General features: G+C 48.0%; 8 protein-coding genes, 1 non-coding gene and 1 pseudogene across 36 annotated transcripts in view; 8 read left to right on the top strand and 2 right to left on the bottom strand.

Annotated features, from left to right (window-relative positions):
• IHO1 (interactor of HORMAD1 1) overlaps nucleotides 1-14,565 on the bottom strand; it is a 30,130-nt gene extending 15,565 nt beyond the window's left edge. The window contains exons 1-3 of the mRNA XM_059387826.1: nucleotides 14,510-14,565; nucleotides 10,717-10,888; nucleotides 8,667-8,830 (exon numbers count right to left, since the gene is read on the bottom strand). Of these exons, the coding sequence (XP_059243809.1) occupies nucleotides 8,667-8,830; nucleotides 10,717-10,888; nucleotides 14,510-14,565 (392 nt within the window). The remainder of the gene's footprint in view (nucleotides 1-8,666; nucleotides 8,831-10,716; nucleotides 10,889-14,509) is intronic.
• Nucleotides 8,160-8,266, top strand: LOC132012649 (U6 spliceosomal RNA). The gene has a single exon (XR_009402654.1). It is a non-coding gene; the product is annotated as a U6 spliceosomal RNA (small nuclear RNA).
• A 17,813-nt stretch (nucleotides 14,566-32,378) lies between the features above and the next one.
• C2H3orf84 (chromosome 2 C3orf84 homolog) lies at nucleotides 32,379-42,747 on the top strand. The gene is made up of 4 exons (XM_059387824.1): nucleotides 32,379-32,405; nucleotides 34,776-34,889; nucleotides 41,853-41,909; nucleotides 42,291-42,747. Exons 1-4 carry the CDS (start codon nucleotides 32,379-32,381, stop codon nucleotides 42,696-42,698), a joined length of 606 nt encoding a protein of 201 aa, XP_059243807.1. The 3' UTR covers nucleotides 42,699-42,747.
• LOC132012506 (large ribosomal subunit protein eL34-like) lies at nucleotides 37,509-41,644 on the top strand (annotated as a pseudogene).
• Nucleotides 42,748-43,460: 713 nt separating the features above from the next.
• On the bottom strand, nucleotides 43,461-48,310 carry KLHDC8B (kelch domain containing 8B). Of its 2 annotated transcripts, XM_059387822.1 has the most exons (6): nucleotides 48,181-48,305; nucleotides 46,743-47,251; nucleotides 45,496-45,660; nucleotides 44,936-45,160; nucleotides 44,735-44,836; nucleotides 43,461-44,304 (listed from the first exon to the last, which is right to left on the bottom strand). In XM_059387822.1, exons 2-6 carry the CDS (start codon nucleotides 47,116-47,118, stop codon nucleotides 44,108-44,110), a joined length of 1,065 nt encoding a protein of 354 aa, XP_059243805.1. In that variant the 5' UTR covers nucleotides 47,119-47,251; nucleotides 48,181-48,305; the 3' UTR covers nucleotides 43,461-44,107. The 2 variants fall into 2 exon arrangements, with proteins under 2 accessions (XP_059243805.1, XP_059243806.1); XM_059387823.1 differs by lacking the exon at nucleotides 45,496-45,660 and having other exon boundaries at nucleotides 48,181-48,310.
• Nucleotides 48,311-52,431: 4,121 nt separating this feature from the next.
• Nucleotides 52,432-56,454, top strand: CCDC71 (coiled-coil domain containing 71). The gene is made up of 2 exons (XM_059389716.1): nucleotides 52,432-52,512; nucleotides 54,697-56,454. Exon 2 carries the CDS (start codon nucleotides 54,749-54,751, stop codon nucleotides 56,186-56,188), a length of 1,440 nt encoding a protein of 479 aa, XP_059245699.1. The 5' UTR covers nucleotides 52,432-52,512; nucleotides 54,697-54,748; the 3' UTR covers nucleotides 56,189-56,454.
• A 15,057-nt stretch (nucleotides 56,455-71,511) lies between these two features.
• On the top strand, nucleotides 71,512-83,291 carry LAMB2 (laminin subunit beta 2). Its single transcript, XM_059389714.1, has 33 exons — nucleotides 71,512-71,616; nucleotides 71,704-71,789; nucleotides 71,905-72,077; nucleotides 72,167-72,302; nucleotides 72,384-72,457; nucleotides 72,865-73,053; nucleotides 73,146-73,209; nucleotides 73,442-73,644; nucleotides 73,733-73,853; nucleotides 74,173-74,361; nucleotides 74,572-74,751; nucleotides 74,872-74,984; nucleotides 75,254-75,333; nucleotides 75,423-75,555; nucleotides 75,738-75,896; nucleotides 75,974-76,101; nucleotides 77,811-77,943; nucleotides 78,125-78,317; nucleotides 78,397-78,540; nucleotides 78,762-78,993; nucleotides 79,077-79,240; nucleotides 79,320-79,544; nucleotides 79,632-79,849; nucleotides 79,961-80,057; nucleotides 80,143-80,515; nucleotides 80,609-80,793; nucleotides 81,055-81,296; nucleotides 81,374-81,722; nucleotides 82,029-82,236; nucleotides 82,314-82,455; nucleotides 82,539-82,715; nucleotides 82,807-82,966; nucleotides 83,047-83,291. Exons 2-33 carry the CDS (start codon nucleotides 71,705-71,707, stop codon nucleotides 83,181-83,183), a joined length of 5,406 nt encoding a protein of 1,801 aa, XP_059245697.1. The 5' UTR covers nucleotides 71,512-71,616; nucleotide 71,704; the 3' UTR covers nucleotides 83,184-83,291.
• Nucleotides 83,292-83,530: 239 nt separating this feature from the next.
• On the top strand, nucleotides 83,531-95,216 carry USP19 (ubiquitin specific peptidase 19). 26 transcript variants are annotated; one of them, XM_059389713.1, is made up of 27 exons: nucleotides 83,531-83,647; nucleotides 85,141-85,400; nucleotides 85,662-85,697; nucleotides 85,874-86,002; nucleotides 86,089-86,222; nucleotides 86,295-86,597; nucleotides 86,710-86,926; nucleotides 87,056-87,212; nucleotides 87,323-87,394; nucleotides 87,510-87,625; nucleotides 87,734-87,948; nucleotides 88,039-88,234; nucleotides 88,319-88,452; nucleotides 88,561-88,719; nucleotides 88,804-88,914; nucleotides 89,402-89,512; nucleotides 89,592-89,693; nucleotides 90,636-90,776; nucleotides 90,869-90,987; nucleotides 91,255-91,392; nucleotides 91,478-91,791; nucleotides 91,905-92,015; nucleotides 92,104-92,320; nucleotides 92,404-92,556; nucleotides 92,652-92,812; nucleotides 92,894-93,072; nucleotides 94,716-95,216. In XM_059389713.1, exons 2-27 carry the CDS (start codon nucleotides 85,277-85,279, stop codon nucleotides 94,830-94,832), a joined length of 3,966 nt encoding a protein of 1,321 aa, XP_059245696.1. In that variant the 5' UTR covers nucleotides 83,531-83,647; nucleotides 85,141-85,276; the 3' UTR covers nucleotides 94,833-95,216. The 26 variants fall into 26 exon arrangements, with proteins under 26 accessions (XP_059245696.1, XP_059245695.1, XP_059245694.1 ...); XM_059389712.1 differs by having other exon boundaries at nucleotides 85,829-86,002; nucleotides 87,728-87,948; XM_059389711.1 differs by lacking the exon at nucleotides 94,716-95,216 and adding an exon at nucleotides 94,061-94,569 and having other exon boundaries at nucleotides 85,829-86,002; nucleotides 86,710-86,932; nucleotides 87,728-87,948.
• A 3,049-nt stretch (nucleotides 95,217-98,265) lies between these two features.
• On the top strand, nucleotides 98,266-105,736 carry QARS1 (glutaminyl-tRNA synthetase 1). Its single transcript, XM_059389685.1, has 25 exons — nucleotides 98,266-98,284; nucleotides 98,560-98,678; nucleotides 98,837-98,984; nucleotides 99,579-99,688; nucleotides 99,845-99,920; nucleotides 100,142-100,206; nucleotides 100,780-100,833; nucleotides 100,964-101,024; nucleotides 101,378-101,449; nucleotides 101,565-101,650; nucleotides 101,829-101,915; nucleotides 102,543-102,642; nucleotides 102,763-102,841; nucleotides 102,924-103,032; nucleotides 103,125-103,255; nucleotides 103,364-103,456; nucleotides 103,569-103,706; nucleotides 103,790-103,877; nucleotides 103,966-104,109; nucleotides 104,212-104,316; nucleotides 104,509-104,601; nucleotides 104,687-104,814; nucleotides 104,920-104,986; nucleotides 105,061-105,186; nucleotides 105,594-105,736. Exons 2-25 carry the CDS (start codon nucleotides 98,562-98,564, stop codon nucleotides 105,642-105,644), a joined length of 2,328 nt encoding a protein of 775 aa, XP_059245668.1. The 5' UTR covers nucleotides 98,266-98,284; nucleotides 98,560-98,561; the 3' UTR covers nucleotides 105,645-105,736.
• Nucleotides 105,737-106,906: 1,170 nt separating this feature from the next.
• Nucleotides 106,907-138,142, top strand: part of QRICH1 (glutamine rich 1) — a 53,493-nt gene continuing 22,257 nt past the window's right edge. The window contains exons 1-2 of one of the 2 annotated variants that reach the window (XM_059389675.1): nucleotides 106,907-107,074; nucleotides 118,197-118,526. In XM_059389675.1, the coding sequence (XP_059245658.1) occupies nucleotides 118,218-118,526 (309 nt within the window). In that variant the 5' untranslated portion in view covers nucleotides 106,907-107,074; nucleotides 118,197-118,217. Of the gene's footprint in view, nucleotides 107,075-108,536; nucleotides 108,603-118,196; nucleotides 118,527-138,142 lie in introns of those variants that run through there. The other variant, XM_059389676.1, reaches the window with a different exon arrangement.

Below are 138,142 nucleotides of genomic sequence, written 5' to 3'. Positions count from 1 at the left end.
AAGAGAGAGACACAGCGAGAGAGGGAATGCAAGCAGGGGGAGTGGGAGAGGGAGAAGCAGGCTTCCCAGCTTAGCAGAGAGCCTGAAGTGGGGCTCATCCCTGCATCCTGGGATCATGACCTGAGCTGAAGGCAGACACTTAACCGACTGAGCCACCCAGGTGCCCCTCAACAACTATTTATTGAGTCTTCCTTTGTGACAGGTACTTGATTATAAGCTTCAGTGATATGCGTAAAAAAAAATTCAACTCCCTACGTTCAGTGAGTTTACCTAGTGGTGTTTTTTTTTTTTTTTAAAGATTTTATTTATTTATTTGACAGACAGAGATCACAAGTAGGCAGAGAGGCAGGCAGAGAGAGAGAGGAGGAAGCAGGCTCCCTGCTGAGCAGAGAGCCCGATGTGGGGCTCGATCCCAGGACCCTGGGATCATGACCTGAGCCGAAGGCAGAGGCTTTAACCCACTGAGCCACCCAGGCGCCCCTTAGTGGTGTTTTTGAATGTGGTTTTAATATCCACTCAAATTGAGTGATCTTCTTTATTAAAAAATTTGATCAGGGGCACCTGGGTGCCTCAGTGGGTTAAGGCCTTTGCCTTCGGCTCAGGTCATGATCCCAGGGTCCTGGGATCAAGCCCCACATCGGGCTCCCTGCTCAGCAGGGAGCCTGCTTCCTCCCTTCTCTCTCTCTGCCTGCCTCTCTGCCTACTTGTGATCTGTCGGTCAAATAAATAAATAAAATCTTAAAAAAAAAATTCATCAAACTTATTGAATCAAATCTTCTGCTTACTGAGATGTCCAATAACAATGTTTTTATATAAATCATAGTACATGCAAAGTTGACAGCAATCTTGCATGAGGACATAGCTGTGTCAATTGCTTATAGTCAGCATTTGTTCTGACTGGTTAGTATTCAAGCTATATATTTTTTTAATCACTTTATTGAATTAAGGTTGACATGTAAAAAGCTGTACACATTTAATGTATACAAATTTGGAGATAAGTATACACTATCAGATCATCACCACAATCTATTCTGAAAACATATCCATCACTTCCAAAAGCTTTCTTTTTTTTTTTTTTTTAAGATTTTTTAATTTATTTGTCAGAGAGAGAGAGAACACAAGTAGGTGAGCAGCAGGCAGAGGAAGAAGGAGAAGCAGGCTTCCCATTGAGCAAGGAGGCCGATGTGGGACTCAATTCCAGGACGCTGGGATCATGACCTGAGCCGAAGACAGACACTTAACTGACTGAGCCACCCAGGCGTCCCTCAAAAGCTTTCTCTTACTCTATTTAATAGCAGTAGAAGTGAAAAAAACACTTAAAACATTTACCATCTTAGTGCTCCTGGGTGGCTCAGTGGGTTAAACCTCTGGGATCGAGCCCCCCATTGGGCTCTCTGCTCAGTGGAGAGCCTGCTTCCCCCTCTCTCCCTACCTGTTTCTGCCTACTTGCGCTGTCTCTGTCAAATAAATTAATAAAATCTTTAAAAAACAATTTACCATCTTAGCAAATTTTAAAGTATACAATACTGTATTTTTTCTTAAAGATTTTATTTATTTGACAGACAGAGATCATAAGTAGGCAGAGAGGCAGGCAGAGAGAGAGGAGGAAGCAGGAGCAGAGAGCCTGATGCGGGGCTTGATCCCAGGACCCTGGGATCATGATCCGAGCTGAAGGCAGAGGCTTTAACCCACTAAGCCACCCAGGCACCCCTACTATACTGTATTGTTAAATATAGGTACTATGAGGTACAGTAGATCTCTAGGATTTATTCATATTGTGTCAACTGAAACTCTGTACCCTTTAATTAATATCTCCCTGGTTTGTCCCACACTCCAGTTCCCAGCAACCGTCATCCTACTATACTCTGCTTCTTTGAGTTGAACTATTTTACGTTCTTCATATAAGTGGTATCATAGTACAGTTTGCCCTTGAACAACTCAGGGGTTAGGGAAGCTGACCCCCCAACACACACATTTGAAAATCTGTATATAAATTTTGACTTCCCCAAAACATAAAAGCCTATTGTTGACCAGAAACTGATAACACAAATAGCCAATTAACACAAATTTTGTATGTTATATGTACTATGTACTGTATTCTTACAATAAAGTAAGCTAGAGAAGAGAAAATGTTAAGAAAATCATAAAATACAGGGATGCCTGGGTGGCTCAGTTGGTTAGTCCACTGCCTTCGGCTCAGGTCATGATCCCAGAGTCCTGGGATCGAGTCCCACACGGGGCTCCTTGCTCAGCCGGGAGTCTGCTTTTCCCTCTACCTTCTCTACCTGCCTCTCCCCCTGCGTGTGCTCTCTCTCTCTCTCTGACAAAAAATAAATAAAATCTTTAAAAAAAAAAGAAAATCATAAAATACAGTACTGTGCTATAAAAATTCACATGTAGGTAGAACTGTACAGTTCAAATTGTGCTGTTCAAAGGTCAACTGTATTTGTCTTTCTGTGTCTGACTTATTTAATTTAGCCTAACATCCTCCAGGTTCATCTATGTTGTCACAAGTGACAGAATTTCCTTGTTTTTTTTTTTATTTTTTTTTATTTTTTATAAACATATATTTTTATCCCCAGGGGTACAGGTCTGTGAATCACCAGGTTTACACACTTCACAGCACTCACCAAATCACATACCCTCCCCAGAATTTCCTTGTTTTTTAAGGCTGAAGACTATTCCATCGTATACATACCACATTTTCTTTATTCACTCATTGATGGATACTTAGGTTACCTCCATGTCTTGGTTATTGTAAAGAATGCTGCAATGAATATGGTAATGCAGGTACCTCTTTGAGATCCTGATTTCATTTCCTTTGAATATACACTTAGAAGTGTGGTTGCACCAATTTACATTCCTACCAGCAGCATGTAAGGGTTCCTTTTTCTCCACATTTTTTTTTTATGATTTTTCTCCACATTCTAACCAACACTTAGTTGTTGTGTTTTTTTAGTAATGGCCATCCTGATATAAGATATTTCATTGTGGTTTTGATTTGCATTTCTCTGATGTCTAGTGATCTTGAGCACCTTTTTCATATACTTGTTGGCCATTAGTATGTCTTCTTTGCATATATGTATAATTACTTAGCCAAATTAAGGCTAATTAATAGCCCTAATTGGGCTATTTGTTTTTACACTATTGAGCTGTAGGAACTCCTTATATATTTATTAACCCTTTATTAGATATATGGTTTGTAAATTTATTTACCATTCTGTAGGCTGCCTTTTTATTTTGTTGATTGCTTCCTTTTCTGTGCAGAAATTTTTAGTTTGATGTTATCCCACTTATCTATTTTTGGTTTTGCTGCCTGTGCTTTTGATGTCATATCCAAGAAATCATGGTCAATGCCAATGTCAAGAAGATTTTAACTATTTATTATTTTTTCTTCTAGGAGTTCTACAGTTTCAAGTCTTATGTTTAAGGCTTTAGTCCATTTTGAATTGATTTTTATGTATGGTATATGATAGGGGTCCCTTTTCATTATTTTCCTATGGAGCCAGTTTTTCTAACACCATTTATTGAAAAGATTAACCTTTTCCATTGTGTATTTGTGGTACTCTTCCATACTGTGTAAAATAGCTAAAACATAACCCCCTGAAAAATCCATGATAGAGTACAATGCAACCATTAGAAATTATTTTGTATATGGAATAAAACATAATCATTAAAGATTATTAAATCTAAAAAGAAGATTAAAAAATAGTCCATAGGAAAGGCACCTGGGTAGCTCAGTCGTTAAGCGTCTGCCTTTGGCTGGGGTCATGATCCCAGGGTCCTGGGATTAAGCCCTGTATCTGGCTCCTTGCTCAGCAGGGAGCCTGCTTCTCCCTCTCCCGCTCCCCATGCTTGTGTTCCCTTTCTTGCTGTGTCTCTCTCTGTCAAATAAATAAATAAAATCTTTTTTAAAAAAAAAGTCCATAGGAAACAATACATTTTTATTTTTAAAAATAGAGCACCATCATATAAACCTTTGCTAGTGGAGGTTCACAGAGTAAACTGATTCAAGAGGCACACTTCAGGATCTGACAGACCCAAGATCTCTGCCCAAAACTCCCATTCAGTTTACATGTGCCCCTTTGGGTGGAATCTTTCCTGATGTCCCCAGTCAGAGCTGGGAGCCTGTCCTCGGTTTCCAAAGCATTTGGAAGCAACGTCTACTATACCATTTACAACTTTGTACTTAGAGTGGAAAGTCCACAGTCTTTATTTTAGGCTGGTTTGTATCTGACCCTCTTTTCTTTTTAAGTAGTTCTTCAGGTTAGCAGTCTTGGAGCGAAGCAGAGCATCTTTCTTCTGCTAGAGGTTGAGAGTGCCAGAGGGGTTGATTTCTTAGCTTCTCCTGAACTGGCCCTTTCCCTGACACATAACTTGTCAGACTAGGAGTCAGGAGAAAAAAACCGTGAGTTCTCTCTCTAGTTGCTGTGGCTCCAGTAGAAGGAATATAGACCTCTAGCAGAATGGTAAAAGGGTGCAGGGAGGGTCTACTATCCTCTGGGCAGGGGTTAGTGGGCAGCAGAATTTGTAGTGGACTAATTTTGTGGCTGGGTTTGGAGAATTCTCCACGATGGGTAGCACTTAGCAATTGCAAGGCTGTTGCAAAAACATAAAAGGGGCCTCATTTTCTTTCTTGGAAATCAGAATTCTGATTTTTTTCTCCCTGGATGCACTGCCATCCAGATAGATGACATTCCCAGACTCCCCTGATTTAGCCAGTGTGAGGTATAAGGAGTGTCACATGTAACTTCAAGAAGAGTCCTAAATGGAAAGGAAGATACCTTTTCTTCTTTCCTTCATCCATCATTTGTCTGGAACTCTGACAACAGCTGGAACTCCAGCAGTCACCAAGCACTGCGAGGACAGGGGTCACACCTTAGAGATGCGAGACCAGAGTACTGAAAGGAGCCAAATCCTTGAGAACCATGAAGCTACCATTCTAGTCCTGGACTACATACTTCAGGATGATTTTTGCATTTATAAACATCTATCTTTTTAAATCTTTGTTATTAAGAGTGTGTACATATGTTATAAACAGTTGAATATAATCCTAGCTAATAAATGAGCCACCCAATATCTTTTACTCTCTTTTTAAATTGTAGTTGACACTCATAACCCATATAATATCTTTTAATTACTTTTTTTAAAGATTTTTTTTTTAGATTTTATTTATTTATTTGACAGAGAGAGATCACAAGTAGGCTGAGAGGCAGGCAGAGAGAGAGAGAGGGAAGCAGGCTCCCCGCTGAGCAGAGAGACCAACGCAGGACTCGATCCCAGGACCCTGAGATCATGACCTGAGCTGAAGGCAGCGCAGGCGCCCTTTTTTTTAAGATTAAAAAAAAAAAATTTAATTATTCATTTGATGGACAGAGATCACAAGTGGGCTGAGAGGCAGGCAGAGAGAGAGAGAGAGGAGGAAGCAGGCTCCCTCCTAAGCAGAGAGCCCGATACAGGGCTCAATCCCAGGACCCTGTGATCATGACCATAGCTGAAGGCAGAGGCTTTAACCCACTGAGCCACCCACTGAGCCACCCAGATGCCCCCACAATTCTGAGTTTTGACACAAATTCAGGATTCATGTAACCATTACCACAATAAGGAGGGCAGTATTCAAAGAAAACCTTCATGCTTCCCCTTTGTGGTGAAATCCAGCCTACATCCTTAACCCCGTAATCACTGATCTATTCACTATCTCTATAGTTTTGTCTTTCTCAGAATGTCATGTAAATGGAGTCATATAGCATATAACTTTTGGACTTCTTTTTTTCATTCAGCACAGTGTCTTTGAGATTCACCCATGTAGTTGGGTAGCTCATTATTTTTTACTGCTGAGTAGTGTTCTGTTGTATGGGCATACCATGGTTTGTTAATTCATTTATTTAAGGACATACATGTTGTGTCCAGTTTTTGGTGATTACGAACAAAGTTGCTATAAACAATTTTGTACAGGCTTTTTGTGTAGATATAAGTTTTCATTTACCTAGGGTAAATGCTTAGTAGTGGAATTACAGAGGCATATAGTAAATTATGTTTACTTTTTTTTTTTTTAAGATTTTTATTTATTAAATGGGGCTCCTGGGTGGCTTAGTGAGTTAAAGCCTCTGCCTTCAGCTCAGTTCATGATCCCAGGGTCCTGGGATCTAGCCCTGTATCGGGTTCTCTGCTCAGCAGGGAGCCTGCTTCCCTTCCTCTCTCTCTGCCTGCTTCTGTGCCTACTTGTGATCTCTGTCTGCCAAATAAATAAATAAAATCTTTTAAAAAATATTACGGTTTTTTTTTGCCAGAATATATTAAAATTATGATTTTTTGTGCCCATCATATAAGTCAATATCTTAAGCTTGAGGGTTTTTTTTTTTTAAAGATTTTATTTATTTATTTGACAGAGAAAGGGAAATCACAAGTAGGCAGAGAGTCAGGCAGAGAGAGAGGAGGAAGCAGGCTCCCCGCTGAGCAGAGAGCCCGATGTGGGGCCCGATCTCAGGACCCTGAGATCATGACCCGAGCTGAAGGCAGCAGCTCAATCCACTGAGCCACCCAGGAGCCCTTAGGCTTGAGTTTTTTAATGGAAAGAGATTCTTCAGAGTCCTCATTTTAATATTTAAGTGCTACATATTTTTGCTATCTTGTAAATAATTGTTAACAGAAACTCATTTCACTACAAAAAAAAGTGATATAGGAAGAGAGAGAAAGGAAGGAAAGAAGAAAATGTTGAAATTTGACATTTCAAAAAAAAATTTTAGCTGCATAAATCTTTTCTCTTCTTTCTTTCTTTTCTTTTTTTTTTTTTTTTTAAGTAATCACTATACCCAGCGTGGGGCTCAAACTCACAACCCTGAGATGAAGGGTTGCATGCTCTACCAAGAGAGTCAGCCAGCCTGACCTGCTGCAGAAATCTTGATCAAACAAAATATTATCCCATGTCCAGAGAACAAAAAAATTTAACATTGATCTAACTGACGGAGTAAGAAGGTAAGTAATCTATAGCCCCCTAATAGCCATGAGGGGCCTCTGAGAAACTGGTAGGGTCCTAGAGCCTGGATTCCTAGGGGAAAGAAGTCTCTCAGTGTCCAAGACATGTTTATTTACCAACAGAATCAAACACTTCAAATAGAGCATTTCGCTTTTCTCCCTAAAGGAAGACAGGTATTCAAGAGAAAGGATACTTAGTCTAAGAATCCCTAAAGAAATTCTGGCTTTTCAACATGAAAGTACTATTGGTAACACTAAGTGATACATCTTCACTGTCACAGAAATAATAAAGTATATCTCTGCTTCAGTGTTTTGATTTCCATGATACCTAAAGATGTTCCCTGATAATTTACTACCAAGAAATGAACAACTTAATTTCCTCAGTGACTTCAACTTATTTATTTATGAATTAGTTTAGGAGCCCTAATTTATCTCATGTATTTGCTAAGGTAAATAAATGAATATAAAACTAACAAATAAGGGGCGCCTGGGTGGCTCAGTGCGCTAAGCCGCTGCCTTCCGCTCAGGTCATGATCTCGGGGTGCTGGGATCGAGTCCCGTACCGGGCTCTCTGCTCAGCAGAGAGGGAGCCTGCTTCCTCCTCTCTCTCTCTGCCTGCCTCTCTGCCTACTTGTGATCTCTCTCTGTCAAATAAATAAATAAAATCTTAAAAAAAAAATCCCTTTAAAAAAAATAAATAAAACTAACAAATAAGACTGTGCATAAAATTTAGGGTATATCTTAAAAAACACCAACATTGGGACGCCTAGGTGGGCTCAGTTGGTTGGGCGGCTGCCTTTGGCTCAGGTCATGATCCCGGCATCGTGGGATCGAGTCCCGCATCAGGTTCCTTGCTCGGCAGGGAGCCTGCTTCTCCCTCTGCCTCTAGCCTGCCACTCTGTCTGCCTGTGCTTGCGCTCTGTATCTCTCTCTCTCTAACAATAAAATACTTTAAAAAAAACAACACACCAACATTTTGGGGCACCTGCCTGGCTCAGTCAGTGGAGCATGTGACATACGACTCTTAATCTCGGGGTCATGGGTTTAAGCCCCACGCTGGGTGTAGAGATTACTTAAAAATAAAATCTAAAAAAAAAAAAAAAACAAAAACAAAAACCCAACACTTCAAAGTGAGAAAATCAACCTGAATAGCTTGAATCAGCTTTTTAAAGATTTGATGTGCTGTGCTCACTTCGGCAGCACATATACTAAAATTGGAACCATACGGAGAAGATTAGCATAGTCCCTGCACAAGGATGACACGCAAATTTGTGAAGCATTACATATTTTAAAAAGAAAAAGAATTCGTGTACTATATTCTTAACACTAAAACAACTGTTATCTAATTTCCTAACTCTGGTGATCTGAAAAGAGAACAATTAAAAGGCAGAATTTTGGCAAAATAAACATAACATTTCTTGACTATTGTATTTCTCTAAGAAGTCCTTTAGCTTACTTTTTCAGAGGGCCAGAACTATGGCAGCCAAATTCAAGTCTGCCACAAGTCTCACTGACAAGTAAATAAATAAAGAGTAATTATTAGATGAGCTATAAAGAGTAATTATTAGATGAGCTACATTAAAATAAAGACAAGAGTGTTATCATGATGAAATAGAATTATTTGACTATTAATATTCTATTTTCTGTTTCCCTCAAAAGAGATGTCTCATCCACTTGAAAGGTTTGCATACCTGTCACATTTGTCTTTTGCCCTTTTCTTTTTCTCTTCAAACTGTTCCAACAGGCCCTTTGCTTTTCCAACTGACAAAGGTGGAGGAAATAAGCCTCTATCATTTGCATCTGCTCCAAACAGCGGGGGTTTTGTCTGGTACTTTGTGAAAATACTAGGTTCACTCTGTTAAATGAAAAAAAAAATCACAGCATTTCACATGTGAAAATATTTATAGCATTCATTATTTTCTACACAATGTAGTCACATTTAAGTGTAAACCACAATACTAAAAAACAAAATGGCATGTAGTATTTCCTTTTTATTTAATATATATTAGAAAATTACATTAAAATAAAGCAACTCTTTTTATTAATAAGGTTTCTGCCTTACCAGCCCAGAAATACCAAAAATATCAGCTGCGGGTGCCTGGGTAGCTCAGTCAGTTAAGCGTCTGCCTTTGGCTTAGGTCATGATCTCAGGGCCCTGGGATTGAGTCCCATATCATTTCTGGCTCCCTGCTCAGGGAGAGTCCGCTTCTCCTCTCTCCCTCTGCCTGCCATTCCCTCTGCTTGTGCTCGCTCTCTCTCAAATAAACAAATAAAATCTTAAAAAATTAGGGGCACCTGGGTGGCTCAGTGGGTTAAGCCACTGAGCTCTACCTTTGGCTCAGGTCATGATCTCAGGGTCCTGGGATCGAGCCCTGCATCGGGCTCTCTGCTCAGAAGGGAGCCTGCTTCTCCCTCTCTTTCTGCCTTCCTCTCTGCCTACTTGTGATCTCTGTCTGCCAAATAAATAAAATCTTTTTTTAAAAAAAGTATACAGGATGCCTGGCTGACTTAAGCTAGTAGAGCACATGATTCTTAATCTCAAGGTCACGAGTTCAAGCCCCATGTTGGGTATGGAGCCAACTTAAAAAAAAAATAAAATAAAAATAAAGTATCAGCTAAAATGGCTTAAAATCAGCTGTACAAATTTGAAGGCAATATCAGAATTCTTTACGCTATCTCTGAGATGATATGTTAAAGTTTATATAATAAGTTTAAGTCAATTACTAGTTGAACTAGACTTGTTGGTAAGTTTGACATGGACTGGACAGTAGGCATGCTGGCATGTGATGAGTCATTTTCTGCATTCTTGGGCAAAAATTACTCTGAAACATTCAGGGAGTACATTTCCTCCTTCATATCACTGGGTACCAATTTTTTTACTGAAATACTTATCTGAGAGAATACCCTATTATCTTAAAGCACTGACCTCATCTTATCCATGGAGTCTCTATTTGATTCAGTTAAGTCTATATATAAAGTTAAATCTAGTTTTAGACAAAAATAAATAAATATATAAAAATATTTCTGACCCAGGGCGCCTGGGTGGCTCAGTGGGTTAAGCCTCTGCCTTCGGCTCAGGTCATGATCTCAGGGTCCTGGGATTGAGCCCCACATCGGGCTCTCTGCTCAGCAGGGAGTCTGCTTCCCCCTCTTTCTCTGCCTGCCTCCCTGCCTACTTGTGATCTCTTTGTCAAATGAATAAAATCTTAAAAAAAAATTATTCTGACCCATGAAAGAAGACACGTTGGTCTCAAAAAATTGAGGACTCAGGAGACTTTGTTCTTGATTCTGGCCCTTTTCCATTAACTAAGTCCTCAGAATCCTCATGTCCCTCTTCAAGGAGATAATGTAGCATAGTAGACTAAAATCCACAAAGCACCTAAAGTTTCTTAGAAAAAATGTCCACTTAAAATTTATGTTACTTTATTCCAATTTTTCTAAAGCTCTTATCTCTTATGAAATTTTCATAAATAATAGTATGTCTTAGAAAATGTCATGCAATATTTCTCTCTCCCTGAGGGTCAAGGTACTGGCAATATTCTACAATATATGTATTTTTCGATTTTAGACTACCAAGTCTATCAGACTACTGAGTTACCGATGAAGTATAAATTCATTTAGGAGAGTAACCTTAGAAATGTATAATTCTAAAATATAATCCAACATAATAAGTCTTCTTTATAGCTTATCTCCATGATGACTATGAAATTTGTGCAGAGAAATTCTGGAAATGAGACTCACATCCAGAGAATTCTGTTGTGATTGTTTTGGATGTCTCACGTGGACACCATCCAAGGGTGCTGACAGAGTCTCTGAACTTTCTGGACAGAACTGGGATCCAAAGAGGAACTGGGAGTCACTGAGACTGGAGTAATCAGCCTGATTATTATTCCAGCTAGATGACTTAGTGGTCCTGAAATTAAGCAAGAAAAGAGAAGTATATCAAGTGGACAAACATTCTGAACAAATGAAATAATAATTCACAGCTATTCATTTCAGAATATTCTGGGGAGAGTACTAGTTTGTTCTGACCTCCTTGCCCCCTGAACACTCTCATTATTACCTATAAAGAATCATAAACAAATTCTGAAAGCCAGGCATTTTCATTATAGCAATTTGAGAACAATCAGATGGAAATTCAGACATTAAGGACTGACACCATGATTCCTTATACAACAGCACTGTGGGCTATAACACCTTTTGGGGGATCAAAGTTCCTGAAATCTTTAGGGATTAAAAGAACATTATCTTTTAAAACGTTGAATCTGGGGGGCGCTTGGGTGGCTCAGTCAGGTGGGCATCAAACTCTTGATATCAGCTCAGGTCATGATCTCAGGGTCATGGAATCGAGCCCTATATAGGGCTCTGTGCTGGCCATAGAGCCTGCTTGGGATTCTCTCCTTCTGCCCCTTCTTCCCACCCCCCATTCTCTCACTTACTATCTCTAAAAAAGAAAGTTGAATCTGTTAATCACTAAGGGAATAGATAAAAATATGGTATATGCATATAACTGATGCACTAGTCAGAAGCAGTAAAGTAGATTTACATATAACCACATGAATAAATCTCAAAAAATTTAGAGTGCAGAAAAAGTAAAAATTGAATGAACTCTGTATCATTTATATAACTTTTTATTCTTAAAGATTTTATTAAGGCAGAGGCTTTAACCCATTGAGCCACCCAGTCACCCCTAACCATTTTTTAGAATACAAAGAACCCAGTGTTTTTTAATGAACAAGAAATCTGAACATTTCAGTAAACAAATATAAGACTAGTCAATATACAATAAATCGTTAGCTATTAGTACTATTTTTAGTACTTTTTAGCTATATTAAAACAGATCATTTTATTTATTTGTTTTTTCAGTGTTCCAAGATTCATTGTTTATGCATGACACCCAGTGCTCCATGCAATATATAACCTTTAAATCTACATCATACCACACCAAACAAGTATATAAGTGTGTGTGTAGAAGGTGAATTGGAACTCCCATTACTCTCCTAGAATGTGCCTACAGGGAAGGAAGGGAGCAGGATTATAGGGAGAGTAGGAGTCATAATATAAAAAACAAGACACCTTAGTTACAGACTGAATGTTTGTGTTCTCCAAAAATTCCTATGTTGGGCGCCTGGGTGGCTCAGTGGGTTAAGCTGCTGCCTTCGGCTCGGCTCATGGTCTCGGGGTCCTGGGATCAAGTCCCGCATCGTGCTCTTTGCTCGGTGGGGAGCCTGCTTCTCTCTCTCTCTCTCTCTCTCTGCCTGCCTCTCTGTCTACTTGTGATCTCTCTCTGTCAAATAAATAAAATCTTTAAAAAAAAAAAATTCCTATGTTGAAGTCCTAATCCCTAACATGACAGTGTTTGGAAATGGGGTCTTTAGAAGGTAATTAGGGTTAAACAAGGTCCTGAGGGGGGAGTCTTCTTGACGGGATTAAGGTTCTTACAAGTAAAAACACTAGAGAGTTTGCCCTCCTTCTTTTTTTCTCCTCCACGTGAGGACACAGAGAGAAGACAGTTGTCAGCAAGCCAGGAAGGGAGCCCTCACCAGAAATGATCCAGCTGGCATATGATTCTAGGACTTCCAATCTCCAAAACTGAGAAAATAAAATTTCTATTGTTGAAGCCATCCAATTTAGGGTACTTTGTTTTGGCAACCCAGCAGACTAATTTAGGCCCCATCCAGACTGAAGAATACGATCAACTCAGATTTGTGCACAGAAGGATCCATTAAGCATTGTTTTTGAAACAAGGTGGTGTTCCCTTTCACACCTTTAGTGTCTTATTCTTGTACTTCCAGCTGTGGACTTCCAACTTGCTTCCCATGGATATCTACACATCTTTGTTAAAGGGAGAGTGATACTGATAATGATACAATCACACTTGAACACAGTGTACTGAGTCTATATCAGAGACAGCATAAAAGCAGGCAGACAAGTAAAATACAGTCTTCAAGTTTTTATTTCAAAGAGATCTCAGTAAGAATTTGTTACTTAATGCTGTTGTATGACTTGAAAAAAACACCCTTTTCATTACAACATACAAACACAAATCATTCCTTGTTTAAAAAGCTAAAGCTAGGGGCGCCTGGGTGGCTCAGTGGGTTGGGGCCTCTGCCTTTGCTCAGGTCATGATCCCAGGGTCCTGGGTTGGCGCCCGGCATCGGGCTCTCTGCTCAGCATGGAGCCTGCTTCCTCCTCTCTCTGCCTGCCTCTCTGCCTACTTGTGATCTATGTCTGTCAAATAAATAAATAGAATCTTAAAAAAAAAAAAAAAAAGCTAAAGCTAGGGGCGCCTGGGTGCTCACTTGGTTAAGCATCTAACTCTTGACTTTGGCTCAGGTCATAATCTCAGAGTGGTAAGACTGAGCCCTGAGTTGGGGCTCTGCTCTGGGCAGAGAGCCCACTTAAGATTGATTCTCTCTCTCGCTCTCCCTCTGCCCCTCCTCCTGTCCTTGCTCTCTCTCCACCCCCCAAGAAATAAATAAGCCAAATCTAAAATAATTTGATAGCATATAACTACATATCCTAAGCCAAAGGAACCATCATATATTGATGCAAGACAAAAAGAAACTCTAATAGTTCAGCACAGGAAAGAGCAATTACTTCACTGATGGAACCATTTTCTAAGATTAGCTAAGGTAATGGGCTGCACACATATATTATAATATGGGTTGCATAATCATTGCTCAAAATAGCTTAAATAGCTCTCTGTGACTCCCCTGTTAGGTCAAGGAGAATAATTAGCTGGACTGGAAAAAAAAAACTGTGAACTTATAGAAATATGTAGGATTTATATCTTAAAGCTATGATCTAGAATTTAACAAAGATTTTCCTTACTCTGTATCAACTGTAAGCATTTTTTTTTCTTTTTAAGAAGTAAAGAGCACAGTGCTCTAGGTTTTTATTGAATTAATAACTGTCTTCAGGAAGGTGTTAGGAAGAAAATAAACTATCCAATAATAAAACATACCAAAAGCAATTAGAAATCCCTTAATAAATATATACTACTTCTGGGGCACATTCACCAAGTTAGCAATGGCAGGCCCACTGCATGGCTGGCAGACACAAATGTAAATACTTCAGTGGAGTAGTGGAAGGGGCAATATCTCAGTGAGCCTTGTCAACAGCTGGCTCTTAACTCCACAGGACCTACATATGGTACCACACAATGTAATACGTACCTCAACATTGTCTTGATTTTGCTCCCTGCTGTTTCAATGTAATTGCTCCAACCAAAGTGAGTTTCTAGATGTTGGGCCATGTCTAATTCTCACAGGCCCCATAGTCTCTAGGCCCAGTGCTGGACACAGAGCCGCTGCTCAATTAACACACATAGTTGAATTTACATTGTTTTTATAATCAGAAAATTAGCAAAAGGAAAAAGACAAGGATGGGAGTGCAGTGAAAGGAAGGAAGGAGAAGGGGAAGAAGCTATAGAAGTAACTCAGTTACTAATTAATAGGTAGGGAAGGGTTTTCTATGAAAACAATACAACTCTAAGATCCTCAGTATCAGAGTATATAACCCGAAAACTTACCCAGAGCCTGAGGGAATACTGAGCATCTCTTTGATATTCCAGACATTAAAATTCATTTCTTATGGTTAACCCTATTAAAAAGAGAGGAATATTAATTTACAAGTTTAAGATAGTATAACTTTCCCCCAAAGATTACTTTACTGGTAACAACTATATGTAGATAAGGACATTTCAGCAACTATATTCCCATCCATTTGGTGAAAACTCCCATTATGTGTGTCAGAAACAGGTATTTTCAGGGCACCTGGCTGGCTCAGTCAGTGGAGCGTGTAACTCTTGATCTTGGGGGTTATGAGTTTGAGCCCTGTGTTGAGTGTACAGATTATTTAAAAATAAAATCTTTAAAAAAATAAAATAGGTATTTTCTGTTATTAAATTGCATACAAACTCCCTCCTTCTTAACACCAGGGAGAGCCTAGTCATCTGTGAAACAGTAAATTTGCATTCCATCTTGTTCTCTTGTCCTTTTCTCTTGCCATCCTATTCTATTAATACTCTGCTTTTAGGAAAAGACCAATCGACTTTATTTTTCATTGCCTGATACAATGAATGACTCAATCTATAACCTCTCCCAAAAAGACTAGTTCTCCCCAGATCAGAGGATATGGGAATGCCAAGAGTACTGCGGAATTTGGGCAGTAAAGAAGCTTGATGAAGAGTGAGTGCTTTGGGCAAAGTGTTTTCCCACACCTCTTATGAGCATACCTCTTATTGCCTACTGTGCTCATTGCCAACCCAACACATTCATTATTCATTATACATTCATTATTATGATCATAGAGCCTGGATTTTATGAAACAAGCCCAATTTCTAATTTTTGTTTCCCTGTTGTCACATACATTCATAATTATCAGATTATATAATACCACTGAGAGCATCAGAAAATGAATCCCACACAAATGGTAGGCATATGTGACCAACATCAAATACTTTCCCAACAGAGATCAAGATAAACTGAAACACAAGTTCTGAATAAATATGGACATTTTAGTACATTTTTCATAAAATTTAACCTTGTTTAGATAAATCTGTTATGTTGAAGTTTTCTAATTTTTTAGAAAAAATAGATGGAGTGTTTATAACCACTTGTTTTGCAAGAATATTAAGCATAGATCACAGGGATCAAGGGGTGAAAGTTATTATCATTTACATAACCCTCCTATGTGTTGGGCACAGTGCTAGATATGTTGCAGGATACAAGGTCAATGATTTTGTGAGGCAGGTGTTGCTATCCTCACTTAAAAGTTTGTAAGGACGCACATGGACTAAATAATTAGTTCAAGTTCTATCCAGATTTGGAGGCAAATATGTTCTATACTATGTCAACCCATTACCAAAGGCCATGCATTCTGTCCTCTCATTTCTCAACACTGGTTCTATCTTAAATACGTTCTAGAACCAAGAAACTTTGTGTTTCTGCCTTTATGAGCAGCTTGGTAATGACTTGAAAGGATATGACTTTAGAAGAACAAGATCAAGGTTCAGATCCTGACACCTGCATTTATACTGTGAACTTGGGCAAATTAGTTGACCTGTTTTTTGGGTTTTTTCTTTTTTAAGATTTTATGTGGGACTCAAATTTGTAAACCTGAGATCAAGAGTCACATGCTCTACCAACTGATCCACACAGGCACCCCAAATTAGTTAACTTCTTTGAATCCCAGTTTCCTCATCAGTTAAATAAAGACAACACACCTATCTTTAAAAGTAGAGATAGGGATTCAAGAACATATATCCAGTGCCTGGATATGGATACTGGTACTTTTTAGGGGCTTCTTAATTACCTCCTCAGAGACTGTGGCTTCACTATTTTAAAACAAATCTATGGTCTCCTGGAGACTTCAACATTCACCTACTCTCAGTTCAAAGGACTCTCATATGTAACACACTAAGTCTCTCACGCTCACTTAACTGAGAAGAATAAAGTTGCTGCAAGGTTGGGACTACATACCAGAGTTAATTATTTTGTCTCAGCACTCCTGAACACAGTTTAGACTGTGTAGAATACCTTCAAAGAAGTTCAGTGTAATATTAATATCCATGATACAAATAAATTAATATTTCATTGAGATGAAAAATGAAGAAAATTCATTTTAAAAACTGGCAATATTGTCCAGGCATGTTCATAAGTGAATTTTACTAAATATTTAAGAAAGAAAGTATGCCATTTCTCTAAAATCTCATCCTAATACCAAATGAGACAAAGATACTGTAAAAAAAGAAAACCACAGACCAAGACCTCTCATGAACATGGGTGCAAAATCCTCAACAAAATATTAGCAAATTTAATGCAACAATATATGAAAAGAATTATATATAACCAAGTGATAATTATTCTAGACGTGCAAAGCTATTTCAACATTTGAAAATCAAATAACGTAAACTGTCACAGACCAGAGAAGAAAAATCATATGATCATATAAATGGGTATTAAAAAAAACATTTGGGGTGCTTGGGTCACTCAGTTGGTTGATCTCAACTCAGGTCTTGATCTCAAGGTCCTGAGTTTAGGTTCTATGTTGGACTCCATGCCAGGAGTGGAGCCTAATAAAAAATGAATTTTTTTAAAAAGCATTTGACAAAATCCAACACCCATTCATGAGAAAAACTCTCAGCAAAATAGGAAATAGAGGGGAACCTCCTCAACTTGATAGAAAACATCTACACAAAATTCCAAAGCTAACATCATACTTAATTATGAAAATCTAAGTTTTCCCTCTTAAGATCAGGGACAAGGCAAGTATTCCCCCTCCTCTCTCAGTACAACATTGTACTAGAAGTTCTAAATAATGAACTAAAACAATAAAAGGAAATAAAAGGTATATAGATTGGAAAAGAAAAAGTAAAACTATCTTTGTTCAAGACCACATGACTTTCTATGGAGGAAATTCAAAAGAAGTAACAAAACAACTCCTGGAACAAAGAAGTAATTATACCAGTGTTGCAAGATAAAGATTAATACACAAAAGTTAATCCCTTTCCTAAATACCAGGCAGTGAACAAATGAATTTGAAATTAAGCACAAAATATCATTTATATTAGCAACCCTAAAATTCTAAGTATAAATCTAACAAAATATGTATAAGATCTATATGAAGAAAACCCCAAAATTCTGATGAAAAATATCAAAGAAGAATGAAATAAGTGGAGAGATATTCATGTTCATGGACAAGAAGACTCAATATTGTCAAGACATCAGTTCTTTCCAACTTGATCTATATATTCAATGCACTCTCAATAAAAATTTGAACAAGTTATCTTGTGGATATTGACAAACTGATTCTAAAGTTTATATGGAGGGTGCCTGGGTGGCTCAGTGGATTAAGCCTCTGCCTTCGAATCAGGTCATGACCTCAGGCTCCTGGGATCAAGCCCCGCATTGGGCTCTCTGCTCAGTGGGGTGTCTGCTTCCCCCTTTCTCTGCCTGCTGCTCTGACTACTTGTGATCTCTGTCAGGTGAATAAATAAAATCTTTTTAAAAAAATAAAAAATAAATAAATTTATATGGAGAGGCAAAAGATCCAGAATAGCCAACACAATATTAAAGGAGAAGAACAAAGTCAGAGAATTGACACTATCCAACTTCAAGATTTACTATAAAGCTAACTAATCAAAATAGTGTGGTACTGGCAAAGGAACAGACTAACAGACCAATGAAATAGGATAGAGTGCTCAGAAATAGATTCACTCAAATACAGTCAACTGATCTTTGACAAGAGAGCAAAGTCAATAAAATGAAGAAAACATACTCTTTTTTTTTTCATCTTTGGCAGCAGAGTGGGTAGGAGAAGAATCAATGAAAACATACTCTTTTAAACAAATTGTGCTGGAACATCTGGAGATCCACATGCAAAGAAAACTTAGACAGACCTTACACCTTTCACAAAAAATTAACTCAAAATGAATCATAGACCTAAATGTAAAATTCAAAGCTATTAAAAAAAACTCTTAGAAAATAAGATAGGAGAAAATCTAGATGACCCCTGTATTTGCCAATGACTTTGTAAATTCAACACTAAAGACTTTATCCATGAATGAAATAATTAATAAGCTGGACTTCCCTAAAATTAAAAACTTCTGCTCTGTGAAAAACATGGTCAAGAAAGTGAGAAGCCACATACTGGGAGAAAATATTTGCAAAAGACATCTGAAAAAGGTATCCAAAATATCCAAAATATCCAAAGAACCCTTTTAGAAAAATATACTTATTTTTTTAAGTAATCTCTATATCCAATATGGGGTTTGAACTCATGACCCTGAGATTAGGAGTCACATGCTCCACTGACTGAGTCAGCCAGTTGTCCCAAATATACAAAGAACTCTTAAAACTCAATAATAAAACAAACAACTCAACATATATCCATATATCCATGTAATAGAAAAGAGAGCCAGAAATTAACCCATGTATAATAGGGTTGACTAACTTATGACAAAGGAGCCAAGAATATATATTAGGGAAAGGAAATTCTCTTTAATAAATAGTGCTGGGAAAACTGGACAGCCATGTACCAAAGAATGAAACTGGACCCTTGTCTTACATCACATACAAAATCAACTCAAAATCAATTAAAAATTTAAGGTTAAGACCTGAAACAGTTAAATTCCTATAGGAAAAACATAGGGGGTAAGCTTCTTGACATCAGTCTTGGCAATGATTTTTTGGACTTGACACAAAAAGCAAAAGCAACAAAACCAAAAATAAACAAGTGAGACCACATCAAACTGAAAAGCTTCTACACAGCAAAGGAAACCATCAATAAAATGAAGAGGCAACCTGTGGAATGGGAAAAAATATTTGTAAACCATATATCTGATAAAGGGTTAATACCCGAAATATATAAATGACTTCCACAACTCATAGGAAAAAAACAAACAAACAAACAAACCAATAAATGGTCAGAGGAACTGAATAGACATTTTTCCAAAGAAGATACACAAATGGCCTAAGGTACAGAAAAGGTGTTCAACATCACTATTCATCAGGGAAATGAAAATCAAAACCACACTGAGATATCATCTCACATTTGTCAGGATGGCCATCATCAAAATAACAAGAGATAAATATTGGTGAAAATGTGGAGAAGAGGGAAACTGCATTGTTGGTGGCAATATAAATTGGTGCAGCCACTATAAAAAATAGTATGGCGTTTCCTCAAGAAATTAAAAACAGAATGACCATATATAATCCAGCAAACCTACTTCTGGGTATATATCCAAAGGAAATGAAAACAGGATATCAGAGAGACATCTGCACTCCATGTTCACTGTAGCATTATTCACATAGTCAACATACAGAAACAAACTAAGGGTCTCTCAATGGATGAATGGATAAAGTATGGTACAGGTACACACACACACACACACACACACAGAGGAATATTATTCAGCCATGAGAAATAAAGAAATTCTGCTACTTGTGACAATAAATTCCACGGTTCCATGGATGGAACCCAAGGGCCTTATGCTAAGTGAAATAAGCCAGAAAGAGAAGACAAATACTGCATGGTTTTACATACATGCAGAATCTTAAAAAGAAAAAGGAAAAAAAGTCAAACTTACAGAAACAGAGAGTAGAAAAGTGGTTGCCAAAGGCTAGAGGGTGGGGGAAAGCAAGAGACACTCATAAAAGGGTACAAATTTTTAGCTGTAAGATGAATAAGGTCTGAGAACCTAATGAATAATGTGGTGAGTATAGTTGATAATGCTGTATTGTATAACTGGAATTTGCTGAGAGAGTAGAACTTAAATGGTTTCACCAAATAAATACAGACATACATATATTTAAAAAAAAAAGTGATCTACGAGGTGATGAATGTAGTAATTAATTAGATGGGTGAGATCCTTTCACAATGTCAAATCATCATGATGTACACTTTAAATATATTACAGTTTTATTAGTCAATTATATCACCTGAAGGTGAAAAAAAACCCACCCCAAAACCTAACAAGAAATGCCCAAAACCTATGTGAAGAAAGTTATAAACCATTCCTATATAATGGGAAAGATATGTCCTGTTCATTGATAGAATCAACATCACAAAGATGTTAAATCTATCTAGGTTAATTTATAACTTTGAAATGTCCCAATAAAAATACCATCATTTTTTTTCTACAGGGAGAAAACTGATTATAATGCTCATTTAGATATGAAAACAAGCAAAACCAGCCAGGAAAATTCTAAAATAGAAAGAGAAGAAAGAGAAGAAAGAAGCCAGCCCTACCAGGTATTAAAAACATATTATAAAGCTTCTACAATTTTACAGCATTATAGTAGCATATGATTAGATAGCCAAGCCAGAATAGATTATAACAATAGATCTAATTGAAAGTGGAAATGTATACGACCATATGATAAAAATAGCATCTCAAATATATTGAGGAAAGACATTTAAAAAAAGTAGAGTTGAAGGGCTCCTAGATGGCTCAGTGGGTTAAGCCTCTGCCTTCGGCTCAGGTCCTGGTCTCAGGGTCCTGGGATTGAGCCCTGCATTGAGCTCTCTGCTCAGCGGGGAGCCTGCTTCCCCCACCAACCCCAGCTGCCTCTCTTCCTACTTGTGATCTCTCTGTCAAATAAATAAAATCTTTTTTTTTTTTTTTTTAAGTAGAGTTGAGGGGTGCCTGGGTGGCACAGTTGGTTAAGCATTTGCCTTCAGCTCAGGTCATGATCTCAGGGTCTCAGATGGAGCCCCATATCTGGCTCCCTGCTCAACAGGGAGTCTGTTTCTCCCTCTCCCTCTGCCCGTGTTCCCTCTGCTTGTGCTCTTTTTCTTTCTCTTTCTCTCTCTAAAATAAATAAATAAAATCTTTTTTTTTTTTAAAGTAGAGTTGAGGAGTGCCTGGGTGGCTCAGTCAGTTAATTGTCTGACTGATGTTTTTGGCTCAGGTCATAATCTCGGGGATCTGAGATTGAGCCCTGAGTAGGGCTCTGCATTCAGCATGAAGTCAGCTTGTCCCTCTCCTTCTTCTTCTCCCCTAGCACTCTCTCACATAATTAAATAAAATCCTTTTTTTTTTAAGTAGTGTTAACGGAATAGTTATATGAAAAAAGATTAAGACTGAATCTAGTCCTTTCACCATACACAACAAAATATCCAGATGGATCAGAGATCATAAAAAATAAAATCATAAAAGCACTGAGGCTGGGAAGGGGTGGGGAGGCTGATAAATTCCTCATCAACCTGTTTGTGGGGAAAACTTTGATTCAAAATCCAAAAGTAATAAAATACCTATAAACCTGACTACATAAAGTTTTTTTTAAATCTTTTTTTTTTTTAAGATTTTATTTATTTATTTATTTGACAGAGATCACAAGTAGACAGGCAGGCAGAGAGAGAGAGAGGGAAGCAGGCTCCCCAACGAGCAGAGAGCCCGATGCGGGCCTCGATCCCAGGACCCTGAGATCATGACCTGAGCCAAAGGCAGTGGCTTAACCCACTGAGCCACCCAGGCGCCCAAGTTTTTTAAAAAGATTTATTTGAGAGAGTGATTGAGTGGGAGGGAGAGGGAGAGAGGATCTGAAGCAACTCCACACTGAGTGCAGAGCTGGACATGGGGCTTGATCCCTGGTCTGAAAGATCATGACCTGAGCTGAAATCAAGAGCCAGGGGCTTAACAGACTGAGCCACCCAGCACCCTGACTACATAAAATTTTTAAACGAACATTGGCTCAGATGGTTAAGTGTCTACCTTCAGCTCAGGTCATGATCTTTGGGTCCTGGTTGAGCACTCCTCAGGCTCCCTGCCTAAGACATATGCGCCAATAATTCACACCCAGCTTTTGGTATTGAAATACCATTCACCACTGAAAGGAACCAGGTCTGGGGCAGGAAATGTGCAAGATGAGTCTTGGACATCTTGTTGTCCCAGAGAATAAGGAAGTTATCAGACTACCAGGACAAAAGACATCTGAAGAGCTAACTTAAAGGGTCTTCCTCTGTTAAATATATAATTACATTTTTTAAAAAACACTCATCAGTCACTTTGGAGGCTAGGCAACCAAGTTATTTTGAAAACTGGTAGGATAGGCAAAAGAATCAATCTTTTATCTTACCTTTCTAGAATAGATGTACCTCAAAATAACCAACATATAGATGGTAAGAAAGTTCTTCTTTATAGAGGTATTCCAGCTAATAAACATGGAATGAATGCTAGCATTAGATTATCATCATTTTGGAAGTCCAATGAAAATAATGAATCTAGGCAATGATCATCAATGGCTGCTAAAAAACCATGAGGTAAAAGGCTGATGAGGGGGCGCCTGGGTGGCTCAGTGGGTTAAGCCTCTGCTTTCAGCTCAGGTCATGATCTCAGGGTCTTGGGATCAAGCCCTGCATCGGGCTCTCTGCTCAGCAGGGAGCCTGCTTCCCCCTCTCTCTCTGCCTGCCTCTCTGCCTACCTCTGATGTTTCTGTCAAATAAATAAAATCTTTAAATAAAAAAAAAAAAGGCTGATGAGGAACTTTATAATGAATAGATGAGGCTTAAAACACCTAAACCTCTCAACTGATCTTTTCATCATGAAGAAAGATACCAGCCCTAGTAAGAACCCCTTGTTGCAGTTCAACAAGGCTGCATTGCCAATGCCAAGCATTACCAAAGAAGCAAGCATACTTGCTAAAAATATTGAGACAATCTTGTTAAGCTTCTAGATCTAAGGACCAGTTTACAGAAAATATAGGGGTTAAATGGAACCAGAGGAATATAATCAGCAAAATCCAGAGTGGTTAATTCTATAGTTTAAATGACTATATTCTTTTAAAGCATAAAAGGCAAGGGGCGCCTGTGTGGCTCAGCTGGTTAAGCGTCTGACTCTTGGTTTCAGCTCAGGTCATGATCTCATGGGTCGTGAGACCAAGACTCCAGTCAGGCTCTGTGCTCAGCGTGGAGTCAGCTTGAGATTCTCTCTTCCTCTCCCTCTGTCCCTCCTGCTCATGCGCTCTCTCTCTCTCTCTCTAAAATAAATAAATATTTAAAATAATCTAATGGGGCGCCTGGGTGGCTCAGTGGGTTAAGCCGCTGCCTTCGGCTCAGGTCATGATCTCAGGGTCCTGGAATCGAGTCCCACGTCGGGCTCTCTGCTCAGCAGGGAGCCTGCTTCCTCCTCTCTCTCTCTCTGCCTGCCTCTCTGCCTACTTGTGATCTCTCTCTGTCAAATAAATAAAATCTTTAAAAAAAATAAAATAATCTAATGTTTGTGCTTTGCTTTAAAACAATGTAGATAGATTGGGGGACCTGGCGAAGGTTACAGACTGCTCTAGGTTATTTGGTAAAACTAGGTGATGGGTAGGTACACTGGAGTTCATTCATCCAATGATTTCTACTTCTATATGCTTGAAATTTTCCACACTAAAAAATTAATAAGTAAATGGATAAAAATACATTGTATTAGCTAAAAATTCCCAAAGATGTTACCTCCAACCCAGACCCCTCTTCTGAAATTTACACTCCCATATTCAATTGCTGACCTAACAACTCTACCTCGGTGACTAATATATACCTTAAACTCAACATGTCCAAAACCAAGATCATCTTCTTTCCCCCAAACATTTTCCATCTTAGTCTTCCTATTCCAGTTAATGGCAACTATATCTTTCTGGTTGCATGGGCCAAAAATCTAAGAGTCCTCTTGACTCTCTTCTCACATTCAATCTGTCAGGAAATACTATGGTTAATTCCTTCAAAACATCCAGAATCGGTCCACTTCTCATTCCTTCCACTATAGGTTTACCAGATAAAATATAGGATATCCAGTTAAATTTGAATTTTCCAAATATTGCATGGAACACACTTGTACTAAATAAATGTGTGTGTGTGTGTGTGTGTGTGTGTGTGTGTGTAGTTTACCTGAAATTTAACTTTAACTGGATGTCCTATATTTTTATTTGCTAAATGTGACAACACTACTCTATTATCACCAGCTTGATTACTGGAATGGCCTCCAAACTGATCTCCCTGATTTTACCTTTGTCCCCACTTTATAGACTCTTCTTTATGAAGCAGAGTTTAAGCAATAAGTCAGATCATATTATCCCTTTGCTTCTACCCTATTCAAATACAAGCTGGAGTTCTCAAGATTATCTTCAGTGTCTCCCATCTCCCCTTAGCCTTGCTTCTTCCTTATCTACACCCCATTCCACACCTCTGATGGGGCTCCTCAGCTCCTCACTATATTGTTCTCCCTTGCTGGGCACACAACCAGTTTCAAGTCCCTTTCCCATATTGTTTCCTCTACTTGGTTCACTCTTCCCTCAGATAACAAACAGCATAATAGGCGAAACCACCTTCACCACCTCCAGGTGTTCCCTTAAATTATCTATTCAAAATTGTACACCTCAATATTTACTGTTTCTCTCTTGCTTTTTCTCCACAGCACACCATTATTCTAATAATGATATATCTTATTAATTTATCTGGTTTTGTCTACTGCAGCATGCACAACCAAGCCTACTATAATGTCAAGCCCTTTGAGGATAGGAATTTTTGTGTGTTCTGTTCCCTACTATACCCTCAAAATCTAGGCACAAATAGAAAATATTTACTGTTAAACGAGTTTTTAAAAAATGAGAACTAGGGGTGCCTGGATAGCTCAGTCAGTTAAGCCTCTGCCTTTGGCTCAAGTCACGATATCTGGGTCCTGGGATCCAGCCCTGCTTATGGCCCCCTGCTCAGCATCTGCTTCTCCTTCTCCCTCTGCTACTCTCCTCTGCTTATTCTTTCTCTCTCTCAAATAAATCTTTTAAAAAATGAGAGCTAAATTAGGACAAGAGAGCAAAACTTTACAAGTATCCACAAACTGAAAAATACATATGATTTGTTTTCGATTATTACATTTCATTCAAATCCCTAGATCACCACAGACTTATTACATATTTTAATAAAGGGGAAGAATTTAAGTAAATATAAACTCTTATGTTTACTCTTATGTTAATTTTTTTCCTCTCCACACTTGTGAAAATTCCTCCTTCTAGAGTCTAGATTTAGAATCTGGATAATTTCATACACATCACTACAAGACCATTATTCAAGACCATTATTACTACATCTAGAAGATACATCCTCTATCATCTTCAATTTCTGTTTATGCTGAGAGAGGAGAATAATTTATGCAGTATATGCCTTGGGGTTTAGAATATCTACATTGGGGGTTCCAAACCTAACTTGCTCTTAAGAGTTTTCATAAAGGTGGAAAAATTCCATGGTTGCTCCCCTGACTATGACTAAGGACCACATGGGGCTTGATTTGCTCAGCCTCAAGTTTATCTGTTCTCTGTGCACTTACTCATCACCTACTACTGATATAGACTTTTAAATTCCCAGAGGGCAGAAATCCCCTCTGCCTAAACCTGTCCTTATAGATGCTAGTAAGGAAGAGGTAGTCATGCTTAGGTAGGACACTAGTTAAATGAAAACTGAGATGCACATATTACAAACTTTCAAGGGGCAGGGTTCTTCCTCCTCTAATCCCCCAGTCCAATTAGAAGAAGCATAAAAGCAGAGAAAAGGTTGGGGGGGGGGGCACATGGGTGGCTCAGTCGGTTGAGGGTGGGGGCCTGGGTTTTGGTTGGGGGGGGGGGGTGATCTCATGGATCCTGGCATAGAGTCCCTGGCCTCCGCGCTCAATGGGGAATTTGGGGATTTTCTCCCTCTGCCCTCCCCCCAACATCACCAAAATAAGTAAATTTTTTAAAGGGGGGTGCAGAGGAAAGGCTTAAGTGCATGCAAGGAATTCGACTGTCTCCACAGGGAGCCCTGCCAAGGTGGTAGGCAGGAGAGGAAAAACCGGACTTAAGAGAATATCCTACGGATCTCGGAGAGCACCCCTCACCCTGTGTTCAACACAAAATCCTAAAGCCACAGTGTGAGGTACTCTACGTGCCTCTGGCTCTGGCTCCTCTGGCTCCTCCACTAGGTCGCAGAAAAAAACCAGTTCTGTCCCTCAGACTCTGGGCCTTCAGAAGACCCGCTTCAACCTCACACAGCCATTCTCTCATCTTCATCTCTTTTCAACCAGGAAACATGTTCTGGACTCCTAGACTAAATCATTTCAGGGTCCTTTCCAGAGACCGCCAAGGGATACTGCATAACAATAAAGGCAAACCCTAGTCGGTTTCCCTGGATTCCTGTTCACCCCGACTTTCTGAGCCAATTCTCTTCTTTGAGTCTCCTAATCCCGGACTCGGGATGAGAGGCTGTGGAACCCTGCAAATCTGACAAACACAGCTCTCCAAGGACAAACACAGAAAGTAAGTCTCCCTGAACACCCAGAGCGGTCTTTCGTCACAGGGAGAGAATGACAGGCTAGGAACTCCAGCACAAGGATCAAGTGGACAAGCCAGCGTCCCAAGAAACTCCTCGAGGCCCCCGGAAATCCCGAACCTATAGTAAAGCCCCATAAGGTTCCCCAACCACCCCCCACCTTCACCCCACCCTCCCCTCCCTGCTGTCTCTAACCAAACCCCTCCCGCCTCAACCTCTGTGGGCCGTCGCGCGCCCGCAAGCACCCCACCTGGGGCGTCTCTGATCTCGCCTCGAGGCCAGTCCCGCCGATGTCGCCTGAGCATGCGTGATCCCGCCCCCAGGGCCTGATCTCACCAATGAGGGTTAGGCCCCGCCTCTGGGCCCGCCTCCTCCGCTGCTCAAGATTAACGGTTCTAACAGTTTTAAAGGTTCTAACGGTTTTAACGGTCCTAACAGTTTTACCCGCAGGTTCCTTGGCTTGGCCCGGTGGCCTACCTCTCACCGCATACTGCTGCACGGCCCACGTGTGCCTCACAAGATGTACCCGCGCACCTCCTCAGTCACACCCCTGCTGCCACCCGCACCCCAGCCGGCATCCCCTCACCAGTGCAGACCCGCTCAGGAGGTACCTCACCCACCCTGCTGTATGTGGAGTGGACTGGGTGCCCAGGGGCTAGGGCACCTGCTGGGGCCCAAGGGATCCTAACAAGACCTGGGTAGGGAAAGCCGCTGGGAGGAGAGGGGCCGTGGTCAAAAGGGGACACAGAACTGGCAGCCTGGTGGGGAGAAATAGTGCAGGGAACCCGGCCTGCTAGATACTGAGACAATCTGAGGGCACGGTGGGCAGGGCAGAAGGTATAGGGAGGAGGGATCTGTGTAACTCTGTCTCTGATGGTTATAGATGGTTTTTAAAGCCATGAAACAGATAATGAAAGAGTATGGATGGAAAACAGATTGTATTGAGCCCCAGGACACACAACTTTAGAGGCCTACATAAGGAAAAAGCAGCAAAAGACTCCAAGCAGGTGTGGTCAGGGACAGAAGAGGGATACCCAAGAGAGAGAGGTGCTGTGGAAGCCGCCTGGACCATCCTTCAAAGGGGAGCTATGTTGTTACCAGTGGGAGATTGGAGGTGTGGAGGTCTCAGTTCTTGGATTCCCCATGAAAGACTTATATGAGGATCCCCGCTCGAATAAAGGCTGCTGGAAAGAAAATAGAAAGCACAAAGCAATTAAGTTTAAGATGGGAGAGTACAGGGCGCCTGGGTGGCTCAGTGGGTTAAAGCCTCTGCCTTCAGCTCAGGTCATGATCCCAGGGTCCTGGGATAGAGCTCCGCGTTGGGCGCTCTGCTCAGTGGGGAGCCTGCTTCCTCCTCCCTCTCTGCCTGCCTCTCTGCCTACTTGAGATCTCTCTCTGTCAAATAAATAAATAAAATCTTTAAAAAAAAAAAAAAGGTTGGGAGAGTAGGCAGGCTCAGAGATGGGAGCTGTTCTGGGGTTAGGGGTGTCTTTTTATATTTGCAAATTATGGATCACAGCTAGGGAGATCTCTGACTGAGTTTGTTTCCAAACAATCTAAGGGACTTCTCCAACTGGTTAGAAGAGGGAGTTTTGAGCCTTATAGGTTCTATTTTTTTTTTTTTTTTAAGATTTTACTTATTTATTTGATAGAGACACAGCAAGAAAGGGAATACAAGTGGAGGGAATGAGAGAGGGAGAAGCAGGCTCCCACCGAGCAGGGAGCCCGATGCCAGGCTCAATCCCAGGGCCCTGGGATCATGACCTGACCCAAAGGCAGACGCTTAACGACTGAGCCACCCAGGCACCCCTGAGCCCTACAGGTTCTTGCTGGAACTGTCATGACCATCTTGCCTCACTGAGGGTCAAAAATCAAAATGTAAATATAATGAACATAGGCGGTCACCCTGGAGCAGAGGTTGAAAAGGAGAGCACATGTTCTGCATCTGTGGCCAGTGGTCTCTTCATTCCCTGGATTTTGGAAGCAGTAAGAGCAGGATGCTAAAAGCCATGAAGCTAGGATGTTGTGCCCTCAGGCTTCTAATGGGTCACCTATTTATCACAGCTTTTGCCTCCAGGTCCTGTCTAACTGCCTGCTTCATCAATGTCAAATGCTGCTGATAGGTTAAGGAAAATGAAGAATGAGAATTAATTATTGGGTGAACTTGATGAGTGGTTTAGTGGGGACAAAAACCTGATTAGTGTTTGGATTCAAGACATCTGATAAAGAAACAAAATTATAAAGAACCCTTTAAAGCTCAATGATAAGAATATCGCCTGATTTTATTTTTTAAGAATATCACCTGATTTTAAAATGGGCCAGGAGCACCTCCGTGGTTCAGTGGGCTAAGTGACCTGCTCTTGATTTTGGGTTGGGTCATGTTCTCAGGGTTGTAACAAGCCCCATGTCAAGATCTGCAATAGGCACGGAGCCTGTTTAAGATTCTCTCACCCTCTGCCCCTCTTCCACATCTAAATAAATAAATAAGTAGGCCAACGCAGGGTTTTTTTAATACATTGCACCAAAAAAGATCTACAGACAGAAAATAAGCATATGAAAAGATGCTCAACATTATATGTTATCAGGGAAATGAAAATTAAAACAACAATGAGCTGTCACTACATACCTATCCGAATGGCCAAAATCCAGAACACTGATAACACATATGTAGGTGAGGAATGGGAATGCTAAATGGTACAGCCACCTTGGAGGATGGTTTGGCAGTTTCTTACGAAACTGAACATACTCTTCCAGCAGTCATGCTCTTTGGTATTTACCCAAAGGACTTGAAAACTTATGTCTGCACAAAAACCTGCATGTGGATATTTATAGTGGCTTTATTTCATAATTGTAAATCTTAAACCAATAAGTCATTTTCAGTAAGTGAATGAATAAATAAACTGTGGTAATCCAGACAATGGAACATGAAGCCCTAAAAGAAATGAGCTATCAAGCTAGCAAAAGACATAGAGGAAACTTCAATATATTTTACTAAGCGAAAGGAGCCAATCTGAAAAGGCTATATGCTGTAGGATTCCAATATGACATTGTGGAAAAGGTAAAATTATGGAAATAGTAAAAAAGATCAGTGGTTGCCATGGATTGGGGGGAGGAAGGAATATATAGCTGGAGCACAGAGGATTTTTAAGGCAGTGAAGCTATTCTGTATGATAGCATAATGGTGCATACATGTGATTGAAGTATACATTTGTCTAAACTCATAGAATATACAATTGCAAGAGTGAACTCTAAGGTAAACTATCAACTTTGGGGGATAAAGGTGTGTCACTTTAGGTTCAGTAATTATAACAAATGTGCTATTCTGGTGGGGGAGATTAGTAGCAGGAGAGGTTATACACACGTGGGGCAGAAGGTATACAAGAAATCTCTGCACCTTTACTCAAGTTTGTTGTGAACCTAAAATTGCTCTTAAAATTCTATTAATATATATATATATATATATATATATATATATATATATATGTATATGTAGAGCTTTGTGTATCCATACAATGGAAAACTACTAGGCCATAAAAAGGAATGAATGAGGGTGCCTGTGTGGCTCAGTGGGTTAAGTAAGCCTCTGCCTTCGGCTCAGGTCATGATCTCAGGGTCCTGGGATCGAGTTCCGCATTGGGCTTTCTGCTCAGCAGGGAGCCTGCTTCCCCCCTTTCTCTCTGCCTTCCTCTCTGCCTACTTGTGATCTTTCTCTGTGTGTCAAATAAAGAAAAAAAATCTTTTAAAAAAAAAAAGGAATGAGTGATTGATAGGTACCATGACATGGATAAAACACAAGATAATTATGCTACATGAAAGAAGTCAGATACAAAGAATACATATCAAATGATTCCATTTATATAAACTTCTAGAAAATGCAAAGTAATCTATGACAACAGTCAACCAGCAGTTGCTTGAGACCAATGAGTGCCATAGAGAAGGATTACCAACGGGCAGAAGGAAACTTGGGGGTGATGGGTACGTTTACTACCTTGATTGTGGCTATGTTTCATGCATGTATACATAGGTCAAAATGTGTCAGACTGTACACTTAATATGTGTGGTTTATTGTGTTAGTTATACTTAAAGCTTTGAAAAATAAAAACATTACAGATAGAATTGAAGCTCCACTCTACCTTCTCTGATACTATTCCCCAGGTAACTTCTATCCTGAATTTTATGCTGATCAGTTCTAAGTATGTTTTATACTTTTAGTTCAAATGTTTGCATCTGCAAATAATATATAACATTGTTTTGCATGATTGTATCATTGTATAAGTGGTATACTTGGTGCATTTTTCTACAATTTGACTTTTTTAAAAAAGATTTTATTTATTAGAGAAAGAGAGAGGGCATGAGAGGGGAAAAGGTCAGAGGGAGAAGCAGACTCCCTGTGGAGCTGGGAGCCTGATGTGGGACTTGATCCCGGAACTCCAGGATCATGACCTGAGCTGAAGGCAGTGTCTTAACCAACTGAGCCACCCAGGCATCCCTCTACAATTTGACTTTTTGACTCACCTTTTTAAAGATAAATATATTTGTAGATTAAAGTATCTTTCCTATTGCCCTATTGGTGAAACACTCACCTGCTTACAGTTTTTCCCTTCTGAAGATGCTGCATTGAAAATTTTTGTACCTGTGAATACATATGAGAGTAGGTCATAAGAGTAACTACAGTAAGGGTGGGTTTTCTGGCTGATAGGGTTAAATCAGTGACCCCAGCAGGGTGATGTTTTCTGCTGTTAAACTTTTTATTGGCATATTTTTAGAGGATGATTACCAGCTCCTTTTGGTTAGTGAACAGGGTGAACTGTTCATGTTCCTGTGTTACAAATGGAAGAGAAAGACAGTAATCTGCTCAAGGGCAGCTTGGAAGGTAAGCACAATATTTTCGTGCACCTTTTTTTGCTCCTCTGTTATGCTTTCCTTCTTTACTGGGGCCCTGGTAACAGCTACCTGCCCACTGTTCTCAGGTGCTACAGACTCCTAAAAGAAAATCTGACAGAACCTTATTCTGAAGCAGCAATTTTATCCTAAGAAGCATCAACCCTTTTAACATTTCTTCTGACTCTGGAATGCTTTCGAAATTTATGTTCCTGGCAATATGGTTACATAATTTTACAATGCAGGATTCACCTTTAAAATGTTCTTTGAAGGGGCACCTGGGTGAATCCAGCCCCGTGAGCTCTCTGCTCAGCAGGGAGCCCGCTCCCCCGCCAACCCCCCCCCCCCCCCCCCCCCGCCTGCCTCTCTGCCTACTTGTGATCTCTCTGTCTGTCTAAATAAATAAATAAATAAATAATCTTTTAAAAAAAATGTTCTTTGATATTTCATTGACTGAGTTCATCACACTCTACTGTAGAGTATATGTTTCTATATGTAAGAGCTTTATCCAAGCTGTTAATGCTGAGAGGCAAATTTCTCTCATAAAGAAGTAAAAATGAGCAGGAAGCACAAAGGGGTAGCAGACTGGGCAATGCCTCAATGATCTCAGCAGCATTGTGCAGTCACAACCTCCTTTTGTCACTAAGCAACAAGAAGTTGAGATTCTCTTTGCTCAGACATAGCCTCAAAAAGACAAAAGGAAAGTTTGCTTTTTCTACTTGCTTCCTGGAAAGATGCAAAGTGCTTTAGTAGGCTCGTGGGTAAGAATGCACTTTACAATTAATCTTCGCTCCTGGCCTCTGGGTGGTACCTGAAATTTGAATGAGTCATGGGAGTAAATTTAGCAAGAAGGATTTCATCCAACGTCCAGGCTGATGTAGGACCCTGAACTTCCCACTCCCTCTCTGCCATTCTAAGGTTACCCCTGGAACCTACCTAGTGTTTCTGGTGCCATGTCCTTTCCTATATGTCCTGGTCTTGTGCTAACCAGCTGAACCTCCTAGTCATCTAGCCACCCTATTTATTCCAAGTTCTTTGTTTGGTCTTCCCAAACTTCTGGAGTTTGACTGCCCTGTATACTGGGAACATCTTGAGGGCAAAGACTGTTTTCCACCTGTATATCCCATGCCCAGTCCCATGCCTGGAATGCAGTAAAGGTGGCCCAATAATATTGAACTAAACTAAATAGAAAAAATTAATAATAATAAAAAATAAACTGAATAGAGGGCAAGTTCAACAGATAATAAAAAGACAACTTGGGCAACCCAAACCCTCAGTGGGTTGAAAAGATAAAGGACTTTTCAGTCATGTATAGGAGGCTCCTGTGATGGCCAGAGGCCAAACTTGGGTCACATTCTTTCTGCTCAGAGCTATGATCATGGAGGACCAGACATACCCATCCTTTGCAGGAAGCTCTTAGAACAAACAGTTGGGCTCTAGGAGCTCCCTGGGTAGATATCACTGCTGTCCACAGGGCATCCACCTAATGATACCAATACAGTGTATCTCCTTCTTAGACCTCTCACAAATGCTCATTTCTGTCTTTTGTCAGTCCCTGTCTCTGAAATCCTCTCCAGAAGGTATCCCTGTTGGTAAAGTACGTCTTTTGAAAAGCATATCCCTTGCTTAGGTGCTCCAGCTTCAGAGGGTGCCCTGCTTACCCCAGAACAGCAGGATATGTAGCAAATAAATGCTCACGGTTTTGTCAATAGATGCCCAGGATGGAACCATTCAGTCCCCAGGGAAGGATCTTATCACCAGTCAGTGGCCCTGTTTTCAAAACTCTGCTCCGTGCTCTGAACCATCCCAACCCAAACTCTCTGGTCCCCCTCCCCTCCTGAAAAGTCTCCCTTTGCTCTTAGAAGAGAAGCCATATATTTTTTTTTAAAGATTTTATTTATTTGACAGAGAGTACGAGCAGGGGAAGTGGAAGGCAGAGGGAGAGGGTGAAGCAGGCTCCCCATTGAGCGGGGAGCCTGATGTGGAGCTCAATCCCAGGACCCTGGGATCGTGACCTGAGTCTCAGGGGGACACTTAATCAACTAAGACACCTAGGTGCCCTGAGAATGCATATTCTTTTTTGTTTTTTTTAAGATTTTATTTATTTATTTGACATAGATCACAAGTAGGCAGAGGCAGGCAGAGAGAGAGAGGGGGAAGCAGGCTCCCTGCCAAGCAGAGAGCATGATGTGGGGCTCGATCCCAGGACCCTGAGATCATGACCTGAGCCGAAGGCAGAGGTTTTAACCCACTGAGCCACCCAGGCGCCCCGAGAATGCATATTCTTAAACTAGTGTGAGGCCTGCCCTTCCCTGACCTTACCTGACTAGTTTGCTCAAAATCCTTTAGTCACAAGGATTTTTGTTCTTTTTTGTTCTTCCAACACATTTCTTTCTTTCTTTCTGGCATTGGAACCTTTGCTCTTTCTGTTCCCATCACATAGAATGTTGTTCTGCTGTTCCTTGCACAGCTGACTCCTCCTCATGTTCAGGTCCCACCCTCATTATCATGAAGGGCTATCTGTGTTCCCTGTTACTCTTGATCTAGTTATTTGGTCAGGTTATTTCTTCCCTGACCTTATTTGCTGTGTCGCACTCCTTCACCAGAAGGAAGTTTCACCAGGACCAGGATATTTCTGTCCTTTCACCATTTTCTCCCTAGTTTATACTGGAATTTTATGAAAGAGGGGAAGGATGGAAAAAAGGGGAAAAAAAAGGGAAAGGGCACATACATACATAACCCTCCTAGGTGGGCCAGCACAGCTGAGACAACTGTTTTGTTTGTTTGTTTGTTTTTAAGATTTTATTTGTCAGAGGGAGATCACAAGCAGGGGGAGGGGCAGGAAGAGGGAGAAGCAATCTCTCCGCTGAGTAAGGAGCCTGAAGCAGCATGCGATGCCAGGACCCTGGGATCATGACCTGAGTCTAAGGCAGTTGCTAAACCAACTGAGCCACCCAGGCATCGCGAGACCAACTGTTCTAATGATGGATGACAGATGTGTGTCTCTCTCCTCAGATTCTTTTTATTCTGACAGTAGCTCCCAGGAGAGGGTTCTGGCCTGGGGACCCTGAGGTCTGAGACTCAGGGTAAGCATTTGGGAGGGATTCACCCTCATGCCTGCCTTATTATAGCACAACACTGGCTTCTATGGGCACTACAGAGGCCAATTCAAGAGTGAAAGTGCTCAAGAATACCGCCTTGCAGCCAAGCCCCAGCCTCCAGCAGTGTTCCTGCAGCGATGTCAGGTACAAGGCAGCCCTGGGGGCAGCTGGGGTGGCTGGGCCAGTTTCTATTTCTCTTGGAACCCAAAAGCATCATCCCCAGAACTACCACTGCTGGACTGACACCTGAGGCCAGCTTATCCCCCAGAAAATGCATGAGCCCTAGCCACTCGTCCCTGAAATAGCATATTTACAGATCTCCACCTATAGAAAGGGTGGAGAAGAGCTAGTACCAAGCTGGAAAGTCTTGCTCATTGCTTCTTCTGGGTGGACGGAAGGTCAGGACCCAGTTTGGGTAGGTGGCCATGGGGAAAGACCCTCCAGAGCCCAGAAAGTAAGCCTTGAGTTTTGCCAACAACTGCTCTCAAGCTCAGATTCCTTGATGTCATGAAAGCCCATGGCCTAATTCACAGTCAGCCTTGTAGTCCAGGCGCCCAGGAGGCCTCTTTTGGTGAGGGAAGCAGCCTATAAAGTGGCTGGGTACCCACCCACATGTGTAGCCAAGGAGGACTGGAAAGGAGTAATGAGAGAAATAGCTGGAAAAGGCTTCCAGAGAACAGAAGAAAGAGAGAGAGATAAAGGGCCCAGACCCTCTACTGCTTCTAGGTCTGGAAACAAGGAGGGGGCACTGATCATCAGTTGGGGTCCCAACAATAAAAATCTCACTCAAATCAGGACAACTCAGCAGAGTGTACATGCAAAGGAGTTGGATGTGAGGGCCTCAGGTAAACGTGGTATCATAGGCTGGCAACAACCAAGTGGTCAGTACCATTGAGCCCAGATGGACAGGGGGAAAAGTATGGCTCCTAGAACCCAGAAGGAGTGGGTGGTTTGGAGACAACTACCGTGAGAGGAGTGGTGATCATGGGGGGAGAGAGACAGACAGGAGGGGGCTAGTCTCGGGTGGAGTTAAGAGAAGAGACCTCTCCTTCCTTCCCTCCATCTTTTCCCAGGGCTTTTCAATGGCCAGAGGGAAGGCAGGCTGGTGAGAAATGCACTCAGATCAGCCCCCTGGGCAACAGCAGAATGGAGAACATGGAAAGGAACCTGGAGGAGTGTCTGGAACATTCTCTGTCCACTGCAGCTTCTTGCTCCCAAGCCTCTAGCCAGATCCTGCTTGATCTGCCATCTGAATTCTCCATGACTTGCTTTTCCAGGCCAAGAACAGGGTCTTAGAGGCTGCCATATTATGGAGTCTGAATTTCCTTAGCATTCTCAGTTTGAAGGAGAGCCTGGCATTGCCTAATGAGAGAGCTGGATCCAAAGGTAGCTCCAGACCACTTATCTGGGATCACTTCTCCCTTGAGAATAATGGGACCTGGGTAGTTCAGGGACAGAGGCAAGCCGGGAACTTTGTTCTGGGTGTTTGTAGTAGCCCAGTGCCAGCTGTCATCCTAAAGACGGAACATTCAATCTGTCCCCCAGAAACAGAAGTTGGGAACATGTTTTGGGACATGTTTTTTTTTTTTTTAAATATAATTTTTTATTTTTTATAAACATATATTTTTATCCCCAGGGGTACAGGTCTGTGAATCACCAGGTTTACACACTTCACAGCACTCACCAAAACACATACCCTCCCCAATGTCCATAATACCACCCCTTTCTCCCAAACCCCCTCCCCCCAGCAACCCTCAGTTTGTTTTGTGAGATTAAGAGTCACTTATGGTTTGTCTTTGGGACATGTTTTAATTGAAGACTTGCTACACAAAGCATTTACTAGCATTACCAGCATCCCCAAACAGCATGATCTCTGAGTGTTGGGCTCAGACTGTATAAATGCACAGTCTGGTGGCTCTTTCTATGTCTAAAGCTCTTTTAATTAGTGGAACTGTTTGGGGAAGGTGCACATTTTATTTTTCTATTAGCTAAGAGATACCAGTTTTCAACCAGCTGCTTGCAGCTATTATTGTTGAAAAATTTTTCAAGATGTGACACCACTTTTCTTTAGTTTGGGGCAGGTAGAAATTGTGTCATTCAGATGCAAGAAAATTCTCTTTTTTTTCTTTTTCTCTTCCGGACTGAATTAACTTATTTCTAGTACTTACCTGCCTGACTCTTGGGACATGTAATCCTGGTCCTGTTTGTTTCTTCTTTTTTTAAGAGGTTACTTTTATTTTTAATGGTCCTGTTCGTTCTTAAGGTCAGACAAGAGCCACAAGGCCTCATGGTTTGGAGTAGATCCTTCATTGGTAGTGCCATGATTGTTGTATCCCTGTTCCACCACTGACATGCCTCAGCCTGTCACAGGAGCTCCTTACTCAGCATCCTATTGACTGCAGAATGCCCAGCCTCCACAAGGGTCCTTAGCTCTCCCACATGCAACTACTGCCCCATCCCAGGAAATCTACCTTTCCTCCATGGTCTCTTCAACTGGAACCCAAGCCCAAGCCCATCAGCTCAGAGACCATGGGTTTTACCACCTCAATTGAAAAGGATCCCTAGAAACAAAGATGCAGGTGAAATTCTTTCCAGGGAAAAGAATACTCAGAACTGCCCACATGGAAGGAAATGACTTCACTTCTTACCAGGCTTTCACTATTGTGAGAACAAAACTTGAGTCAGTGGAAATCAATAGATTATGCTACCACCATTAGAACAGTGACTTTCACTCTTGAGGGATGGTGTCTAGAGACATTCAGAATGATCCAGAATCTGACATACCATCATAGGCTGTCCTATAATACAGCCTTTAACAAAACTAAGCTGTTCTGAACCCTTGGTAATAGAATTGTGCACCTTTATACCAACAATGTTGGGAAAGCACCAAAATCCACATGGGGCATGTGACCAGGCTGATTTCAAGAAGTTTGTGTTGTAAAACCTGAAGTTCATATGAGGTGGTCTGAAACAAACAAATAACATGTCAGCAGGGCCTGTAGTGGTTCCCTATATGATAAGTGTGTCTATGACCAGATCAAGTGTGCTTTCCTTACCAAGGAGCATAATAACACTGCGAAAGTGTTGAAGGCACAAGCATAAAGTCAGAAAGCTAAATTTTTCTTAATGAAGCTTTTTGGATTAATAAAAAAAAATCAAAAGGCAAAAATACATGCATAGTGAGTTTTCAGAGTCAGAGTTGCCTCCAACAACAGAGGCATCCACATTCTAGGGCTGTGTACAATTTTTAGCCAAGGATAGAGATGGAGAAGAAATTTGGGGGTCATTTAGAACTTGCTGCATACTCCCAAGGTTTTTTTAATTGAAATTTTTGTTGAAACAACTATAAATTCATAACCGGTTGTAAGAAATAATAGAGACCCTTTCTATACTTTTCCCAGTTTCCCCCAATGAAAACATTTTGCAACACTATAGTATAATACTGCAACCAGGACACTGACATTAATGCAACCCACCTATCTCAGATTTCCATTTTACTTACACTACTTGTATATATTAAGACCTATAAAATTTTATCGCCTATTTATGTTTGTGTACCCACCACCACAGTTAACACACTGGCCAACATTGCAAGTATCCCTGGTACTGCCCTTTTATGACCACACCCACCAGCCTCCTGCTCCTCTACCCTTTCTCTGTCCCTAATCCCTAGCAACTACCAGCCTCTTCTCCTTTTCTAAAATTTTGTCATTTCAAAAATATTATATAAATAGAATGATATAGCATGCAATATTTGGAGATTGGTTTTTCTTCCTCAATATAATTTTCTAGAGATTCATCCAGGTGATTTATGGTTCATTCCTCTTCATTACTGAGTAGTATTCTATAGCATGCATATGTCAGTTTGTATAACCATTCACCTATTAAAAATATTGAGGCTGGTTCCAGTTTTTGGCTCTTACAAATAAAGCTGCTACAGGTTTTTGGGTGAACATAAGTTTTCCTCTCTTGGATTAAATGCCTAAGAGTACAATTGCTGGATTATATGATGGCTGTATGTTTAGTTTTTTTAAAACTGCCAAACTGTTTTTTTCTCTTTTTTTAAAGATTTTATTTATTTATTTGACAGAGAGAGATCACAAGTAGGCAGAGAGGCAGGCAGAGAGAGAGAAGAGGAAGCAGGATCCCAGGACATCATGATCTGAGCCAAAGGCAGAGGCTTTAGCCCACTGAGCCACCCAGGCACCCCTGCCAAACTGTTTTTTAGAGTGACTGTACCGTTTTGTGTTCCCATCAGCAATGTATGAATGATCCAGTTTCTCTGCATTCTCAACATTTGGTACTGTCTCTATTTTAGCCATTCTGATAAATATGTCATATCTCATTGTGATCTCAATTTGCATTTCATTAGTGTTTAATGATGGTGAACATTTTTTCATGTGTTATTTGCCATCTGTATATCCTTTTCAGTGAAATGGCTTCATCTTGTTTGTCCATTTTCTTTTTTTTATTTAAATTCAATCAATTAACATAAAATGTATTATTTGTTTCAGAGGTACAAGTCTGTGATTCATCAGTCTTTTATAATACCAATTGCTCACTACAACATATACCCTCCCCAATGTTCATCACCCCCTTACCCCATTCTCCCACCTCCTTACCCTCCAGCAACCCTCAGTTTATTTCCGAAGATTAGGAATCTCTTGTGATTTTTCTCCCTCCCTGGTTTTGTCTTGTTTCATTTTCTTTTTTCTCTTCCCCTATGATCCTCTCCATTGTTTCCTGAATTCCACCTATCACTGAGATCATATGATAATTGTCTTTCTATAATTGACTATAATTTCTATAATTGACTTATTTCATTAACTTAATATCCTCTAATTCCATCCACATCATTTATGGATTTATTAAGATTTCATTTTTTATGGCTGCATAACATTCCATGCACTTCTTTATCCATCCGTCAATAGACATCTGACATTTGCCCATTTTCTAATAGGATTGTTATTTTACTGTTGAGTTGTGAGAATTCTTTATATATTCTAGATATTATTCCTTTATGGGCTATTTGATTTGCAAGTATTTTCTCCCTGTCTGTGGCTTGTCTTTTCATCCTTTTTATACAAATTTTCACAGAGCAAAACTTTAAAAATTTTTTGATGGGGTCCAATTTATCAATTTTATTTTATTGCTCTTGCTTTTGGTATCAAATCAAAGAACTCTTTGCCTAGTTCTAAATGCTGAAAATTTTTTCCTGTTTTTTTTCTAAAAGGGCCCTGGGTTTTTAATCCCTGTTGTGTCAGCTTGCTTTATGAGGAATGAAAGGTAAGGCTGGCTGGCTTCCCACCTTCATGGAGCTTTCATTCTACTTGGAAACCAACACCAGCTGTCTAGGGCAGGAGGTCCTGCTAGGGGAGCTTGTTAAAGATACATACCACACACACACACACACACACACACACACACACACAGATACATACCACAGAAGATTCTGATTCAGGGATCTGGGATGAAGCTAAACCCAGTCTTTTATCTAGCAACCTGTTGTCAGCCATTGCTCATACACCAACCCAGCCTAGACTGAACTCATCAGATCAGACACTTCATTCAGGTTTGCAGCAGAAGAAGCTGAATGGCTGGGGACAGGGAACTCTAGGGCCAGAGACCAGGCACAAAGTCAAGGTTGGATGGTCTTAGGAGAGATTCCTACTAAAGTCTGGAGGCCTGGGGGGTGGCCTTTCTCTGCCTGGGGATAGGTTATGGTTCTATGGCTCCAAGTAAGCCAAAGCAAATGCCCTGAGGACTTTCTGAACCCTGTCCTTTAATTAAACAGCAAACATGTATTTGCCCAGGCACTGGGCTCAGTGTTGGAGTTATAGATGTGACCAAGACAGACAATAATCTTTGCCCACAAGGAGCTTACGTTCTTGTCAGGAACATTAGGCAACATCATACTATGTAGTCACCTAGTATGCCAGAAGGTGGAAAATGCAGAGTTGGGTGTCGGCACTGATAGTGTTAGTATTTGAAGAAATCCTCCCAAGTGGGAAGTGAGAGGGAGTCCTACGGCCAGCTACAAGAAGAGTCCCAGACAGAAGGCCCAGGTGTTGCAAAGGCCCAAAGTGGATATAGCTGGTATGTTTCAGAAGCATTAAGGATGCCAGTGCAGTTGCAGATAATGGAGAAATCAATACTGTGTGGGTCTCATGGACCACTACATTGACTTTGGCTTTTATAAACATGAGGAAATATTGTAAATTTTCAGCAAACAAGGAAGATGATTTTATCTACATATCAGAAGAGTTATTCTACCTGCTAAGAGAACAATAAACTGGAAGGGAAGGCTTGGAAGTAGAGACATGAGGTAGGAAGCTCTTGCAATAATTCAAGCAAGAGAAGAATGTGTTTCTTGGATCAGGGAAAGCAGTGGACATGCTAAGGAGTGGTCCAATCCTGGGCATATGTTGAAGGAATAATCAACAGGATTTCCTGATACTTTGGATATAGGGTGTGAAAGAAGAGAATCAAAGGGACTCTAAGGTTTTTGGCAGGATCTAGCTACCATGACCTGACCTGGGGGAGGCTCTGGAGGGCTGGGGTTGGGGCATAATCCAGAGCTCAGTCGTGGTTGGAGATGCCTGTAAGACATTTACAAGAAGATATGGAATAGCTTCTTGGCTATTGAGTCTGGAGATCAGGACAGAGTTCAAGCTAGATAGAGAAATGGCCGTTTCCAGGTGGTACTTAGGGCCAAGAGCTTGGGTTGCTGATGAAGGATTAAATGTTGACAGAGGGGAGGAAAGAATTGAAGCCTGGTCCTGGACAATCTAAGAGTTAAAGGACGTGACATGAAACTTAAACCACTGCCCTTCTGGTGGCAGGATGTCTTCGAAGATGCCTCAGCCCCTTCTTCAATCAGCAGCCCTAGAGACTTTTGATTTGGAGGCAAATACCTGCATGAGATGTCCTAGGAGTGAGGCAAACAGCTTTAATTTCTAGCTGCTCTTTCAGGATTTTGGCAATTTTAGCAGTTTAGGGGTAGTGGCTCCTGGCAGCTTCCCTCCATTCTGGGTCCTGACATAACATCTGAAGGGCAGGTGAGCATCATTTTCCCCCCATTTACCTTCTTTCTCACTGTCTTTAAAGGAGCCAGCACAGCAACACTTGTTCTCCAAGCATGACAACCGTACTTCTTTCGACAAAGTGAGTGCTGGAGAAAGGAAGGAGAACGGGCAGGGCCCCAGCCTAGACTGAAGTTGAGGTAGGGTGGTGGGGATAAGACACTGAGGGGAGGGAGGGCTCCTGAAAACCTCTCTTGTCTGGGAAACAGCCCATTTCCCAAACAAAGGTACCTCTGCTTTGGTTTCATCTACTAGCTTGCCTGACAATGTGTAAATATCCCAGGGGCCACTGGCTTTCTGGAGGTTTCACCCTGGAATGGAGGGCATAACTGGGGAGGCATGCCAAAGAGGCTGGGGGTACAGGCCAGGGGAGCCTGGCATCACCAAGTAGGCTTGCGTTGAGGAGGGGCCAAGGGGTGCTTGGTGCCAGGACTGTGGGCCAAGGGCCCATACCGTTGAGGAGGGCCCCTACTGCCTGCTGCAGGGAATCGGAAGGCGGAAAGACCTGGAGCGTCTGTGGCAGCGGCACACCTTCCTGCGCTGGGCACCCCAGGAGCTGGAGTTGAGCCAGCAGCGGCCCCCTGAATCCTCCTACCAGGCCAATTTCCGGTCAGGCCCAGGACTCAGTGACCTCCCCCAGCGCCTTATCCACTTTGTGCAGATCGAGCCTCCCCGAACCAGCACCACCTACCAACAGAACTTCTGCCAGCCATCCCGGGGTGGCCACTGTGGCAGCAGCAATACGGGACCGGTAACCAACACACTGCCTGACCTCCCAGGGATCCCAAGACCCAAGCTGCTGCAGCATTACCTTCATGCTGGGGTCTCGGAGTGTCTAAACTGGTCCAGATTATTAAACAAGGACAGCTGACACAGCGGCCTTTCTGTGCTTGCAGTCCAAGGGCTCTTAGAAGCTGGACAGCGGTGAGGCCCATTGCACCTGTGTGCTAGGCAGGGGAGGTGCTGCCCTGGGAACCCTGCCACTGAGTGAAAACCCTGCAGGAGCCTAAGGGCCCAGAAGGTCCACCACGGTCATAGCAGATCAGTTCTGGGACCCCAAATCCATTCTTCCAGTAAACCCAGCTGTGCGCCCCTTGTACTCATGCAGCTGTAGGGAAAGCAGTCAGTGGGCCCTTCTAGCGAGCAGCAAAGACTGGAGGAGGAGGCACATGCTGGTAGCTCTGATTTCTCTGGGAGGCTACCATGCCTCTGGGGGTCTGGTGGGAAGCCACATAGTTCTGCCTAAGCTGGGACAGGAGGAGCCTGCCCTGGCCACAGCCCCCACTGGAACACCCCCTCCCTACGGAGGTGAGAAGAGACTTTGAGGAAATCCTGTGTGCCGTGAACCTGGAGGTCATCCCAACCCTGGGGTACTTTGCTATAGTTTTCTGAGCTCTTCTCTGGCCATCCCGTGAGTGCCCTCTAACACCCAGAACAGTGGGGGCAGCAGTCATCCTACGTCACCAAAAAGGAAACTAAGGCTTAGGTGGGGCTAAGACACCAGAACACTTTGGGGAGCAGAAGCAAGATCCAAAAGGCTACTCTGAACCCTCTTCCCTGGGAGAATCAAGGCTCCTGAAGGAGGGCAAGGGGTTGCAGGGGCAACACAGGAGTCCACACCGAGGGCCATACACCAGATTTTAGCAGCACTTTTACTTTCACATCTGAACTTCCTGGGTCCTCACAACAGCCCTGTGAGGTAGGTAGGGCAGGAAGGTTTCAGAGATCCCCATTTACAGATGAGGATGCTGAGGCACAGAGAGGTGAAATGACTTGCTCAAGGTCACACAGTCAATAGTGTAAAGGGCCCAAAGCCACTATTCCTCTGGTCCTCTGGAGGTTCCTACATCTACTCCTCCACACCCTCTGTGTCCTCTGACCTCCCTGAACTCTCCTGGGGCCACAGAGGCCCTCAAGGTAGGCTGACAGCTAGGATTTTTCAGGAACAGCCACTGGGGTGAGACTGGTCAACTCCAGGTAGGCACTAATCCTGTGGGGCCTGAGGCCAGCTCTTCCATCCTCCCACTTCCCAGTTGGACAGAGGGCCCAGTAGTTCCAGAGCAAGTGTGGAGCTAGGCATGGTCCATGAATGAATGGGGATAAAGGTGGGTATAAGCATATGTGTCCTGCACTAAAGACAAAGTGCCCTCACCCTTTGTACCTGACCTTGGGCCTCCCGCATCCACAGAGCCACAATGAGCTTCTTCAGCAGCAAAAGGAGCCACGGACCTGTGCCAGGGGGCACTGCGCTGCTCCAGCTGCCACATCCCCGTCAGGCATTCAGACCCCATCACGCAGACACAGCGCCTCCACAGCTTGGCTGGGACCTTGGGCCACACCCCCAATGACAAACAGCCGGGGCCCAGCCTGCAGACTAGAACAGGAGCAGCGGGCTGTGGGCATGGCCGGCAGGGCCTCCCAGCGCCGCCGTGCTAGGCTGAAGCCCTCCACAGAGCCCAGAGGGCATGGCTGGTTGCCTGCAGGAAGGAGAAAGAAGTTGTAAAGGGCCCCGGCTGCAAGGGCCTTGACTCTTTTGCTTGCGGAGCCCACAGATGGCTCAGCAGGCATCACCCCAGGATGAGCTACCAGTGCCTTGCCCCCACGGCCCCCATTCATCATTTGTTCATTTCTTTAGATTTCTATTTGTCCATTCATTTAGTGGTCACTTGTCCTGTTTCTGTCTCCTAGGCCCCTACTGGTGCAGAGCCATCAATCAGGTGCTGAGGGGCACCCCAAGAGTTAGGCTAAGCAGACTATACCCTGGCTGCTTCACAGATTGGGAAAGGGAAGGTCACAAATCCCTCATCCCTGGAGTGCCAGCGGAAGGGCAGGAGGTAGTGCTCATGCTTGGGGCTCTTCCTTCCTGTCTTGGGTTCACCTCCTTTCCCTAGCCCCACAGTTACTTACCAAGGCCCCCAATGGCCACGATGTGGCCCCCAAGGGAGCCAACTACAAAGTCGGCCCTCTTATCCCTCATACGCAGGCTGCGGGGCAGCTTGGTCCAGGACCCTGCAAGAAAGGGGAAGTCAGATCCAGCCCCCACGACATACACTGTGCCCCTCCATCCCATGGAAAGTGGGGGGACAACCCAGGCTAGCCACTGCTCACCATGTTCCAGGTCGAACATCTCCACAGTGTTGACAAAGTGTGGGCGGGAGTAGAAATTGTGGGGCCCGGGTTGCTGCAGGCCACCCAGGCTGAAGACGCTGCCTTCTGCCATGGCACAACCAGCAAAGGCCCGGCGGCTGGGCAGGCTTGGGTGCCGGGTCCAGGTACAGGCCTCCAGATCAAAGGCCTCAAAAGCAGTCACTGGGAGCTTTCCCTGGCGGCCCCCTGCCAATGGAATTGGGGCACCTGGGAAAGAGTCTGGAGGCCCAGCAGGCTCCTCCTTCACCAGGTTGCTAAGCCTTCACCACTGCCCACCCTAGCCCCCCATACCCAGTTGTGTGCACACCAGAGCATGGATCCCCTACCCTGCAGATCCTCGGGCCCAGGGGTACGGTTTTCCAGCCCAGGAGGGCCACCAAAGGTCAGAACCTCCAAGCAAGCCTGGCTCACTCAAAGCTTCTCTTGTCCTGCCATCTCAGGCTAAACCTGATCCCAGCCAACCTATGGGGATAGGTGTTTCTGTACATTGAGCCCCTTTCCCATATCCCCCAGGCCCTTACCCAGGACATAGATCTTGTTCCCGTGCAGGAAGGTAGAAGCCCCGTAGCAGGGTGTGGGCATGGAGGGGAGCGAAAGCCAGCAGTCCCGCCGGGGCTCATATACCCGAACTTGGGCCTGGGGAGCCGTGTCTGGGCCCATTCCCCCCAGAGCATACACCATACCATCTGCATAGAAAAGAGCAATTCAGAGTGCACCTCAGCCTGGTCAGGGCACCCTACCCTGATGGCTGCCCAGGTCAGGCCTGGGCGTGGCTGGGGACCCACATGTTTGTAGTACCCCTCCCAAACAGCAGAGAAACCCTCCTTCCTTCCTAGAGTGGGGGCTGGGAGAGCTAGGATTCCTGCTCTGGCCAGGGCCCCTCCAAGTGAAGAGCAGGAGGCAGATGATCTAATTATAATTCATCTCTGTCTCCCTGGAGATGCTATGGCAACCAAGTCTGGCATCCAAGCAGGACCGGTGGTCAGACCTGGAGGCCACAAGGTGGGGGCTCCTCTAGGGGAAGAAGGCTGGAGGATGGCTTAAGCCAGGGAGGGGCATATGGGGATCTATTAAGCTTAGAACTCAACCTGGGGAGGGATCTCTGGGGATCAGCTGGGGGATAGGAGAGGGGCTTAGGCCTGTCGGTAGGGGTGCTGGCTGCAAGCCTTCTGCCCAGAAGCCCTGCCAGCACCTCTGTATCTCATCCTTTCACTGGGGGAGATTCTGGTCCTGTTACACCCTCCGGGTCAGATGGGGGTATGTCTGGAGGCCTTGGGGAGATGGGTCAGTCAGCTGAGGGCTTCCATGGCAACTATCCCCAGACCAGCTTGGTCTTCCCATCTCAGGCTCCCTGGTAAATGTGTATATGGGAGGAAGAGGGGGGAGGGAATCTAAGCACTTACTGGGCTCTGAGCCAAGGCCATGCTCCCCTCCCCCTCCCCTAGACTATTTATAACCCTGAGAGTCATTGGGCTACCCCTCCTTGTCTCTTAGAAAAGAGGAATGGGCAGGGAGGTGGTTAGGGCCTCCCAGCATGCTGGGGGCCAGCCTGGGCTCTGCCTCCCACTTCACAGTGGGAAAGGGCAGTTAAGGCCGCTGCTAGCTCAACTCAGACCTAGGTAGGAGCGGTCTTTACAAGAGTCAAAGCTGTGTCCAGGGCACTCAGGCAAAATATACAGCTCTTGTCCAATCTCTGAGGGTAAGGGACCAAGTCAGAAAGGAACAGAGGGTGTGGGGATGCCTGAAGGACTCCCTTAAGGCCACTCACCTCTCTCCACAGTTGCAACCCCCATGGCTGCCTGAGGGAGGGTGGCCCGACGCTCCCAGCGGCCCTCGTCAGCCAGGAAAGCCTCCACGGCAGCTACAGGACTCTGGCCCTCATCCACACCGCCCACCACTAGCACCTGCTTGCCCAGCACCACAGCAGCTGCACCAGCCCGGGCAGTGGGCAGGGGGGCCAGTGCAAGCCATGTATGTGAGGCCATGTCCAGGGTCTCAGCAGTGTCCAGGGGCAGTCCGGCCCGGCCACAGCCCCCCAACACTAGCAGGTGCCCATCCTGGTATGCCACTGTGCCATACACCCGGCAGGTAGGCATGGGTGGGAACACCTGCCAAGCAAAGGCCCGGCCACTGCCTGTAGCCATGGTGTTCACCTCCAGTGGCAGGCCATACTATCTGCTCAGGTTGCAGGCCTCACTGAGGGGCATGATGGGGCCTCCTCTTGACTCTATCAGGCCCACAGGCAGTGTCTGACCAGTTCAGGGACCTTGCCTTCACCTGGAGGAGAGAGGGAAAACAAAGGGTCAGGGCCACTGAGCAGCCCCTCAGTACACAGTTGAGCAGTCTGTAGCTGAGGGAAGGGCTGGCCCAAAATCACTGGTGGGAAAGGCACAGGGAGGACCTACCCCTGACCTACCCTTGCTGGCTAGCGCACCACTGTAGCTCAGAGCCCTCCTGGGTGGGAAAGAGAGCAGATTCCCAAATACTCAGGGAACTTCTCCCCTTCCTGTGGGGCATGAGGGATTCTCCCCTCACCCCCTGCCCTCACCTAAGAACACCCAACATTCCCTCCCCCTTCAGATCTAGGTCAAGGTGGCAAGTCAGTTGACTTACTTCCTTTTGACAATCCTCATGCTGGTGTTCTGCACGAATAGAGTCTTACTGTACCCTCCCCTTACTGCCTTCCAGTGCGCCCTGGACAGCCAGGGATCAGACTCCAGGGTATACTTACAACCCTTTTGGGGGCCGTTCCATAGAGATCATCCATTCCCACCAGCAAAAGGCCAAGATCAGGGCATTTGGGAGGGGAGAAGCTGGACGCCAGGGTCCCACATTCCCCCTTCAGGTCTACTCTTAGAGGTTCGGCCCATGCCAGGTTCCCAGAGGCCCCTCTCCTTGGAGTCCAGAAGTAGGGAGGGGGATGATTTTGGGATCCCATGACCATTAGGACTCCAGACTCCCATAGTCCAGGGCGTTTCCAGTAGGAATGAGCAGCTGGACTTTCGAACCCCCTCACAGCAGATCCCCAAGTTCCTCATCTTCTCCTTTCCCGCGGGGGCCAAGCTTCTGGGACCCTCGGCGTGATGGCCTCCTGGCCCCAAACTTCCAGCTCGCGGGAGGCGGGGGGGCGGGTCCCGGCGAGAGCGCTTGGGGCTCTGCGCCCCGCGCCCCAAACTTCCCCTGAGCGCGGCTCCTGCGGGACTCACCGGCCGGGGCTCCGGCGCCGCCGGGACGCGGGGTCCGCCGTTCCGGCTCCGTGCGGGCTCTGGCTGGGGCTGAGGCCAGGCTCCGGCGGGGCTCCGGCGGGGCTCCGGCTCGGCTCGGCGAGGGGCGGGGCTGGACCGGGTCCGCCCCTCGTCCCCCCTCCCGACTCGGGAAAATCTCCCCCCTTCCCCCCTCCTTAACCCTGCACCTGCCGTGGCCAGAGCAGGGCGCGTCGACCCATAGTCACAGGCAAATCGGTAAACAGACAGATGGACATGTGGACGCTGGGCCTGCCCGGGATTTAGAGTCCGATCTCGGGCTGGGGGAGAACTGAGGCAGCACTGAGCAGCACAATACGTGTACGGTGGGGGACCGCTCTGAGCGGGACCCAGCCTGGGAGCACCCGCGGGGTGGGGGGGCGGGGGGCGGGCCAGCAGAACCTGCAGGCTTGAGGGGCCGGCGCCCGCCCACCCGCACTGAGCTCGTACAAGCTCTAAGACAGGCTTCGCGGCGGCGCCCCCTGGAGGCCACTTGGGGCGTGGCCCGGGTCTCTTTTAGGGGCGGTGGCTGGGTCGCACCTCCCCAAGCACATAGCAAGACAAGGAAGAGGTCTTACGGTGGACATGGAGGCTAGCAGGGGATGGAGGAGCAGGCAGTGCCGGCCTCAATGCCTGACAGTCCCTCCCACAGGTCTGTGTGGGGGAAGTTCTTGCTGGGAGGATAGCTCCGAGCAAGGGATGAGCTTCAAGAGTCAGAGGCCAGGGGACCTCCCATGCAGATCATCACTCTGTAGGGCCTGAGGCCTGGGCTACTAAGAACCCAAGACATTTTGTGACTATTCATGTCCAGGGTCCTGGGCCTGCCTGTGGCCAACTCTGGGATCAGGTGAGAGCAAACTGGTGTGACAGGAGCCTATCTATTTCAGACCCTGACCCTGGCCCAGCCTATTTTCAGGATGTTCAGAGTATCAGTTAAGTCTGTGAGCTGCCAGAACGTTTGTGCAGGTTGGCGGTCACCTAGGAGAATTCCTTGTGGTTGTCTGTGCTTGCTACTATCTTGTTCCTCTTTCATGGACGGTGTGTGTCTCACTTTCCCCAGAAGCACATCTGGAAACGAAAATACCAGTACCTACAGTTAATGTGGAAAGTGAGGCCAGGACGCACCAGAGGAGGAGTGGCAAAAAGAGAAAGCAGCCAATAAAGGCTGTGTCCTCAAGCAAGTTACCACTGTGGGCAACTGGGACCAAATCATTCTTGGTTGCTTCCCAGAGCAAAGGTTGCTTGAGGAATTCATTCTCAAATCTCCATCAGTCATGGGTTGAAAGCTGTTTGGGGGCATTAACTCCTTGGTTAGCCTAACTTCTGAAGCCAACCCTGAGTGTGGGCAGAGCCTTTTCATGACCAGAGAGGGTATCCAGCCCCTTTTACAGGCTGGCTGTAAGGCCTCCATGGAAATGGTCGTACCAAGGCCAGTTACAGAATCTAGCTAGAAGGCTTCCATCCATGGTCAGAGCAGGGTGCATTGACCCATAGTCACAGGCAAATCAGTAAACAGACAGATGGACACGTGGACTCTGCTCCCAACTTCCTCTTCACTTAGGGCACCAGTACCTTCCTCTACAGGGTGTTCACACTGCTCTGCAAAACCCCTTACATTTCCCACTCTTCCCTTTCTAGACCTTTTCTCCTCTCCACCAATTAAGCACTTAAAATCTTCCTACCTTGAGATACTCCCAGTATGCTCAGTCCCTCCAATCCCCCTTTCTTCCCCTCCAGTCTCCTTGATATCTGCTACCCTATGTCCACTGATCCCCCAAAACTCTCATTTCTTGTGACCTTGGCACCTCTACTCAAATTCGTCCTGCTTCTTAGCGTCTTTTTTTTTTTTTTAAGATTTTATTTATTTATTTATTTGACAGAGAGAGATCACAAGTAGGCAGAGAGGTAGGCAGAGAGAGAGAGGAGGAAGCAGGCTCCCTGCTGAGCAGAGAGCCCGATGCGGGACTCGATCCCAGGACCCTGAGATCATGACCTGAGCCGAAGGCAGCGGCTTAACCCACTGAGCCACCCAGGCGCCCTTCTTAGCGTCTTTTGAAAGCCTTGCTTCCTCTTCTCCCCAGGAAGTAGCTCCTCAAGATCCAGCCTTGGTTTTTCTTCTTGTCACATAGACTCCCTCCTGGTGATCCCTCCCAGGCCCACTGGTCTCACTCACAACTAGATTTCCACTAGATCTCTCTGGTCAGGTGGAAATGGCTCTAAGGTCCATCACTCAGGGCTGCAAAAGGTGCCAAATGGAGAGCAAGGGCTGGGTCCTGGGATGACCCTGTTGTCTCTGCCAACTTCATCCTTTCCAATCCGTTATGCCTACAGGGTCAGCATCCACCAAAATCCAGGTGAAGTCACACTTTGCCCCCAGAGTTCCATCTGGAACATACTGAGCACCAAGAGGCAGAAGAAGGTTCATCTTCCCCCTCAGGATGCTAGGTACCCATGACCCTGACCCCTAACCCTACTATCCCCCCAGTTCTAATGTCTGCAAGGAATACAGCCTGGGGATGGGCCTGCCCTACCTGGTTCTCTATTGTTGTACTGAATTCTGGGCTGGACATCACCAGAGAGGGATCCCCTTTCCAGGACACACCTGAATCCATGCCATCCCTGGAAGCTTGGCTCTGACTCTTCATGGGACTGGCTTCTGTTTACACAGTCCTGGCCTCACCCTAAACATGGGAGGTTAACACTGCTGGCTTTGGAGAAGCTGTGGAAGACAACTGGCACAGAAGATGAGGTGATATTGGTCTTGAGAGTGGCAGCTAATTCTCAACCATAGATGGGTCAGATACTGGATTCACCCACAGTTGAGGACTGGGCATACTAAGGTGGGACTTCCTGATTGTTCCAGGAGACCCTGAACCTTGGGACTCCACATTTCCCTTCTTTCTAACAGAATGAAGGGTTAGAAGCACGGACCCCAAAGGAAGAAGAGAGTTTGCATTTTACTGTTGGACACCTTGGCTATGCTCAAAGGTACTGAGGACCTCCTATCAGTGCTGAGGTCCTGGGAAGCTCAGAGTTACCAGATGAAGCCTAGGGTGTTTTGGGTGTTTCTCTTTAGGGGTGTCCAGACTCTTTGAAATCAGCAGAAATGTAGAACAAGCCTGAGGATAATGAAGTCATACAGGGAGGGAGAAAAGCTATTAACCACTCCCTAAATGAAGCATCCACCCACCCATCCACAGGCTTTCACCTACCCCTCAGCTACCAAATATGGCACCATTGTACATATCAGGATCCAAGTGTTGTGGCAATATTTCTGCCTCCTAGTTCAGGCTCTGACTGAAAAGCATATGTCCCCATTATCTCATCTTGAAACCAGAGCTTCCATGCTGGCTCCCAGCCTGGACTTGGATGGGGGTGGGAGGTGCAAAGAGGGGCCTATGGTCAGAATCTGACCTCTTGGACTTAAAGGGCTCATTTCGATCTGTGTTCTCACATCTGATGCTGCTTGGGCAGTGGGCCCTGTAACCACCAGCCCTCTGCTGACCCCAGGGTACAGGTAGCAAGACTGAGGTCCCAGTCTCCTAGGCAAAAGGACAAGCATTCTGGACAGAGTTAAGACTGGAGGCAGGACTTCCTGCCATTGAAGGGGCTGAGGCTGGGCAAGGGTTCTCCCACCACACCCATGCACATATTCCTAGGCAAGTACACTGGTATGCTAGGACTCTCAGATTGGATATGCCCAGCTTTGGGATTGTGTGCAGCATGTGTGTGTACATCAACCTTTCATCGCACATGCAAGCCTCATTCTTGGGAAGAGTGGAGGGCCTGCTGCCATTGAGGAGATACCCCTGCAACACTCCCAGGCAAGCAAGGGGCATTTCTCTCTCCTTCTGGTCAGGAACTTGGGACAGAGGTAGGCCCTGTCTGTGGCTGTGGGAGGACCAGAGCCTGGAGGAGGGCTTGGAGCTTGCAGGGAATTCCTCCCAGATGTTGATGCACTACCAGGTCCCTCAAAGGGGGTGTCAGGCCCTAATCCAGTGCTAGCAGCCCTGTCTGGGACAAGTCTGAGTACACCTCTGCTCTTCAGACTTCTGCACAGGTCCGGATGGATTTAGAGACTTTCCCGCTGCCACCTCCTCCAGGAAGCCTTCCTTGGTACCCACCTGCTCTGTCCCTAGACTTTGGGGGAAACGGGGTCTCGGGGGGTCAAGGGTCACTGGGGCGGGCCAGGTCCCGGAAGCGGAAGTGCCGCGCACTTCCGGTGCGCAGCGGGCGGCCATGTTGGAGCAGCGGAGGCGGCGCAGAGGCGCGTCCTGGGTCCCCGCGGCGGCGCCGGTAGGTTGGGGCCATGGGCCTAGCCGCGCCGCGGAGGGGCCGTCCGCGAGGCGACGGGGCGGATGGGCCGGGCGGCCGGCTCTTTCGAGACCCGCGCCCTCCACCGGCCTGGCCAAGATTCCCCCCACCTCCCTATCCCTTGCCCAGCGACCCCACCCTGGGGCTGAGCGACCCGGTCGGGCTCGCCCCGCCAGCCCCGCCCGCCCCTCGCGTTTTGCTGCCTCCAAGATCCCTGCTCCTATCCGCGGCTCAGGCCCCAGGGTCACAGACTCCCAGGCCAATGGCACTGATCTGCCCCAACCCGGTCCCCCTTGGATGAGGCCTCTCCCGTCCCCCATCTTTCATCAACTTCTCTGTCGGCCCCTGGGGCACGTGTGAAGGGAAATCAGGGGCCAGACTGCAGCCTGTTTCCGGAGCCTCTTGGAAGGCCCAGAAGACCCTTCAAGAGTCTAGACCGACCTGGGCGGAAGAGCCCCCAGTTCACCCCCAATATCTGTGCCTGCGGGGAAACAGGCTCCTCCCTATTCAACAGTTCACAGTCCTGGGAACTACACCCCCTGGAGAAAAAATAATAAAAGAACTAAAGTCATGTGCAAAAATTGTGCTTGGAGATGGCCTCTGGAGAGAGGAAGTGCCCGAGACACCTGAGGATCCGAGAATGTTTCCAAACAAAGAGCCCCAGGGCACTTCCTCCAGGGGATTCTGAAAACTTCCTCTGCTCCATTAGGGCGGTAGGAAGAAGCTGCACAGACGCGCCTCCTGGCCCCAGGGACCTGCCTGATCCCAGCTGATCTTTTAATGCTTCAGTACAGCTGGGGAGCTCCCTTTGGGAACCCTCGGTGTTGGGTTGGGTATTAGACATTAGTCCTGACTGACAGCGCACAGCTTCTTCAGAGAAAAAGTCAGGGACAAGTTGGGTATTCCCAGACAACTCCCATCTGGGCTGTACTGAGGTCTGCAGCCTCCAGACCCTAGTTAGGACAGCTCAAATTTCTAGTGTCCACCTTATTAACCATCTTGTTGGAGCCTTTGGCTGCCATACCTTGGGCTCTTGGTCTGGCTGCCTGGCCCCCAGGCTGGCTGGTTGATGGCTCAGACATGTGTGTTTTATACCTGCTGCATATCTTCTTAGTTTCTGTTGAAGGAGAGTCTTACTCTTGCTTTGGGGTTATTCTCCACAATTACAGTGCCAGGATCAGACCTCTGAGCCTGTCTGGGGACTCTGAAAGCAAAACTTCTGGTAGTCGGAGGTTCACCCCTCCCTCCCGAACACCTGAACAGCAGCAGCTGGGGTAACAGGGATGGTCATGACTTCAAGGCTCATGTTGTCCTGCCTTTAACTGTTTTTCCATCTAGACCTCAGAGCTCTGACCACGGACTCCACTCACACACATTAAATGTGCCTTACTATTTCTCATTTCCAAGCCATTGCACAAGTTCTTCCCCTCTTTGCTCCATTTCCATCTGGAGTTCCATTCCTCAGTTTTGTCCCATCAAGGTGTTGCCTCTCCTAGGAATCTTTCTCTGACTCTGGCAAGCTGGGCTGGGTGCCAGTGTGTACTCCCAAGAACTTTGATGGTCTCTTTCTTGCCTTCTGTATAGGGCTCCCTTGAAGACATACCTGCATTCCCAGGGTTTAGTCTAATCCCAGGTTTCTGGCCTTAGAAAATGGAGAATTGAATTAAAATGGGCCAACCAAGCCCAAATCTTCCAGGGACCCAACAGCAGTTTGGATGGCTCTCATGAGCTTCTGGACATTTATCTTGAAGGAACTGCCTCTGACCCATGTGGGTACCCCCTGCTGACCCAGTCCTCACTCTGCCAGGAGTTCAGGAGACCAGGGTTTTGCCCCAAGCAGTGGCTCACTCTGGCCAGGCCCTTTGTATGGATAGTTGTTATCATGGAGAATGCCTGATGGAGAAGCGCTGATGGACTTATCTACCTGCCTCACTCCTTATCTCAGTGCTGGGTTTTTGTTTTTGTTTTTTGTTTTTGTTTTTGTGTAATGATATCTTTTCTTTAATGCAATATATCCGAAGTATTACCATTTTTTGTAAGTAATCTCTGCACTCAACATGGGTCTTGAATTCACGACCCCAAGATCAAGAGAAGCATGCTCCACCAACAGCCAGCCAGGTGCCCCTCGGTGCCGTTCTTATTGATTCTTTTCCTCTTGTCTTGGAGGTGCCGATCGCTGGTTTGTGGATACCCAGGCCGATCTGCAGTGCCTAATGCCATGAGCGTGGTGCAGCATGTGGAGGAGAAAGCTGTGCACTCCTGGTCGCGGATCTCCACGGCAGGGAAGAAGGCCCTGGAGGAGGCGCTGCTTGTCTTTAACCCCATGAGCCAGGATCTCAGTGCCACAGAGGCCCAGCTTGTAGCCTTCCTGCAGGGCCTGCGGGATGATGGCTTCCAACCCACCATCCTTCGCAGCGGTGATGTCTATGGCTATAGTTCATGTACAGCCAACCCCCCAAGCCAGACGAAGCTGCAAGCCCGTGCCCCCACCCCCGCTGCCACATCACCTCCAGCCAGTGCTCCCCGAACTGCTATGCGGCTGCCTGCAGGCCGGGCCACGCTGCTCCCTATGCCACTATCTGGAAGGCTGGCCAAAGCATCCACACCAGCCCTTTCCAAGCATGCTACCACCAACCTGCTGCTGAGCTCCCTAAAGCAGTCAAGTGCCAGCCGTGCCCGGGGTGCAGCAGTGGGCTTCCCCACCCACCTCTATCCAGGTGTCTACCCTGCTATGCGGCTCTCTGTTGTCCTTGAGGCCCTGGTTCCACTAAAGGCTCCCATGCCCTGCCTGGGTGCCAAGCACAAGGCACAGTCACTGCAGCTCTCACTTGCTGACTCTTCCCTGAAGCTGCGCAGAGGTCCAGGGAAGAGGCAGGGTAACTGTCGGCCCAAAGCTCCCAGAAAAGCCACAGGCAAGGGCCCTAAGAATCTGACTCACAGAGGCCCCAGGGCCAGACCCCAACAAGGCACTATACCCCGGAACAAGACCTACAAGGCCACCGGGTCCCTCAGTGGCCTACGAATGAAAGGTGGCTCTGCCCTGGGCACAAAAACATCCCAGGCCAAGTCAGCTCGAACACCAGCCAAAGCTGCCCAGGCCAAGGTGGCTCGAACACAGGCCAAAGCTGCCAAGGCTCGGGCAAAAGCCAAGGCAGCACAGATCAGGGCCAGGGCCAAAGCAGCACGGATCAGGGCCAAGGCCAAGGCAGCACAGATCAAGGCCAAAGCCAAGGCAGTGAGGGCTAAGGCCAAGGCGGTGCGGGCCAAGGCCAAAGCAGTGCGGGCCAAGACCAAGGTGGTACAGGCCAAGGCCAAGATGGCTCGGACCCAGCCCAGGAGCAGGGGCAGGCCAAAAGGGTCTGTTCAGGCCAGGACTGCAAGGAGGGGCCCAAAAAGCCGCCCAGAGACTGTGGGGCAGAAGAGGAAAAGGGCTGAGGAGTCAAAGGATCTTCCTCCCCGGAAAAGAACACGACTTGGGCCCCGATCCCCTAAGGCATGGCTAGGGCCTGGAACAGCAAAGCTGCTGAAATTCCGGGCCATCAAGGTGGACAGGCGGTCTTCGGACGATGAGGTGCGGCAGCGGGCTCAGCAGATCCTCCATGTGAACCTGTCCCCTGTAATACATCTCCAGCCATTGCTGCCATACTCAGCACCCTGATTCCTTCGTAAAGTTATGTTTGGGGAAACTGAGCCCAGTTGTCTGTGTGGCCAGTGGCACAGTGTGCAATGCCCATGGATTCTACAACCCAAGGACTCCAGGTGCCTCTCCAGGGCTCTGAGCCACCATTCTCCTTTCAGAGACTGGAGGATGCGGGGTGGTATGGGTGGGCGGGAAGGGTGTTCTCATGGCGCGATGCACTGTGATTTGTTATTCTTCAAGTTGTTCCTCCACTGTTCCATCTATCACGTTTTATACCTTTCCACCTTCCAGTCTCCTGGCCTACCCTTCATGGTCTTTTTTGTGTTTGTAGCTGCTGGTAGGCCAGCTTGAGCATCTAGGAAGAGTGGTCCCAAGAATAGGGCTGCCAAAGGGGGTCCTGGTGGCCTGAGACGGGTCGTCGATGTGAGTGGGAAGAGCAGCTCCCAGGCTCCTCTGGAGGTGCTGGCCTCTAGAAGTGTGAGAAGTAGCCCCTGAGGACAGGGGCAGAGCCACTCACAGGTGACACACCTCCCCTTTGGGCTACACTGGTTTGTTATCCAGGCAGGCCCTGTGCAAAAGGACAGAAGGTGGCTGTGTGGGGAACACGGCAGCCAGCAGGTTTCTAGGCCAGGCAAGGGGATGTTTGTGGTATGGCTCCCCAGGGGCCATTCAGACAGCCTGGCCTTGTCTCCTAGCCTGCTCTGTCTGCCCTTCTAGTCTCAACTTACCCAGCTGGCGGCAACAGTTTGGGGGTTGAGTCAAGGCCAAGGCTCTGGGTTGTTCAGCCATTGAGTCTGTCCTCACTGACTGCAGAATTTTCTCCTTGGATGAGTCAGGTACTGTTTTAGCTGAACCAGGAGAGTTTCTCTAACTGCTTTGCCCCATCAGCATTGATTTCTACCTGAGTCCCAAGCACACTGTTCCCAGGTCCAGCCTTATCAAGCTTCCTGACAGGGGCCTGTGTGTGTTTCAGTCCGGCTTTGGAGAGGGGGCTGGGCCCCTGAAAAAAACTAGCCCCCAGCCCATCTGCCAGAACTTCCCTGTCTGTCCAACTGAAAGGCAATGGCTGGGGCTGGCAGGGAGGGGGACACATTCCCCAGAGGCTCCTAGAGACCAGTAGCCTTTCAGGGGTGGGGGGGCGGGCGTGGGGGGAGCCTCATTTGAATGAGAATCGGATCTCTGTCTCTGGGGGTTAGTCTGAACCCTGGCCTCACTAGCGCCAGCTGCATTGGATGGCAGACCTGTAGAGAAGTTTTGCTTGCTTTTTGGTACCTCTTCCCTACCTTTTCTTCTGATTCTGGTGGGTGCCATTAATAGGGCATGGCCTCCCTTGGTTCCCAGGCTCTGGCAACCCCCTTGCTCTGAGCCTGCCCGTGGCTTCACAGCCCTGCATGCTCTTTGTTGTCTGGCAGTCCTGCTTTCATCTACCTTGTGCATATGGGGCCACACCCTGCTCCTCAAGGGCAGCCTGCTTGCCTCTTCCTCTCAGGCCTGATTCCAGCTCCCATGGCCCAGGAACCCCAGCCAGGCTAGGCCTCCTCCTTTGCAGTCTAGTACTCCTTTCAGTTCTGCTACTGCTGCCACCGGGGGGTTAGAGGTTGCCTGTTTCCCTGAGAGCCATCCAGAGGGGGAGAAGAACTCTCCAGGCCTCCCGGCAGAGTGAGGTGAGGGTTACCCCCTAGGATCTCTACTCAGACCCTGTCCTTCCCAGTCCAGCTCTCAGAACAATTGCGGGAGAGGCAACAGACACTACCCCCACCCGGCTGCTCAAGGGGCAGCTGCTAAGTACCTGCTGGCAACTTGATTGGTTGACCGTGGCCAGAATTTATCAGTCACCTGCAGGTGGGGAGGAGTGTGAGGGCTCTGGAGATGGTATCTCTGGGTTTTTCTGGGCAGGTTTGGACTTGTGGGGCTTCAGGTCATTGCTGGGGGCTTGCAGGGGAGGACTTTGCTCCCCAGTTTTGGAATTGGAGGCCGGCCACGTACCTCTTGTCATTCTCCTTAGGCGTTCCCCAGGAATCTGATAATTGCTTCTTTTGTGACTCTTGGGACCATGGAGGCCATAGCATTGAGAATGTGATCTGGAGTGGTGGTCGTGACAGCAACAAGATCTGGTGGTAGGCAGAGAGTGGTGAGGGTACCCATGTGCCCATGTGTGCAGGTCTAGGGTCAGGGCCTGGTCACTCCGACAAGCCTTGTGGTTGTAGGTGTTGAGAATGCCACCATCCAGCTAGACCCAGAGAGTGCCTTCTACTTTATTCATCTCACCATGACTTTCAAGGTATTCCAATGCCCCAGCCAGAAGGCTTGCTCTGTGCCTTCTGACATGGTGGCCACCAGTGATGTTTGCCCCTGGTGACCCAAGGATCCCCTCCTCTCCCCAGACATTCTGCCCAGCACCTCTGCTCCTGGAACGCTCAGTGGACCACGGCCACTCCTGGCATGTGTACTGATTCTTTGCCTACAGCTTCTCAGGCGTTCTTCCTGGGATCCTTCCTGCTCCTCCTGGCCACAGAGTCAGTGACCTTGTTTGTGACCAGCATTGCTCTGGCATCAAGCCTTCCACCGAGGGCGAGGTCAGACCCAGAGGAAGGGGGGGTTGGGCCCTGGGGTGAAGCCAGAGGCTCAGGTTTGCTTTCTTCTCTCAGGTAGTTTTCAGAAGTTCTGGACCTAGCCATTCTGGTGGAAGACCCAAACAACCCCAAGATTCAGGGTAATCGTCCCCAGAGCCAATCCTGTACTCCTTACATGTTAGGACAGCCAGATACTGGGGCAGGACGGGGGGGGGGGGGGGGGGGGGGGGGGGGGGGAGGTCCTGTGTGTACACAGTGGGGCAGGGATGGCAGGCAACCCAGAATCATTCTTCAGCTCTGCCCCATCATGGTTCCCTATTGTGGGCCCTGTTATGGCCCTCTGTTCCTGTCCCATCACTGTTCCCCATACCTATGCCCAGTGAATAGGTTCTATGTGTAGCTGTTTCCATCTCTGCCCCATCATAACTCCTATGTGGGGCCCCATTGCAGATCTCATTACTACTTTTCTTTGCCAGCCCCCAACAATGTACCCCATCACTGCACCTATCACTGAACCTCAACTGTTCCTTTTATGAGCCTCCATCACCGCCCCCATCCTGGTCCCTTGGTGTTGCCCTGCCCTGATTCATCATCTGGGCCTTATTAGTACCCTGCAGCTCTGCAGCTGCCTCTAGGTGGCGCCAGGGCGTCTCTGGGTTGTAACATCTTTCTTGTAAGGTAGGAGTCTTGAAAGACAAGACAAATAACCTAAATCCAGTAGAAGAGCCCAGAGTCTGGTCAGGTCAGTACCAGAGCAGGACATATTCAAAACTAGCTTTTTCTCTGCACTCTCCATCCACCTTGACTGGTTATTACCAACTGCTCACCAAGTCCCCATGCTAGGTTCCAAGCAGCTGTTGCTCTTCTGAGAGACACATCTGGCAAAGGAGCAGTACAAGAGATAACCTTGGCTCATAAGCTATAGAGCAGAAAGAAACCATGGACCCATCTCTCCCATGTGTACATTGAGCAAGTGCCCATTGAGCTCTGTGGTGTGCCAAGTATCTATACTGAGCAGTGCTCAGCAGGGAGCAGATAGACAAGGTATCGGTCTTCTTGTAGCTGACATGTAAGTGAGAAAAACAGTGGATAAATAAGCGAACTAATACCATAGATGGTTTGGCTGAATGATAAACTGATTTGTGGGTTTGATGGTGGGCTGGGGAATGGAATGCTTTATTGCACTGGGGAAGTAGGTTTCAGCTATCTAGTGATTCCAGGATGGGGTGTCCAGGAAGCAGTGGGATGGTCCGGTCTCAGCTCAGGAGTGATACCAGAGCGGGAGCTGTGCAGAAGGAATAATCACCATTAGGCTGTAGTCATCCTGAGATGGTATGCTCAGAGGAGCAGGAATGGGGGCATGCCACAGCATGAATGCTGGAGGAGGTGTCTGTAGTGACACAGAGAGACAAGACCATATCCCATTCCTCCCCCTTCCATCCCAACGTAGAGGAATGATCCCCAGTGTACCTGAGACCCCCTCCCCCCGCCCCCAACCAGGTCTGTGTCTCCAGGGCTCCTGTGTGTGACAAACTTCATGTGAACTTCCCCAAACTGCACAAACTAGGTGACCGCTGGGAGGCCTAAAGGGACACCCCTTCTACTACTATGCCCTTTATGAGCTCATGGCGAGAGGCAGCTCCCTGTGCCATGCCCAGGCCTCTGCGTATAAGCCCACAGCTGGGACCCAAGCCAATGTGAAAGGCATGGTGAGCACCACGAGAGGGGCATCCTGTGACTGAAGGAGTGGGCAAGCTCAGGGGACTGGGGCAGATTCACCCTGCCCTCCTCCTCTGCCACCACCACACAGTTGGTACCCACTGTGAGCACTGCCAGGACCTGTACCAGGACCACCCATGGTGTGCAGCAGAGCCTGGGCAGCCTCACACTTGCCAGAGTAGGTGCTATGCCCTCTCTGCCTGGCCATACTTGCCCCGGCCAGCCCACTCCATATTCACCTTCCTTGTTCTGCCCTAGAATGCAAGCGGAGTGGGCATGCTGGCAGTTGTCACTTTGACATGCTCTTGTATCTGGCATCTGGCAATGTGAGTGGACGTGTGTGTGACACATATTAGCACAACACAGCTGAGCTCCGCTGTGAGCTCTGCCAGCTCTTCTACCGAGATCCCAGGGAGGATCCCCGTTCCCTTCACTCTTGCAAACGTGAGCCCTCAAATCCCCAGTCCCAACTCTGACCCTGATCCTTTAGCTCCATGGTGACTTCTGACCTAACTCTGTCCTCACCTCTGACCCATGATCCAGCCTGTGACTGTGACCCTGTAAGGACCCTGGGAGATGGTTTGTGTGATGCCCAGATGAAACCTGTGGCCTCTTCTCTAGGCAGTGTCACTGCAAATTTCATGTCTGGCGCCAGTGCTGTGACTTCTGCCACCCTGATCACTCTGGCCTCAGCCCTACCCACCCAGGAGGTTGTCAGTGTGAGTTACTCTGGGAGTGGACCCCAAACCCCATGTCCTTGCTCTCCCCACCCCAATCATTGCCCTAATAACACATGCATGTGCCTACCCCTGTAGCAGTCCCAATAGCACCCTGAGAGCCCTGTGCCCCAGCCTGCAGATGTGACCCCCAGGGCCAGGTCTGTGGCACTCATGCCTGTGATTCCTCCAGCAGTGCCTGTCACTGAAAACGCTTTGTCTCTGGATGGGACTGTAGCAGTTGTCTGGTAAGCTTTGACCCATGTTCTGATTTGACCTTGGTCTTTGGCTCTGAGCTTCTAGAAGCTGATTCGTATAAGGCTATAATCAGTGTGACTATAGACTGAGCCTTGCACACGGGTTGGTTTGACTCCCTGATGGTCATCAGGGTCAATGCAACCTCAGCTAGCTGAACCAGCATATGCCCTCCGGTGGGAGCTTTGGGAGCCTAAAAAGGAAAAGCGATAGAACAAGTTACAACAGTATTGGTTTAAAGCACTGGGTTTAAAGGTGTTTTGCAACAAACATGTTTGAGGGAACTCAGGCCAAGAAACAGTTCCATCCTTTTTTGCCTCTCCTTGAATGTAAATCCTTTGTTTAACTTTTACTTCAACCCCTGCAGTGTCCTCATCTTACCTCTTATGAAGTACTTATGTAGTATACTGGGGTCTCCTCACCCTCTCTCAGCAGTAAGCAGAGAAGCAGTCAAGCTCTGTGCTTATACCCTTTCCTCCTGCAACATGCAGTCCCAGTATATGACCCCCCCCCCCCCGGCTCCAGATCTTCCTGTCCTTTTCCCAGCTACTTGCTCTCTGTTACAACCCAAGTTCTGGGGTCTGAGCAGTGACTCTCTAGGCTGCTGGTCCTGTGACTGTGACTTTGGGGGTGCCTACAGCAACAGGTACATAAGGCAGGGCCTGGGAATTGGGATCAGGTGTTAAGAATCAAGAGTTGACTGTCCCTCCCCCCGTGCTTGCTCAGGTGTTCTGCTGGGGAGGGCCTCTGCCTGTGCCACCCTCCGGGGCTGCCACTGCCATGAGCTCTAATCTGGGCACTTCTGTGATGCTCTTGACCAAGCCACTGCTGAAGCTGAGCTTTGCCAGGGCCTCCAGCCAGCTAACCCCCAGTCACCTGTGAGTAGCTGGGAGGGGTAGGGGCAAGGGGGAAACCAAGGCTCAGACTTGGTTTTCAGGGGAGGGAGGGAGTGTATAGAGAGAACCAGTTGGAATAAAAGGCTCAGTAAGATTAGGAAGGTGAGAAAGTCATGGTCAGAAATTTGGTGTTTTAGAACCCATATTTTCAGGGTAATGTGGGAGAAGAGAGGGCCAGAATGTTGGAGGACCCTGACACCTGGCTTGCCCCCAGGGAACCCCCTGGCCTGCTCCTGCCCACTGTACACAAACCTCAGGGACCTCTCCTGGTTGGCTCTGGCCACGACTTTGGAGACAGCATGACCCTCAGTGTGCTCGCCACCCTGCTAGGCAAGCCTATTATAGCACCCAGCTGCCCAAAGTGAGGAGTATGAAGAAGAGAGTGGGGTCATAGGTTGCTAGGGTCTTAGTAGGGATGGGGCACAAGGCCTGACGATATGGTCCCAAGACCTCCCTAAGGTCTTGGGGTAATGGGAACCTAAGTCCTGAGGTCCAGGTCTGGGGTGATCTGGTTCTGGGAGTCTTTGTCTCACATCCAGGCCCCAGAGGAGCCCCTGCTTTTGCAGACTGCCTTGGGGTTTGTAGATATGGTTGATGGGACTGGCCTCTCTCTGCTGGCGCCCACAGTGCCGTGTGCCTCGGAGTATGACATTATCCTGCACTATGAAACCAAGGTCCATGACATAGGTACCAAGCAGGTGAATGGGTGATTCTGGGTGGGAGGCAGGGGCAGCTCTATGACTGCTGACCCCTAACCGCAGGCACCGAAGACTGACAGGCATTAGTCTGTGTTTGTGCTCAGGCCCTGCCCAGGAGCACCCACTGTGCCCATCTGCACTCACAGCAGCTGTTCCAGGTGGCCTTCACCTATGCACACAGGTAGGCAGGACCCTAAAACCCCCAATAGCAAAACTCCATTATGCTACCAACACATTTGAAACAACACTCAAAGTGGAAAAATCTCCAATCTGGAATCTCATCATGTCGTAGAGCAATCAAAACAGGGACTGAAGGTAAAACAGCAAGAGTTAAGAAGTTGGTCTTTTTTGCATGGGTCATAGGATGAAATACTGAAGGCATCAGAAATGGGACACCCCTGGGGCCACATGATCACAGCCTCCTTACCCCACCTTCCCTGCTCCCTGCAGACCTGTGGTTTTATCCAGACCTTTCTGCTTTGAACCAGGGACACGCTACTCCGTGATTCCGCAACTATGGAGGACCAAGGGGGCGCAGAGACATGAGGGGAGCACTATCCTTCTGGATTCTGTGAGGTCCTACGGGCTCCACCCCGCATCTGGGGGAGACAAATTATAGCAGAGTGATGTGGATGTCGTAGAGCTGGGGAGTAAGCATCACAGAGGCCTGGAATTGCACCAAGAGAATTGAGACAGGTGGATAGATAGTGTAAGGAGGCTGATCCAGGCAGCCACAAAGCCCATGCCAAGGACAGGAGGAGAACAGGCAGCCACCAGACCTCCAAGAACCTATGCGCCAGGAGAGGGGCTTAACCTTTATTGTGGGGCAGTGGGGAGCCATGGCAGGGTCTTGAACAAGGAAGATTTGTGGGGGAGAATGGATTATTAGGGGGAGGCTGCTGTGGTGATTCTGACCGAGAGGTGGCATTGCCTGGACTAGATGGGAGCCATTGGGCAGGAAGGAGAAACAGACTCAGAAGAGAACTAGGAAAAGGGGCAGGAAGGGGCTGTGAGATCCACTGTAAGGAAGGGTAATTAGTAGGTGTCGGTGAGTGAGGCTGGGCTCACTGCTCTCTTCTTGCCATCCTCCACCCTCCTACTAGACTGTGTGATGGAGCTGCCTGGGCTGAGATCTGTGGACCTTGGGACCACGGGGCACTTATAGGAACTTCACAAGGCAGGCAGCATGGAGGCAGCCAAGACTGGCCTCCCCAGCACCATGCCTGAGGTTCGTGCCTGCCTTGCCTGCAGCATCTCGGCCCCGCTCCACGGGGGTGGCCCTGGTGAGTATGCAGCCCTGGCTTGAGGGGCCTGCAGCGTGGGGGGTGCAGGAAGCACCGTGAGGCTCAACTTATCTTGCTCTTTCTCCTGCCAGCATGTGAGTGCCACCCCAAGGGTTCCCTGTGTACTGAGTGCGCCCCACCAGGTGGGCAGTGCCCCTGCCCTAATATCATTGGTCGTACCTGTGACCGCCGCATGTCTGGAACATGGCTTCGGGCCCACTGGCTGCAGTGGGGTCTGGGAACAACCATCTCCTTTCTCCTTGTGGCTTGATGGCCCTGTCATTCCCCGCAGAGTGTCACTGCCACACCGAGGGGCCACTGGTACCATCTGTAGCCCTGTGAGTGGGCAGTGCACATGCCAGGCAGCCTTGCCAGTTGCCACTGTGCCCACTGCAGGCCTGGCTTCCATGGCAGTGTTCTGCATCCTGGGGGCTGCTGGCGTGAGTGTGTGGCTAGGATGGGTGAGAACATTCCAAGGCAGGTGGGGTTCTCCTTCCTCAGATCCTTCCTCTTCCTCTTCACAGCTGCAGCTGTGACCCCTGGGACACTGTCCCAGCATGGTGCACCTCTCAGGCTGAAGCCTGCTTTTGCGACCAGGTCAGCGGGCTGTGCTCTTACTGCCCGCACACACTGGGGCGGGACTGTAGCCACTGTGCCCCCCTCTTCTGGAACCTGAGGGGACCCCGGGGCTGTGAGCCCTGCGACTGCCATGCACAACACACTGTGCAGCTGGCATGTCACCCACTGAGTGAGGCCACATTGCACATGGCTTGTGGCAGTGCCCAGGTGTGAGTGAAGGTGTGTGTGTCTCTGACAAGGTGTTACTTGTGCCTGGTGTGAGGGTTCACATGGCCACCAGCACTGGGGGGGGGGGGGTGTAGCTGTGAACAGCTGTGTGAGTCTCTGGTTTTGTGTGACATCAACTGTAAGGTAGTGGTGGGACTTGGTGTAAGCAGACATGAGACCACACACACCTGACCACCCCCCCATGCAGCCGTGTGCTAGTGCATGGGTGACCGATCGTGAATGGGTCCCAGCAAGAGGAATGAACATGGCAGGGGTTGGGTGGGGAGGCTGAGGAGACACAGGTAAAGGGTGGGGATTAAGAGCTGATGCAGGCAGAAGGGGAAGCCACTGTGAGCAAGAGTTTCCAGGAGGAGAGTGGTCAGCGAACAAATGAAATGAGGCCTGAAGTGTGGGTTCTTGGTCTTGAGCAAAGAGACGGTGGGAGTCAGGGTGAAGGAGGCATGAGAGTGAAGGTATGGAGACAGCAGGGGATTCAGATCAGGACACAGAGAAGCAAAGAACAGCAGGACAAGAGTTGAGAACCCAGAGGGTCTGTGGGAGGCTGGCCATGTGGGAAGGCGGGGGCTGGCCAAGGAGGTCAGGCAAGAGGAAGCTGGAAAGGGAGGAGCCTTCAGCCAGGCATCATTGTGGGTGTTGCCTGGGGCAGGAATTGGGCAGGGAGAAGACTCTGTGCTTGGTGTGCATACACTGCCTCTGAATACCTGTGTCCTTCTCCCTGGCCCAGAGGAGGATCAGTGTTCCTACTCACTGGCCCACGCTCTCTTCCCTCAGGTCATGGGTCAGTGCACCTGCTGGGTGGGATTTGGGGGCTGCTCGTGCTCCAGGTGTCAGCATGAGTACTAGGGTGACGCAGAGCAGGAATGCAGAGGTGAGAAGGCCAGTCCCATGATCCACACCATCAGGGGTGACTCTTCTCTCGTATGGAGAACAGGAGAGCGGCGGGGCTTTCCTGGGGGAGAGCACAGCACATTTATTGCTGTTTGTCCCAAAACTCAAAGAAATGTTTATGAAAACAGCTGTTGGCCAGGCCAGGTGGGCACTCAGAGGGCACACAGCAGGTGGCTCTTTTCTAAACCCATCTGCCAGTCCTTTGCCCCAACTGCCCCGTGACTGGATGATAGAGCTTCCAGAGCATTGTGCTGCTTCCCTGCCCAGAGGCTGCCCTGCCATGTAACCTCTGGGGCCAGGGAAGATGCCAGTGCCCATGGCGTTCTGAGCAGTGACTTAGGCAAAGGCTTGTATGCACCCTCCCTCTCACGCTGTTCTCCGGGGCTGCCTTGGAGGCAAGGCTAGGGCAAGTGCTGCCTGCTCCCTGCCTGGCCCGTCTCTGCCCGGCAGCCTGTGCCTGTGACTCACAGGGTTCCATCTCACCCAGCTGTGAGCTACACACAGCGCCTGCTTATGCAAAGAGGGCATCTCAGGGATGAGGTGCCAGGCATGTGTCCATGGCTCCAGAAGTGGCTTCCCATGCTGCATGTCCTGCCCTGCCTGTTTCACCTCCCGGAACCTATGTCTAACTCTGCTCCAGCTGCAGCTGGAAATTGTGGCCTGGAAGGTCACCTCCCTACACCACGGGATACCTGGCTGGGGACAAGTTAGACACCTGCGGGGCCCCGGAGGGGATACTCCAGCAGGCACAGATTCTCCTGGAATCTTCTTCCCCTGTTTTGGGCACTCTGGAGCAACCTACAGAGTGGGTAGCTGGATTCAGGCAAGGGGTCTTGGGTCAGTAAGGAGGAGGTGTCCAGCTAGCTTCTCAGGGCTAGGGATTTCACAGGGTCTCGGGTTGGCCTGTCTGAGTCCTGAGTTTGGGAGTCAGGTGGGTTTTCTTGAGCGAGGAGTCATAAAGGACATTATATCTCTGGTCAGGCTGATACCTCCATCTTCCTGCAGGAGGAAAGTGACTGTGTTGGTACACACGCTGTGGGCCACAGGGCATTTTGTGGTAGAAAGAGAGCCATGGGTTAGGAGGCATTGTGGACGACTGGAAGATTTATCCCAGGAGCTAGACTGAGTCAAGGGTTTGGCCTGGCCCCAAAGGGCTGCAGGAGCCCAAGGTGGGGCCTAATGGTAGGGTGGGTGGGCAGGTGAGGGTAGGGGCTAGGCTGGTGCAGAAGGAACGGACTAGGTGTCCTTGCTTATGTACCTGGGGAGCCCAGAAGGCTGATTGGCCCTGCCTCAGCCAGTGGAGCCCAGAGTCTCCCCTCTATCCATCCCTGCCGTCCCCTGCAGATGCTGCGGCCCAGGTCTCCTCAACTGCCCTGCTTTCCCAGGAGGCCCTGCTTGGAGCCCAGCTTGTGGCCACATTTAGAGAACAAGACAGCATCCTGGGAAAGTCCTGAGAGGCCTGGCGGTGGACAGAGCAGTTGCTGCAGGGGATGGGCCAGCCAGGGACAGGGACAGCTGTATGGGAGCTGAAACAGAAGCTGGTCAACAGGGTCCAGATTGGATCCACAGCTTCTGAGACTCCTAGTCAAAGCTGGAGTGGTGGGTGGAGATATGGATCGCTATAGGGATTCTGCAGAGGCAAGGACTCTCTTCTAGCAGTAACCTGGGTGTAGGGCAATAGGGGATTTGGGACACGCGTTTCTCACCGGATCACCTTCTGGTTGGCAGGAATGCAGGGGTTGGGGATCTGGGCTGGCCTGTGTTCCTGGACCTTGTGCTTTTCCCTCTTGTCCTGGGACCCTGCGCATTGCCCAGTAGGCTCTGCTTGCTTCCTATAACTCTTCCGATAGCCTGGGCATAGCTGCCATGCCCTTCGAGCAGCATCAGCAACCAGTACAGAGCCACTGGGGCCATGAATGGGAGCTAAGGGGGGAGTTATAGGGAACCATAGCTTGGCCATAGGACTGCAGGAGACACATTCCACATCTGACCCACCCCTACCAGCTGCAGCAAATCCAGGCCATGGCAAGCACCACAGGAATCCAGGCCCTGGAGACAAGGCTTCAGGCAAGGGGGCACTGGGGTGTGGCCACCCTAGCCCATGTGCAAGCATGTGCAGATCCCAGCCTTTCCTCCTGGGTACCCGTCTGCTTGTTGTGTGTGTGTTCACAGCTGAAGGCAGGGACAGGTGGGCATCTGGGACACTGCTATGATACTCCTTCCAGAATGAGGACTACTCATAAGGCCTGACCAGGGGTCAGGTGGGAGTACTAGTCCCCTGGCAAATACTTAATAGTTGGCTGGAGGTCAGAGGGAATTGATATGTAGTGTTTGCCAGTTTCCATGGTGTAAGTAAATCCACCACCGCTGATTTTACTCTACCTACCAATTACAAGCTGAGTCACAAAATTCCTGAAAATTTAACACCTGGCTCTCTTATTATTATTATTATTATTTTATTTGACAGAGAGAGATCACAAGTAGGCAGACAGGCAGGCAGTGAGAGAGGAGGAAGCAGGCCCCCTGATGAGCAGAGAACCCGATGCGAGTCTCGATCCCAGGACCCTGAGATCATGACCTGAGCCGACGGCAGAGGCTTAACCCACTGAGCCACCCAGGCGCCCCTAACACCTGGCTCTTGTTAGCCCCCAGCACACCAGGTAGTCATGTCAGAGGCAGGGTATGAGAGGTCAGGATCAGGGTTTGTTGGGTCAGAGGTCAGAGTTCACATCGAGATTCCTACCCCAGATGAAGGTGCAGGTGCTGTGAGTGTGGAGCTGGTGGCATGGTGTGGGCTGGTGGTGCCCCTTCCCCAAAGTGGGGCAGTGGGCCTTGCCCTCCTGCGGGTTCAGATCCAGGGTGCCCTCCCTGCACCAGACACCACAGGAACTGCCCAGAGCTGAAGGCATCCTCTATCAGGCCCAGGAGAGCAGGTGAAGGGCCAGGAGGATGGAGGCAGAGGTCAGAGGGTGGGGAGGAAAGGGATGCCCAACTGATCATCTGCACCCTTCAGGGAGGGGACAGCTAGGGCCAAGGACCAAGCCCTGGATGTTCAGGGGGTGCTGGCTGAGGTGAGAAGTCACATGAGGGCTGCAGAGCGAGGGCTGCAGGCGGCAAAACGAATACTCCCGAGGCCTGGAGGCCAGTGTACAGGAGGTGACACCCCACCCATACCCCTCAGCTCCTTCACACCTCTTGTTCAGTGGCTGCTATTACCCCTATTCGCCCCCTGAGATCCTTAAGCCACTGTGATACTGTGGCGCTACTAAGTACAGAGACCATGAAAGTGCCCTACTTAGTTGCTACCCTGCTGTGACCTCCCAGTGATCCTTTGACCTTTGCCCCCGGTTGGCAGGGCACCTGGCCCAGATGACACTGGCAGTGGAGATGACCGCAGTCCTGGGGGATCTATCCAATGCAGCTGTGGCTTGCAGGACCCTTTTAGGCCAGAGTCAACGGCTGGCCCAGGAGACAGTTTCATGCCTGGGGGCCTGGGCAAGTGAGATGGGTACATGGGGCATTGAGGTCTCACAGGTGGGATTTAGGGTGGGACTGGGCTCTGCTGGGCTGAGGCAGGGTCTCAGCTCTAAAACCCCCTACCCTGCATCCCCCACCTCAAGAACCTTAGGTAGCAATATGCCTAAGACAGTAGGATCTAGGTGGGGTAGGTTTCAGGTTGAGTCCTGCTCTGAGTTGCAGGTGGCCCTACTAGGCATGGCAGAGTTGCAGAAGGACACAGATATATAGCCTGGTGGCCACGGGGCAGGCCTCAGGAGAGCGGGCCCAGCAGGCACGAGCAGAGGTCCAAGAGCTGCTGAAGTGGGCGCAGAACAGCTGGAACCAGCCAGAAGGTAATGGATGGGCCACAGTGGGGTGGCAATAGGATGGGATAAGGGTCAGGTGGGAGGGTCAGAGTCAGAACCGGGTTGGTGTGGGAGGGTCAGGGCTGGGGTCAAAGTTCAGAACAGGGATAGAATTTTGACTAGGGTTAGAACTCATTTAGAGCTGGGGTCAGAGGTAAGGTCATGACAGAATTGAGGACCAGGGTCAGGGAGTAGGGCCAAAGATCAGAGAGTGGCTCACAGGACCTGATCCTCAGTGTTGGAGCACCCCTTGGTGCAGAATGAACAGACAGAGGGCAAGAAGGTGGCCACCCCGTGGGCCCTGGAGCAGTGGGCAGCAGAGCTGCTGAGCACAGGCGGCTATGGGCAAATCTGTATGCCACCTGCTGACTGCGGTCTGTGGATGCCATGCCAGTAAGAGAGACTCTGGGAGTGATTGACCCAAGAATCTCCTGACCTTGGACCAAGGACCCCACTGAGTGCCCGTTGACTCTAACCTTAAGTAACTCCCCATGGGACCCCATGATATCCTCCAGTGATCCTCTGTCCTTGAGAAACCAGATATCCTGTAAAACTTGACAGAGGCCATCTAGTGCCTTTGAACCTGGTAGATCCTTTCCTGAGTGATCTAAAATTCTGAGTCACCTCTAGTATCCCTCAGACCCTCAGGTTGACTACAAGAACCCCGGGGTAACTGGACACCCCTACTCCAGATAACAGGAATAACTCTCAGAGACCCTTAAAGTCCAGTAGTCTGACTGCTGACCTGCTTGAGAGACTTCTTGAGAAACCTGGTGATTCCCCAGAAGAAACCCCAGCTTTCTCCCCCTGTCACGCAGCTCTGGCTACTCTCCACCTGGCCCCAGACAGAGTGGGCACAGCTGTGGGAGCTCAGATCCACTAGGCCCTGGCCCTACAGACCTGTGGAGTCCGTGGTCACCGCCTCTGGTCCCAGGGGCCAGGGTGGGGCACTAGCTTGCAGTTCGCATTCCAGGCCTGGGCTCTGGCCTCCCGGTAGTCCGGAAGATATGGAGTGGATACTTAGCCATAAGATCTGGATTCACTCACTGTCCGTTGTCGACGGCCCCGCACCCACCTTCAAGCTGGGAAACGGAGACAGCACTTCCTGTGCCTACTCGTTGTAGTGATTAAGGGAGATGGAGAGCCCAGGAGCCGTGACTTGGGCAGGGGATAGCCTTTCTCCATCTCTCCTCCTACCCCCATCTTGTCCTGTTGCTCGGTCCAGGCCAACCTAAAATTTCCCACATCCTTAAATAGAGGAGCTTGATGTCTCTGTGTGTGCCTTCTCACCTCCCTGCTTATGCTGGAGCCCCGGGACTGAGCAACCTCATTGATGGTGACATCCACAGCTCCTACAATGCTAGGGACAAAAGTTGTGTTCCATGGACCATTTGAAGTCTCAGATCAGTCTCCTTTCCTTTGCTCATGCCACACCCCCTCCCTGCTGCACCCCCATACTGTGGTGGCCTAAAGCCAACCCCCTTTCCCTTGTTCTGCACAGGCCTGGACAAGGGAGCGCAATAAAGATTTGCAGGGGAGCTTGCCTGTGTCTAGAATGAGGGTTGTTTCTGGAGAGGTGGGAGGGGAACCTCCACATGGTATTACACTCCTGCCCAAGATCCACTCCATGCTTTCCTTCTTGCCATGCTTCTCAACTTTGCTCAAAGTCGCAGGACTCTTCTAGTGGAGGGGCGGCCAGGCCAGCCGGAGGATTGAGTGGGAAATCAGCGCGGAGTTACGGGGGCAGGGTCTGCAGGGAACCCCAAGGGAGGGGGAAGGTGGGCACAGGCTCCAGACCTCTTATCACCCCTCATCTGGATTCCCCTCCTCTTCAGGATGGAGCGGGCCTCAGGGGACCAAGGGAGGGACCTGCGGGGACAGCCCGGGCCCTGGGCGCTTCGACTGGGCCTACTGCTGAGTGGTGAGAGGGCCTGAAAAGGCCTGGGATTTGTGGGATGTGATGGTGGGTCCTGGGGAGCCAGCCCTGGGGCTGCTGGGTGGGAGCGCAGCAGAACTGGCTGACCCACTGTTCCCAGTGCTGGCCACCGCCCTGGCCCAGGCCCTCGTCCCGGATGTGCCAGCCTGTTCCAGGGGAAGCTGCTACCCTGCCACAGGTGACCTGCTAGTGGGCCGTGCTGACAGACTGACTGCCTCCTCCACCTGTGGCTTGCATGGCCCCCAACCCTACTGCATCGTTAGTCACCTGCAGGTGAGGCTGGGTGGGATGAGGGTCTTGGGGGAGGGGGTGCTGGCATTGCCTGAGACACTGACCCTGACCTTGACTCTGACCCAACCCAGGATGAGAAGAAGTGCTTCCTGTGTGACTCCCGGCGCCCCTTCTCTGCTAGAGACAACCCAAACAGCCATCGCATCCAGAATGTAGTTACCAGCTTTGCACCACAGCGCCGGACAGCCTGGTGGCAGTCAGAGAATGGTGAGGTCGTGGGCGGGGCATGGGGTGAGCAGGGTTGCCCACCTGTAGCCTCAAGTCCCTGACCTCCAACTCCTGCCCCAGGTGTCCCCGTGGTCACCATCCAGCTGGACTTGGAGGCTGAGTTTCATTTCACGCACCTCATTATGACCTTCAAGGTGCCCGCATGTCTGGGAGCCTGCTTGAATCACCCTGCTTGGCTCCCCATTGCCCCTGAACAGAGTCCCAGCTCCTTAGCCCAGCCCCACTGAGTTCATATGCTGTGTTCTGGCTGCATGGGAAGTTCCTTCATCTCCCACACCTTCTGTTGCCTTCTGCCTCCAGGCCTTTCCCATGCTGCCCCAAACTGAGGCTGGATTAGGTGCTGCCTCCCTGGGCCCTATGACCCCAAGCCTTCCCCCAAGCAGTGGCTACCCTTCCTGATTATTGCTTGGCTTCCAGCGGTCACCCCCACCTGCCTGTGAGCTGCTTAGGGGCAAGCCCCAGCTGGGAGCAGGGCTCTCTTGATGGGCCTGGGCTGGACTGGAGTCCTGATACTCACTGATCAGCCATGCACCCCACCCAGACATTTCGTCCTGCTGCCATGCTGGTGGAGCGCTCAGCTGACTTTGGACGCACCTGGCATGTCTATCGATATTTTTCCTATGACTGTGGGGCTGACTTTCCAGGAGTCCCACTGGCCCCCCCACGGCACTGGGATGACATAGTCTGTGAGTCCCGCTACTCAGAGATTGAGCCATCTACTGAAGGCGAGGTGAGAGCTGGGATATGACATGGGGCAGGAAAATGGGGGACGATGGGCCTGAAGCAGGGTCCAGTGTCTCTAATGGCTCCTTGTCCCTTCAGGTCATCTATCGTGTGCTAGATCCCGCCATCCCTATCCCAGACCCATATAGCCCACGGATCCAGAGTGAGTATTCCTCTCTTTGAGCCTGGCACAGTTCTAGTGTCCAACTGCTATTTGGGACCTCAGTAGCTATTTTGGGTGCTTCTTAGGGCAGGTGCCAAGTCCAATTTAGCTCAGATAGCAGTAGACAGGAGGTCTCCCAAGGTGACCTTGGCAGCTGCAACCCCTGAGTGGGCATGGGGCAACAAGAGCCTTCCTGGCCAACTGGTTCCCTATCCTTTCCCCCTCCACTTAGACCTGCTGAAGATCACCAACCTACGGGTGAACCTGACACGGCTGCACACACTGGGGGACAACCTGCTTGACCCACGGCGGGAGATCCGTGAGAAATACTATTACGCCCTCTACGAGCTGGTTGTGCGTGGCAACTGCTTCTGTTATGGACATGCCTCGCAGTGTGCACCCGCCCCAGGAGCACCAGCCCATGCTGAGGGCATGGTGAGGGACTTCAGTTGGCTGGAATAGGGCTGGGAGCAACGACAGGCCTGGCTGGACAGTGCTGACCACTTGCCTGCCCGCCTCCTAGGTTCATGGGGCCTGCGTCTGCAAACACAACACTCGTGGCCTCAACTGTGAGCAGTGTCAGGATTTCTATCATGACTTGCCCTGGCGTCCAGCTGAGGATGGCCACAGTCATGCCTGCAGGAGTAAGTGAGATCCTGGCCCCTGCCTGCTGTGGTCTGGCTGTGCTGTGGGTAGAACTTAGAACTGGGTGGTCAAGCATCTAACACCCAGGCTATGTCTGAAGGGTATCCAGGCCTTGATGCTCCTAAGGACTCCCTTAACTCTATTCTAGTCTACTCTGGTCAGGGGCTCAGTGTGATGCTGAAACCTTTAAGTACCTGAGCCCCCCACCCACAAATTGGCCTGCGGCAGGGACCTGCTGTGTCAGTGGGACCCTGAAACCCCTTATCCGCAGGACGTGGTCCCTCAACTGGCCTTTGTCCTGCCTTTCCCTTCCCCAAGAGTGTGAGTGCCATGGGCACGCCCACAGCTGCCACTTTGACATGGCCGCATACCTGGCGTCTGGCAACGTGAGTGGAGGCGTGTGTGATGGATGTCAGCACAATACAGCTGGGCGCCACTGTGAGCTCTGCCGACCCTTCTTCTACCGTGACCCAAGCAAGGACCTGCGGGACCCAGCTGTGTGCCGCTGTGAGGCTGGGGTTGGGCATGGGAGAGGGAAGGCTGAGTCTGGAATAGGAACTAGGAAGCCAGACTGCTGTCCAGGTTGCAGGGGCTTGTAGTGGTGGGAGGGGTGGAGGGTGGAGCCAGGCTGGGAATCCAGTGTCGGGGAGGCTTGGGAGATGGGTGGTGCTGGGCTAGTTGGGATAAGGGTGATCCTACATCTCTTTTTGCCCTCAGCCTGTGACTGTGACCCCATGGGTTCCCAAGACGGTGGTCGCTGTGATCCCCATGATGATCCTGCTATGGGGCTGGTTTCGGGCCAGTGTCGCTGCAAAGAACATGTGGTGGGCTCTCGCTGCCAGCAATGCCGTGACGGCTTCTTTGGGCTCAGTGCCAGTGACCCTGCAGGCTGCCGGCGTATGTGCTTCTTGCCCTAGCTCCTGTACTGACCTTAACCCTTGACTTCTTACTTTTGACCCAACTCAACAGCAGCACTGCCACAGCTCCCCAGAGTGTGATGGGTCTCCTTCCCTGCAGGGTGTCAGTGTGATGCACGGGGCACAGTGCCTGGGGTCACCTCCTGTGACCCCAACAGTGGAACCTGTTTCTGCAAGCGTCTAGTGACTGGACGTGGCTGTAATCGCTGCCTGGTATGACTGGAGGGGCTTGGGATTCTGGGGTCCTGCACTTATCCTCAGAGCACAGGGTGAGAGGGTGGTGTCTGTGTCCCATTGTGGGTGCCGAGACCTTAGGGTCCATTCCTGGCTGAGAGGCGTCAGGTCTGGGAGGTGAAGGGTGGGAGCCATGGTCTAGGGACTGTGTTCACCAAGGGGTGGTAGAGGCTGACAGCTGTCATTGGATTCCCGGATGGGTGGCGAAGGGGTCTATTTCTAGCTCCCAGCATCCTCCTCTCCCCTAGCCTGGTCACTGGGGCCTGAGCCATGATCTGCTTGGCTGCCGTCCGTGTGATTGCGACGTGGGTGGTGCCTTGGATCCCCAGTGAGTGCTGTATAAGGGGTCCCAGGAGGGGTGGGAAAAGATCCTGGGCAGGATAAAGGGCCCTTCTTGAGTAACTCTGGGCTTCCCAGGTGCAATGAGGCCACAGGTCAGTGCCGCTGTCGCCAGCACATGGTGGGGCGACGCTGTGAGCAGGTGCAGCCTGGCTACTTCCGGCCCTTCCTGGACCACCTAACTTGGGAGGCCGAGGACACCCAAGGGCAGGTAGGAGACCACGTTGGGGGGCAGGGCTTGGATTGGAGAGGTGGCATTATGGGTGGTACTTTGTCTGGGCAGGGTGTCTAGCCTTGGATAGGGCCTCAGCTGAAGAGCTGGGTGTGAGGACAGGCTGTGGCCGAAGAGATGGTTCTTACCTGAGCACCCACACTGAGCTGCGCCCCTCACAGATGGTCGACGTGGTGGAGCGCTTGGCGACCCCTAGTGGGACTCCATCCTGGACAGGCCGGGGCTTTGTTAGGCTGCAGGAAGGTCAGACGCTGGAGTTCCTGGTCACCTCTGTGCCGAGAGCCATGGACTACGACCTGCTGCTGCGCTTGGAGCCCCAGGTCAGACCCTCTGAAACCTAACCCTGAGCCACACCTCTGGGTCTGGTAGCATTTCCTTCATCATCCCCTCCCCCCAGGTCCCTGAGCAATGGGCAGAGATGGAAGTGACCGTGCAGCGCCCAGGGCCTGTGTCTGCCCACAGCCCATGTGGGCATGTGCTGCCCAAGGATGACCACATCCCAGGGACTCTGCGACCAGAAACCCGGTGAGGATACTAATGGTAGCATTTGTTGCAGTGGAGGGTTGTGGGCCAGCCATAATTCCCTGAAGGGCACTTGGAAGACGCTGCTGCTCATTCATCTGTCCCTTGCTTCAAGTGCTTTCTCCTGAATGCTGTCTTCCAGGTGCTGTTAGGAATGGCACAGGTCAGAAGAAGGAGTAGAACAAGGCTTGCTCTCTTAGGGGTCTAAGTTCCAGAGGCCTGTGGCTGGAATTAATGGGAAGCCATTCAGTGTCACTACAGGGAATGCCCACAGGGGAAGGGAAGGCATCAGAGCCTCTGAGCAGGGATGTGACTGGTCTGATGATTGTTTCCTTACATTTTGGGTTGTATTTGTTTCATGTACCTTTTTTTAATCACCTTTTTTTCACATTTTATTATGTAAGTATTCAAACAATACACAGAAGTGGAGAGAACAGCATATGATGGACCGTATCCATTATAGACATCTTTTCAATTGAGATTTAACAAAGATCCGTCTACTTGCTGAATGGAAAATAGACTTAAAGGTGGAGGTTGTTCAGTTAGCTGAGTGACAGTGGGTTGGCCAGAGGTTTAGTGGCAATTGTGGCAAGATGAAGGTTCCAGAGGGTTCCAGTGGCAGAGCTGATGGCTTAGACATATAGGCAAGGGAGAGAAAGTGGAAAGATAACTCTAGCATTTTGGTCTTGTTCATCTGGGTGAGGATTGACCCCTTTACTGGATAGAGACATAGGGGAAGCAGTTCCAAGGTACTTAGGGATGGAGGAAAAGTCCAGTGGGTGGGTGGATTTCTGTGTCTGGAATTACTGGGAGGTCTCAAGTTGGAGATATAAATTTGGGACTTGTCACTAAAGGGATAGGTCTAAGTGAAATGACCAGAGAAAGGAAGGAGGACCAGAACCAAGCTTTGGGGTGTTTGAGACCAGTAGAGGAGGAGCTGGGGGTGAGGGAAAATCAGGAGTATGGACAGGATTCCAGAAGGGAGAGAAGAGTGTCTCAGGAAGAAGGATGCCTTGCTTTCATGACATGTCGCTAAATGCTGGAGGAGATGGAAACAGAGAAGAGGCAGCTGGGTTTGGCCTCATGGTGGTCAATGGTGAGCTTGGTACAGGCTGTCCCCTTGGCATGTTGGCACAGAAACCCCATTGGCATGGGAGGCTAGAATGGAGGTAGTGACCACAGTCTAGTTTTAGGAATCTCTTGGGAAGGAAAGCAAAGACAAAGTAACAGCTAAGGGAGACTTGGGGATTGAGGGAAGATGTTTTCAAGGGAAATAAAAGAACCCTAGCATGGGTTTGCAGGAGGATGAGAATGACCTAGGAAAGGCAAGGCCAGGTGGCAGAGGGGGGATGATGTAGTGTTGATGAAGAAGAGCAGAGGTTGGAGGTCAAGGTTGGAGGAAGGATGAGGAGGCCATTGAATAAAAATTGGCAGGTATTTGTGCTGGGAAAATGCTGTGTGGGTTGCAGGGTTGTAGGGAGTGTTTTCAGAGATGGGTCTGCACAGGTGTAGGACTCTGGCGAGGCAGGTTTATGGGAATCTCCTGTATGGATTCTCTGTCAGTCTGTCCAGCTGTCTGTCAGCATGACCCAGCCTTACCTGATGTCTTTCTTGGCCAGTGAGTTGGCTGCTGGTGTGTGGGCTGGGGAGGCCTAGGCTGGTGGGAATAGGGACCCTGGGTGAACCCCATACCTGTCTTTTTCTCCCCCCAGGTATATGGTGTTTCCCAGACCTGTCTGCCTTGAGCCTGGCATGTCTTACAAAGTACATCTGAAGCTGGTGCGAACAGGGGGAGGCGCCCAGATGGATGCTCCCTACTCTGGACCCAGCCTCCTCATTGACTCGGTGAATAGCTCCTTTCCCCATGCTGACCAAGAAGGCAGGGTCTGTGGGATGGGACCTGTAGCAGCGGCTGGACAGGAGGGGCCCATGATGGAAGAGACAGGCCCGGGGGGGTGCTCATTGCTCTGGCAGTGCCAATAGAGTCCTGGGTCTGGGCCTCACTCTTCCTTGCTCATCGCTTTAGCTGGTGCTGCTGCCCCGTGTCCTGGTGCTAGAGATGTTTAGTGGGGGGGACGCCGAGGCTCTGGAGCGCCGTGCCACCTTTGAACGCTACCGCTGCCATGAGGAGGGGCTGGTGCCCAGTAAGACCCCTCCCTCTGAGGCCTGCGCCCCCCTCCTCATCAGCCTGTCCGCCATCCTCTACAACGGTGCCTTGCGTGAGTGTCTGTGCTGTGGGCTGGTGGGGCAGAGGTGTGGGGCCCCAGCCTGACTTGGCCCTCTCCCCCTGCCCCACAGCCTGTCAGTGTGACCCTCAGGGCTCCCTAAGTTCTGAGTGTGATCCCCACGGCGGCCAGTGCCTGTGTAAGCCTGCGGTGGTGGGGCGCCGCTGTGATGTCTGTGCCCCTGGCTTCTACGGCTTTGGCCCCACAGGCTGTCAAGGTACCTGCCTGCCTTTCTTCCCTCTTATTCTCTCTCCTCGCCACAACTGGCTTCCTCCCTCCCTCCCACCATGCTTCTTTCTTTCTCTGACTCTGCCTTAGGCCCCACACTGCCGGCACTGGGGCACTGGAAGTTCTCTTTGATTCCCCGACTTTCCTACCCTAACCCCACCTAGATTCCCTCAGACTCCTTCCCTGGCTCAGCCTCTGCCTTGCCCCCAGCCTGCCAGTGCAGTTCCGAGGGGGCACTCAGTGGCCTGTGTGAAGGGACCAGTGGGCAGTGCCCCTGCCGAACTGGGGCCTTCGGGCTTCGCTGCGATCGCTGCCAGCGTGGCCAGTGGGGATTTCCTAGCTGCCAGCCATGTGTCTGCAACGGGCACGCAGACGAGTGTGACACCCGCACAGGCACTTGCCTGGGCTGCCGTGATCACACCGGGGGTGAGCACTGTGAAAGGTGAGCCTGGAGCAACTAGGAGTGGGTGGGTGGGTGGGAAGGCAGCTCCGGGATCACATCTCTCTTCCTGTCACTCCCTGAAGGTGCATTGCTGGCTTCCATGGGGACCCACGGCTCCCATATGGGGGCCAGTGCCGGCCCTGTCCCTGCCCTGAAGGCCCTGGGAGCCGGAGGCACTTTGCTACTTCCTGCCGTCGGGATGGGTACTCCCAGCAGATCGTGTGCCACTGTAGGGCAGGCTACACAGGTGAGTAGATAAGGTGCAGGTGTGGGGTCAGGGTGGGGCAGCTGAACTGAACACTCATGCCTTCCCCAACTGTGGGCAGGGCCGCGGTGTGATGCTTGTGCCCCTGGGTACTTTGGGGACCCGTCAAGGCCGGGTGGCCAGTGCCAGCCATGTGAGTGCAGTGGGAACATTGACCCCACGGACCCTGATGCCTGTGACCCCCACACGGGACAATGCCTGCGCTGCTTACACCACACAGAAGGGCCCCACTGTGCCCACTGCAAGCCTGGCTTCCATGGGCAGGCTGCCCGACAGAGCTGTCACCGTGAGTGTGGGATTGGGAAGGGATTGGGGGGGGGGATCGGAGTCTGCTGTGCGGGCTCCCCTTGATTAATGTGCTTGACCAGCACAGGCTGCGTCTGCAACTTGCTGGGTACAGATCCCCAGCATTGCCCATCCACTGACCGCTGCAACTGTGACCCAAGCAGTGGGCAGTGCCCATGCCTCCCCAATGTCCAGGGCCCTAGCTGTGACCGCTGTGCCCCCAACTTCTGGAACCTTACCAGCGGCCATGGCTGTCAGCCCTGTGCCTGCCACCCAAGCCGAGCCAGAGGCCCCACCTGCAATGAGGTATAGGACCCTGCTGTGGATCTCTGGGTGGGTGGGGCTAGCTGTCTGTCTCCAGTCTGAAGAGCTTAGCCTCTGATGGAGGCGCTGACCTCTGCCCTGTTCCCACTCTAGTTCACAGGGCAGTGCCATTGCCGTGCTGGCTTTGGTGGGCGAACTTGTTCTGAGTGCCAGGAGCTCCACTGGGGAGACCCTGGGTTGCAGTGCCGTGGTAAGCCAACAGGGCCAGGGTGGCTAGGGGGCTTCCTGGGATGCTCTATTGGCACCCTAATTCTGTGATCTGCCCTTTCTTGCAGCCTGTGACTGTGACCCTCGTGGAATAGACACACCTCAGTGTCACCGCTCCACAGGGCACTGCAGCTGCCGTCCAGGCGTGTCAGGCGTGCGCTGTGACCAGTGTGCCCGAGGCTTCTCAGGAGTCTTTCCTGCTTGCTACCCATGCCACGCATGCTTTGGGGACTGGGACCGAGTGGTCCAGGATTTGGCTGCCCGTACACGGCGTCTGGAACAGCGGGCACAGGAGCTGCAGCAGACGGGTGTGCTGGGCGCCTTTGAAAGCAGCTTCTGGCACATACAGGAGAAGCTGGGGACTGTGCAGGGGATTGTGGGTGCCCGCAACGCCTCAGCTGCATCCACTGCACAGCTCATGGAGTCTACAGAGGAGCTGCGGTGCGGATGGTCCTGAGGATATGTGGAGGGATGGGGTAGAGACCCAATGGACCAGGGCCTAAGCTTCTCTAAACACCACCCCCACTGGCACAGGCGTGAAATTGGAGAGGCCACTGAGCACCTGACCCGGCTGGAGGCAAAACTGACAGATGTGCAGGATGAGAACTTCAATGCCAACCATGCACTAAGCAGTCTGGAGCGAGATGGGCTTGCACTTAATCTCACACTGCGGCAGCTGGATCAGCATCTAGACCTGCTCAAGCATTCAAACTTCCTGGGTGAGCTGTTGGCCAGCTTGGCAGGTGGACCAGGGTTGGGCGATCTTTTTTTTTTTTTTTTTTTGAGAGTGAGAGAGAGAGAGAGAGGAGGAGAGAGAGAGAAATCTTAAGCAGTTTCCACGCCCAGCACAGAGCCCAACATGGGGCTTGATCTCACGACCCTGAAATCATGACCTGAGCCAAAATCAAGAGTTGGATGCTTAACTCAGGCACCCCGGGTTAGGTGATCTTTAGCTGACTGCCAGCCTCTGCCTATTATAGGTGCCTATGACAGCATCCGCCACGCCCACAGTCTGTCTGCAGAGGCAGAACATCGTGCCAACACATCGGCCTTGACAGTGCCCAGCCCCGTGAGCAACTCAGCAGATACCAGGCACCGGACAGAGGAGCTAATGGCTGCCCAGAGGGAGGACTTCAACCGCAAACACATGGCCAACCAGAGGGCACTAGGCGAGCTCTCTGCTCGTACCCATTCCCTGAGCTTGACAGCCATAAATGAACTGGTAAGGCACAGCATGAGGTGGGACTTGTGGCTGTGGCTGTTCCTTCTGCAGGGCCCTGACTTTTCTGTGCCTGGCAGGTGTGTGGACCCCCGGGGGATGCACCCTGTGCTACAAGCCCTTGTGGGGGTGCCGGCTGTCTGGACGAGGACGGGCAGCCCCGCTGTGGGGGCCTCGGCTGCAATGGGGCAGTAGCCATGGCGGACCTGGCACTGGGCCGGGCCAGGCACACACAGGCAGAGTTGCAGCGGGCACTGGCAGAAGGTGGTGGCATCCTCAGCCAGGTGGCTGAGACCCGTCGGCGGGCAGGCGAGGCACAGCAGCGGGCCCAGGCAGCCCTGGACAAGGCTAATGCTTCCAGGGGACAGGTGGAGAAGGCCAACCAAGAACTTCGGGAACTTATCCAGAATGTGAAGGACTTCCTTAGCCGTGAGCCTCCTGTGTAGCCCAGGCCATGTGGTTGTTTTCCCTGTGTCTGTGTTCATACTTGTGTCTGTGGGTTCATACTTGGGTCAGGGCCTGCACTGGACCTGTGTTTATCACCCCATGTCTAGTCCCTCAACCTTTGCCTATGTGGTCCCAAAATCAATGACCCCAAGCCTGTGCCCACTTATAGTTCCATCACTGTGCCTATTAACAAACCCACATTCCATGTGTGGTCCCATGCCCCAAGATTGTATCCGATGCCTGTGTTCGAGAATCTGTGTGCCTAAGGCCTTGCCTGTGTCCCCATAGAGGAGGGGGCTGATCCCGATAGCATTGAGATGGTGGCCACACGAGTGCTAGAGCTCTCCATCCCAGCATCACCTGAGCAGATTCAGCACCTGGCAGGCGCGATTGCAGAGAGAGTCCGGAGCCTGGCGGATGTGGACACAATCCTGGCCCGTACTGTGGGAGATGTGCGTCGGGCAGAGCAGCTACTACAAGATGCACGGCGGGCAAGGTCTGATCGTGACCCTGGCCCCTATCCTTGACACCTGGTCCTGATACTTACAGGCCCTAATTCCCTCTCTTCCTCAGGAGCCGGGCTGAGGGTGAGAAACAGAAGGCAGAAACTGTACAGGCAGCACTGGAGGAAGCCCAGAGGGCACAGGGTGCTGCTCAGGGTGCCATTCAGGGGGCAGTAGTTGACACACAGGACACCGAGCGAACCCTGCACCAGGTGTGGTCTCTCTGGGATATCATGGGAAAAGATTAAGGGCATGCACCCATAGACCTGTTTAACCCTGTGTCCACCCATGACAGGTGCAGGAGAAGGTGGCAGGTGCGGAGCAGGCACTGAGCTCTGCAGGCGAGCGGGCTCAGCAGTTGGATGGTCTCCTGGAGGCTCTGAAATTGAAACGAGCAGGGAATAGCCTGGCAGCCTCTAGCGCTGAAGAAACAGCAGGCAATGCCCAGGGTCGTGCCCGGGAAGCTGAGCAGGTGGGTTGAGGCAGAGCCAGCTGGTGGGGGTTGGGCTAGAGGCTGGGCCTTCACTGTGCCACCTCACTGACTTTGCCGTCTCTATCTGCAGCTGCTGCAGGGCCCAGTGGGCGACCAGTACCAGACGGTGAAGGCCTTGGCTGAGCGCAAGGCCCAGGGTGTGCTGGCTGCGCAGGAGCGGGCAGAGCAGCTTCGGGATGAGGCTCGAGGCTTGTTGCAGGCTGCTCAGGACAAGCTGCAACGGTTGCAAGGTGAGGACTGGGGTGGGTGGAACTCCAGAGGTGTGGGTCCGTGGGCAAAGGACCCTTCAGCTGAGACCTGACCCTTCTAGAGCTGGAAGGCACCTATGAGGAGAACGAGCGGGCCCTGGAAGGCAAAGCCGCCCAGCTGGATGGGCTGGAGGCCAGGATGCGTAGTGTGCTTCAAGCCATCAACCTGCAGGTCCAGATCTACAACACCTGCCAGTGACCCCTGCAGGATTCCTACCCCACCCCCGCAGCCCCGCCCCCGTTACTGTCTTTGCATGGCGAAGTTCCCAGTCTGACCAGGCCCCCAATAAACCGCTGTGAATCCCCACTGTGTCGTCTGGACTCTGATTTGGGAAGGGGCGGGGTCTCTGGGCGGAACCTCAGGACGCCACCAGCTGGGCCAGGGCGAAGCCAAGGCACCGGAGCCCCGCCTCCTCCGTCCGGGCCCGCCCCGGAGCTACCCGCCGCCGCGTGCCCGCTCCCACCGGAAGTGCGTCACCAGCTAGGCGCTTAGCCACCCGCGGCCGTAACTAGAAGTCGAAACAAAACAAGCGGCTGAGGCGGCGGCGGCGGCGACGGGACGGGGGAGGGGCGCGCCGGAACCGGAACCGACCAGACGCCGGAACCGGAACCGAGAGCGGGTTGCCAGGGCCCTAAGAGGGCTGGCGGCGGCGGCCTCGCTCGGTGAGTGGGACGGGCCGCAACTGGCCTGTCTGGCTGGAGCCGGGGAGGCCGCGACGCGGGCCCCGGGCTGCCTGTTCAAGGTCACGGGCCGTGCCAGCCTCGAACCCTCGAGCCCCGCGGCGGGCCGGGCCCACTGATGCAGGCGGGGCCGTTACTCTACGCCCGGGGTTGGCCTCCTGACTCCGAGAGGGGTGGCGACGAGCGAGGGCGGCTTCCCGGAGGAGGTGGTGGCGGGCCCAGGGTTCGGAAGCTGGAGCTGAGTAGCAGCCCGGCCGGGGCGCTGGTCTCTAGTTAGTAACCCCCGCAGCAGTATAGGCCAGCATGGTCTCTAGAGAGGCCCTTTCTTGTCTCGGTGTCCACGGGAGAATGGGGAGGGACGCGACCTTAAGCTGAGGCCTGGTGCAAGGAAGTGGAGGATGTCCACTCCTCGGCTCTGGATCTGTCGTCATTAAAGATCCAGCCCACTAGTACCCCACAGAAGAATGTCCATCTCTGTCCCCGCCACATGTACACCTTGGGGAACACAAAGTAGTCACTTACTTGCTTTGCTGCCATCTCAGAGCAGGCTTGAGGCTGCCATGGGTCCTAGATTCATGGTTTATTCCCACCATTATCTCAATTTTGAGAACTTTATTTTGAATGGAAAAACAGTCCAGAATATACTGGTGGGTTTGAGGGAAACTGGGTAGAAGGTCTCTAGCCTAGTGCTGATGAGTGAGTGGACCTAGGAAAGAAGGGGATGATGTCTGTTTCATTCTCAAACTGGTTGCCCCTCCTGGTTTGGCTCTGGGGCAGAGTTGCTGCTGAAAGGGTAGTGTGACAGCTAGATACCCTTTTCACCCCAGCTTTTGCAGGCCCTTCTCTGCTTGGGACAGCAGTGGGAAAGAAAAATCCCTGTTGGGATGTAGGAAGAAAAACCAAGCAGTGTATAGGAACAGGTTCAGGGGAGGGTGGGAGCCAGCAGGTGGCAGGTGGGACACCTTAACCCCAGGACCTTGCCTGGGCAGTGGTAGCACCTGGGCTGAGCCTGACTTCAGCCACAGAGCTTGCTCCCCTTGCTGCTCGCTTGTCTTTCTGCCTTCCTCCTCCACCTCCTACTTCTCGGGTGGTGACTAAGCAGCCAGTGAGAGTGTGGAAAAGTGAGCACCCTGCTCAGAGTGCCAGCCCTGTGGGCTGGAGCCATGGCTCCTCTCCAGATTGGTTGAGGAGCCTGGTTCCAGGCCATGGCTACCTTGACCTGGTGCCTCCTCAGTGAGGCTCCTATCTTTGTGGGCTATGGTAGGCTTCTAGGAGTCTCTGCCAGAAGATGTTGTTGCTACATAAATTGTTTATTCCTCCTTCAGAACAGTCTGAGAGCGTCCAGGGCTGCATCAGGTGGTGGAGAGATACTGCTCTGTAGTATCTTGGTTGTATTCTGGGTTGCTGAGCCCTGGGCTGTAACCAAGGTGCAAATTGTTGGGCCTTGATGGTGATCAGTGGTCCCTTCTCATTAGGCTGTCAGTTCCTTGTTGGAGAATTTGGCCACAAAGAGTTGCCAAGATAGCTGGGCCAGGAAGAAAGCGCCGTAGCCCTGACCCAGACGCCGTTGCCGACCCCGGGGCACTCTGGCTGTCGACCAAGCGGCTCAAGATGTCTGGCGGGGCCAGTGCCACGGGCCCAAGGAGAGGTCCCCCAGGATTGGAGGAGGCAACCAGTAAGAAGAAGCAGAAGGATCGAGCAAACCAGGAGAGCAAGGATGGAGATCCTAGGAGAGGTGATTGTGGCATTCCCAAGTGCTTGTGGTCTCCTTCTCCACCCTGTTGAGTATACAGATTAGGGGTTGTGAGGTGACATTTTTGCTCTTCCTCCTGTTTTGGTCTGATACTGAGAGAAGGACTCACAGCAGGCTGGGTAGAGCCTCAGCTTTAAGGTCTATATACCTGGGTGAGATTCTGAAGATGGTGTTTGGTGGGGTGCTGGGGTCTTGGAGGATGCCTCCCCATCATCATTTCCCGGTTCTTTTCTTTGTTGTCAGGGTCAGCGTCCTCTCGGGAGGAGCAGGCCAAAGAGGGTGAGTAATGAGTAGGCCTTTTGGGTGCAGGTGGTACAGTGCTAGGGATGAGGAGGGAGCACTGGGGCTATAGCCTTCATCTGGAGCAGCTCTGTTAGGGGTAGGTCTCTGGCAGCTGTTCACCCCCACAGGAGTTCATGGAGACCCTCATACTTTCACTGGCACACCCCCTACAGAGTTGTTGCTTGACTGGAGGCAGAGTGCCGATGAGGTGATTGTCAAGCTGCGTGTGGGAGCGGGTCCCCTGCGGCTGGAGGAAGTGGATGCTGCTTTCACAGACACAGACTGTGTGGTGCGGCTTCCAGGTGTGTCCATGTGCCCTGAGCCCAGCAATATATTTGAAGCCTCTGATCTCCCCCACCCCAGCTCACTGCCCTTCCTCTGTCTCCAGATGGTCGGCAGTGGGGTGGTGTCTTCTATGCTGAGATAGAAAGTTCTTGCACCAAAGTACAAGCCCGTAAAGGTGGTCTCCTGCAGTTGGCACTGCCCAAAAAGGTGCCTCTGCTCACATGGCCCTCTCTTCTGGTAAGTTCCACAGCAGAGTAGGGTAGGGATGCCAGCATGGTTGACAGGGCCTGACTGCTGTATCTTTGGTAGAAGAAACCTCTAGGGACCCAGGAGGCGGTACCAGGGCTGCGGTGCCAGGAGAATGGGCAGGAGCCATCTCCCATTGCCCTGGAGCCAGGTCCTGAGCCCCGTCGGGCTAAACAGGAAGCCCGGAACCAGAAGCGGGCCCAGGGTCGTGGTGAGGTAGGCGCAGGGGCTGGCCCCGGGGCCCAGGCAGGGCCCAGCGCCAAGAGGGCTGTGCATCTCCGAAGAGGGCCAGAGGGGGAAGGGTCCAGAGATGGGCCTGGACCCCGGGGTGATGCCCCCCCCTTCTTGGCTGAGACAGCCACCCAGGTGAGAGTGGGGTACCTGTGGGAGCTGGGAGATGGGAGGGTTGATAGACTGCAGTGGGGGGGCCACCTACCAGACCTATAGCTGATCCTGCCCGCAATCTTGCCGCAAATAGGCTGAAGCTGAGGAACAGCTCCGGGTACCACCACTGAACCCCCAGACCTGCCTCTTGGGCTCAGAGGAGAATCTAGTGCTCTTGGCAGGAGAGAAGACCGTGTCCACCAGGAATGATCCAGTCTCCCCAGCCATGACCCGGAGCAGAGACCCTGAGAAAGGTGACCGTTCCAAAGAGGAGATGGCAGTGGCAGCAGATGCTATAACCTTGGTGGATGGTAAAGGTGGGGCTGGAGGTGGGCAGGCAGAGCCCTGGTTGGGTTGCAAGGTTGGCGGGTGGATTGGGGATAGAACAGCAGTGGGCCAAAACCTGTCCTGGGTAGTGCTAAGCTGTGGTCTCAATGTAGAGCCGGAGTCCATGGTGAACCTGGCATTCGTCAAGAATGACTCCTATGAGAAGGGGCCAGATTCAGTGGTGGTGCACGTGTACGTGAAAGAAATCCGCAGGGACACTTCTCGAGTACTCTTCCGCGAGCAGGACTTCACACTTATCTTCCAGACCAGGTGGGTGGGAGGGCAGGACACGGGACACGGCACACTTCAGGCAGGACAGCGTATCTCATGCTCTTCTTCCCACCCTTCCTCTGGCCCTGTTCCCTGTTTTGCTTCGGCAGGGATGGAAACTTCCTGAGACTACACCCGGGCTGTGGGGCCCATACCATCTTCCGTTGGCAGGTGAAGCTCAGGTGGGTGGTTCTTGGCCCCAGTACTATGCCTGTCCCACCCTGGGCTCCGTCTCCCTGGCCCATCTAGCCCAACACCTACTCCACCTAAGTCCCTGAGTTCAGCCTTTCCCCACAGGAACCTGATTGAGCCCGAGCAGTGCACCTTCTGCTTCACAGCCTCTCGCATTGACATCTGTCTCCGTAAGCGGCAAAGTCAGCGCTGGGGGGGCCTGGAGGCCCCAGCTGCACGAGGTCTGCACACGAGCTCCCTTCATTGTCCAGCCCGCATAACCCGGACCCCTAACCCCTTCCACGTGCTGCTAACCACCAGCCCCCTCGTTCCCCCTTTTTAAGGTGCAGTGGGTGGTGCAAAGGTTGCCGTGCCGACAGGTCCAACCCCTCTGGATTCAGCCCCACCAGGAAGTGCCCCCCATCCCCTCACAGGCCAGGAGGAAGCTCGGGCAGTGGAGAAGGAAAAACCCAAGGCTCGTTCTGAGGACACGGGGCTGGATGGTGTGGCGGCCCGCACCCCCATGGAGCATGTAGCCCCAAAGCCAGAGCCACACCTGGCCTCTGTGAGAATTCTGGGGTGGGGAGGGGACAGCCAAGGTTAGAGGCTGGAGAGCCTCAGGGCTACTCTCTCATCCCCTTCCTTACTCCCACAGCCCAAGCCCACATGTATGGTGCCTCCAATGCCCCATAGCCCCGTGAGCGGAGATAGTGTGGAGGAAGAAGAGGAGGAAGAGAAGAAGGTGTGTCTGCCAGGCTTCACTGGCCTTGTCAATCTGGGCAACACCTGCTTCATGAACAGTGTCATTCAATCTCTGTCTAACACTCGGGAGCTCCGGGACTTCTTCCACGGTGAGAGCAGGGCCAGGAGCCCCGGGCCGCGGGCAGAGGGGATACCTTTCCCTGCTCACACTTCTACTTGGCTGTTGTCCCTAGACCGCTCCTTTGAGGCTGAGATCAACTACAACAACCCACTGGGGACCGGTGGGCGTCTGGCAATTGGCTTTGCTGTACTGCTCCGGGCGCTGTGGAAGGGCACCCACCATGCCTTCCAACCTTCCAAGTTGAAGGTGATCTGTGGCCACTTCCACCCTGGCTAGAGAGGGTGGGGAAGGCTCGCCAGCTGGGTACATGGTGGGTGTTGGGGCTCCATGCTCACACTTGGCCCCCGCATCCAGGCCATTGTGGCGAGCAAGGCCAGCCAATTCACAGGCTATGCACAGCACGACGCCCAGGAGTTCATGGCTTTCTTGCTGGACGGGCTGCATGAAGACCTGAATCGCATTCAGAACAAGCCCTACACAGAGACCGTGGACTCGGATGGGCGGCCTGATGAGGTCAGGGTTGGGGCGAGAGGTGGGCATATCTCAGGCATATCCCAGGCCCCAGGTCTCCTTGATCTTCACCACTCTGCTCCTCAGGTGGTAGCTGAAGAAGCATGGCAGCGGCATAAGATGAGGAACGACTCTTTCATCGTAGACCTATTTCAGGGCCAGTATAAGTCGAAGCTGGTGTGCCCTGTGTGTGCCAAGGTGCGACAGGCTCCCCTGGAAAGTAGTCCCTAGCTTGCTGTAGCTAGCCTGGTCAAATTGGGGTTGAGGGTGTGTGTATCTTTAGGTGTCGTTTGGGTAAAGGGGCTGATAGAGAGGCCTTCACCTTCTGCATGGGCTGCAGAGGTCAGGCTGGGTAGCTTTCCAACTGACACAAAAGGGGTGTTTGGGCTCAAAGACAAGCTCTAAGGTGGGGCGGGGGTGGGGGTAAGTTTGGAAAGACATGTGGGGTATGAGTGAGGGTCAGATTGATAAGTGGCAACGCTGAGCAAGGCCTCAGTTGCTGGAAAGAGGGAGTATTCTCTCCTGGTGGTCCTCCTGGTCTGTCTGGTATTCTCAAGCCTGAGCGTTTCCTGGTTGGCCCTAGGGCCCTGAGGACCATCTGAGTGCCTGGATTGGGCTCCCCAGACATAAGCATCCTGTGCCCCACTCCTGGTGCAGTCACCTAGTGCCACTTGTGCATCTGCAGGTCTCCATCACTTTTGACCCATTCCTTTACCTGCCGGTGCCCTTGCCACAGAAGCAGAAGGTTCTCCCCGTCTTCTATTTTGCCCGGGAGCCCCACAGCAAGCCCATTAAGGTGAGAAGCAAGCTCCTATTTCTGGGCGATCTCAAAGACCCTGGCCCACCTCCCCCATGGATTCTATTCTTGTTACCAGTTTCTGGTGAGCATCAGCAAGGAGAACTCCAGCGCAAGTGAAGTGTTGGACTCACTTTCTCAGAGTGTACACGTGAAGCCTGAGAACCTGCGTCTGGCTGAGGTACATCTGTCCTTCCCCAGGCCCTTAGGCATGTGGATATGTGTGGGTATCTAGGGTGCACAGACACGCGAGATGGTCATTGGCATCTGTATGTGTACCCACAAACATGCGTGTGACTGCATGAAACCCATGGGTGTGCTAGGGCTTGAGGCATGAAGCCAAGCATTTGGGCTGTGCAACACAAGTGCCCTCAGGTCCCGAGGTTGCCATCGTCGGGGTTTACTCCCCCCTTTTGTTGGGACCCTCAAGCGCTTTTCCATTGTCATACAAGGAGCTGGAGCTGCGGGACTATCTTTCCAGCAGCTGTGGTTCTCCCTCTATCCCTCACATTACCCGGAATCTATCTCTATGCTAGTCTTTCCCAAAGGTTCGTAGCTTCCAGCCTGGAGGTACTCTTTTCTTTGGGGATAAAAGTGGGAAGGGGGGGGTGCCTGGGTGGCACAGTCTTTAAGTGTCTGCCTTTTGCTCAGGTCATGATCCCAGGGTGCTGGGATCAAGCCCTACATCGGGTTCCCTGTTTGGCAGAAAGTCTGCTTCTCCTTCTACTCTCCTCTCTCACTGTGTCTCTCTGTGTCAAATAAATAAAATCTTAAAAAAAAAAAAAAAAAGTGGGAAGGAGCCTCCTCTGATGTGGCCCCTCCACAACAGCCATGGGGCAGTCTCAGCAGGGCCCCACTAACTGACAGAGTGGAGGCCCACAGTGTGCAGTGCTGGGTTGGTTGCTGTCTATCCCAGTCCCGGGTTTCAGGCCCTCTGATGCACCAGGCTGCTTATTCTGTTGGGCTCTGAAGCTGGTGCCAGCGGAGGCATATGCTGCTTTGGGGCCACAGTCCCCACTCTGCTGTTCAGGCCCAAGTTCAGGGCCAAGTCTCCTTGTGCGCTGAGGCAGGGCTAGAGAAAGGACTCGTCCTCACATAGGATCTGTGTGTTCTCTGTCCCCAGGTGATTAAGAATCGTTTCCACCGTGTGTTCCTGCCCTCCCACTCATTGGACACTGTGTCCCCATCCGACACGCTCCTCTGCTTCGAGCTGCTATCCCCAGAGTTGGCTAAGGAGCGAGTGGTGGTGCTAGAGGTGCAGCAGGTAAGTGAGGACCAACCAGATGGCATGAGGGCCTATGGGAGGGGGATATTCTCACCCGAGCTGGCCTTGCTGAGCCAGACAACCCACCCTAGCGCCCCCAGGTGCCCAGCGTCCCCATCTCCAAGTGTGCAGCCTGCCAGCGGAAGCAGCAGTCAGAGGATGAGAAGCTGAAGCGCTGTACCCGGTGCTACCGTGTTGGCTACTGTAACCAGTGAGGACCCCCCCTCGCCTCCCCCTCCCTGGCCCTCCTCTCCATGTTTCACTTGCCACCCTACCTCCTCTCCTCATAAAGGCACATGTTTTAAGCCTTTCACTTACCATTCTACTCTGCTGGGCGGGGGGGGGGGGGGGGGGGGGGGGGGGGGGGGTGTCAGGGCGGGGCTGGCATACGCAGTTCCTAAGGCCAGAGGCTATTTGCCAGCGGTGAATCCTGGAAGGTGGGGCTCAGGCCCTGTTCTTAGTTCCCCCTTCCCTTCAGGCTCTGCCAGAAAACCCACTGGCCTGACCACAAGGGTCTCTGCCGCCCTGAGAACATTGGCTACCCATTTCTGGTCAGTGTACCTGCCTCACGTCTCACTTACGCTCGTCTTGCTCAGCTGCTAGAGGGGTACGCCCGGTAAGTGCTCAGGGATGGGATTAGGGTTGGGTGGTTGGAGGGTAGGCTTGTCAGGATTCTTACTCGCCTTGCTGCCTGTTGCCAGGTACTCTGTGAGTGTATTCCAGCCACCCTTCCAGCCTGGCCGCATGGCCTTGGAGTCCCAGGGCCCTAGCTGCACTACGTTGCTCTCCACTAGCTCCCTGGAGGCTGGGGACAGTGAGAGGGACCCGATTCAGCCGCCTGAGCTCCAGTTGGTGACCCCCGTGGCCGAGGGAGACACAGGGGTCCCACGGGCATGGGCAGCCCCTGACCGGGGCCCTGTGCCCAGCACCAGTGGAATTTCTTCAGAGGTGCTGCCCAGTGGGCCAGTTGAAGTTGGTTCCTTGCCTGCTGGTGAGAGGGTGTCTCGGCCCGAAGGTAAGAGTCTGCTAGAAGGCTCTGCACCCAGGGTGGGGGAGGTTGGGGGAAGCTTATTTAGGTCCTGGTAGGTAGAGGAGCTGTGATTGTTGTTTGTTTGTTTGTTTCCATAGCTGCCGTGCCCGGATATCAACACCCAAGTGAAGCCACAAATGCCCACACACCCCAGTTCTTCATCTATAAAATTGACGCATCTAACCGAGAGCAACGGTTGGAGGATAAAGGTGTCTGAGGCTGTGGGTAGGAGCCATGGGATGGGTTGGGTTGGCCGCTCTCCATAGTTACATGACCCCTCTCCCCACCCATCTCTAGGAGACTCCCCGCTGGAGCTAGGTGAGGACTGCAGCCTGGCTCTCGTCTGGCGCAACAATGAGCGCCTGCAGGAGTTTGTGTTGGTAGCCTCCAAGGAGCTGGAGTGTGCTGAGGACCCAGGCTCTGCTGGGGAGGCTGCCCGTGCTGGCCACTTCACTCTGGACCAGTGCCTGAACCTCTTCACCCGGCCCGAGGTGCTGGCACCCGAGGAGGCTTGGTGAGGATGGGGCGGCAGGCGGGTAGTGGGCAGAGTGGAGTGGAGTTCTGCTGGTCCTGACCCCCGCTCTTGTCCTCCATCAGGTACTGCCCACAGTGTAAACAACACCGAGAGGCCTCCAAGCAGCTGCTGCTGTGGCGCCTTCCTAACGTACTCATTGTGCAGCTCAAGCGCTTTTCCTTCCGGAGTTTCATCTGGCGTGACAAGATCAATGACTTGGTGGAGTTCCCCGTTCGGTGAGCGATGAGCTCTGGTGACTGAAATCAGGTTGTGGGGCGGGCAGCATCCTGGGTACCTGTTGACTGTCACCTTTCTCTGGCTGGGATCACAGGAACTTGGACCTGAGCAAGTTCTGCATCGGTCAGAAAGAGGAACAGCTGCCTAGCTACGACCTCTATGCTGTCATCAACCACTATGGAGGCATGATCGGCGGCCACTACACCGCCTGTGCACGCCTGCCCAATGACCGCAGCAGCCAGCGCAGCGACGTGGGTGAGGGCGCACACAGCTAGCAGGATAGGTGGTAGCGGTGCTGGTTCAGGTTATGTTCACACTCTTCCCACCTCGCTGTAGGCTGGCGCTTGTTTGACGACAGCACGGTGACAACAGTAGACGAGAGCCAGGTCGTGACGCGTTATGCCTATGTACTCTTCTACCGCCGGCGGAACTCTCCTGTGGAGAGGCCCCCCAGGGCAGGTCACTCTGAGCACCACCCAGACCTGAGCCCTGCAGCTGAGGCTGCTGCCAGCCAGGTGAGGCATGGGAGAGGCTTTGCAGGCTAGGGAGTTCAGTTCACAGATGGGAGGGGGTGGGGCATAGCCTCCTCTCCCCTAGCCATCGGTCCCTGGAGTCTTGGAACCATGATCCTCTTACTTCAGAGTCTGGAGGAATCCCCATGCTGTAGTGACACTTACAAGGGCGCACACACACCAGCACGTTGCTGTTGGCGTGCATGTAGGCACCCTCTTGGCACAGGCTGAGTAGCTGCTCTGAACCTCACTGGGTGAAGGGATGCTACAGTCCAACTGTACCCTACGCTTTCCCACTTCCCTCTGCACCTTCCTTACATGCCAGCCAGCCCACAGACCCTCACTTGTCATAATTCCTTTGTTCTGATGTACACTCAGGACAGGCCTTATCCAGGCTGGCCATGGGCTAGGGTGGCCGCCACCCTCTCTGAGGTGAGCGTCTGTCCTTGCTGAGTCCTTGGGGTCTTCTACCCCTTACTGACATGGGGTGCCATAGGTCTGGTGGGTGGGTACAGCTGCATCTCTTTTCTGGACTGGTTTCTTCTTACTCTTCTCTCCTCTGAGCTCTCTCTGCTCAGATGCAGAGGAATCCTGATAGAAGACCGTGGTCATAGTCTAACTGGACATGGGTGGGAGGGACCCAGATTACTTGGGTTGGCAGCTCTAACCTCCATGAGCTCCTCTGTGGCAGTCCCGTGCTAAAGAACTGACCAGCTAGCCATCTCCCCACTCCCCTGGCCAACCCAAATGGGAAGCTTCTTGGGGGGCCCAAATGCTGTCAAGATTCGCCTGCCTCGGTGCTCTGTCTAGACAATCCTGCGAATGGCCCACGTGGCTCCCGCTTGCCCACTTCCCTTCGGCTTGGCTTGGGTTGTGTAAGGGGTTAGTGCCAGTCACTTTGGGCGGGAATTCCGTGGCCAGGGGTCTTGGGGACACCGGGTCCCTCCCCACCCCTGCCCCAGGTGCTGATGGCCGTTTCCGCACACTGTAGGCTTCCCGGATTTGGCAGGAGCTGGAGGCCGAGGAGGAACCGGTACCCGAGGGGCCTGTGCCCCTGGGTCCCTGGGGGCCCCAAGACTGGGTGGGCCCCCCACCACGTGGCCCTACCACCCTAGATGAAGGCTGCCTCCGGTACTTTGTTCTGGGCACCGTGGCAGCTTTGGTGGCCCTCGTGCTCAACATGTTCTATCCTCTGGTATCCCAGAGTCGCTGGAGATGAGCTTGCCTGCAGGCAGCTGCTGTGAGCTGGCCCACCTGCCTGCCCACCAGGCAATGCCTGCCTCTGTGGTGGGGACCACCTCTGGGCTTGGGCCTCAGTGTGTGCATCTGGTGGGAGAGGGTGGGGAATTTGGCTCCTGCAGGGGCAGAGCATCCTAGGGTGGGTATCCGTTCAGTTGTCTGTCTGTGCGTCCTGCTGCTCTGACCCTTGGCCTGGGGCTTAGCCCTGCCCAAGCAGCTTCCTGTATTTAAAGTGTTAATAAAGTGAGACTGTTCAGGCCCGATCTTGTCTCTCTGTCTCAACGCCGCTGCTATCTGCGCCTGCCTTGGAACCCTCCCTTGGGTGCCCGGGCTCTGAGCCAGCACCCCCGGGATGCCAGGCAGTATACCGGGCAGCCCCCAACCCCTGTCCTCATATTCTGTTGCAGGGACTAGGCCCTGGCCAGGCCCCCGAGGTGGCCCCCACGCGGACAGCCCCTGAACGCTTCGCCCCCTCTGTGGACCGCCCAGCCCCCACCTACAGCAACATGGAGGAGGTCGATTAGCAGGTCCCTGGCTGGTGGGGTGGGATTGGGACTGGGTTTGTGGAATCCCCAACAGAGGGCCAGCTCTTTGCCGCTTCTCCTTCTCTAACCCAGAGGACACTGGCTTCATCAGTGGGGGTTGGGGGTATGATTGAGGTGGGAACCTCACAGGTTGGGCCCTCTTGTCAGCTTGATCCCCGCCCCCCAACCCGTGGGCCTTGGCTTCTCCAGCCACCCCCAGTGTTGCGTGATTTGATTCTCAGTTGTACCTTCAGTTCTTTCTGACTCGCATCATAAACCTTATAATTTTATTCTAAAAATTGTAATTTTTTTTTTTTTTTTTGCATTTTGGAAGTGATTGCTGCTGTTTAAATATATTTTAAAAATAAATGATAAATAAGCAGACTTAGTGACTGTGATACACCAGGTGCTGTGGCCACCTCTCCTATCCTCTAGAGGGGTGTGTGTGCGCGCGTGTATGTGTGTGTGCATGCGCCCGCGTAGGTGTGTTAAAGACCCTGAGAGCAGGGCTCCTGGGTGGCTCAGTTGGTTAAGCAGCTGCCTTTGGCTCAGGCCATGATTCCAGGGTCCTAGGATCAACCCCTACATTGGGCTCCCTGCTCAGCAGAGAGCCTGCTTCTCTTTCCATCTGCCTGCCACTCTGCCTACGTGTGATCTCTCTCTGTCAAATAAATAAAATCTTAAAAAAAAAAAACAAAAAGCAAAACCCTGAAAGTACTGAGGAGAGATGGTGGACTCGCACCTCAGCCTCCGTGGGTCACAAAGCCATCAGCTTTCTGGGGCCTACCTGCTGCCCTTTGATGCCACCAGTTCTGAGTCTCATGTGGAAGCAGTGGTGTTGGGCATCATTGTCAGTACTTCACACCTAAAGGGTGGATGAGTACCCCATGAGGCTCCAGAAGCTGGGGTCAAAGGTGCAGGCACTGGGGTAGCCTGGGGCTGACAGCCAGACTAGTAGGTCAGGGAGGACTTCTTGGGGAACAGGAAGCATTGGGAGTACTGTCTTCCTCCTTTCCTGGTATCAGGTCTTTCTTTGCTATAGTCTGAGCACCATCTGAATCCCTTAGTGGAGAATACCACTGCTATGGTCTAAGCACCATCTGAATCCCTTAGTGGAGAGAGACCCTCCAAAAGGACAGGCAGTGAGCCCGAAGCTCATCTTGGGTGCCTTCGTGTGGATGGGAAGGTGCAGGATCCTGGCGGGCCATTTCTTCCCTTAAGTCCCTGAGACCTTGGCTCCTGGCCTTTGCCCCCAGGCTGTTTACCCATAGTGGGTCTGCAGTCTTACTTTCAGGGCCTCTTTGACCTTGTACATACACATAGCAAGGGCAAATCTTATGAAAAGATTCCTTGTCTCTCTTCATGGACAGTGCAGCCTCCTCCTCTGTTCAACGGCTTGACGGTAAGGTTGGATGTCTCCAGCCAGAGCAGATAGGAAACAGAGGTACTCATAAGGCGACTCTTAAGCCAGAAAAAGTATAAGGCAGGCAGGGGCGGGGGGTGGGGGGCAGCAGGATTTTGGCAGCCCTGTAGATCCATCCCTGCCCTAAGCTTCTGGGGCCAGTCCTATAAAAAGCTTAGCATTTGGGGCCTGCTAGGACACCTTAGCCTCATTTGGAGTTAGGGGTGGAGGAAAGCAGAGGGAGCTCCTGGAGAAAGCTACCCCTGTGACCAGTGTAGGCTTTTTCTTATGGGAACATGGCACAAGGGCAGTGTAGGGTTGCTGGCTATGGAGTGGAGCCTGGAGAGCTGGGTGTGAGAACCTACAGAAATGGTGGAATTGCCAAACTGAGGGCTGGTGTTGGCATACTATTGGAGGGCCTGCTGGGTATGGGGTACAACAGGATAGTGCTCTATCTTAACTGTGTGCAGCCCCAAGTGTCTAGCCACTGGTGGTCTGCTTGTAGTAGATGCACTGATCACAGGGCTCTTTGCCCTTGACCATAACCTGGCTGCTGTTGTATCTGCCATATAACCTTTCTGTGGCATCTGCACTATGGCCCCTACTACCTCTGTGCTGCCAGCCCCAGGACCCTGCCTCTTCCCATGCCAAAGCTGCGCCTTGCTGACTGCTGCCTGGCTTTTCTCCTTGATCATTTTTTTCTTGATTTTCCTTGAAGTTGTGTCAGGGACCCATGTAAGCAAGCCAGCTGCTGAGCTGGGCCATAAAATGTCATGGTTCTATTCTGGGCAATTCATAGGGCTCCAGAAGACTGGGTAGCTTGCCTCTGCTTCTTGTGGCATTCTTGGTACATTGGTGGGGCTACTGTCTCATCCTGTGACATAGAGCCACAGGTTCCCAGAGCAGGCACTATGAGAGAACCGGAAAAGGTGAGGTAGGCCCTGACTCCATTGAGGGAGCCATCACCAGACCTGCAGGACTTGATGGTAATAGTGCTGTAATAAATCCGGTGGCATCAGGTACAGAGGGGACAGTGGATGTGGCAGGCACTGTGCTCATCAAAGGCACCTTTTTTGTGGGCTAGGTATCTGTAGCTGTGGACTCAGCATAGGGGTGGTGTGGCTGAGGCTCTGCTTCTTGGTGCCTGTTTATGGTACCACTGCACTACCTCAATGCCTGCACCTGGCCTTGCCTGGGATGGACATCAGGCTGGAGTCATGGGAGCCAAGACATAGGAATGGACTTCGGTATTGATGCAGTGTGGTCCTGGGCAGAACGGATGTGATCATCATGTGGGACCCAGATGTAGGCCCAGAAATGGCACTTGGTCATTAGTGGGATATGACCACAATGCAGAACACAGAACATGGATAGACTGTAGTCATGGATATCCTGCCTCGTTCTTGATGGTCCACAAGTATTAGTGACCCCAAAGCCTAAAAAGCTTGAGTTCCAATCCCAAATTTGGGGATCTTCTCACCATCACAGCAGCTCCAGTTCCACAAAGAAAACAGTTCTCCTTTAGCCTGATTCTCAGCAGGTCCTAGAAGTCCAGTGAGACACTGGGGAGATTCCGCCAAGCACAACAGGCCTCATCATGAACATTGTATCTCCTCTGCTCCACCCTATCCTAACTTCAATAAAATACCTTGTCAAACACTTGCAGATGGATTTCCAGGTCTAATTTGCCTGTAGTTTTTTGTGACATTTGCATGCTTTGGTAAGGGAGGGTACGTATGTCAGGAGATTTTTAAAAGAAGTCATTACAGAACACCGTTGAGGTTCAGCCCAAATATCTCCTAGCCGGGTGTGTCTAGGTGGGCGCCTGAAAAGTGCCGGACTTAGGGAGCCCCTCTATCTGCCATTCTACACACTATCTGTGCTGGAGTCTTGACAGGTTTCTCCGGAGTTCGGTCCCCTGCCCCCCAGCTGTTTCCATGACAACTCCAAAGCTGTGACGTCAGAAACGCGATCGAACTCGCAGTTGCTCCCAACAACGGAAATGGGATGGTCCCAAGCTTTCCTGCTTCTGTGCTGAACACCTTCTCAGGTTCGTGCAAATCTCCCCTAAAGTCCTGCCGCCCCCACCACTTCACTTCAAGCGACCCGCACCACGAAAACGTAGGCGGAAGTGAAGCGCTCGGAAAAACCGGTTTGGGCGGCCTCTATCTTTTAAATGGCGCCGACGACCCTGTGTAGCCCGCCCCTTCCCTCCAGGATGGCTACCATTGGCTCTCCCTGGCGGCTTCGCCCTACTATTGGTCAGTGAGCTAATGCCAACGTCAGATTGGCCCCAAAGTTTTCTTTCGGTTTCCGGTGTCCCAGCCATGGCGGCTCTGGACTCGCTCTCGCTCTTCACCGGCCTTGGCCTGAGCGAGCATAAGGCCCGGGAGACGCTCAAGAACACGGCTCTGAGTGCGCAGCTGCGCGAGGCGGCGACCCAGGTGGGAGTCCCTCTGCCCTTAACCCTGGCTGCCGACTGCTTCAATGCCGGACCAGGTCCCAATCCCCATCCTCACCCCGACCCCGACCTACCTACCTGTCTAACTCGTGTTTTTCTTAACTGGGTGTGGGGCTTCTCTTCTGACCCCTTGAACCCCAGGCGCAGCAGACTCTGGGCTCCACTATTGACAAAGCTACCGGGACCCTGCTATATGGCTTGGCATCCCGACTCAGGGATCCTCGGCGTCTTTCTTTCCTTGTGAGCTACATAGCCAATAAGAAGATCCACACCGAGCTCCAGCTGAGCGGTGAGACCCCTGCCTGCCCTGCTACTTCCATCTCCATCTCCTCCCTTCAGCCAATATCCCTGTCTGCCCTTTCTGCCAAGTCCCCCAGTGGCCTTTTTCTGTGCTCCTTCTGCGTTCCTTTCTAAACCCAGGCTCTGACAATAAGGGATGGAAAGGGTTCCCCGTGGTGAAACTGACTGAGGAACGGTGTGGGTCTAAAGGAGAGCTTCTATCAGAGCAGGATTCTTTTTTTTTTTTTTTTTTTAAAGATTTTATTTATTTATTTGACAGAGAGAAAGATCACAAGTAGGCAGAGAGGCAGGCAGAGAAAGAGGGGGAAGCAGGCTCCCTGCTGAGCAGAGAGCCCTATGCGAGGCTTGATCCAGGACCCTGAGATCATGACCTGAGCCGAAGGCAGCGGCTTAACCCACTGAGCCACCCAGGCGCCCCCAGAGCAGGATTCTTTCCTGTAGTCTCAGAGCTTCTCTAGGATGGTGCAAGTCTTAACCTCACAGGAGGCCGAATTGTGATTATTGGGGTTTCATGGGGCTAGGCAGGGCCTTGTCTAACCACTTCTTGCAGCTGAGATGCCACTCATTGGTTCTCCTTTCTCAGCTGCCCTTGAGTATGTGCGAAGCCATCCCCTGGACCCCATCAACACGGAGGACTTTGAGCAGGAATGTGGTGTGGGTGTCATGGTGACCCCAGAGCAGATTGAAGAGGCTGTGAGTCTTTCCTTAGGCATCGGGTACCTCCTTAGTACTGACCCTAGAAAAGAGTGGCTCAGCTTCTCCACCCAGGAAGAGACAGGGTGAGAGTGTGGGTCCCTTAGAGCATTTTTGAAGACACTTTTCTGAATGACATGGTTTGGCTTTCTGCAGGTGGAGGCTGCCATAAATCGTCACCGGCCCCAGCTCCTGGAGGAGCGTTATCGTTTCAACATGGGACTGCTGATGGGTGAGCAGGGCCTGGGGCAGTGGACTATGTTGTTCTCTCTGGTCATACCTTCTTTTTTGGGCATAAATGAGAGAGAGGAGAGGGAGGAAAAGAGCATTTTAAAAGTGGTCCGGTTGGGCCCAGGCGCTGGTTCTTGAGGTCAGCTAGGACTTTTTCTTGTGAAAGAGAGTAGGAAGTGTCCTTCTTGGCCTTTCTGCAGCTCCTTGTGCCCATGTTTCTAGGAGAGGCTCGAGCTATGCTCAAGTGGGCAGATGGCAAAATGATCAAGCACGAAGTGGACATGCAGGTGAGCAACTCCTTGAGCTGAAGCAGGCAAAGACCCTGCCATGGACAGTGCCTAGGGTCCACTGAAAGATACGTGGGGGTGGGAGGGGGAGAGACACTCTCCCTGCTGTGGTGGATCATAGAGCCTAGTGTGGAAGAGCACCACCCTGGTGGGCAGTAAAAGAGTTGGGCCTCTGGGTCGCGCCTGTTTTCCGGTGAGTTACTTTCCTCTGAACCTTAATTTTCTCATCTTGTAAACAGAGGTGATATGGCCCTCATCTCAGATGATGGGTGAGAATCGCAAGAGGCTGATGGCTGAGGTAGTTTGTTGTCTTGATGCTGAGCCCACAGTTCCTCTCTGTAAATGGCAGTTTTTGTTACCTGTTTTGTCACCAGATTTTGGACTCTCAGGGGGGAAAGAGCATTTGGGGCCAGCAGAACCATGTGAGGAGGAGAAGTGGGATGGGCTAGGTAGGTTCTTCAAGGCAATATTGGTAGGCAGGCCAGAAAGCCCTTGGGTAGGTGGGCGGGGTCAATCAGAGGCTCCTTGAAGCAGAACACTCTTGTTTCAGCCCGAGCCCTGGTTTCTGCACAGGTTCTTCACCTTCTGGGTCCCAAAACAGAGACTGATCTGGAGAAGAAACCCAAGGTGGGGTTTCCTGGGTATGGTCCTGGCTCCCTGGGGATGAGGTGGGGTGGGGTGAGACTTCCGGCTGGGGAAGGGAGCATGTGGCCCCAGTGATCCTAAGAACTTGACCCAACTTCTGGGCTTCTCTCAGTTGTCAAAGGCTCGGCCAGAAGAGAAAGACTGGAGGACAGCAAAGGACATGATGGAGAATGGTGAGAGGCTTGAGGTCCCTGACACATTCAGCTCTCTGACTTCTAGGCTTTCTACATGATGGGTTCTTGTAGCCCAGTCTCCTCAGGCCATTAACTTCCTCATCATCCTACCTTCCACTGCCAGATTGGAATTCCTGGTGTTTCCTTTGTTCTCATTACCCAGAGACTAGCATGAGGAAACAGAGAAGTCTCGCTCTGTACCTCTTGTCTCTGGGGTTGGAGAAAGAAGAACCTGTATGGTTCTCCTCTGGTTGAAGGATTTGGGGAGTACTGAGAAGTACCTCCCTGAGCTGCACGAGGTAGCTATATTCAGAGGATCAGAGGATAAGTTTTCTTTGGTCTGTTCTTCACAGGTGAGGCTGCTGACCAGGCCCTCTCTCTGATGGAGCAGCTCCGAGGGGAGGCACTTAAGTTCCACAAACCTGGTGAGCAGGCAGGTCAAAATCCTGGGGAGGATAAGATCTTGATAGTAACTCTTAAAGCCAGGGTAGGGAGCCTTGGGCTGCAGCGCAGTCCTCAGGCTTGTTCTGGCCCTGGCAGGTGAGAACTATAAGACCCCAGGCTATGTTACCACTCCACACACCATGGACTTACTGAAGCAGCACCTGGAGATCACTGGAGGACAGGTGTGTGGAAGTACTGTTGGGCAAGTTAGTCCTGTCACTCGCCAGGGGGCCTGGGCTGCCTTCAGCCTGCTCCATCTAACCCATCACCTGGCCTCCCTAGGAAGGAGCATCTGTCCCTTGAGGGCAGTCTCAGTTCTGGCTTAATTCTGGCTTAAATGTCCTATTTCCCTCATCTCAGGTACGGACCCGGTTCCCGCCGGAACCCAATGGAATCCTACACATAGGACATGCCAAAGCCATCAACTTCAACTTCGGCTATGCCAAGGTGAGTATGTGGAAATCTGGCAGTCAGGGTGACCACTTGCTGCTCCCAAGACTTGATACCAGAAAGGTGTCCCTGCCTTTCCTGCTGCTGCTATAATGTGCCCAGAGCGGACAGAGACTGGAGGGGAATCATGTATGTGATAAAAGGCCAGGAATCCATGGGGCGCCTGGGTGGCTCAGTGGGTTAAAGCCTCTGCCTTCGGCTCGGGTCGTGATCCCAGGATCCTGGGATTGAGCCCCACATTGGGATCTCTGCTCAGCGGGGAGTCTGCTTCTTCCTCTCTCTCTGCCTGGCTCTCTGCCTACTTGTGGTCTCTGTCAAATAAATAAATAAAATCTTAAAAAAAAAAAAGGCCAGGAATCCATTGGGCTCATTGGGAAAAAGCTGAAGTTGAGGCAGTGAGTTCAACTTTGGTGAACTACCCAGTGCAACTCCTCAGGCTTAGAAAGAGGGTGTCTGGAGTTGGTATAAGGTGCTTTGTTTAAGGCATTTAGATACAGGAAGATGAGTGAAACTCCTGAAGGTGTTTTCAGTTCTGACATGGGAGAGCTCTGAGAAGGTCCAAGTTTAATGAGTTGGACTCTGGAAGCTGATGATATGAGAGCTCACAGATTCTATAACTCCTAGGCCAACAATGGGATCTGTTTTCTACGCTTTGATGACACCAACCCTGAGAAGGAGGAAGCAAAGTTCTTCACTGCCATCTACGACATGGTGGCCTGGCTGGGTATGGGCTGGGCAAGGGCTGGAAAGAAAGAACTGGTGGTCAGCGGGCCTCTCCGTGGGCTATGGCTTGTCATTGGGTGTCCCTAGCTCATTGCTCATACCAAGTCTTTTTCTGTCTCAGGTTACAGTCCTTACAAGGTTACATATGCCTCTGATTACTTTGACCAGCTGTATGCCTGGGCCGTGGAGCTCATCCATAGGTGAGGCCGGGGCTGTCACATAGAACTAGGCAGGCTTCCCAGGACATAGCCATCTTGGGCGTTCATACCTCTTCCCCCATAGGGGCCAGGCCTATGTGTGCCACCAGCGAGGAGAGGAGCTCAAAGGCCATAACTCATTGCCCTCACCCTGGAGAGACCGTCCTGTAGAGGAGTCACTGCTGCTCTTTGAGGTGGGGTTCTAGAGGGGCAGCTGGGTCTGGGTGGGTGCTGAGGAGGAGGTGCCCCTGTGCTGAGAGGCAGTCTGAGCCCTTGGTCCTATCAGGCAATGCGCAAGGGCAAGTTTGCGGAGGGTGAGGCCACGCTGCGGATGAAGTTGGTGATGGAGGATGGCAAGATGGACCCTGTGGCCTATCGAGTCAAGTATACACCACACCATCGCACGGGGGACACCTGGTGGGTGTGAACATGGGGTGGGGCTATGGGATTGTAGAGTGGGGTGGGGGGGCCATGGGTAGGGCAGAGTGGGGCTGGATGGTGGGGCCCATTGCCTATGCCCTGCAGGTGCATCTATCCCACCTATGACTACACACACTGCCTCTGTGACTCCATCGAGCACATCACCCACTCACTCTGCACCAAGGAATTCCAGGCCCGGTGAGGGAGCTGGGCCTATGGGGTGGCAAGGGCCAGTGGGATTCCAGCAGCCCTTCCTGTGGTGTCTCTCTGGTCTGATGTGGCCAGACCTGACTCTACTCTCCCACCCCAGACGCTCTTCCTACTTCTGGCTGTGCAATGCTTTGGATGTCTATTGCCCTGTTCAGTGGGAGTATGGCCGTCTCAACCTTCACTATGCTGTTGTGTCCAAGAGGAAGATTCTCCAGCTTGTGGCAGCTGGTGCTGTGCGGTAGGATGATTATCTATCTCACTGAAGTTTGGAAGTAACTAGTGGCATATACTGCCAGTATCTCACCACCTCCTTGCCTGCAGGGACTGGGATGACCCACGGCTCTTCACACTCACAGCCTTACGACGGAGGGGCTTTCCACCTGAGGCCATCAACAACTTTTGTGCTCGGGTATAGCCCAGTGGCCTGGGAGGGCAGGTGGGGGCTGAGCAGTGCAGTTTGTGGTTGTGGCTGTGAGTGATGCTGATCTTCCTGCTAGGTGGGGGTGACAGTGGCACAGACCACAATGGAACCCCATCTGCTAGAGGCCTGCGTGCGTGATGTGCTGAATGACACAGCCCCCCGGGCCATGGCTGTGCTGGAGCCATTACAGGTCATCATCACCAACTTTCCTGCTACCAAGGTAGGTGTGCCTCTCTGTGTATGTGTTGGGGGAGGGGTGCACCTGGGTCTGGACATGGGGGTCCCAGTGCCTAGTGTGACTCACACCCATCTCCTGCTATAGTCCTTAGAAATCCAGGTTCCCAACTTTCCAGCTGATGAGACCAAGGGCTTCCATCAGGTTCCCTTTGGACCCATGGTCTTCATTGAAAGGACTGACTTCAAAGAAGTAAGTAGGGGGTGTGAAGGGTCCTGTTTGCTGTTGAGCCCAGTCCTGAGATCCCTTCATCTCCTTTTGTCAGTCCACCTACTTCCTACTTCAGATGAACCAGCCCCTGCCAGACATTGGGGTGGGGGGAGAAGCCTCTTGTACCTTTTGACTTGTGCAGTCTCCTGTGTCCACACTACTTCCTACCTCTAGGAGCCAGAGCCAGGCTATAAGCGCCTGGCATGGGGCCAGCCTGTGGGCCTAAGGCATACAGGCTACATCATTGAGCTGCAGAATGTTGTCAAGGTGAGAGCAGTCAGTGCCTGCTGTGGGGAGGATCTGGGTGCATGCAGTTGTCCCTGGGTCTAATTGTAGGCTCCTTGACTTCCAGGGCCCCAGTGGCTGTGTAGAGAGCCTGGAGGTGACCTGTAGACGGGCGGATACTGGAGAAAAGCCCAAGGCCTTTATTCACTGGGTGTCCCAGCCTCTGACTTGTGAGATTCGCCTTTATGAGAGATTGTGAGTGAACAGAGCTGGGGTGTAGACAGATACAAGATGGGCACAAGATGGGCCTTGCCTGCTATGGCTACCTAGCTGGGGTCTTGACGTTCCTTCTGGCTACAGATTTCAGCACAAGAACCCTGAGGATCCTGCTGAGGTGCCTGGTGGATTCTTAAGTGACCTGAACCCGGTAGGCTCATGGGGTTATAAGGTGAGGGTGGTGGGTCTCTCTGGCTGGACAGCCCCTGAGTTTCCTGCCCACAGGCATCGCTACAAGTGGTGGAGTCAGCGTTAGTGGACTGCTCTGTGGCCCTGGCAAAGCCCTTTGACAAGTTCCAGTTTGAGCGGCTTGGCTACTTCTCTGTGGATCCAGACAGTGGCCAGGGACAGGTACACGAGTTTACCTGCCTGCCCTTTGTACAACAGTGACAATGGTGGCTACCATTTACTGTGCTAAGTGCTCTGCCAACATTCCCTTAGTTAATCCTTACCACTTGAGATGGGGTTCATGTTTTACTGATGAGGAAACAGGTTCAGAGGTCCATACACAAAATTTTGTATGGCCCCTGCTTTTCTTACTCCTCAAGGGTGTAGGGGTCAGGCATAGTGGTTGTTATAATCCTTATAAAATGGAGGCCCAAAGTCATCCAGTTCTCTACCCAAAGTCATAGTTATTGAGAACCCAAATGTCCTGACCCTCAGCTCCCCTGGGAGGAGGTAAGGGTAGGGTCTGGTGAGGTCTGGGCTTCCTAGCCTGGTTCTGGCTTGGTTGTCATTCTTCCCCCTCTGCCATCCAGCTTGTCTTCAACCGGACTGTCACACTGAAGGAGGACCCAGGAAAGGTGTGAGCTGTAAGGAAGCCCCGTGGACCTACCTCATGCTTCTGGAGGCCAACGGTACCCAGACTCCATGTCAATAAAGAACAGCTAAATCCCCTGGAGTCTGTGTGTTGTCTGTCTGCACTTCCAGCTCCTGAGGACCTCAGATACTTTGCTGGGGGTAGGGAGGAGGTGCACTGCACATACCTTTGAAACCACTGATACACTTCTAGGGCAGGGATCTGGGCCTGATTCGAAATCCTGTGCACCTGGCATGAGGGGCTAGCAGGCTCTGGGTGCTGTCCCACTGTTTGGAAACTTGTGCCAGAGGGATCTGAAGGGTTTGTGTCTGCTTGTGTGCCCAGACAGATGAAAACACCTGGTTCTCAGTCTAATCATTTAGCAAATAATTATTGAGTGCCATCTATGTGGCAGGTAAAATGAGAAGAGGAAGACTTGTGAGGTGGCCGCCTAAGTTGACAGACTAGTTGGGCAGACAGAGGGTGACCAGCTACGTGCAAGAGAGGTCTCCCTGGGGTCTGTACAAGGATGGAGGAAGTTCCTGACCAATCCTGTGCCTCAAAGTACACTCAGGAGGTAACTCCTTAGGGAACCCCTATAGACCAAGGAGTTGTTTGCCAGGCAGGAGGAACAAGTGCAAAGGCCCTGAGGCCCTTTTTTTAAAAAGTCTATAACCCTCGGGGGCAGTGTGGGCTACTAGTGAGGTCTACGTGTGCCTGCAGCTTTAACACCCTCCACATTTTCCCTGTATACAAACACCAGGCTACCAGAGGCCCGCTTTAAGGTGGACTGGGTTGCTGAAGGCTGGATTAGGAAGGGAGCGGATTGAGGAGGGGGTTCCTAACTGTTAAGGACTCCTGCACGAAAGTGACTCTGGGCTTCCCAGGTGGGACGATGGTACGGGGGCGCAGAGCCTAGGTTAAGGGGCTGCGGGGGCTACCTTAAGCAAGAGACGGGGCCCCGCCCCAAGTGGGGCTGCGCGATTGAAGGAGGCCCAGACATGCTGCAGAAGGTGGGTCTAGAGAGCAAGCTTGACACCCAAACTTCCCAGGCTCCTACTCCAGGCAGGTATGCGGCCCAGGCCCCGCCCAGCATGGAGGGGCGTCCGAGGGCGGGCCGCTCCGCCCTACACTCCTGGCTCTACTCGCCGTTTCTGCATCCCGAGGCCCGGCCTCTCGCCACGGCACAAGCGTTCCCTTTAAGTCTGGCCAGGAGGCAGTCTCAACTCTCGCGGGATTCGACGCTTCGGTTATCGCGAGAGGGGCATTCGGCACCCATTGGCTGTGAGGGTTGAATGTAAGATGGCGCCCAGGGAGCTGTGAGGGGAAAATCCTGTCGGTCTTGGAGCGGCGACGGCGGAACCGGGGCCCCGAGCGGTGCGGCGGGGCCGGCGGGTAGAGCGGCGGCAGCGGCGGTGGCGGCGACGACGACGTCGCCGGGTGAGGGCTGCAGCTGGGGCAGAGATGTGGCGAACCTGTGGGCCTGAGACAGCGGGCCCACCCCACACAACGGCGGGCGGGGGCGGGCGGGCCGCTGCCGCTGGGCCCAGGAGACCTCGGGGCGGCTCCGGAGAGGAGAATGTCCCTGGGCTCGCGCGCCCCTGCCCCTTGTGGAGTGGGAAGCGGCAGGTCGGGGACTCGGGTGGGTGCGGCGCGCGAACGCGCACTGGTGCTCGCGCGCGGCCGGGCCTGTTTATACGCGGGCGCGCGCGCGCTGTGCGGCCCTCCTGGCGCGCGTGGCCGCCGACGTGCGCGTTCCCGGTTTGGGTATCTCTGCTCCTGGTGCTGCGGCCCTTGGGTTAGAGCGGGTTCGGTGGCGCGCGCCCGCCCGCGACCCCCGCTTTCGGGGCGCGCGCCCTGCTGTTGGGTGGCGACGCTGCCGCCGCGAGGACGCGCAGGACACCTCTGCTCCGTGGAGCGGCGGCGAGCTGGCGGGAGGCTCGCAGTGTGAGGAAGGTTGTGGGTTGGGCCCTTCCTGCTCTGGTGACGTCCCCGGACCGCCGTGGCCTAGGCCTGGGGAGAAACCGACCGGCTTTACCGTCTGACTTGAGGATCCGCTCTTCCGCGAGGCGGGCGAGATTGCTCGTTCTTCTTGAAGAATGCAGTGACTTGAGGCTAATGTGTGGGGAGGGTGCTGCCCTGTTTCTGAAACTGAGCTATGTAGGTCTGTGAGGGCAGCGAGCCCCCTCGAGTTTCTTCACCTTGTTCTTGTGCTTTGTGCTGGAGAGGGAAGGTTAATCCTGGAAGGCTCTTCAGCGGTACCTGCTTTCTTGTCATTGCAAAGTAATTCTTCCATAAGCGCAATTCCTACGCGTCACCTCTGTGCGCTCCGGAAGGGGATCCTTTTCTGTGGTCTTGAAATGACCGGAGCTTTAAAATTCCACTTGAGATCCTTAAATGCAGCCTTTTCTTCTGTGTGGGTGGGAGGGGCTTGTTTGTATTCTGTTAGACTAAGGAAGGCCCGCTATCTCTCAGCCAAAAAGTTGACCAGAACAAAATTAAACAACCTGAGAAACCTGTGCTCTGCCTTCTTTTATAATTACAAAATTCCCCAACAGAAATTTCTAAAATCTGTTCATATATCACTGCAGAAGTCACTTTTGATGTAGAATTTCAATCCTTTTCGGCTTTTTTGTTGTTGTTATGGTACTAGGGGAGTTCTAGGTTTGTCCTAGAGAAATAACACACTTAACACACTTAACACACTTGTCTTTTTTCTAAGACAAGACATCTGTTTTACAGTCTTGCTTAATTAAGTTGAAAGAAAAAGAAGCTAAGAGGAAGTAAAATTAGCTACCAAACAATAATGATGGGGGTAATTCTTTTAACATACTGTATTTTAAGAACAAAGTTAAAATTTAAAAAGAGGCTGAGGATGGAAAGGACTTCTTTGTTCTATCTTCTTCAGAATGTTACAAGTCTTAAGAACTCAGGACAAGCAGCAGAAATACATGCAACATGGTGACTGGTGAGTTAAAATCATTCATACGCTGAAAATATGTGTGCAGTCTTTTTCCTAGTAGTATTGAAACATTACAAATCCTGCCAATTACTCTGAGTGCTGTCTGACAGAAACTACTAAGTGCTGGGAAATTGAAGATGTGGGAGAACTGCATCTTTGAATCCAGCCACAGTTTGCTGCTTGAACACTTTTCTTCCCTTGAAATGTAAGTCAATGCAACTTTCAGGTTTTAGCATGAGGGCGCACAGCTTTTCTAAGGACCTTAAATGGTGCAAAGAAAAGTAGTAAAGTTTGAGATAGACTTAAAATTTTGATATACCTTTTAGGCCTGCCTGTTCCAGGATATCTTTGTTTTTAACTATTAAGTTTGAGATCTGCCATTTAAATTGGTGTTTGTAGATAATATTTTTGTAAGCTCATTAGCTTAGATTTCTCTATTAGAGGATCTGCTACTTTCAGCCCTTTGTGATGAATAGTTTGTATACCTTTTCATAAACCTTTGCTGTACACATCCCCTTTCCAGTTTATGTTGTTGCCATTTCAAATAGATCAAATAGGGATTCAGATTTCTTAAAATTTTAATTGCTCCCAAAAGGTAATCAAAGTCAGGGGCTCCAGGTATGACTGTCTTGCATTATGACAGCTTCAGAATCAGGAATCTTTACCTTAAAGCTTGCATGCTGTCTTTTAATCAGTTGTGGTTTGAACTCTATGTGTCATGCTTCTTGCTTGTCTACTTTTGAAATGGCCATTCTTTGTCTGTAATGGTCTTTTATTTCTCCATCTCAGAATAAGGTGTTATATGAGCACCTATTCTTTTCTGTTACTTTGTACTTAGTTGCCCTGCATTTTGTTCCAGATGTTTTAAGTCCTCTCCAGGATTGTGATTTCTGATTGTGGCTGCATGAACAAGTGATAGATTAACCTCTTGCTTTGCTGAAAAGGGGGAAAGAATGAGCCTTTGGTGTCACACTTGAGGCTAGAGCAAAATTTTAGGTAGAGCTGTTGGCTGTCAGAAAGCTTTTTTTTTTTTTTTTTTTTTTTTTGAAATACCTGTAAATTCAAGTGACCTGTATAAAATTTAATGAAAAATTATAAAATGAACCACTGGTTTACAACCTCTTGAAGAAGTTTAACAATGCCAGCACCCCTGCACCCTTCCTGGGTCCATTCCTAGTCATAGCTTCTCAACTGCTAGAGATAATTATCATTCTGACTTCTGTGACAATCATGTTCTTTTTCTTTTCACTTTTATCACCTTCATATCCCTCAACAACATAGTTTTGTTTGCTTTTGAGTTTTATGTACATGGAATCATACTGTATTTTATGTCTTCTTTAAGCATTGCTAAATTCATCCCCATTGTGTGTGACTGTAGTTCCTTCATTCCAGTTTCTTTATAGTATTCAACTATATGACTGTACCATAATTTACTCATCCCTTTTGTTACTGCTTGACATCTAGATTCCTTCCAGTTTGGGGCTGTTACTAACAATACTACTTTGAACATTCTTGTATAATTACCTTTCTGTATATGTGTGTGATGCACACCTGGGGATAGAATTTGACTTTACTAGTTGATACAAATGGTTGTGCCAGTTTACAGTTCATCAGTCTTTGGTGGGAATGTGAATTTAAGTTCCTGGTTGAAAGTGTGTTGTCCAAAAATAGAAATATGGCAAAAATGCTCCTAAATCAGGCATTCCTCTGGTAAAGGTGTGTGGCAGATAAATGACCCAGTGGGATAATACTTATCCCAAACCATGTGTAGATTTAGTATCCTTAAGAATAGAAGTGTATCTCCCAATTTGCTTCTTTGAAATGATTCTTGTCTAAGGCCATACCACCCTGAACGCGCCCGATCTCGTCTGAAATGATTCTTTATGTTAATTAGGACAGATGTGACTGCAGCTCCTTAAAATAGAAGTTGATTTCTTTTTTAATGTGAATGTGTTCTTCAAATTAGACTTAAACAGAGCTGTAAGGAGCCATCTACAAATAGTAGATGTGAACTGTGAGAGGGGCCCAATAACATGACTGGGTAAACAGGAAGAGGCAGGACTCTGAGACAGCTCAGAGTTTCTTCTCTTAGTCCATTTTATATTCAAGACCTGCTTTGTGGAACTGCATGGGAAACTGGGAAGAGGTATCAGAAATTTGAGGAGACCCAAGATAGGATGATTCTGGTGAGTATTTAAGTCTTCCTTTAGTACCTAAATAGAAAAAAGAAAGAAATTGGCAAAGAGACCTATGAAAATGTAATAGATTATTCCTTTAGAATAACCTTTGTCCATCATACCTTCTTGTAAAGGTATGATAAAGTAATGATAACTTCATACATTGAGGGCCTAAATCTGTCAGACACTGTGCTAAGCTCCAGTAGAAGATACTGGGGAAATAACTAGTGATTGATAGGTGTGTATATAAGTGAAAATTTTCTAGGTCTGTTGGTTTGGGGTTTTTTGTTTATTGTTTTGCAAAGCAGCTATGCTTAAGAGTATTCAGAAGCAAATGCTTGTTTACAGACTGCTACCCCAATGAGCCCCAAAGTGTTTTCCATACTCTTTGCTTTTTGACTCCCAGAAATTGGGAGTATTCAACTATCCCTCCAGCTTCATGTTTTTCTGAAGTATCTTAATTAATCAATTAATTTACTGTTGCTCACCAAGTCTTTGACCTGGAGCTAATTAAGAATCTTGCTTCTTTGGGGGGGTTGTGGAGAGTTTTTCCATTTCTCCATTACCAGGGTTCACCCTTGTGCAGCCTTGTGAGCAGCATCTTGAAGAAGTTAACAGTCTTCATTATTATGCAAGCTCTGATACTTGATGATTTTGTCTTTAAATAAGAGTTTTAGGTTTTGAGGGAAAAATCATGCTACGATCAGCCAGAATTGTTTGTGTGTTACTGTGGTGTAATCGGTGTGTGAAAAGATTAATTTTTAATTATCTTTTTTATTTAATACAAATTGTGGAAAATATAAAAGAGTATTACACAGGAAGAAATTTAAGTCCTCTGAATCTACCACCAAGGCAGAACTACTGTTAGCAGGTTTTTTGCATTTTTTCCTTAGTTATATAAACAATATTGGGATATATAAATACAATTTTATCAGTTCGCTTTTCACACATAATTTATTTCTTTGTTAAATTTAAATAAACTATTTAGAGGACAAGGAATCTTCCAGATATTAACATCTTTTTTTTTTTTGGGGGGGGGGCTACTGTGTTAGTAGATCTGTAGAACACTCAATAAATGCTTAGGAGTGGACTTTCTTTATATGAATTTGGTATATGATAACAGTGGCATTTCAAGTCAGTGAACAAAGGAATTTCAGTAAATGGTACTGGGACAAGTTGTTTGCTCTTTGGAAAAAATAAAATTAGACTTTTACCTCACATTATACAAAATAAATTTTAAATGGATCAAAGCATTGTATTAAAAAATTGTTAAGTTAAAAACTTAACTGTTAAGTTAAAAAACTCTAGGTGAATAATGACCTGATTTTATAGTAGGGAGGGCTTTTTCTGATCACAAAAACAAAGGAGGAAACCGTGGTCACCACTATTGAGAATTTGCTTAATTTTTCCTCAGTGTTTTTTTTACTCACTGACTAGTCTAAAATATTTGAATACATTTCTGAAGCCTTCCCTTCGCCCACCCCCTTCTGAGCAGCACTTTGGTGTCAGGTCAGATGCTGACTTAGTGTGCTTTCGTTATTGGGATGTGTCAGTCTGGTAGATACTGCCAAGTGAGCAGGTTAAAAAGACAAGCCATGTGTGTTTTAGTCTGTATAAATGGACAGATTGGAATGTTCTTTCAAATTGGCCTTTTTCATTAAATTTTTAAGTTCTCCAAGGGGTGCCTGGCTGGCTCAGTCAGTAAATTATGTAGTTATTGATCCATGGGTTGTGAGTTTGAGCCCCACATTAGGTGTAGGGATTTCTTAAAAATAAAATCTTTTTTTTTTTTTTTTAAGATTTTATTTATTTATTTATTTGACAGAGACGGAGAGAGAGAGAGAAAGAGAGAGATCACAAGCTGGCAGAGAGGTGAGGAAGCAGAGCCCGATGTGGGGCTTGATCCCAGGATCTTGGGATCATGACCTGAGCTGAAGGTAGAAGCTTAACCCACTGAGCCACCCAGATGCCCCTTAAAAATAAAATCTTAAAAAACTTTTTAAGTTCTCCATTGAATTCATTGTTGGTTAATATTTTTAGCTTCCTCTGAGTCATTGGTTCTCAGAGGATTTTGTGGACTTGTACAGACAGAATCAGTGAAGAACCTCCTAGGGGCCTAGTGAAAGAAAAAAACAATGGGAATCGGGAAGCCCTGGCTTCTGCTTGAAGCTCCACTGACTATCATTGTCAGCTCTAAACTTGGAGCACAGCAAAGTGTTTTTATATTTTGTAGTCTAAACTGTTTAAAATACAAAAGGTTGTTTTTTTTTTTTTTTAAGATTTTATTTATTTATTTGACAGAAAGAGATCACAAGTAGGCAGAGAGGAAGGCAGAGAGAGAGGAGGAAGCAGGCTCCCCGCTGAGCAGAGAGCCCGATGCGGGACTCAATCCCAAGACCCTGAGATCATGACCCGAGCCGAAGGCAGCGGCTTAATCCACTGAACCACCCAGGCGCCCCAAAAGGTGTTTTTTATCATAGAATGTTTCATGTATTTTCACAAGGATACAGAATATGAATAGGATATCCGTTGAGGAGCCTTTATCAACATTTACTAAGTTTTATAGCACTTTTCCTACTTCAGGATGTTGGTGTTTTGTTTTGTTTTTTAAAGGTTTTATTTATTTATGACAGAGATACCTAGATATAGATACCTAGAGAGGGAACACAGGCACGGGGGAGCCGGAGAGGGAGAAGCAGACTCCCCATTGAGCAGGGAGTTCCATGCGGGGCTCAATCCCAGGACATTGGGATCATGACCTGAGCTGAAGGAAGACACTTAATGACTGAGCCATCCAGGTGCCCCTGTTTTGTTTTGTTTTAATGAAATCTTGAATGAACTTTGAGACTTTATAGCAGATGCATTTCTAAGCTTTTATTCCATTCTTTCTTTTTAAATTTTAATTTAATTAATTTATTGAGTGGGCTCCACGCCCAGTGTGGGGTCCAACACCAGGCTGAACTCACGACCCTGAGATCATGACCTGAGCTGAGATCAAGAGTTGGACACTTGGGGCGCCTGGGTGGCTCAGTGGGTTAAGTGTCTGTATCTTCAGCTCAGGGTCCTGGGACCGAGCCCATCATCAGGCTCTCTGCACCTGGCGGGGAGCCTTCTTGCCCCTCTCTCTTGCCTGCCTCTCTGCCTACTTGTGATTTCTGTCAAATAAATGGGTGAAATCTTTAAAAAAAAAAAAAAAAGAGTTGAACACTTAACTGACTGAACCAACCAGGTACTCCTTATTCCATTCTTTCTGAGAACTGAATATCCATCTTATTTTTGCTTTTTGGAATAAATTTATAGTCGGACTAGGGTTTCTTGTAATGATTTATCTTAACATGGTATTCTAGAAATACAGGATTTGCTTGGAGCAGAATGGAACCTTGATTGGAACCTTGATTTAAAAAAAAAATAATGTCCTAAGTTTAATTCGGTATGAAATGCTGTACTCTAAAAGTAAGCTATTTATTTATTAGAATTATACTCCCTTCACTAAATGCTTGTCAAAAATAGAGGACACCAGACTTTAATTTCCCTGTCTTATATAATGGGAAGTCTGGAGATACTCTGAAATTAATAAGCCTACAAATACAGATTTAAAGCTATGAAATTGATCATGGCAAAAATAAAAATGTGATTGGCAGGGGTTAGTGAGAGGAAGATGATTTAAATGCCTTAAACTTACCTTTCCTGAAGGACAGATCAGTGTTTAAAATTGGTAGATCAAGAAAGCATACTTACATATTATTTTGTGTTTTTTTTTTTAAGGCAGTTAACATGTTTGTTAGTTTGACTGTGGTGATTATTTCTTAATGCATGATTATATCAACTTACAAATTGTACCCCTTAAATATATACAATTAAAAAACAGTTGCTTTGCATTAAATGACATTAAAAGACAGATGAATGCACATATATTTGATATAGTGTCCTTTTATAAGATACACAAAGAGCTTTTACAAATCAAGTAGCAAAATGCAGAAAACTTTATAAATTGGTAAAAGACTTAGAATGATGTTTTAAAGAACAAGATTTCAGAATTATCAATAGACACAAAAAAGGTACTCAACTTTGGCTGCCAGGGTGGCTCAGTCCTTAAGGGGCTACCTTCAGCTCAGGTCATGATCCTGGAATCCTGGTATCCAGTCCTGCTTTGAGCTCCTTGCTCAGCAGGAAGCCTGCTTCTCCCTCTCCCACTTCCCACTTCCCCCTGCTTATGTTCCTTCTCTCATGGTGTCTCTCTCTGTCAAATAAATAAATAAAATCTTCAAAAAAAAAAAAAGGTATTCAACTTCATTAGTCATCAAAGAAAAGTAAGTTAAACCCTGAATGTGGCACCTACTGTGCTCTGTTAATGAAAAATCAGACATTAATATTAAGTGCTGTTGAGAATGTATAACAGCTATATGTGGGGTTATTTTTAAATTATTTTTCTGTACTATTCGAATATTTTTTCTTAAAAAATAAATGTGTTGGGGCGCCTGGGTGGCTCAGTGGGTTAAAGCCTCTGCCTTCAGCTCAGGTCATGATCTCAGGGTCCTGGGATCAAGCCCCACATCGGGCTCTCTGCTCAGGGGGGTGCCTGCTTCCCCCCTCTCTGTCTGCCTGCCTCTTAGCCTACTTGTGATCTCTGTCAAATAAATAAATAAAATCTTTAAAAAAAAATTACTTTGACATTATAGCTATGACTCCAGTACAGACAGTCTTGAGAATTCAAGCAGTCTGTCACTATTTTATGGGAATGCAGCTAATTGTTAAAGAAAATAAATTTGGGGAAATGTAAGTTTCAGTTGACCTCTGCCGTTCTTTTATTTTATTTTATTTTTTTAAAGATTTTATTTATTTATTTGAGAGAAAGACAGTGAGAGAGAACATGAGCGAGGAGAAGGTCAGAGGGAGAAGCAGACTTCCCATGGAGCTGGGAGCCCGATGTGGAACTCGATCCCGGGACTCCAGGATCATGACCTGAGCCGAAGGCAGTCGTCCAACCAACTGAGCCACCCAGGCACCCCTCTGCCGTTCTTTTATGATGGAGGTGGACTACTGAAATATGTAATAGCATAACATAGAAACAGTTAATTTCTGTTCATATATCTCTCTCCTTTGTCCCTTTTTGAGCTAGAAGGGTAAGTGTGATTAGGTATTTAGAGTCACATGCTGAGAATTTTGTAATGTTGTTGGGTCTATATTATGAGAGCTACCTTCTTCAGATGGAAATTCCAGTCATGATGCTCTTATCAGAGGAGAGGTTTGACACATTCTGTACCAGTGTGGTGAGCGTTTTTGGGTCACCTACACTGGAATGTCCTTCTCTGAATAGGTTAGAAAAAGATGAGTTGCTTGTCCTTTGTGGTTGTCTTTTCATTTGTGCTATGACATCATTGAGATCTGAATTTTGAAGTCTCATAGACTTCGAAAGACCTCCTAATTTTCAACTCTGAGAGAAGATATCTGAATGCAGCTGTAGCAGAGAGAAGAGAGAACTGAGCAAGGCAGATGGTCCGAAGAGAAGTGAGAAAGGGACAAACGAGTTAAATTTCAGATTAGAGGCTGTCAGCAAAGGCTTTAACCTTGCCCTCACCTGACCTGCACTTGCTGTTCTCTGCACTTCATTGTGCTTGGAGTTTTCCAGAGAAATAGAGGCTCTTCGGAGAGTAGTGGCCTAGGATTTGACTTTAGGCAGGACAAAGTATACGTGTTGTTCTTGTGTGTGTGTGTGTGTTGTTGTACTTTATTTATGGAAAGATATATTTAGAATATATTATATGCATCATTAAAAGAATTACTGTTGGGTCTCTTCTCTTTGAAAGCACCCAAATATAGCTCATGTAGTATATTTACAGTGTCCCACAGAAATGTTGCCAGTGTTAATAACTTAGTAGCAGTAAGAATTAAATGTTTTCTTTGGTCTCACACTTGTCCCAGATACATAGGTTCTTTTCTCAAGATATATACTAACTATTTACCAAGAAAAAGGGTAACATTTATGGTTGTAAGTTAGAGATGTTACAGGGACAAAGAGCCATAATCCTTTATACATTCAGTTGCAAATCCAACATACATGTACATGTATGCATATATGTACCTACTGTGTGTCAGCCATTCAGAGCGTATTGGGACACAGTCTTGTCTGCCAGGAGTTTAGAGTCAAGTGAAAGAGATGAGATGATTACCCATATGCCTTTTATCTGTAACATAAGGCAGAACACCTGGGCAGTGAAAGAGACTGGCCTTTCTAGCCTTGATGCCCTTCTAGCCTTTCCTTGATGACCCAGGGAGACAAATCACTTTTTCATTTGCAATTGACAGAGAGCCCTTTTTGGCAAAAAGGTTGACATCGTCTGTGAGACCCTCCTGTCCTGTTTCTGCTTTTGTTCTGGAGGTGGTTCTGATCCAGAGAGGAGGGAACAGTATGAAAGTAGCAGTGGTAGGGCCCTTAGCAGTCCATAGATAGATTGCGTGGTTGTCCCCCAGGTAATTGAGAATTACTATCTACCCCTGCAGATTCATTCTTAGGGTAAATACCCCAATGAAGAATGTGACAAATTGATCTCTGAATCTTAGTAATGACCTAGTAATTTAAAGTGCTATTCAGCTCCCTCCCCCAGCTAATTTTAATAATACCAGCTAGTACTTATATGGTGCAGTCTATGTTGGATTTTCTTCCAAGGACTTTACTTGTGAAGTGTGTTTAATCTTTATGTCAATTCTGTATGATAGATACTATTTGTCCCCATTTTATATACAAACTAAGGTTAACTAACTTGTCCAGGGTTTCAGAGCTAAGGAGAGATCACGCTGGGATTTGGACCCTGGCAGGCTGGCTCCAAAATCCGTGCTTTTGACCAGTAAGCTGTGCTGTAAAAGAATGTGAGCAATATACGGCAAACGGATTTTTGGTGTTTCTGGTGGCAGATGAAATATAAGTATATACTCCCTTTCTCTAGGGTCTTGCTACAGCTAGATGGCATGTGTATTCTTCACTCGAGGACATCGTTGGTCGCAGAAATTGAACATGTCAGTAGGAATCCCTGCTCCTAACTTCCTTGGTTGTCCTCTCTGTGATGGTCACAGAGTAATTTTGCATGTGACTTTTGTTGTCCAGTGCTTGGCTCTGCAGAGAAGATGGCATTGGCCTAGAACTGGGTGGAGAGTGTGTTTTCAGCCTGTTTCATCCAGTACTGTGACGCATGCCTTTGTTTTTTGTTTTCACTGTGATAGTTTGATTTAAGAAATGTTTATGGGGACAATTTCTAGATACTGTTAACTAAAAAAAGAATAAGGTGGTATAATAACTCTATTTTGGATTCTAGATGTACACAGCTACCCTGAATATTCCACTCTGATGCAAGCATGATTGCTCTGCATTTCAGAATATGAAAACAATAGCATAATTTTGACTTCTGACCATTTATTTTATTTCTAGGAACCCTAAGGACTCTGCAATATGAATAATTCCCTGGAAAACACCATTTCCTTTGAAGAGTACATCCGAGTGAAGGCGCGGTCTGTCCCGCAACACAGGATGAAGGAATTTCTGGACTCATTAGCCTCTAAAGGGCCGGAAGCCCTTCAGGAGTTCCAGCAGACAGCTACCACTACCATGGTGTACCAACAGGGTGGGAACTGCATTTACACAGACAGCACCGAAGTGGCTGGGTCTTTGCTTGAACTTGCCTGTCCAGTCACCACCAGTGTTCAGCCACAAACCCAACAAGAACAGCAGATTCAGGTTCAACAACCACAGCAGGTTCAGGTAAAAGGGAGATGTTGAGGTGCATCCTGTTTAATAGATTTTATTTGCCATCCGGGTTTTGGTTAGTAGGAACATCACATCACAAATGTCCAAGGTTATTTTTACTAGGGGGAGTACTCTGGTTTTTTAAAACACATTTTATTTAACACAGAGGCTTTCATAGTATAGACTAAAAGTATTTGCAACTACCATAAACTAAAAAGATTGCAGATACTTGCCATTTGCTTTGGAGAATTGAACAGTATGGGAATTAGTGGTCTTCTGGGACTGGGTTTGGATGTGATATAGCTGTGTGTAACAGAAGGCTCTCTTTTATCTGTGTCACCCTGAACAGATCAAGAGCAGAGGAGGGGTTCATCTTACCTCATTATTTAAAGCATGACATTTGGAAGTTGTTTTAAAAGGATATAATATATTTCAGTGATCTTCATTTATTTTTATTGTTCCCTGACTTAGGTCCCTTGTAGATTTCTAGGTCTGCATTTACTATTTGTAATCCTCAGGAAATAATGCTAATTGTAATAAGCTTACAGAAAGAGAAGAAGCTTCATACATTTGCTGAGAAGGTCAAAGTGCCTCTTTAGGGCTTCCTCATCTGAGACTAACAGTATGCTCCATTTACAAATGCTGCTTTCTTACCCCTGTCTGTTGTGATTCTATTTCATTTTGGCTCAATGTTTTTTACACCAAGAGAATTGGAAAGGGTAGAACTTGATGGAGGGGCAAGGACTGTAGAGAGGTATGTTTGATAAGATAGAAAGACTGGCCTCTTTGCTCCTTAAGAATGCAGGCAGATATATTGGAAGGATCTGGGCTCTGGAGTTGCATTCCTGGGTTTAAGTCTGGCTTGACCTCCTATTTGTTGACATGATTTAAATCTTTTTAGCCCTAGATTTTTCATCTGTTAAATAGGGATAATACTATTTAGTGATACTGAATGAGATAATAAACAAGAAAACATCTGGCACGTGGAGGAATGCAGTATTGTTTTTTCATTTTTGTTCTTTTTTTTTTTTTAATTTTTTTTAAGATTTTATTTATTATTCAACAGAGAGAGTGTGCACAAGCAGGGGGAGCTGCAGGCAGAGGGAGAGGGAGCCGCTGACCTCCTGCTGAGCAAGGAGTGGGATGTAGGGTTCAATCCCAGGACCCTGGGATCATGACCTGAGCTGAAAACAGACCCTTAACGACTAAGCCACCCAGGCACCTACCTCTATTTTTTCCATTCTTTGTAAGGTGTATAGGAAAGGTAGACTGATTTTTTGGTTCAAGAAATTATTCTGCTGTTACTTAAACCGTGGACTTCATTTTTCAAAAGGTTAAAATGGTTTGGGATATGGTCGTCTGACTAGTCTGTAGAGCATTCAGTGTGACTCTTGATCTTGGGGTCTTGAGTTCAAGCCCATGCTGGGTATAGAGCTCACTTTGAAAAAATAAAAGGGAAAAAAATGCCTTGAGATTTGAGTTTAAAATGTTGTTTAAGATGGTGAATTGAGGTCACCTATTAACATCATCATCTTTCCTTAAAACCCCTGTAAATAAAAGAAGGAACGTAAATATAATAATAAATCCATGAGATACAAGCACTGAGCATGGAGCTTGCTTAAGATTTCTTTCTGTCCCTCTGACGCTCCCACCACTTGAGTGCACTCTCTCTCTCACTTAAAAATAAAAACAAAGGGGTGCCTGGATGGCTCAGTGGGTTAAGTCTCTGCCTTCAGTTCAGATCATGATCTCAGGGTCCTGGAATTGAGCCCCCGCATCCGGTCTTCTGCTCAGCAGGGAGCCTGCTTACCCTCCTCTCTCTCTGCCTGCATCTCTGCCTACTTGTGATCTCTGTCTGTCAAATAAATAAATAAAATCTTAAAAAAAAAATTAAACCTCTTTTTTTTTTTTTTTAAGATTTTTATTTATTATTTGAGAGAGAGAGAGAATGAGGGAGGGAGAGCAAGAGAGGAGGGAGGTCAGCAGGAGAAGCAGACTCCCTGTGAAGCAGGGAGCCCAATGTGGGACTCAGTCCCAGGACTCCAGGATCATGACCTGAGCCGAAGGCAGTCACTTAACTGACTGAGCCACACAGGCACCCAAAGCAAAAAAACTCTTAGGGCAAATCTATTTTCATTAATAACTGGCTTAAGCCAGAGGGATTTAATTTTTCTAAAATTTTCTAAAATTTTTCTAAAAGTTGGCTTTGTAGGGACGCCTGGGTGGCTCAGTTGGTTAAGCAGCTGCCTTCGGCTCAGGTCATGATCCCAGCGTCCTGGGATCGAGTCCCACATCGGGCTCCTTGCTCAGCAGGGAGCCTGCTTCTCCCTCTGCCTCTGCCTGCCATTCTGTCTGCCTGTGCTCTCTCTCTCCCCCTCTCTACCTCTGATAAATAAATAAAATCTTTAAAAAAAAAAAAAAAAGATTTAAAAGTTGGCTTTGTAGATTTAATTTAAATAAAGATTAAATTGATACTGTTACTTACAAAAATTGATACTGTTAATCTAAAGTTACCAAAATCATAAGCTAGACAGTATTAATAAAAATACGACTGAAAATACAACTTTATATAAGACTTTGAAAAAAAATTTTTTTCTGAGTGATATCAGAGTCAAATATATGCCTTGCAGTTATAAAATTATTATGCAGGGGTGCCTGGGTGGCTGAGTTGGTTAAGTGTACAACTCTTGATTTCAGGTCAGATCTTGATCTTGGGGTTGTGAACTCAAGCTCAGCTTGAACACCCAGCTCTATGCCCACTTAAAAGAAAAAAACCTGGAGTTACTATACACACATGTTGGTTTCTTGGTCTCTTTTATTGGCCTATCTATACTTAGTTTAAAAGGATAATTTTTTTAAAATTAAAAATAGCACATGAGGCATAGGGGAGGTAGGTCCTGTACTAGCAGATACTGTTTGCACCCAAGCTGCTCTGACTGGAGCCTGTGCTTCTGCATAGTGCTGCTGATACACGAAGAACTCCGAGAAAGTAGAAAAAATAACCTAGTAAAAAAATGAACAAAGGATATAGTAGTTTGTGAAAGAAGAAATACATGTGATCATATGCATATCAGAAGATATTTCATACTACTGGTAATTATGGAGGTATAAATTTTGAAAGTGAAATATATTTCATTTAATAGATAGGAAAACATTTATAAAGATTTTATCCAGGACAGCAAGGGTATGGAGAGGATAAATTAGTGTAACTCTGGGGCACATAGGTGGCTCAGTCAGTTAAGCGTCTGCCTTAGGTGTAGATCATGATACTAGGGTCCTGGAATTAAGCCCTGCGTCTGGCTCCCTGCTCAGGGGAGAGGCTGCTTCTCCCTCTCCCTCTGCTGCTCTTGCTCTCTCCATTACTCTTTCTCTCAAATGAATAAATCTTTTTTTAAACAATGCAAAAAAAAATTAGTGTAACTTCTTGGAAGTGGTTTTGGTAATACTTGTCAAATGCTTAAGTGTGCATACCTTTGACCTTGCATTTGTTTTCACAGGTATATATGTATATGGGGATATTCACTGCTGCACTCATTATAGTAGTAACACTAGAACCAAGTCGCTCAGTAAGGGAAATGGCAAATAATGGCACTGGTACAATTGTAGTATATTGTCCTATGTAGCCAGAAGAACGAGGTAGATCTACATGTTTTGACAGGGTAGGATGTTTAGCAGATTGCTGAGGGTCAAAACCAGTTTAGTATCTCTTTTTTTAACATGCAGAATGTAGTAGTTCTTGAACAGTAGTAGTAAAGTTCAAAACAGTAATTGGGCTTGGGAGTGGGGTGCTAAGGAGAAGAGCTCAATTTTTATTTGTTTATTTATTTTTATTTTTATTTATTTATTTTTTTTTTTTTTTTTAAAGATTTTATTTATTTATTTGACAGAGAGAAATCACAAGTAGGCAGAGAGGCAGGCAGAGAGAGAGAGAGAGGAGGAAGCAGGCTCCCTGCTGAGCAGAGAGCCCGATGCGGGACTCGATCCCAGGACCCTGAGATCATGACCTGAGCCGAAGGCAGCGGCTTAACCACTGAGCCACCCAGGCGCCCTATTTGTTTATTTATTTTTAACTGGGCTCCATGCTGGGCTTGAATTTTATTTTAATTTATCTTTTTAAAATTTTTTTATTAACATATAATGTATTATTAGCCTCAGGGGTACAGGTCTGTGAATTGCTAGTTTACACACTTCACAGTACTCACCATAGCACATACCCTCCTCCCCAATGTCCATAACCCAACCACCCTCTCCTTACCTCCCCAGCCCCAGTAATCCTCAGTTTGTTTTGTGAGATTAAGAGTCTCTTATGGTTTGTCTCCCTCCCAATCCCATCTTATTTCATTTTTTTCCTTCCCTACCCAGCAAACCCCCCACATTGCCTCTCAAATTCTACATATCAGGGAGATCATATGATAATTGTCTTTCTCTGATTGACTTACTTTGCTTAGCACGATACCCTCTAGTTCCATCCATGTCATTGCAAATGGTAAAATTTCATTTCTTTTGATGGCTGCATAATATTCCATTGTATATATTGAACACATCTTCTTTATCCATTCATCTGTTGATGGACATCTAGGTTCTTTCCATAGTTTGGCTATTGTGGTTATTGCTGCTATAAATAAACATTAGGGTACACGTGCCCCTTCGGATCACTGCATTTGTATTTTTAGGGTAAATACCCAGTAGTGTGATTGCTGGGTCGTAGGGTAGCTCTACTTTCAAGTTTTTGAGGAACCTCCATGATGCCTTTCAGAATGGTCACACCAGCTTGCATTCCCACCAACAGTGTAGGAGGGAGGGTTCCCCTTTCTCTGCATCCTCACCATCATCTGTCATTTCCTGACTTGTTAATTTTAGCCATTCTGACTGGTGTGAGGTGGTATCTCATTGTGGTTTTGATTTGTATTTTTTGTATTTCCCCGATGCTGAGTGATGTAGAGCACTTTCACGTGTGTCTGTTGGCCATCTGGATGTCTTCTTTGCAGAAATGTCTGTTCATGTCCTCTGCCCATTTCTCGATTGGATTATTTGTTCTTTGGGTGTTGAGTTTGATAAGTTCTTCATAGATTTTGGATACTAGCCTTTTATCTGATGTGTTGTTTGCAAATATCTTCTCCCATTCTGTCTGTTGTCTTTTGGTTTTGTTGACTGTTTCCTTTGTTGTGCAAAAGCTTTTGATCTTGATGAAGTCCCAGTAGTTCATTTTTGCCCTTGCTTCCCTTACCTTTGGTGATGTTTCTAGGAAGAAGTTGCTGCAGCTGAGGTGGAAGAGGTTGCTGCCGGTGTTCTCCTCAAGGATTTTGATGGATTCCTTTCTCACATTGAGGTCCTTCATCCATTTTGGGTCTATTTTCGTGTGTGGTGTAAGAAAATGGTCCAATTTCATTCTTCTGCATGTGGCTGTCCCATTTTCCCAACATATTTGTTGAAGAGACTGTCCTTTTTCCATTGGACATTCTTTCCTGCTTTGTTGGAGATTAGTGGACCATAGAATTGAGGGTCTGTTTCTGGGTTCTCTATTCTGTTCCACTGATCTATGTGTCTGTTTTTGTTCCAGTACCATACTGTCTTGATGATGACAGCTTTGTAATAGAGCTTGAAGTCTAGAATTGTGATGCCACCAACTTTGGCTTTCTTTTTCAACATTCCTCTAGCTATTCGAGGTCTTTTCTGATTCCATATAAATTTTAGGATTATTTGTTCCATTTCTTTGAAAAAAATTGATGGTATTTTGATATGATTGCATTAAATGTGTAGATTGCTTTAGGTAGCATAAACATTTTCACAATATTTGTTCTTCCAATCCATGAGCATGGAATGTTTTTTCATTTCTTTGTGTCTTACTCAATTTCTTTCATGTATACTTTATAGTTTTCTGAGTACAGATTCTTTTCCTCTTTGGTTAGGTTTATTCCTAGGTATCTTATGGTTTTGGGTGCAATTGTAAATGGGATCGACTCCTTAATTTCTCTTTCTTCCGTCTTGTTGTTGGTGTATAGAAATGCAACTGATTTCTGTGCATTGATTTTATATCCTGACACTTTACTGAATTCCTGTACAAGTTCTAGCAGATTTGGAGTTGAGTCTTTTGGGTTTTCCACATAAAGTTTCATATCATCTGCAGAGAGTGATAGTTTGACTTTGCCGATTTGGATGCCTTAATTTCTTTTTGTTGTCTGATGGCTGAGGTTAGGACTTCTAGTACTATGTCGAATAGCAGTGGTGATAAGGGACATCCCTGCAATGTTCCTGACCTTAGCGGAAAAGCTCTCAGTTTTTCTCCATTGAGAATGATATTTGCTGTGGGTTTTTCATAGATGGTTTTGATGACATTGAATGGGCTTGAATTTTTAAGTAAACACAAGGGGCGCCTGAATGACTCAGTCAGGTGAGCATCTGACTCTTGGTTTCGACTCAGGTTGTTGTCTTTGGTTTGTGGGATCAAGCTCTGCACTGGGCTCCCTGCTTAGTATGTGCTAACTTCATGTACTCTTTCTCTAAAAATAAATAAATCTTTAAAAAAAAAGCAAACTAATTTTGCAATGAAAGAAAAGTGCTGTTTAGGAATATTTTGCTTTGAACTTGTAGGTATAGGGCAATGTTTTTGTTTTAAGATTTTATTTATTTGAGAAAGAGAGAGGCCACGAGAGAGGGAATCCAAGCAGGGAGTGGGAGAGGGAGAAGCAGGCTTCCCACTGAACAGGGAGCCTGATGCAGGGCTTGATCCCAGAACCCTGGGATCTTCACCTGAGGTAAAGGCAGACGCTTAATGATTGAGCCACCCAGACGTCCCAGGACAATGATTCTTAATCTTTTCTTCTCTTTGAGACATCTTATGTCTCTATGGATAAAGCCCTTTGCTCTAGATGCTAGACCGAAAGCTCCCTGATTTGTGGAGTATAACATTATACCTGGAAGGAGAGAGATGGTTACATAAGAAAAATCTTACCATATAGTGATGAATGCAGAGGAGTGAAACAAAAACAGGTGGGGGGATCAGGATAAGCTCAGTGTGCTCTTAACATTGAGTTAAGACCAAAGTGTTGGCAGATGAACCATGGTGGTTATCTGAGAAAAGAGCATTCCACATCAGAAAGCCCTACGGTGAGAGCCTGCTTTTTTTTTTTTAAATGGCAGAAAGACGGGGGTGCCTAGGTAGCTGTTAGTTAAATGATTTCAGCTCAGGTCTTGAACTCAGGGTCATGAGTTGGAGCCCCATGTTGGGCTCCACACTGGGTATGGAGTGTACTTTTTAAAAAGGGCAAAAAGGTGGGTCTAACTAGAGTGCATTGAATGACTGGATGAGGCTAGAGGGGTGACATATGTAGGTACTGTCATGTACCTCTAAACAGACCTGCCTTCTCAATTCACATGGTTAAAAGACTCTTTGCCCCATGGTACAGTTGACTCTTGAACAATGTGGGGTTAGGGGTGTTGGCTCCCTGCACAGCTGCAAATCTTCATGTAATTTTTAAAAAAGATTTTTATTTATTTATTTGTCAGAGAGAGAGTGCACAAGTAGGGTTTGCTGCAGGCAAAGGGAAAAGCAGGCTCCCTGTTCAGCAGGGAGCCGGATGCAGGACTTGATTCCAGGACCCTGGGATCATGACCTGAGCCAAGGGCAGCCACTTAACCGACTAAGCCACCATCATCCCTCTTCGTGTAATTTTTGACTCCCCAAAAACTTAATAGCCTACTGTTGACTAGACATTAGCAGTCAATTAACAAATATTTTGTATGTTACATGTATTATATACTGTATTCTCATAATCTAGACAAAAGAAAGTGTTAAATCATAAGGAAGAAAAAATACATTTTCCTTTTTCAAAGATTTTATTTGAGAGAGAGTATGCATGCGCATGTGAGGGTGTGGGGGGCAGAGGCCGAGAATCTCAAGCAGAGTCCACAGAGCCTGATGTAGGGCAGGGCTCAATGTCATGACCCATGAGATCATGACCCATGAGATCATGACATTTAACCAACTGAGCTACCTAGGTACCCCAAGAAAATACATATTCAGTACTCTGCTGCATCTATCACAAAAAACCTGCATATAAGTGGACCCATGCAGTTCAACACAAGTTGTTAAAGGGTCAGCTGTATTGTGTCTCAGTGTCTCAACCTAACCCCCCCCCTTTTTTTCTTAAGATTTTATATTTGAAAGAGAATAAGAAGGGGGGGGGTTGTGGGTAGAGGGAGAAGCAGACTCCTTGCTGAGCAGGAATCCTGATGCCAGAGTCAATCCGGGCACTCCAGAACCGTGACCTGAGCTGAAGGCAGTTGCTTAACCAGCTGAGCCACCCAAGCACCCCTCAATCTAACTCTTTTTTAATAAGAATTAAAAATTATGTCTGTATTACTGTTACTTAAATTTTCAGAACAATTTATTGTCTTGAGAACCTAGGCTGTTTTCTAAATTGCTTTTTTAAAAAATTATGGCAAAATTAGATTGCTTTTTAGATATGACTCCTGTTTTTATTTTTTTTTTTTTATTTTTTTTTTTTTTTAAGATTTTATTTATTTATTTGACAGAGAGAGATCACAAGTAGGCAGAGACTCAGGCAGAGAGAGAGAGGAGGAAGCAGGCTCCCCGCTGAGCAGAGAGCCCGATGCGGGACTCGATCCCAGGACCCTGAGATCATGACCTGAGCCGAAGGCAGCGGCTTAACCCACTGAGCCACCCAGGCGCCCAGATTGCTTTTTAAAAACCATGTGTTAACCACCTTAGAGAGTTTCCTCTGTCAGACTTCCGCATCCGTCCAGCCTAGAAGCAGCACAGACTTTGTTAGTTTTTACAGAGTAATTACATCCTTAGAACAGTTTTAGTGAATTGGTGGGAGACAAAGGTACATGTTAAAGGTTAATCACAGAAGTAGCCATCTGAATAAGCCTCACTGTGTTCCTTTACTCTCTACTACTAACACAGTCACACTTCAGGCCACCAAATGTGGGGTTTTTTCCCACATTGACCAATTCTCTGACATCAGCTAGCTGTCCTACAATTCAGTTGATACTGTCTACTTGGAGTTAGTGTCAGGTCCCACAGGTTAAGGTCCTAGGATATCATCTGTACTTCTGATTGACTAGCTATCAGTTGGGGTTCTTACTACCCCTCCTTAGGTTTCATAATTTGTTGGAACAACTCACAGAACTCAGGGAAACACGTTTGCTGGTATATTATGTAATAAATGATATGATAGAAGATAAAAATGAATAGCCAGATAAAGATATATAGGAGCTTCTGTCCATATGGAATTGGGGTACACCACATTCCTGGCATGTTCACCAACAAATCAGTTCCCTGAACCCCATACTTCTGGGATTTTTATGGAGGCTATATCCCATAGGTACAATCCATTAGTATCTCAATTTCTATCTTTCTTCTCCAGAGAATGGAGTGTGGGGCTGAAAGTATCAAGCTTCTAATCATGGCTTGGTCTTTCTGGTGACCAGCCTCCGTCGAGGAGCCCACCAAGAGTTGCCTCAATAGAACACAAGATGGATCTAGCATTTTTATTATTACTTACAAAATTATAAAGATTTTAGGAGCTCTGGCCAGGAGCCAGGGAGAATAAAATACATATTTTTTTATTATACCACAGGATAATATCTTATCTAGGTAAGATAAGGAGGCAACTTCTAAGGACAAAAACAAAAGCTGTCATATAAATGCCTTGATAGTGTGTATAGTACTAGGAAAGGTCCAGGTTTTCTGTTCCTGGTCTGTTAGTCTGAGCTGGATAAAGGGGATTCATTTGGAACTTCTCTTTCAAGAACCCTCTTGAGTTGGGTGCTTCCTAAAGCATCCACATGGAGTTAGATGCATGTGTTAGAAAGAAGGCCTTCTTTTTTCTTTTTTCTTTTCTTTTTTTTTTTTTTTAATATTTTATTTATTTGACACAGAGAGAGAGAGAGATCACAAGTAGGCAGAGAGGGAGGCAGAGAGAGAGAGAGACGCGGGCTCCCTGCCAAGCAGAGAGCCCGACACGGGGCTGGATCCCAGGACCCTGAGATCATGACCCGAGCTAAAGGCAGAGACTTAACCCACTGAGCCACCGAGGCACCCCGAAAGAAGGCCTTCTGATGGTGAATCCCAGGGTTTGGGTTTCATTTCGCATCCATGAAATTGCTTGTTCTTCTGCCCTTTTACAGGGCAGGAACTGAGGCTTCACACAGGGCTGGTTGGTCAGTCTGGCTGCACTAAGTGAAGGGTACTTTGGGGAAGGGGACCTCTCATCACTTGCTCCTTTTGCAACTCTTCATTTGTTATTTCAACTCTTGTCCCTCTTTCTCTTTTTCTTCTTGCTGTTGTACGTCCCCTTCGTGCTGGATGGTTCGTAACCCCTCATCATAGTGTGGAATTACCGAGAATGACAAAGAGTTAATCAAAAGCCAGACTTGGCTCTGAGACAAACAGGATTCTGGTCTGTCTCTGCAACTTTAGATACGTCATCTTAAGCAAGTGATTTAACCACAGAGTCCATTTCCTTATCTACATCATAAAAATAAAAGAATTTATGTTGTAGTTACTTTGAGGGTTATATAAAATATTAAGTCCTAAACACATTCCCTGGCACATAGTAATCCTTTAATAAATAAATAATAGCTGCTGTTGTTTTCTTCTTCCTCTTCTCATTAGTGCATTCCTACCTTGGGCCTCAGTCGCTTTTCAAATATTTTAAAAGTACCCAAACATTTATTCCCACACTGTTGGTAGTGCCATTTTTATCCTTTTTTTTTCTTTTCCTTTTTTTCTTTTTTTTTTTAAGTAGGTAGGCTCCACACCCAGCATGGAGCCCAGTATGGGGCTTGAACTCAAGACCTGAACTGAGATCAAGAGTCAGATGCTTAACCAACTGAGCTACTCAGGCGCCCCATTCTTTTTTTTCTTCAATACATAAACTTAACAGATGCAATTCAGATCTGTAGTAACTCCCCTGAACATCCTCCTCTCCTAGAGTAAATGCTATTTTAAGGTTTTTAGCTTGGTGTGATATTTTCTGTATCCATCTGGGTATTGATTTTTAGTTATAAATATTAGATATTCCCCCTCATCCCCTTTTTTATTCAGAAAGAAAATGACTAAAGGATAGTAGTTAGCTCAAGGAATTTGTGGGAGGGCTGGAGAATGGGTCTTGGAGATTGCAGCCAGGCACAGGACTCAGGTCACATTGCTGGCCTGCTCTGGCAGAGACTTTCTGCTACACCCATGGGCACAGGTCCTTGCTCTACTACAGTCTCATTGGGATCTATGCCATCCTGCTCCATTTCTGCCATATTCCTCCACTCTCACCAGAAAATGGAGGTTGTGGTTCTTGCTGCCTCATGTTGCTCCCTTCTGAGTCCAAATTTCATGCAGTGTGTCTAATTTGGGAAGCTTTGGTCACATGCCCGCACTAGCTGCAGGAGAGGTTCGGAGAATGAGTCTGGCTTCTGCCTTAGAGAGGCAGCGCTCGTTTTATGATGTATTCTGCAAACATGGGTGTGCAGCCAAAAATGGGACTGCAGTCAGCTACTCCCTCACTGGCACATTGTGGGCTGATTGGGATCCTGATCATCACTTGGATCAGTGAACCACGTATTGCTCCTTTTCCTGGCTCTTCATGTCCAGCCTTTTACTCAAATTTAAATCTCTTCCCTTACCGTATTTCTAAGTTCATTCGTATAAGAGTTTGGTAAATGTTTAATATGTGAGTAGAGACTTTACCATTTTCAGAAGAGTGTTAGTTGAATAGGAATTCTACCAGGGCCCCTAAATTTTTGCTAGACTAGTTGTTAAAAGGTGCAGGTAGGTTCCTGCGTGTGTGATTCCTTACCTAGTGGGGTGTTCTTCTACCATGTTGAGCACTGTCCTCAACCATCCCTCCTCAGTGAGACTTAGAACATGAAATGGAATGTGAGCTACATGAGTTTCCTAGTACTGTTTTTTAAAGGGGACAAAAGAAAGGTGAAATTGATTTTTTAATCACATTTAATCTAATCTAATACTTCAACATGTAATCAGTATAATATTAAAAACCATTTTCCCCTTTTTTGGTACAAATCCTTGAAATCTGGTTATGTTTTGAACTTGTAGCCCGCTATAGTTTGAACATTACAGGTGATGGCCAACTACAGGTAGAGGATATTGGACCAGCACAGCTTCAGAGGAATGTGAGGGAAGAATTGTTTACTCTATCCTGTGGAAATAAAGTAATTTTAAAAGTTGTTTATGAGGCAGAATGTGGAAATTGACCCTACACGTTCAGTTTATTTTCTTATTTATTTATTTAAAGATTTGTTTATTCATTCTGGGGGGGTGCTGAGGGAGTGAGAGTCTCAAGCCGACTCTGCACTGAGCAGAACATCACGTGGGGCTTGATCTCATGACCCTGAGATCATGACCTGGCCTGACAATAAGAGTCAGCCACTTAACTGACTTGACTGTGCCCCCAGGTGCCCCTTTTCTCCTTTAAATGAAATACTGATTTTATTTTACACTTTACCCAGAAGAAGAAGGAAAAAAAATCCAAGAAGTGGTACTAGATACGTTTTTTTGGTTTTGAGTTTCAGTGATTGGAAGAAAAGATTCCTAATATTGGTAGTACATGTGTTACTTCATGGTTTCTCATTGTTCCTTAGTTGGAATACTTAGTCCTTATGTGTTGAGCTTTGAATTACTTAGGTTATGAATGACACTGAGGAAAAAGGAAAAGATTTTCCATCTGCAAACTAATTAAGAATGTTGACAAGTCAGGGCCAATAAGACTTCTAGACTAGTGGTTATCCAGGTGAGTAGAATCACGTGGAGAGGTTTTAAGATACTTATTTTAGAAAGAGAGAAGCTCGTGGAGGGCAGAAGGAGAGAGAGAGTCCTGAAGCACACTCCGAGAGCACAGAGCCCAACACGGTTCATCTCTGCCACTCCCCCCGCCGATATCAAGACCTGAGCAGAAACCAGGAGTCATCTCCTTAACCATCCTAGCCATCCTGATGCCCCTCATCTGGAGAGTTTCTTAAAATGAAAAATGGCTAGGGCACCTGGGTGGCTCATCCTGGCTCCATGCTCAGTGGGGAGTCTGCTTGAGCGTCTCTGCCCCTCCCCCAACTACTGCTCTTACGTGCACTCTCCCGAAGGCCCGCGCTCTCTGTCAAATAAATCTTTTTTTTTTTTTTTAAGATTTTATTTGTTTATTTGACAGACAGAGATCACAAGTAGGCAGAGAGGCAGGCAGAGAGAGAAAGAGGGAAGCAGGCTCCCTGCCGAGCAGAGAGCCCGATGCGGGACTCGATCCCAGAACTCTGAGATCATGACCTGAGCTGAAGGCAGCAGCTTAACCCACTGAGCCACCCAGGTGCCCTGTCAAATAAATCTTAAAAAAGGAGAGAATGGCTGCTTCCCTCACCCCATGCCCTGAATTCTGATTTAGTGTAGGTAGGACTGGGGTCACTTCTAAATGTTTGCATTTTTCCCCAATTTTATTGAGATCATATAGCATGTATAAGTTTAAGGTATACACCTTAATGATTTGACTTATATATCATGAAATGATTACCACAATAAAAGTTTGGTTAACTTCTGTCACCTCATATAGATTAAAAAAGGTTAAGAAAAAGGAAGTTTTTCCCTTCGTGATGCAAGCTCTTAGGGTTCACTCTCCTAACAACTTTTCTCTATACCATGCAGCCATATTAGCTACAGTCATTCTGTTGTACATTATCTCCCTAGCACTTCTGTATCTTACAGCTCTGAGTTAATACCTTTTGACCACATTCATCCTGTTCTTCCTCCTCCCTGTGCCCACTTTTAGTAGTCATAAATTGATGTCTTTATCTATGAGTTTCTTTTTTTTTAGATTCCATATATGTGAAATCATGTAGTATTTGCTTTTCTCTGACTTACTAGCATAAAGCCATCAATGTACATCTGTTTCACAAAGGTCAGAATTTCTTCATCCTTTGGCAGACACTCAACCATTTTCCTGTCTTATTATAAATAATGCTGTGAACATGGAGTATAGATGTTTCATTGACATGTTTTAATTTCCAGAGAATTTTTATTTTTATTTTTTTTTAAGATTTTATTTATTGGGGCACCTGGGTGGCTCAGTTTACTAAGTATTTGCCTTTGGCTCAGGTCATGATCCTGGGGTCCTGGGATTGAGTCCTGCATAGGGCTCCCTGCTCAGCAGGGAATCTGCTTCCTGCTTTCCCTCTGCTGCTCGCTCTCTCTGTTAAGTAAACAAATAAAGTCTTTAAAAAAAAAAAGATATTATTTATTTAAAAGAGTGCATGAGAGAGAAAGCAGGGGGAGGGACAGAGGAAGAAGCATACTCCCTGCTGAGCTTAGAGTCCAGTGATGGGCTTGATCCCCGGACTCCGAGATCATGATCTGAGTGGAAGGCAGATGCTTAACCAACTGAGCCACCCAGGTGCCTCGAAAATTTTCATTTCTCATAAATTTCCAGGTTGATGCTGAATATGCTGCTCCATGGATCACATTCAGACATACCTTCTGAAAAACTTAATTGGTAATATACTCAGTGGAGTAAGGAATCTGAGAAAAAAAAAGTCATGAGAATAAAGAAAACAAAACCAGCTCAGAATTGAGCTCTAATTGCAGTGTCATAGCTGTACAGAAGACCCAGAAAGCAGTCTTCCCAGGTTGAAATATAAAGTCAGAATGCTCAAGAAGAAAGTAGTGCCGTACATCTTATGTGGTCAAGAGCCCAGAAATACAGTTATACTTCTCTTCTGAATAACGGGGGGGGGGGGGGGGCAATTAAGCCTGGAAAAGCTGAGGGGAGCTAAATGAGAAGGTTAATGATTTAATTGTGTGAAGAAAACTAAAACTGTGATTTATGAGGGATTGATAGAAGGTGGAAAATAGTGGTTTTTTGAAGGAAAAAAAATCATTCCCCTCAAAATGTCCCCCTCTCCCATTTGATAATACAACTTTTCTAGGATCCGCAAGCTTAGAGATGATCTTTTTCCTTTTTGTACCTATTGAGAATCATCTTAAATCTAGGCTTAAGTTTCAAAATGCTTTTTAATAATCTGTGTATATTTTTTGCTTAGTTAATCAGTCTGTCAGTTTGTTTGTTTTTTCTTTTGAGACACTTGACCGGAGTATTATAACCTTGAAAATTATAGCTAAACCTGTTAAAAGCATAGAGTTGATCAATCACAGTACTAACTTCTGAATGTCTACCTTAGATTTTTGTCTTTTCCTCTTTTTTTAAAAGATTTTATTGATTTAGGAGCGCCTGGGTGGCTCGGTGGGTTAAGCCTCTGGTCATGATCTCAGGGTCCTGGGATCGAGCTCCGCATCGGGCTCTCTGCTCAGCAGGGAGCCTACTTCCTCCTCTCTCTCTGCCTGCCTCTGATCTTTCTCTCTCTGTTAGATAAATCAATACAATTTTTTAAAAAGGTTTTATTGATTTATTTGAGAGAGAGACACAGCAAGAGAGGGAACACAGCAGGGCAAGTGGGAGAGGGAGAAGCAGGCTTCCTGCCGAAGAGGGAGCCTGATGCAGGTCTTGATCCCAGGGCACTGAGATTATGACCTGTGCCAAAGGCAGCTACTTAACGACTGAGCCACCCAGGTGCCCCCCCCCTTTATTTAAGAGAACTCTTTGAGCAACTCTTACTACAAAGAAATACTTGAAGTTGTACAGTTCTTTCAGTTCACTTCATTTTTGCTGCTTTTCTGAGTAAAATTTAATTTTTTGTGTTTATTTGCTGAGTTTCCAAATTCTTACTATGACCATGTAGTTGTGATTAGCCAGATAAAAAGTTAACGTTTTTATATAAATTTTAAAATTGGGAGATAATATAAATAACAATCCTTACTGACCTATGATAGTTATGAATAAAGATGATGAACATATAATATTTGATTTTTTATTCAGTATGTTGACATTGGTAAAGAAATGTCACAAAGTGCTTTAACTCTTACTCCTCTAATTTTAAATTCTAACTACTTTGGATCTAAAATGGCATCAGATTGGGCACCTGGGTGGCTCAGTTGGTTAAGCAACTGCCTTCGGCTCAGGTCATGATTCCTGGGGTTTGGGATTGAGGCCCACATCAGGCTCCCTCTGCTCTGTGGGGAGCCTGTTTCTCCCTCTCCCTCTGTCTACTACTCCCCCTGCTTGTGCTCTCTTTGTCAAATAAATCTTTTAAAAAAATAATAATAATAAAATGACATCAGATTATTTGTACTTTATTCTGGAGTGAGGAGTATTCCTGTCCCCCACTGCCCCTGCAGTTCTGATTCCATATTACATATTAAACAGTTATTGTGATAACTGTTTCCATTTCTGTTGGAAGATTGAATGTTGATAAATGGTTTCTAAGAAAAATCAATTAAAAGAGATACAGCAGGAGCAATAAGTGTCCAGCTGTTGGTTTTGGCTCAGGTCATGATCTCACTGTCAGGGAATTAAGCCGCTTGTGTGCTCCTCAATCAGCCTGGAGTCGGCTTGAGGTTTTCTCTCTCCTCGCCCCCACCACCAGGTGCTTGCTCACTCACTCTCTGACTCTCTAAAATAGATAAATCTTGGGGCGCCTGGGTGGCTCAGTGGGTTAAATAAAGCCAAAGCCTCTGCCTTCAGCTCAGGTCATGATCCCAGGGTTCTGGGATCGAGCCCCACAGCGGGCTCTCTGCTCAGCAGGGAGCCTGCTTCCCCTTCCTCTCTTTCTGCCTGCCTCTCTGCCTACTTGTGATCTGTCAAATAAATAAATAAAATCTTAAAAAAAAATAAAATAGATAAGTCTTTAAGAAAAAAAGATACAGTAAACTTATGAAGCATATAGGCTAGGATTTAGTGATAATAGCCAGTTTTTTAGTTTACTTATAAGATTTATTTGAGAGAGAGAGTGTCGGTAGGGGGAGGGACAGAGGGAGCAACTTCAGGTAAGCTCCCTGCTGAACGCAGAGCTCCGTGTGTGTGCTCAATCTCTCTGACAAGGAGATCATGACCTGAGCCTAAACCAAGAGTTGGAGACATAACTGACTGAGCCACCCAGACACCCCAATAGCCAGATTTTTAAAATTTTGTTTTTAAGCAAGTAATAATAATTATAAAATGTCTATGTATTTAACTCTAGCAGTGGTTCTTTTTTTCCCTTAAGATTTATTTAAATATTTCTTTATTTATTTGAAAAAGAGTGAGCATGCAGAGGGAGGGACAGAAGGAAACGCTTAAGATCTCAAGCAGACTTCCCAATGAGTGCAGGGCCTGACCAGGGCTCAATCTCACTACCCTGAGATTATGATCTGAGCCACACAGGTGCCCCTATAGCAGTGGTTCTTAAAGGGTGGTCCAGGACCAGTCCTCACCAGTACCCTTGCAGGGTTGCTTAAGGTCAAAGCTGTTTTTACTATAATACTGAGATGTTATTTGCCTTTTTCACTGCCAATTTCTCATGAATGTACCAGTGGTGATTTTTAGAGGTCACGTATGATATGTGCACAGCAGACTGAATGCAGAAGCAGATACGAGAATCCAGTTGTCTTCGATTAAGTCAGCTCTTAAAGAGTTTTGCAAAAACGTAAAAAAGGCAACTCTTATAAATTTTTTGTTTTGGCAAATGCAGGCATACCTCCACGATATTGCAGATTCAGTGCTAGACTACGGCAGTAGAGTGAATGTTGCAATAAAGCGAGTCAAATGAATTTTTTGGTTTCCCGGTGTGTATAGAAGTTATTCATGCTATACTGTGGTCTGTTAAGTGTGCAATAGCATTATGTCTTAAAGAATGTCCATGCCTTAATTTAAAAATACTTTATTGCTAAAAAATATGCTAACCATCATCTGAGCTTTGAGTGAGTTGTAATCTTTTTGCTGGTGGAGGGTCTTTCCTCGATGTTGATGACTGCTGATTGGTGGTTGCTGAAGGTTGGGGTGAATGTGGCAGCTTTTAAGATTTTACTTCTTTGTCAGAGAGAGAGAGTACAAGCAGAAGGACTGGCAGGCAGAGAGAGAAGCAGGCTCCCCACTGAGCAAGGAGCCTGATGCAGTACTTGATCCCCGGACCCTGGGATCATGACCTGAGCTGAAAGCAGATGCTTAACCAATTGAACCACCTAGGCACCCTCATTTCAGCAGTCTTTTTTTTTTTTTTTTTAAGATTTTATTTATTTATTTGACAGAGATCACAAGTAGGCAGAGAGGCAGGCAGAGAGGGGGAAGCAGGCTGCCTGCTGAGCTTAATCCCAGGACCCTGAGATCGGGACCTGTTGCTGAGTCACCCAGGTGCCCCCCGTCATTTCAGCAATCTTAACAGCATTGTCACCAGGTGTAGATTCCATCTCTAGAAACCACTTTCTTTGTTCATCTATAAGAAGCAACTCTTCATCCATTAAAGTTTTATCGTGAGAATGCACCAATTCAGTCACATCTTTAGGCTCCGTGTTGTAGTTCTCTTGCTCTTTCCACCTGCAGTTACTGTCTCCACTGAAGTGTTGAACCCTTTAAAGTCATCTGTGAAGATCAGAATCCATTTCTTTTAAACTTCTGATAATGTTGATATTTTAATCTCTTCCCATGAATCTTCTTTTTTTTTTTAAAGATTTTATTTATTTATTGGAGAGGGAGAGAGAGAGAGAATGAGAGGAGAGAGGTCAGCGGGAGAAGCAACTCCCCGCTGAGCAGGGAGCCAGACGTGGTACAGGGAGCCAGACGTGGTACAGGGAGCCAGACGTGGTACAGGGAGCCAGACGTGGTACTCGATCCCCGGACTCCAGGATCATGACCTGAGCTGAAGGCGGTCGCTTAACCAAGTGAGCCACCCAGGTGCCCGAATCATGAATGTTCTTGATGGCATCTAGAATGGTGAATCCTTTCCAGAGTTTTCAGTTTACTTTGCCCAGATGTTCAGAGGAATCACTCTCTATATCCAAGCATATATATCTTAGAAAATACATTTTTTTAATTATAAGACTTGAAAGTGAAAAAATACTCTCATCTTTGGGCTGCAGAATGGATGTTGTATTCACAGACATGAAAAGAACAATAATCTCGTTGTTCATGTCCATTAGAGCCGTTGGGTAATCACATGCATTGTCAGTGAGCAGTAGAATCTTTTTTCTGAGTAGTAGCTCTCAACAGTGGTCTCAAAATATTCAGTAAACCATGTTAAACACATGTGCTGTCATCCAGCCTTTGTTGCTCTGTTTATAGAGTATAAGCCGAATAGATTTAGCATAAATTCTAAGGGCCCTGGGATCCTTGGAATAATAAATGATGAACATGAGCTTCACCAAGAAGTCACCAGCTGCATTGAGTCCCTGATATTATGTCAGCATTTCTTTTAGGCTTTGAAGCCAGGCATTGCTTTCTCCTTTCTAGCTATGAAAGTCCTAGATGGCAACTTCTTCAAATATAATCTTGTTTTATCTACACTAAAAATCTGTTTGGTGTAGCCACCTTTGTTAATTATCTTAGGTCTTCTAGATAACTTGGCGGTAGCTTCTACGTCAGCACTTGCTGCTTTACCTTACCCTTTTATGTTATGGAGATTGCTTCTCAAATCACATGAACCAGCATCTGCTAGCCTCAAACTTTTCTTCTGCATGTTCCTCACCTCTCTTCAACCTTTGTAGAATTGAAGAAAGTTGGGGTCTTGCTCTGAATTAGGCTTTG

Source organism: Mustela nigripes, chromosome 2, assembly GCF_022355385.1.
Source record: "Mustela nigripes isolate SB6536 chromosome 2, MUSNIG.SB6536, whole genome shotgun sequence".
In the NCBI taxonomy this organism is placed as follows: Eukaryota; Metazoa; Chordata; class Mammalia; order Carnivora; family Mustelidae; genus Mustela; species Mustela nigripes.
Note: the sequence above shows the minus strand (reverse complement) of the source record. Positions and strands in the feature narration are given on the sequence as shown.

What these genes read in the sequence shown, in the direction of transcription:
- C2H3orf84 (XM_059387824.1), top strand. Translation starts at nt 32,379, where the DNA reads ATGCAAAGTGCTTTAGTAGGCTCGTGG. An exon ending in TGTTCCTGCAGCGATGTCAG is followed by an intron (nt 34,890 to 41,852) that starts GTACAAGGCAGC and finishes CTGTCTTTAAAG; the next exon opens with GAGCCAGCACAGCAACACTT. An exon ending in ACCGTACTTCTTTCGACAAA is followed by an intron (nt 41,910 to 42,290) that starts GTGAGTGCTGGA and finishes ACCGTTGAGGAG; the next exon opens with GGCCCCTACTGCCTGCTGCA.
- KLHDC8B (XM_059387822.1), bottom strand. Translation starts at nt 47,118, where the DNA reads ATGGCTACAGGCAGTGGCCGGGCCTTTGCTTGGCAGGTGTTCCCACCC. An exon ending in GGTTGCAACTGTGGAGAGAG is followed by an intron (nt 45,661 to 46,742) that starts GTGAGTGGCCTT and finishes TTTTCTATGCAG; the next exon opens with ATGGTATGGTGTATGCTCTG. An exon ending in GAACAAGATCTATGTCCTGG is followed by an intron (nt 45,161 to 45,495) that starts GTAAGGGCCTGG and finishes TTCCATTGGCAG; the next exon opens with GGGGCCGCCAGGGAAAGCTC.
- CCDC71 (XM_059389716.1), top strand. Translation starts at nt 54,749, where the DNA reads ATGAGCGTGGTGCAGCATGTGGAGGAGAAAGCTGTGCACTCCTGGTCG.
- LAMB2 (XM_059389714.1), top strand. Translation starts at nt 71,705, where the DNA reads ATGGAGCGGGCCTCAGGGGACCAAGGGAGGGACCTGCGGGGACAGCCC. An exon ending in AGCCATCTACTGAAGGCGAG is followed by an intron (nt 73,054 to 73,145) that starts GTGAGAGCTGGG and finishes TTGTCCCTTCAG; the next exon opens with GTCATCTATCGTGTGCTAGA. An exon ending in CTGTAGGGCAGGCTACACAG is followed by an intron (nt 79,241 to 79,319) that starts GTGAGTAGATAA and finishes AACTGTGGGCAG; the next exon opens with GGCCGCGGTGTGATGCTTGT.
- USP19 (XM_059389711.1), top strand. Translation starts at nt 85,277, where the DNA reads ATGTCTGGCGGGGCCAGTGCCACGGGCCCAAGGAGAGGTCCCCCAGGA. An exon ending in CAGAGCCACACCTGGCCTCT is followed by an intron (nt 87,949 to 88,038) that starts GTGAGAATTCTG and finishes TTACTCCCACAG; the next exon opens with CCCAAGCCCACATGTATGGT. An exon ending in TGGTGCTAGAGGTGCAGCAG is followed by an intron (nt 90,777 to 90,868) that starts GTAAGTGAGGAC and finishes AACCCACCCTAG; the next exon opens with CGCCCCCAGGTGCCCAGCGT.
- QARS1 (XM_059389685.1), top strand. Translation starts at nt 98,562, where the DNA reads ATGGCGGCTCTGGACTCGCTCTCGCTCTTCACCGGCCTTGGCCTGAGC. An exon ending in ATCTGGAGAAGAAACCCAAG is followed by an intron (nt 100,834 to 100,963) that starts GTGGGGTTTCCT and finishes GGCTTCTCTCAG; the next exon opens with TTGTCAAAGGCTCGGCCAGA. An exon ending in ACTTAAGTTCCACAAACCTG is followed by an intron (nt 101,450 to 101,564) that starts GTGAGCAGGCAG and finishes TGGCCCTGGCAG; the next exon opens with GTGAGAACTATAAGACCCCA.